The sequence below is a fragment of the Halictus rubicundus genome, chromosome 10, assembly GCF_050948215.1.
Source record: "Halictus rubicundus isolate RS-2024b chromosome 10, iyHalRubi1_principal, whole genome shotgun sequence".
Classification (NCBI taxonomy): Eukaryota; Metazoa; Arthropoda; class Insecta; order Hymenoptera; family Halictidae; genus Halictus; species Halictus rubicundus.
Window position 1 is genome coordinate 3,118,977 of NC_135158.1, and position 143,622 is coordinate 3,262,598.

A 143,622-nucleotide genomic window follows, 5' to 3' on the forward strand; every position below is an offset into this window, starting at 1 on the left:
GTCTCTAGGGGAAATCGCGGTCTACTACAGAGATGATCGAGGGGGATGAGGGATGACTCTGTCACTTCCTAACGTGTTCAAACGAAGTTTACACTGAGAGACTCTTTTTATAACGATGCTTGATGTTTTTGATATTCGGATGGTGTAGTGTGGCTTTTCATCGCGTTGGGTATGAGTTTTGAATTGATTTCGTGGCCAAAGACCTATCTATCTAATGAGTTGGTTAGATTTAGAGAAAAATTTCTGGTCGATATAATGCGACTTCCCTTAAATTCTGCAACCGGTATAGCAGTTTTAAACAATCGTGTTCATAAACCAGGCCTAACCCAGACACGTAACTTTCGTTTAAGATAAACTGCGTGAAGGAGATGACGACACTGAGCAATGTTAACGAGGAAAGCTTCCTCCACTATCACGAATCGAAGATCCGCGAGTTCATCGAGGATCCAAGCATCGAGGTGCTCTCGTTGTACGCGATGCACGAGAGGCTGAGAGTGTCTCTGGGATTTCCAGTGATCCCAACACGGGAGATGAACTATTTTATCCGAGAACCCAATGAGATCCTGCAGCCGAACACCTTCCGTGAACGCATCCTATTTGGTTCCGTGAACGGCGCGGTCGAGAGCCATGTTCTTTCGGTGGTGCATAACGTGCTGGCGCCGATCTTCCTGCCCATCGAGACTTGGCCAGACAGTATCCTCCTCTTCCGGCTAAACTCGTGTTTAATTAGTCCGTCGTGGGCCAGTGTGGGTGAAAGTTTAGCGACGACGAGCCGACGAAACCGTTCCGTAACGATACTTGAACGAGCTGCGAAACTTTTCCGCCCCCGTTTCACAGAGTTTTTTTTCTCCCTCGCTCCTTCTGCCCCGGTTAAACAATGCCCTCGGATAACTTTAATTAGCGTGTCCCCGTTGAAATTCGCGCTCGATTTTTAAGAGCAAGTTCGCCGAGTCGATCGAACCGCTGACAGCGATGAATGGACGAGGGCTTCATTTTGGTAGCGGTTTAGTGTGATTTTGGAAGGATTTATTGGGTGTGGTTGTGCTGCAAGTAGTGTGGGTCAATGGAAAAGCTACCGGGAGGAATTTTCGAATGTAGCATAGACATTGTGGAACCATTTTTCTTAAGGATTTTATCTTCCCTCTTCCTGGTTTTAAGTAGTAGAAGTCAATGAAAAATCAGACGAGCCAGAAAAACCACTAAAGCACCGAAGCTCGTCGATGTCTTTTGATACCTTCACTAACTATATTGTATTCAGACAAAAGTATTGCTACTTTACCAGTCTTTTCCAGCAATCCAGTAGTCCGAGTCAATGAAAAGGAAGTCGAGCTTCAACCCTTTCAAAAAGTCTTTCCGTCTAATTTATTTAATCGGTCCGACCCCTCGCTAAAGTAATCATTCACTCCGAAGGAAGTGATTCCATCGAGTTCCAGATGGTCTCGTTCGCTTCTTAACTCGCCGATTTAATCCAGAATCAAGATCTGCAATTCTCGGCGGCGGTCAAAGCCGGGCAATGGAGAATTTACGGCGGGTTCAATTATTCAAGTAGTCATGGCCGCGTTTGCATCGAGCGCGTTCAACAAGGCATTAAATTTGAAACAACGAAGATAAATGCTTGTAACTGTAACAGAAGAATCGAGAGGACTCGAGAGAATTCTTGATGAAAACCGTGCCATAAATACTGGAATCGCATAACTCAGGCTGAAAGTCGGGCTTGTATCGAAGATCCATTGTTCGGTGATCGAAATCTTCCGTCGCGATTAACGTCAGTTTACACCTGTAGTCTCTTCAGCTTAAGGTTACAACGGTCTGAAGTGATGACTTCGCCAAGTGAATTTGTAACTTCGCCCGGCTGCAATCCGGTTACGGCAACGCTCTGCACGAACTTCCGGTTCTCCGTCGATTTGGTGTGGAGGAACAGGAGGAGGAGGAGGAGGAGGAGGAGGAACAAGCGAAACAGGAAGGGCCGGACGAAGTTATTATTACCATAATTTTCGGCTAAATGCGCCGCCCGGCGAATTCGACGGCGATGTTTGCTCGTGTACGAGAACACGATTACTCGGTCGGCTAGGACAGAAACGGTTCCGTTCGGCTTGCACCGGAAGTCGCTTCATTATTTCTAATGGATCCATGGAATTCTAACCGAATCGCAGCAGCGATCTAATTGCGGACCAATGGTCGCTGCTTCGAAACAATAGGCAACACCGCATTCTAAATGCCGCTTCGAATTTTCATAAAACATCGTCTTTCCATCGTCACTTTCACGATGTTATTATAGAGAGCAGAAGCTAGTGTTCTACGTTGTTTGGCACTGTGGGAGGAGTTTGTGCTAACCACGCCCACTTCACCGTTTCATTGGCTGGGGACTCGTTCCCTCTCGGACAATGTGGGAGGAGTCATCACTAGCCACGCCCGTCCTGGGCGGCCTTTTCACTATTAACGAAACTATGCAGTGAATAGAATATTATTGAAAGACTTCTTGAATTTTGGAAGACAAATTTTTACCTTGGGCAATTTAACGGTTTTCATTTTTTGGTGTCTGCTCGTGATTTTGAGATCTCATTCCTTAACTTCGTGACCCACATGCGTCAAGGCCGACTTCTACAGGTGCCTGGATACCTTTCTCTGCAAGTTGACGGACATAACATACAAGATGCTCGGATTGACCGTCATTTACGTGCCTCGGGAGGGCAGCAGTCTCATAACCAGCGAATCTACAGATGCGACCACTGCAGATAAGGAGCTGGTGAAGAGGCTGGAAGGCGTGGTGGTACATTGGACCACCCAGATCAGAATTGCTCTCTTGGATCAAGAACAAGCCACGCCCACCGAGTTACTGTGTCTCCAGGACGAGTACCAGTTCTGGACTTATCGATGTTGGTAGCCTACTGTAAACACTCGAGTGCATTCTTTCCCATCTTATTCGTGGATTGACACAGTTTGAACATTATTAAAATATTTCAGAAAAATATAGATAGGCACAATAGGTGTAACACAGTACATTTTAATGACAGAAATTGTTTTTTGTCGAATTTTCAATGGATTGCGACTTACAGAATATTTTAAAGTCCCTGCCAATTTTCAAATGGGCCCACTTTGTTACAGTCGATAATCTCTGCGGCCTGAACCATCAGCTGCAGAGTCCACTCGTGAAGAAGATAACAGAATACCTCTCAGTCAGTCTCTCGACCTATGTCCGGCAGTTTCTCGCCTTGAAGGACGAGATCGAGGACGGTGTCAACGAAGCCAAGTCGAACATCGAGTACCTGCGCGTTCTGATGACCGAAGCAGCCGAGTTCAACAAATGCACAGAGCCATCGGAGACAGGACAGCACCTGATGAAGCTTATGCATCTGTTCAGAGCGATCTGGCTTAATTCCCCGTACTACAATAGCCAGGAGAGGATAGAGAACCTGTTCAAAGCACTGAGCAACCAGATTATCATACTGTGTCGCGACTATGTCAATCTGAACGAGGTTTTCGAGGGGAAAACGAGGAAATCGATGAAGAAATTTGTCGAATGCGTGGACGCTTGTGAAAATTACAAATCCCTTTACGTCGAGGTGAGCATCATCCATTTTTCTTCGTAATCATTTCACTTCTAGCATTCAATTGTAAATTCATTAATTCTCAATCGATGAACTAGAGTGCTATAAGCAGAGTTGTCAGGGAATATTCAGGCCAAATTACAATTGGCTAGAGTAATTATTTTCAACGCTACATAATTTTATATGAATCGGTAGTCGCTACTTTGCAATTAAACTTATTTAAATTGTTCTTGAATGATCTGAGACAATTTCGCGGGTGCAAAGGGTTAAAGAATGACGCTAAAGGGGTGAAAATCTAGTGGAAGTTAATTTCTCCGGCTTGATGAGTAACGGTGAATTAGTCGCAATTTTTGTTCGGAGCGTTTCTGGTCGATATTACGAACAAATTCACTCCGGACGCGGGCCGGTGCATTAAAGGACTATTAAACGACGTGAGCGGAGTTACTTTAGATACTTGGGAAAGAGCCGTTAGGCAAAGTGAGGAGTTCCCCCGTTAAGCGGAAGTCACGGTAATTGTACCCTCCCTTTGGCCGGTTCACAATGATCCCCGCCCTCCTACCGTTAAAATAATATTCAACCCCCTCTTGGCGGACGGGGGCGGGGCGGCCGCTTAGCGCGCGAACAGCAATTAATCTTATCTTCCCGTAATCGCGTATTGTTGCAAAACAATTCCGGAGATTGGTGGCACCCCTCGTGCCCCCCCCTCGGAGAGCGTCGGAAGTGATTCCTCCCCGAATGAATAGCATATTATACGAACAGAAGTGCTTTCCTTTTCACTTCCGTAATTATTTGCCTCGAAACCTTATGGGGCATGAATTAACACACCAGAGTACACGCGAACGCTCGAAATTAATAAAACGTGTTAGTAGACATTACAGTATTTGTAGAATAATATTAGGTTGAGGCAAAACTAATTTTCGTCTTCGTTTTCCTAATTTATATGATTACAGAGTATTTAATAATTAATAAACGATGTCTAGATCTCACTAGATCCACTAAAAAGAAAATTATCTAAAATTCAGCTTCAGAAACCACCCCATTTAATTCTCACCTGCTGCATTTTTAGTTCTTCTTCGCGAGCTAGTTTAGTAAATTACCTGTCGCGAATTAAAAATCGTCAAACGTTCCGTGGGGGCTGCGCAGGAGGGATAATGGCTTCGAAAATAATTTGTCAACCGAGGGATTAGCGTATTATGCTTGGGAAGAGGGTGCGTTGTTCCTTGCTCTGGGGGATGGGGTTGGTTGGTTATGGAACGAGGTCAAGTTTTCGCGTTAAACGGAAGTCTGAACGACCCCCATGGACTTTAGCGTTTCACGTGCAGGCAGATAAGCGTGAACAGAGAGGGTGAATCAGGGTGGGGTGGGGGAGAGGGTGAGAAGCTCGTCGGCGGTTTTGGTCGTCGTTGGACACAGGGAATTAAGGTCCTGCTGCGATTTTTCTGCGGGGAAATCCCAACAATCGTATTACCGACCGTTGATCGAGGGTCAAACGAAGTCCCATGGGGAAACGTCGAGGGTTTGCTTGTTTCGCTGTAACGAGTATTTATTAACCCTATGCCCGGCGAATTGGCCGACCCGAATGGCTTCCATTTATACCCTTGCCCTCTTCTGGCCTGGTGAACTGCAGTAATTAATTGCCGGGCCCTTACTCCCGGCCGGAAAGCAGATTAATTAATTCTTTGGCTGGACGTTGCTAGCAGGTCCACCGTGTTCTTTCGTATTCATTTTTCTTTATTCCACTATTTAAAAAATATTTCCAGCGCCGCCAAAACAGTATGGAAAATATACGAGTCTTGTCCTTAAAAATTGATCTACGATTTTTTTCGCCATTCTATCGCGATTTGCAAATAGAAAACCAGGAACGAGGTGGAAAACTTGGTGTTAATAGTGTCCACGACCTTGAGCGTTGGAAAATTACGCGTCGACGAGCAGATGAATTTTTAAGTTGCCCGGTTTGCACCGTTTGATCGCTTTCAAAGGGATTGCAGCGTTGGTTCGCGTGAAAAATGAAACGCGGCGGAACGGGCGCTAAATACCGGCGCGATTGACTGTTACAAAAATGAAACGAGACGATCGCGGAGCTCTCGGTCGACGGTTCGAAAATTCCGCTGGAAAATAGCTTGTAGTGGCTACAGAGTTAATAACGCGAGCCTTTTCGATATCGCGAGTCGCGTTACCGACGAACATGCTCGTTAAAAAAAAACGAAACAGAAAGAGAGAGAGAGAGACCTTCAATTTTTGTTTGTTTATTCGAAAGCGAGAGAAAGATGCACGGAAGAGAGATAGGCGGCTCCGGTTCTTGCAGCTTGGACCAATAAAATTGAATTCGGGAGTATTTCAATTATTGACGAAACACTTCGCCACCCGGAAACGAACTCGCCCTCTTTCGAAAATGAATCGCGACCCGGCCGCGTAGCATACATTCGGTCTGATCGGCTATCGATAACCGGAGGGGCAGGGTGCCACAAAAAATATAGGGACACAGGGGGTGCGGAAGGAAAAAACAGAAAAATTGTTCAGATGCTTGTCAAGATACCGGGATGACGTTTTCCGATGCTTCGATTTTTCGTAGAACGCTCCACTCTGTTTTTCCGAGCGAATGGAACGCGCGCCGAAAATTGATTGGCAGATTGACTCTCGAACCATTCTCCGGAGGTGGTTTTTCTACTCGAGCGAGATAATGCTTACTATCATCCGTGTTTCGCACGGAAAGTGTATAAATGCTACAGTAGAGAATGTAAAGGGTCACTTCTGATGGTCATTCAACTCTCACAGATTTTTTTATCAAATCACAAAACGGTTGGAACAGACAACGAATATTTATTGTGAACACATTTTAAGAGTTCAAAGATTGTATGTGCCGGCTGAAGAATTAAAATGCACTGAAGGAATAGTTGAGTAATTTTTACAGAACTAAAAACGTGTGGAGTAAAATCCATTAGGGGTGGTAAATTCGTTTGCAAATAAAGCTTCAGGGTTCAAGACAGGGGTAAAAGAATAGCTTTTAAAAACTTTTAACACGGGTCAGGAACATGTACGTATTTTCTAATTGTAGAGTAAACTCCATTAAAGGTGGTGCAATTTTTAAAAATATACGATTCGCATTGAAAATTAAATGTGAGGCTTCGGAAACCTTGTACAATGTTTGAACAATTAAAATTCATAAATGGAGAATACACCAAATGTTTCACCACAGCTAGGAACATGTAATATTTTATAACATGAAAATACCTAGCAAAATAGCATGCAAATTCAAAAATTAAAACTGATAACAGAACAGCACGAAGTAATTCTTTTAAAGATGTACACACTACACAATCGTGACAAGAATTCCATTAGGGGGTGGATTATACTACAAACTAGATGGAAATTGATCCGCGCCCCAATTTCAATGGCTCGGGTTTTATAGAGCATCTATTTTCGATTTCCTCTTAAAGTATGTATTTAAATGAGCGAATTTAGATCTGTACTTTCTCGATACTTCTGTAATAGCGAGCCCGCTTCAGCCACCGTCCAATGATAAACAATCGTCTGGACGACAATAACCGACACGAATAGGGGTTGTAATCGGCCTTATTTATCCAGGTTTAAGTAGACGGGTGCTCTCCTCTCCGATCGATTTCATCACACCGCGCCGGATATTAAACCACCGGCTCGTCCTCGCGTAATATAAATTTCACCGAGGACTCTTTCATACCACCCCTCACACACACCCCCCGCTTTTCGTTTCGTTTTCAGGTAGCGTCCGCGCACAACGCCATGACGCCTGTACCGTGGGATTTAAACATGGACAATATATTCCGTCATATTGATATTTTCATCGGCAGGTGCCACGACATGATTGAGATCTGTCAGGCGATGATCGATTTTGCAAGGTAATCATCACCCCGGACCACTGTCCCCTGAACTGGGCCGTGTCGAGAGCTCGAAAACACGAAAAGTCGCTTCTCGAGCTGTTTTTTTTTTCGATTCGACACTTCTTTGCCCACACCATTCGTAAAGGGGAAAATTTTCGGAACTAACCCCTGGAGTCAATTTCACTTTCTTCACTAATTTTCTGCATCGTTTTGTGAATCATATTAAAATCGTTCGTATAGCTTTTACGATTACAACAGAAAAATTCTTGAAGCCAAAAAATTGCCTTTTCCTTGAAAAATAAATTCCTCGAGAGCTGAAAGTAACAGAGAAGAATAACTTACGGTTATCAGGGCACAGAATCGGCGTTTAATAGCCGAATCAATTGTCGGCTCGAGTTCGGAGAGTAGCAGGTAATTATTGCCACAGAATGGACGAAACCGTGGAGATCATTCGACCAGTGTTCAGCGGTACCAAGGGCGAGGATCACGAGCGGGGCTGCCAGAAGATCGAGAGGCTGTTCCACGAGGCGTTGCAGGAAATCAAGCAGAACTCCCACAAGATCTTTGACGTTCTCCACGGGACGTGGCAGGAAGACATGTTCGCGTTCCGCTCGGAGCTAAAGGATCTAGAAGTCATCATCGAGAACCTGGTCACGTCAGCTTTTGTAGGGATGAACAACGTGCAGGAGGGAGTCGAGGATCTCCAAGGATTCTACAATTATATGAACCGCGAGAAGCTGAAGCCGTTGTTCGAAGCAAAGACGAACAAGGTAAGAGAAACCCTTTGTGTATTCCTCTAATTAACCGTCCTCCTAATTTCTATATACACGATGTACCGGGAAGCCCGACCAATTAGCTGACACGCCGGTTTAATCCGAGATTTTTCCCCTCAAATTTACGCTCCTGACAATTATAATTCCTTAATGAAAGGAAAACAAAAAAACCAACATTTATTACGATCATCCTTAGACATGCGGATTTTACGTATTCGTGAGAAAAATGAATCGGTGAAACTCAGAATAGTGAAAACATTAGATGAACTGATACATCCAGGTACCCTGGTACCTTCCAATTTTCCATTAAAATTCGCTGAACGTTCTCGTTGATTTCTATAAATTATTTTAGGAAGGAAGAACTGTTTAGTTGGCTCTCATTGTTCGCAATTGACGCAGAAAATTTTGGCGCAAAGATTCGCAGTCCAATTACGAGACGTAGGCAAATTTGAAGTTGAGGAGAAGGAAAGAAAGTGTGGTTCCCTTGCAGATATGGAAGCTGTACAGCGACGAGATCCACCAGGCGAAACAGGAGGTCCTGGACGAGAGGGAGGAGTATTCTTCGATAACTCCGTATTTCGCGGGCAGGGCGTTGAACCTGCGTCTGAAAGGTGCCCGGCTGCAGTCGACGAGGGAGATGCTCGAGGACGCGGCTTGGATGCCGTACTGCAGCATGAGCCTCGAGATCTACCATCAGCACGACATACTGATGAAATCGATCGAGGACCTGGTCGAGAATCTGCACCTGAGCTGGGTGCTCGCGGTCGGCGACAATCCGCGCGCGAAGCTCGACCGTTTCCTGATGCGGCGCAGCGACGACAGAACGGGGAATCTCGAGTGCACCATCGACCCGGACATCCTGAACCTGTGCCGCGAGGCCGACTACTGGGTCAACCTCAGGTTCCCCATACCTGTTCAAATCACGCTCGTCTACGACAAGTGGGACACCCTGTGCTTCGTCTACGAGAGCGTCCTGGCCGTCGTCATCAGCTACAACAAAGTCATCGGCGGTTAGATAAATCCCCTAGATCTCCCCTCTCGACAATATACTTGCACAAAATGAAAGTCGAAGTTTCACGCTTTAAAATGAGCCTAGTTAGATTATCGTACGATTTTCTTTCACTAAGTTACAGCCGTTTGAATACCGACAAAAGAACTGCAGGCTAAACCAGTGTCGCCAGATGAGGGGAGGGAGCACGAATTGAGGGGAAAAAGTTACCCTCTCTCTGCCAGTACCGGAGTATCCAGACATGAAACGCGTCACGTGACCGGGCGACGGCGGGGGATAGCGCGGTAGAAGGGGGAATTAGAGTGGGGGATCAAGTCTTGATCTGGCGACGCTAGGCTAAACACGCGCACTTTCTGAAACAAGATAGTTTCCAATATTTCGGACTTGTGTAGATCGTCGAGAAACAGTGAAACAGTGCTCACAAATATCTTTTTAGAAAAATACAATTTTGCTTCATCCGGGGCTCAAATGAAAATTCTGCTTCTCGCAGAAGTGTTCGCGTTAGTTTGAAACACGGCAAATTGTTGCAAATTCGTAATAATCGATCAAGCTTTCGCGGAGCCCTTGCCGCATCAATTAACAGTCGGATGACAGGTGTGTTGATTTTATTTTCCAGCGCTGTCGGTATCCGAGCGCGAACTGTTTCGCGAGCTGATTCGCCAGCTAGACAGGAAGATCAATCCTGGCTTAGGCAGACTGACATGGAACTCGGAATACGTGGAGGCATACATCGAGGATTGCTTTAACGAAATGGCAAATGTACGCCCCACCCTCTCTCTCTCTCTCTCTCCCTGCCTCTCTCTCTAACCATACTATCCGCCACATTCTCTCTGTCTCTTCGTTTCTCCCGTTGACTGTATCCCCACTCTGGCGAATTACCGAGTCCGGGTAACGCCTATATGTATACACCGGGGCAGAAATTTATGCAGCGGGTCCGGTTCTGTCCCGGCGAAATTAAATTTTGACCCAGCCAAGTGGGATCCGTCCGTAGCCTTTGTTTGTTTAATTAAGCAAGAAGTGCGCGTGCCGCCGAAACGGAATAGCAATAGCGGATATCCGGAGGCCGCGTTTGCGGCCATTCGTTACCTTGTTCAAATCGACGGTATTCGGACCGAGACCCGTTGCCGGACACGTTGCATGCTTAAGGGACACGACGGGGCTGCGATTCGACGGATAAGATCGTTCACGGATCCTCTAACCTCTGCTAGCTCCCTTCATTTACCCTTTCCCGACGATATCCCGATTTTTAAACCACAGTCAAAGTCCCCAAAGCGAAATCCCCTTGACTCTCTAAGCAACAATCAGCCTGCGAATCCTTGGGTAAATTTCCATTTTTATAGACCATTTTACTAAAACCTATTGGATTCTAGAAGCATGTTAATTCAATTCTCAATAACTGTGCTGTATGGGGAAGTCATTCAAAATCTTTCTTTTTAAGTAACACTCCCAAGAGAAGTGGTTATTTGACAATCCTGTCCATGAAAATCATAAAAATCCACAGAAGGAGGGTAAAAATAACTACAGAGAACAGTCTACAGTATCTTCTCCGTACCCCCATTTGCTGGGCCACGCCCACCGGCTCAGGCCCCTCCCACCCAGCTGTTTTCGTGGCCCCCACTCCGCAATCGATGCGTCCAACGTGACGCGATCTTATGAAAAAACTCTGCCAAGTTTCCCCGTAATCTGAATCCGGTAGTAAAGAGAAGTGAAACTGTTCGACGCAACGATTAACCCCGAGATTTCCCCCATGAATAATCGGCTGCGACCTCGGATTGAACTTTCGATTTGCTCTCGCCGCAGCTGCAGGAGTTCATCGACGTCTATAAAGAGTCGAACTTCGAGATCTTGAAAATCTGCGAGAACATCTGCGACACGCCGATGATCAAGATCAGGCCGAACTACACGTACCAGTTGCTGGAGCTGGAGGACGAGATACGGAGGAACAGGTACGTCCGGGGATTTGAATAATTCCGTAAGGTAATCGGTGAAACGAAGTCACTGTGCGATCCTCCAGGGACCAGACTTTCCAGTCGACGCTCGCGAAACATAAAATCGTGATGCAGTACATGCTGGTCATTTTTGATGGCTTCAAGGGCGTCATCGAAGACGTGAGTCCTTTTTGTTGCTACACTATTTTCTATTTTCTATTTTCTATTTTCTATGTCCTATAGCTTCAGTATTTGGACTCGATACTTTTTAGGATTTTAATCTTTTTATTTTATTTTTTTGAATTTAATCTATTTTATATTCTTTTTATTTTCAAATGTCTTACGACTTGCTGTAAGTTCAGTATTCTTTTAATTTTTATATTCGGGGGTCAACCTCAATATTCTTCTGTGCGAGAACGATTGAAAACTGTGTTTTATAATAATCAGAGTCAGACAAGATTTTCTTCTCACTAACTAGAGAGTGCTTTATGCCAAAAACCAAAGGAACATTCTATCATTGTCCGTTGATATCGTCTAACATCAGACCAGAATGCTGCTTGGCAATATTCCGAAACTTCGAACAGTGAGCAACGTCTGACGACCATTTTTCCAATTTCTGAAAATCGGTTAGGCTGGTCCCGAAGCTTTGACGAAGATCATAAAGGGAATCGATTAGGGTGCACGTGCGTTAATTAATTTTCTCGCGGATATTTCTCTTGACGAGCTTACAGGAAGGCTGGTTCTGTCAACGAAATATCGCCGAAGCGAAAGTTCCTGAAATACCGGAAAGCTCTGTCAAACGTAAGGAATATTCACCAACAATTTCCAGGCCCCTGTCCCCGTCGCCGCTGCCGGGGGGTTTGGAACCCTTGTCTCGTTCGTTGCTAGCTCCCCATCGACAACAAACGGTGGAAAATGCAGGCATTCTCGACGCAGAATTCCCGCGGAATGTGGCCGCGTTATCCCCGCAGGCACCGCCGAGCAATTTTCGTACGACTGAGCACCGGAAACGTAGTCCAGACCGATCCGCGTTACGATATGTCGCTCCGTGACGTGACTGCCTCTAGGAGCACGTGTCCCCGCACCCTTAATACGGAAGCTATCGGGGAATCGCAGCTAACCAGCTCCAAACGAGCTTCTCCCGAGACCCACACCATCGGCTAAATACGGACCAACCAATTTATAATCGATCGGGCTCCCCTTTATTAACCGCCGAATGCTCACGATTCCTCTGAAAGTAATAAACTGCTTCTAAACGACACTCGTGGCTCATGGAACGATAGAAAATCACTTTAAAAATATCCATTGCTTCTTAAAATGTTCCAGGATGATCTTTGAGACTGTAGGGAATGTTATTCCAATATCAGGAACACTATCTATTTTCTTCTATATAATTGTACAATGATTAGCCAATAAAAATTCCGACAGAGCATGCAACAATGGAAGGACTACCTCACCAAGATAGACACAGTGATCCAAGAAGCCTACAGACTATGTCTAAGAGGGTCTCTGGAGGCCATGTACGACGCTCTACATGGCGACGAAACATCTCCCCCATCGCCATTTATTTTGATCCACGCTGATCTCATCGATAACAAGGTAAATATCGATTTAAAGCTATCATTTCGATCAATAGAACGATGACTGATGTATTTTTTTAGATCTGTTTTATGCCCAACCTGATGGAGATCACTTCATTGATGTCCGGACTGTTCGATAGTCTCCTAGAACCGTTGAAGAGTGTCCCTCGATTCGTGGCCACTTTTAAAATTGATGTGCTAACGCCGCCATTTTGGAGGATCTATGAGAAGGATCCGGAGCTGTTGGATCTACAACAGAAGCTCAATGACGGTACCTAGAGCCTGATTGTGTTCAACAGATGGGAATATGAAGTTTCAATATGGAAATATGGAATATGATCTGTTTCTGCTAACATGAATAATTTTCTGGTTCAAGAGGTGAATCACTGCTTCGCACAAGTGCAAGTTTACCTAAAAACCTGGGAGCCCTTCCAGGGTGTCTGGGAAGTGAACAGAGACCTGTATCTTCAAAGGTTCTGAACAATTGTTACCGTTACGATCGGTTTCATATCATCGGAAAAAATGCATGGAGAGCTTCTTCTTTCAGGTATAAAAAATTGAAACCACCAGCAGAATCGTACGACACTGACATCACCAGGTACAGCTTGATCGCTAACAACGTCTACATGCAGGACACCGTGATGACGGTGCACTTCCTCGACGTGAACGCTGACAGTTTGAAGGGCACCATCATCGAGGAGTGTTCGATCTGGCAGCAGCAGTTCATTGAGCTCCTGCAGAAGCAGACGGAGGACATGATTAACCACGTGTACTATTACATCGCTGAGAATTCGAAGAAGTGGGTACCGTTCCTCGAACCTCCATCAGATCTAACAACTGCCTACAACAAAATACAAGCTAAAACACTATTTCTCTTTTAATGGGAAAATTTAATTCTAATTTTTCATTTTAATTCTCTTTCGAGCAATATCATTCCAAAATAATTCATTTCAAAAACGGTAATTTAGGTCGCAGGCTATTTTAATCTAGTGCAACAAGATTATCAACTAGATAAATTGATAAAAAATGTTCAGAGCACTGTCGTCCATAGATCCGTTAAAATGGTCCAATTATTGCGAATTGAAGCGTCGAACTCGCGATCAGAAGTGACGCTGGAGCAGCGTTCAGCTCGCTGAAAACCTTGAGACCGTATTGGAGCACATAATCACGGTTTCCTTGGGTTTAAAACGCTCTTCAGCCGGCAATCAAGCCTCTTCGAGGAGCAATCGGTCCCCCCGCGGCCATTTATCAGGGAACCACTCGACCAAACAGTGCTTACCCTCTGCCCGTGGCGAGACGACGCGCAAATTGGATTGAGTTTAAGTTACAAATTAATTACCGATCGGATAGCTACACCCTCGTTCCCCTGGACCCTATTTCACCTGGGCCCGCAAAACACTCCCTAATAAACATTCTCTGGGAAGATGAAGCCAAAGATCCCGAGCAAAATGGTTCCGAGAATAAGATGACTGGCTCTCGTATACGTTACGAACGGATCTCAGTTTTCAAAATTTTATAGCAGTGTACTGAACATTGCTTAAAATTCTTGGTAAATATTTACTTCAGGAGAGGCTCCTTCGATGACCTCGACTTTGACCTTGACGTATACTGTCAAGGGCACTCTTCTAAGCAACCTCAAAAGCATAATTACCGACGTTCTTAAATTCACTTAATCTTCCGACTGTTTTAAATCGCATCAATTCGTTTCTACCATAAACGCGTTCTGGTCCGAATTGGACCGATCTCTTTTATATGTCTGTCCTGTAGATCTCGACGAAATTCACAGAGCACCGACGTTTTTACAAAACCTGCGCCATCACTCGGCTATTATTCAAGGAGAACCATCTCTTTCTCGAAGAATCTCCCGACCATTCCATCGATCTATCCTCCGTGTAAATTTTCCCGGAGTAGATCCTCCGTCCAGTCGCTTCATAAATTCCACCTTCTCTCTCTTTCTCTCCCTCTTTGTTTCTCTCAGCCTCGTTCCACCCCTTAGCAGAATCTTTCCGAATTTCACGCAAATTCATCCGTTCGTAGAATAACGAAGGAACCGACGGACCTGATCAGTATGCAATACTCGCTGCAGTTGTTCGAGAGGCTCACCAGCGAGATTCCGAAGGAGGAGGAGGAATTCCCGAAGATCCAGGAGCAATACCAGACTTTGGGTAAACCTTTAAACGCCTTTCACCGACCGTGGTGCTACCCAAGACTATAGAAGAGCCGATAGTCGATAAAATCGAACGGGAATTGGAAAAAGAGAGGCGTCAGTGAATTGTTGTTCTTTGCAGAGAAGTACGACGTGACGCTGTCGTTCGACTTCAGACGGAGATTGGGCCAGATCGAGCCATCGTGGGCTGCGTACCTCGAACTGCTTGCGCAAAGCGAGATCATGCTCGCGGCGAAGAAGGTAGGATACGTTTTCATTGCCTTGCTACTGCCATATTTTACCTGTAACTGAGCCCGTCGAAGTGTCGGTAGTGCAACTAAGTAATTTCAGGAGGAGTTCAAGCAGCTGTTGCTGCAAGATGCACTGATGCTGAGAGACGAGGTGACCACACTGGTAGCGAAGTTCGCAGTGAGCGGTCCCTTCACCTCCGACTGGCAGACACCAGGTAAAAGAAAACAACGCGGCCAACAGTCAACGAGTTCTATCATTTTCCAATCGATCCATCGTCAACTTGGATCCTCGCAGATGCATTTTCCTGGATCGACTACCTCCATCGGGAGATCGACACCTTAAAGGGCAGGGAGAGCCAACTGAGGTCGCAGCTGTCGATTTTCGGCATCAGCCACCCGGACAACCTCGAGCTGATTCAGCTGGAGAAGGTAAATCAGCATCGTTACTTTCCATGCGGGACACTCGAGCGTTCGTTTGCAGGACCTAGCCGCCATCGAACTGGTATGGCAGCTAACCAGCGAATGGCAGGAGGCTTGGGAGAGGTACAGGACCGAGAACTTCTGGAGGATCGAGATGGATGAGATGGACAACACCGCGAACGTGCTCTTCAGGAAGCTGAATCGCCTCAGCAGAGAGCTCAGGGACAAGAACTGGGAGATCATCGAGCACACTAGGTGATCTTGAACAACTTCCTTCTACAGCTCATTTTCCCAGGTTACAGGATGATCAAAACACACTGACAAATTTGGACCTCTTGGTTTTCATAAGCAGGAGACGATTGTTATAGATTTTTTTACTTACCGGATATTAGAATGCCCATTTTTAACACACTAGGTTTACGGGACACTAAAAGTTATTACATTACTTTCTAAAAAGAAGGAGAATGTGTCTGTCCACATTTCTAGCCATTTTAATTATAATATATACCGAAAGAAATAAATTTGTTAAATAATTCTTCATAGATGGGATTCGAGGGACTAAGGGAGGAGTTATGGTTGCAGGTCTCTGGTGGATAAGTTCAGACGCACTCTACCTCTGATCACGGACCTGAAGAACCCAGCGATGAGGCCCCGTCACTGGGGAAAGGTGAAAGAGGCCGTCGGCCGTGACTTCGACGAGACTTCGGAGTCGTTCACCCTGGATCTGATCGCGGAGATGCAACTGCAGAATTTCGCGGAGCAAATTGCCGATATCTCGAACTCCGCTACCATGGAACTGGCCATCGAAGTTGTGAGCAAACTTGTTCTCGTGTTAATGATCGCTGGATTGCGGATGTCGACGTTGTATAAATTCGTGGCGGGTTGATTCGGGGATATTCGAGTTCAAATAGAAACCCCTATGCGGTCTATGCGGAGCTGCATACTATTACGAAAACGACGAAATTATCGAGAAGTTCGTCAGTTTCGATTTTTATTCGTGTTTAGGGTCTTCGTAACATCAGCCTGGTGTGGGATATGATGCCCATAGAAATGGCACCGTATAAAGAAAGGGGAATATATAAGCTGCTGACTACGGATGAGGTGATGCTGACTTTGGACGAACAGCAGGTTCAGCTGTCTGCTATGAAAGGCACAAGGTTCTACATTCCATATTTTACATTCTACATTTTGTCTTCCCCGTCTCTAACCCTCAACTTTCTATTCTCTTTTTCTCTATCTACCATTGTCCATCCTACACTGTAAACTCTATACTCTAGATTCTAGATTGCATACTGTTTATTCTATTTTTCCTACGAAGTTGATTGAGAAGTTGCTCTTCATCTTTAAAAAATATAGGATGTTCTTTCTCAGTCCTTTTGGCCCACTACTCTTTCTAACAAATATTTTTCACCGCAGTAGCTAAAAAGTGTTTTCGCACCATAGAAAGTTTGTCTCTTCAAACGCCATGTAAATAAATACCAATAAATAAATACGATCCAAGTGTTGGTAGTCTCGGACTGAAAGAATTAAATATAACATAGGTTCGTCGAGCCCTTCGCCGACCAGGTTGATTACTGGGAACGCACCCTTTCCACGATCGGGGAGGTCCTCGAGTTGACTTTAGTGATACAACGAGGTTACATGTACATGGATAACATATTCACCACCGATGACATCAAGAAACAGCTGCCCAAGGAGACCGACGAATACGAGAAGCTAACGAAACAGTGGAGGAAGATTACGTCGCGCATGGCGAGGAAAGGTTTGGCGCTTCCGGCTACCCACGATCCACGTAAGCTCCAAAATCCTGTTCAAATTCCATAGTAATCCAAAAATATTCGCGAAGCTGGCTAATTTCGTGCAGCCACCCGGAGTGTCTCTGAAAAGGGAGATTTCAACAGAGTATCCCGCAAATACGACGTAGAGAACCTATATATGGGACCAGATAAATTCTAAAGAAATTTTGGAGAGTGTAATAGTGTGTTATCGGTAGCATAAAGTTCTAAAAAAATTCTACTCTATTACAGTTTGCTAAGAAACGCACTATAAAAGGGAAGATAGCGGCCATATTGATACTGTCGCGTAAATATGGCTTCGAGAGCCTATACTTAACCAGATCAATTTAAAATAAATCGTAGAACGTATTATCCGTGAAATATCGATAACATAAAATTCTTATCCGTTACGTTTCCCTAGTAAACGCCTTACAAAGGGAATGTGATATATTGAATATTGTCAAGATGAATTTAAAAATAAAATTGTAGAAGGTAGAATCCGATGTCGTCAAGATAAAATTCCAAAAACAAATTCTTTGTTACATTCTGCTGGCGAACGCATCACAAAAGGTGATATAGGTATAGGCAGCGTCCACACCGAAGATTGCGAAGAGCGTCCCCGATTTCTTTAAGCTTGAACCTTTGCCCCGGCTTTGCGGCGCTCGACTTTTTTCCGCGTCTTTTTCAGGGACACTCTGTGTATAATCTGAGAGTAACGTCTCTGTAAACACAAAAGACTGGGGAAAATCGCGGGACCGTAAGGCGCGCGTAATACATTGTAATTCGAGGGCGGATTCGCGCTGTAATATCCGTGCAATTCCGGGGGGTTGGGCGTGGGCGGATAGTGGGAGAGAAAGGGAGATAGAGAGAAAAAAAAGAGGAAGAGCAGCAAGAAAATGTACAGCGCGTCGTCGTCGGCTCCGAGGGGTTGGAAAAAGGAGAAGAAGGAACCGAGCGTGCCGACGCGTCGCTACGGCACCCCGCTGTATAAAACAATGTAAATCCGGTCTACCAGAAGCATTTGCATTTTTTCTTCGACCGCCCCTCTAAGCCTCCGCCCAACTCTCCTCCCTTCCATTTCTCCCGTTTGCCATCGCAGCCGGCCTCCTCGAAGTTCTGAATAAAATCAGCGACAACCTCGAGAAGATGCAGCGCGCCCTCGAACAGTACCTCGAGACCAAGCGACACGTGTTCCCGAGATTCTACTTCATCTCGAACGACGACATGCTGGAGATACTCGCGAATTCCCGGAAACCCGAAATGATACAGCAGCACATCAAGAAACTGTTCGAGAACATCAAGTCCCTCGACTTCGACAGGGTACGATTTTAATGCATTCGTCAGCCGTCCGGTTTCAGGCTTTCTTAAATTCACAGACTATTGGACACACGATTTCTTAAGGTCTTAAGTTTTTAGATCACCAATTTTTCCAGATCTCCATATTTCCTGACATTAATTTTTTATATTCCCAATTTTCGATGGTCCAATTATTTAAATTCTCAATGTCTTAGGCTCTGAGTTTTAAGATTGCTCGAGTCACTCAATTTCTCTAATATCATTTTAGGTTTACTACGTTTTACTTGACAATTGTTCGATTCAAAATTTTTTTCAATTTCGAATTCATTTAGAACAATCACCACAAATCTTCCAAATTCTCTACAATATTTAATCGTTTCATTGTGTTCTAGACACCAGCAGGAAAGCATATAGCTAGAGGAATGTATTCTATCGAGGGTGAATTCGTGTTGTTCTGCAATTCAGTCTTGCTCGAGGGACAGGTGGAAAGATGGCTGTGCGATATTGGTGAGATCAGTTACATCTGAAACATCCAACGATATTCCCAAAAATGCAAAAGAGTTACCAAAACCCATAGGGAAATTCACATTCTCCCTGATGACGACTTCCCAACCCCTATTGTACGTTCTCGAATCGGTAAACGCGACTATCTCCCAGCAATAGCATCAAAAATCCGCTTGAATCCCTCGCGAATAAAAAAGAACGCCTATATGGACCGGGCATGGAGATTAACCCCGCGTTTCATTCCATCGGCCTTTCATCCCCCGGTGTAAAGGTGCCATTCCGGTGCGACTATTTTTGACACGGACACAATTCCCTCTCGGTGGGCCGGGGGTGCAAAAATAAAAGGAGTTGGGCTGCATCGAGCACAGATGAACCGAGAAAACGGTTGCGGAAGCCGGACGGGGTAGAGAGTAGAAAAGGGAGGCGTAGCAAAACGGGAGTGGAAAAAAAAGGAAGGCAGAGAGAAAAAGAACGGGGGAAAAAAGCTGGGCTTGCAATTGCAGAAACCGCGATGAGGACGAGCCTGCGCGACGTACTGAGGCAGTGTCGAGCCGCGCTGCGAAAAATGACCGGGAAACGCGACAGGTGGGTGAAAGAGTGGCCGAGCCAGCCGGGAATTACGTCCACTCAGATCCAGTGGACGGCCGACTGCACCCGCACCCTTCTGCACTGCAAGTGAGTGCCGCCCCCGCAAAATTTAGCGACGTTGGTTACAGAGGACGGGTCTCTTCTCTTCCACTTTCTCTCTCTCTCTCTCTCTCTCTCTCTCTCTCTCTCTCGTTCTATTCTCTCTTGCGCCTCTTTCTCTGCGGATAAGGGGGCACGGGGATAGGGAAAACTGAATCTAGTCTAGGACACCACCACCCCCGAAGGCTGCCGGAGACGGGCACAGGGGAAGAACACAAGACGCGAGGGGATGAGAGGGAACGATCCTCGGCCACCCCCGAGGGAGAAAGTGAGAGACACAGGGGTGACGGGGCACCGGGATCGCGGATAGAGGGACACGGTAACTCTAATAAGGGGAATTTTGCATATTCTAGCTCTCGTGCTGCGATCCAGACCGGGCCGCGCACCCTTCCTCCCTCGTTTGCATATACTAGCCGTACTGCGAATAATTTAACCCGCGCCACCACCGTCTACGGGGTGTCCTTCTGCTTCGGGAGCCTTTTACAAATGGAGAAGCATATGTTCGAAAAGAGTGGGAAATGTTGTTGCAAATGTGGGCCCTGCGTGGCCTTCTTTACGAGTCTGTCTGATTCTGTTCTTGTTGGTAGTCTGATTGTGGGAGAGTACATGGGGAAGGTCGTACGATCGGTTTCGGGGGGGTTGAAGCCACGCCCAGGTGGCAAGAAATAATTTATTGTTACTTGTTGTCAATTTTCATCCCCAAATTTAACCCTCCCACTTCGTACTGGGTTTGAGTTAAGTGTGCGTTGGATTCTCGAGTTGTTCACATGCAGATATAAGAACGTCAACGTTTCACCGTGAAATAGCTCTCTTAGGGTTCTTCGAAGTAAATTCGAAAAGTGGATCAGCTAGGGCCCACGTTTATATGAACATTTCTTTACTGTCCTCATCCGTAGATTATCAAAGACTTTTCCCAACACTACGGGACACCCTGTGCATCCGTAGCTAGCCGGAGAAAATCCCTCCGTCCCGGGACCCCGTTCTAACGTCCGTGTAACCATAATGTGGGCGTCTGGGGGGTGGTTAACTGTGCACCCCGAGCGTCTCTCTTCCTCTTACTGCCTCAAACGAGGATGTAGAGAGATCCCGAGGCCGAAAGAAATAAAAGGATGTATAGAAGTGTCGGGCAAAAAGGCTGATTATGCTGTTGAAGGAGAATTGCCGGGTAAAAATTCCCGTGTTACGCCCCGGACGTGGAACGAGCTAAATGCTCGCGCCCCGGGCCGCGGGAGCTTCTTCTTTTCGGATTAGGAAGCTGGAAAGTTCTCGGTGCTGTCGGGTTAGATATTTAGTAAAGCGATGAATTCTTCTACATTTGTTACTAATTGAGATTTGCTTGCGGAAGATTGGCTGACTCCAAGAAACCGCTGAAGAAGCTACGGAAAAAGCAAAATCAGGCTCTGAGCAAATATTCGGAGGCTATCAGGAGCGATCTTAGTAAATTGGATCGACTGAAGTTCAAGGCCATCGTGGTGATCGAGATTCATGCCAGGGATGTCATCGAGAAGATGTACAAGGCCAGTAAGTGGTCAATTATTTTTAATCTGTAAAAATATTACTTGCTGTGGGCGTGGTTTGAAAGGTATATGTGGGAGGAGCCTGAGCGGGCGTGGTTAAGTTGCTCTTACTGCTGATAAAGTCAGGTTTATCATATTATCTATGTGGGCGTGGTCTCGATGTTTCCTCCATGTTCCAGCAGTCAGGACAGTGCCCCCAATGGCAACTTCTGCCTGATCAACGAGCTCCCATCGAGTCAGTTGTTCACAGACCCTTCGCGCTTTATCATCGTTACGTGTCGTGCCCTTTTTCCCGCGAAAACAGCTGCCGACAACAAATTACAGGTTTTACGGGATTTGGCCAGACGTTCCCCACGGTATGACGTCCCGACGACGTGGAACGCGTGTTCCAGAGAGGGCTGGAGGTCGGTCGGAACATCCCCCAGGATCCCTCGTAAATTCATCTCTCGGTATTGGGTCGAAAATAGATAAACGACCGGATAGACGGGGCGGGAGGTTCCGGAACCAAGCCAGTATTATCCTTGCAACCGTGGAAACAATTTGCCGCGGACGTCGGCAAACATTGCTAAGTGAACAGGCACAATATTTACCGATCCGAGCGAGTTGTAATATATTTGGCAAACGGGCGTGTCAACCGGCCGTCGATTTATCCGGAACGGAAACGTGTCGCGGATTAATAGGATCGCGAGGATTAAACTAATGCAGGCCACTCGTTACCCGAATGTTTGAATAGAGGCTCGTTCTTTCATTCCTTCGATCCAGTCCTCTTTAGACTCCATGAGAAGCAAAACATCGTTCCTCGTGGGTCAAAATATTTATTTCAAACGAAATCTTTTGCAATCTGAACACTAGGCTGGTACACGGGGAGCTACGAGGCTACGGCCACTCAGGCCACACCCACTTAGGCCACTCGTACAGAAAGCAAAAACCAAAACCTGCTCAGCTTATCTTTTAACGAGCATAAAGCATAATTTAATGTCTTCAAATAGACCTAAGAATTCCATCTTTTCGTGCCAGATAGGAATTCCATTTAAAATTTGTGGATATTGCTATGGTAGTGAATATGTCAATAAGAAAATATTTCCAAAACATTGGCAAACATTGAAAACTCATTCCGAATTTCAGATTGCAAAGACGTATCCACCTTCGAATGGCTGTCGCAGCTGCGTTTCTACTGGGACAAGGACATCGACGACTGCATCGTCTGGCAGACGAACACGCACTTCATCTACGGCTACGAGTACCTCGGGAATAGCGGTCGTCTAGTGATAACTCCGTTGACGGACCGGTAACTAAAAACGAAGTTGTTCCCCCGTTTTTCCCCATGGAAATTTTTCCATCTTCTCTCCGCGTCGATCCAGTCGAAACCGTCGTCGAGTCTGTTGATTAAGCGTTAATTGAGTCTCCGGGTGTTTCTCGCAAAATTTTCCAGAACGCGAATCAATGAAGAACGAACTTGCATCGCGAAGTTTCGACGATCTCATTCCCGTAGCCGTCACTTCGAACACCGTTGATTAACGTTGATTGCGCCTTTCCCTAGCTCTTCGCGTCCCAAACTCGTCACTTAGGCCGTCTTTGAGTCTAGCGCGCTGATTTTTCAAGATGTCGTCTAGCACCCGGCGTTGATTAGCCGGGTTGAGTTAATTAGATAATCGTGGGTTCTTCCATCGAGCTTTTCCAGTAGCTGTGAATCAAGCAGAAGGCGGAAATTTTCCTTCGAAGCACCGGGAGCTACGATACTATGCCCAGTTAGGCCACTCCCACAAACAGAGACAGTTAATCGTGGCTGTTTTTTACCAGAAATATAGATGCAAACTGATATAATGATGATCAAAAAATAATAGAGATCTGCTGACTTTGTCGAATGCTGGAGCAACGAGTCCACGCCCACTCGGTGTAGCCACGCCTATTCTATACAGAGAGAAAACAAATAAGTCAGTCTGTAGTTGTTACTTCGATAAGTTTCAGTGAAGTTAGGCTTCTTTGTAATCGTCATGGACCAGGCATGGACAAATATTGCCCTCTAGAGCGCAGGCCACGCCCACTCATTACGGAAAAAGCAAGATAAATAACCTTCTATTGCCAGTTTGGTAATTCTGTCTTCATTAGCAATTAACTATTTGCTCCTGGGGCCAGTTTAGGTGCTGTCAGGCCCGACAGGTCCACGCCTTCCGTGGATCGTTAGGACGCTCAATAGAGCCCAAGACGGCGTTCCCGATAAGGGAGACCGTGTCGAAACTTGCCAGCTAATTTGTACGGCGAATCGCAACCGGGTCTCGCGTCTGCCTTATTCTATTAGCTACAACGAAGTTAATATTTCGACGACAGGGGTGTGGGGGTGTCGGTCTCGCGTACTGCCTTGTAATTGTAATCTCATGCGGCATCGGCAATCGTCGCGACCCCCGACCTAATTACCTCGTATTGCGCTATCGACCTGCGTGTAACTCGCTCTCGACCGGTACGCGTTTGTAATGGGAATCGCTTTCACGCGTGACCCCGTTTCACGTTGGCAGCCGGCGCCGCTCAGAATCCTCGAATTTGCCGGCTGATTTCGCGCTGATTCGGGGACGAGCCTCGCAACTAATCACGTAATTATTAACCGCGCCATTATTGTCGGCCCGATTCGCCTCGAGTCCGTAATCCACGCATTTTAACCCCGTTCGAAAAATAAATTTGTTCAAGCTGCGTGTGAACAATTACATACTGAAGCTAGTCTCTGGAAAAATTTGTGGAAAATTAGCTAGACTATGACAAATTTCAGTGAGAGTATCATACGTTTCTGTAAGGGATGAAGCCATGCCCAGAGGGCTGAAAATACTAGTGAATTTTCACGCCCAATTTTGATCCTTTGCACTGTGGGGTGTCACTAAAAATTAAAAAACCATAATTCCCAACAATTTTCACCAAATTAATTTTCATTTAATAAATTGCTAAAAATTCGAGACTTGCACGAGTGACTATTTAATTTCACAGGCTTGATTCTGGTCTCGGGGGTTGAAATAGAACAAAGGGTTTAAAATTGCGCGAATGAATGCAGAATTCTTAGGGACCAGGACTACGGCAGTTGCATTGCGCAAAGTTCTCGGTTAGGCAAACGAAATTTGGCTCGTCGAGTGCGTACATGGCAACATGAGCCACGTAATTCAGCCCTGCCAGAACACACAGAGGTACTAACCCCGTGGTCGGTTTTGAGAGCGTAGTTCACGTGGCGCGACATCAAAGAAAACGGATAGTGGTGCCCGCCATCCACGATACTTAACGAGGTATCGATTTAATCGCGATAAAAGGGTACCGGCCGCGTCTAATTTATGGACAGGCCCGAACCATCTCGATACATTTGTTCCCCGGGAGAATTTGTCTTGGGGACAAGACGAACGCGACGACGCCCCCTTCCTCAATCCCCCATAGTGCGTCCCACCCCGAAACGGATTAAACGACGAAACGCGCCGTGGCCCTGTCCAGCTGAAGATTTGGAACCCTTTTATCGGTGACCGATCGGAACTTTGTCAAGCTACTCACTTTTTAACGTTTCATCAGTTATTTATCATTGTCTTCGGAATTATCTGTGGTTTTTATTAAGAAAACACGTGTTTTCAATATTTTATTGGTTTCAAGACGAGTGAAGTTTAAACCTCCAATTTTTATTAGCCTTGAAATTGGAAAAATTGTATGTAATTCGTTTTGTGGTGTCTTGTTCAGTAGTACTAAAATTGCTGATATTTAAACTATTGTAACTTGGGGAAGAAAGTCTTGGGGGAGAAAATGACTAATGTATTATAGTAGTAGAAGCTTCAGCCTTTAAAATGAGCCAGGGTTTATGCGATTTTTTTTACAAAATTATGACAGGAATTTCGATGAGGGTTTAGTGACAATATTGAACTCGCAACTGCTTGAATATTAGACTAATAACTATGTAGATCAGTGGCTTATTAGTACAGATTCGATGTTGGTAACAGATGTTACATCACCCTAACCACGGCCCTGCACTTGTACCGTGGAGGCAGCCCGAAGGGACCAGCAGGCACCGGGAAAACAGAGACTGTGAAGGATCTAGGAAAAGCCCTGGGATTCAACGTGATCGTGGTGAACTGTTCCGAAGGGCTCGATTACAAAAGCATGGGGCGGTTGTTCTCCGGACTGGCGCAGACTGGTGCATGGGGTTGCTTCGACGAATTCAATCGGTGAGATCGAAACACAAAAATTCCCTAGAAAAATCCCGAAAAAGACGTCCCAGATTCTTCACAATTTTTCCCAACCTTCATTCGTCAAGAATACAAAATCAATACGATAGAAGGACGGTATAACTAAATTTGTAAATTCCCATTTCGAAAATGAAGAACTACGAAACTAAATTAAAAGAAGACTCTCCTTATATTTTTAGAATCATTAAAAACTAAGTGTCAAACTATAAAGTAAGGAACAGCCGAGGCTTAAAAATGTAGAAAACAGCTGCAACAATTCTGAACGTGTCTAATACATCGTAACGCGATTTAATGCGCTCCCGAACGACGCTGCGCAGTTTTTCCGTTTGCCATTTAACGCGGTCGTTAAGACGCAGCTTTAACAAGTCGACAAATCGGTGATAGCCGACCCGGTTAATGCCTGGACGCTCAACGAGGGGCTATTTTCACGAGAGTTCCTTCTACCTGTTAACGATACAGCATAAACATCGAAGTGTTGTCGGTGGTGGCGCAACAAATCCTCTCGATACTGACGGCCCTCTCGCAGAAGCTGACCAAGTTCGTGTTCGAGGGCATAGAAATAACTTTGGTGCACACCTGCGGCGTCTTCATCACGATGAACCCCGGATACGCGGGCCGCACCGAGCTGCCCGATAATCTCAAATCCATGTTCCGACCAATCTCGATGATGGTGCCGGACAGCAACATGATCGCAGAGATCAATTTGTTCGGCGAGGGATTCGAGAACACCCGGGTCCTCGCCAGAAAGGTTACCCAGCCAGCTACCTACATCCACAGATCAAGACATTTATCTTCCTCGAACCACGCTCGGGGAGAAATAAGACCGATTCCACTCTCGGCTGTCGTTGCAGGTTTTCACTTTGTACACGCTGGCGCAGCAGCAACTCAGCAAACAGTATCACTATGATTTCGGGCTGAGAGGAATTGTTACGTTGACCAGGTACGCTGGGAAGAAGAAGAGGCAGTATCCTAATTTGCCTGATGACGAGGTAGGAATTTTGCGAAGCAATTGTGCGAAGCAGAAATTAAATAAAAATTGATTTCACCTCTCCATCATTTCGATACAAGCAACTTCACAGTATTCTTAGATTTTCCTAATCTTTTGCTGTTTTACATTTCACCCATCCAATGTTTTCATAAATTCATATATCTATAAATGTGAGCTTTGGGATTTAGTCTCGATTTAGAAGTTGCTAAATTCTCTACAAATTATATTTATAATCAATTTTTAAAGAATCAAGAAGCAAAGCTATACCAATCCACCCCTAAAAATTGTGTACTTAAAATCCAAGCATTCCAAAAATGGAGCATAGTGTACAGTGAATTTCACAGTTCTTCAGCTAAATAACCCTTTCCTCCAAGGACACTGACCACTTCACACCATTCCTTCTCCATCACTGTCGCCCTCTGTCAACCATACTATGTCTACTCCGGTCCGTTATCGTTACGAGTCGTTGTAAAATCGGTTTAACAGGAAACTGATGAGCGTCTCTCGTGGTACACAGGTGATCATCCTAGCGATGAAGGACATGAACGTCGCTAAACTCACCTCGGACGACCTGCCCCTGTTCCTGAGCATCACCGGCGACCTCTTCCCGGACGTCGAGGTGCCGACGGTGGATTACGAGGAAATTATCGCTTATATAACCAAGGAGGCTGTCAAGCAGAAGCTTCTGGTAATCGTCCCTCGGGCTGAGAACATTCTCCTTGGCCAGAAGACGTTCCTTCTTACTCCTCCCCAGATAAAGGCGATTTTTACAGAGTCCCCCGGGTACGATCGATCGAGAAATTACAAGCCTGTAAATTCCGGAGCACGTACATTGAATATCGATAATCCGAGACCCCGGCGAGATTCAATCGAGTATATTATCGCGACACCGAGAATTGTTAATAATCGTCCGGTGGAATTTCGCCGGGCTGCGTGGGCGGGTCCGATTGACCCGTTTGCACCCAGAATCTGGGTGTGAAATGGTTATCGGCGTCCCTATATCGGACTCTCCATATCTCGCCACCTCCTTCCGGATCTGAAAAATTAGTTTGGAAAAGTTTCAAGTTCAATCGGCTAAGAGGTTAGAATATTCGCTCAAAAAACCAAGCCCTAGTTAGCGTTGCAAAAATATCGCTCACTTTAAAAAAATCTGCAAATGATTCTACCTCGAAATCATCCCCGAAGCTGTTACGATTGGAGCAGGAAAAATTCTGAAAACTGAGAAAGTGTCGTTTCTTAGGAATCTCTCGAGTACCGAGGGTGACCAGTGAAAATCGATTATCCACTGCTTACTAAATGCAAAATTTTGATCGGATAATGTCTGGGGAAGGACTGGAACGTGGCTGAGCAATATTTCACGTTTGCCAGAGATCTAGAAAATGATTTCGTGGGAAACGAATCGTGTCTGGGGCCGAGCAACGCTCGAATCCCAATTTCAGCCCTCCCAGACGCCATTAACATCCCCATTCGAGCCGCCCCCGGTTGAACTTCCGGCCGGAGTTTGCTCGACTAACATTGTTTACAGCCTATTCCCTCGATGCTGACGAAAGTTATCGAGGTGTACGAGACGATGAATTCGAGGCACTCGACGATGCTGGTCGGCGAGTCGAACACGGGTAAAACGGTTACCTGGCGGGTGCTGCAGTCCACGCTGACTGCCATGAAGAACGACAAGAAGCCCGGGTACAACGCCGTCCACGTGTACCCGATTAATCCGAAGGCGTTGAGCTTGGGCGAGCTGTACGGCGAGTACAATCTTTCCACCGGGGAGTGGCACGACGGCGTCATATCCTCGATCATGCGGAAAACCTGTTCCGGTATATATCGGCGATTCAGTTTTCCGAGCGCGTTTTTTGCGAAGCACCGGCTTCCCCGGGAGTGTATCGTGACACGGTCCGCCTAGCGTAAACGAGACAACGTGCACACAGAATCTCGTTACTTTTGACAGAGGATACGCCTGACGAGAAATGGATCCTCTTTGACGGGCCCGTGGACGCCGACTGGATCGAGAACATGAACAGCGTCATGGACGACAACAAGGTGAGACTGCACGGTTCCCAAAACGCATCCAGTTTGCCGGTGACAGTAAAATCATGGAACCTCGCGGGAACTCGGAATTTAGAGCTCAGATTTAGGAAATCGTTATACCTATTTTAGACTAGATCCAGAATAGGTCTAATTTTAATCTGGGTTCAGATTACTACAATTTTAGTCCAAGATTAACTTTAATACAGCTCCAATCGAAAGCCCAGGCAGTCAGAAGTAACATACGAAAATGTTGAGGAGGTGTAATGAAATTGTTATGAAAGAATTTCGAGATTATTATTGATGTCGAACCTCGAAACGTGTCGCAGGTTTTGACCCTGATAAACAACGACCGCATCACAATGCCGGACCAAGTGTCCCTGCTGTTCGAGGTGCAGGACCTGGCAGTGGCCTCTCCAGCGACGGTCTCCCGAGCGGGGATGGTGTACAACGATTACAAGGACCTCGGCTGGAAACCGTACATGAACTGCTGGCTGCAGAGGTACCAAGGAAAACCGAAATTCGTGGCCGAGGTAACTGAACTTTCGACGTAGTTCCCTGGTTGTGTTGGTCCCGGTGATTCAAGCGATATTTGCTTCTGGGAATAGATGAAGACACTTTTCGAGGAATACGTGAACAGCACCCTCGAGTTCAAGAGGCTAAAATGCGAGGAATTGGTCCCCACGCCCGAGCTGAACGCCGTGCAGTCGCTGTGCAAGCTTCTACAGGTGCTGGCCACTCCCGAGAACGGCGTGGAATTCACCGGGGACGCGGACGCGGACGCGTTCGCCAATGTCGTGAAAATGTGGTTCTTCTTCTGGTGAGAGTCTAGGTTACCGAAAGTAGTCAGATTTTTCGATTCTTTAAATGTTCCCACAGTTTTGTATATTTCGTCTAGTTATTTTTGTCGTAAATGCATCGAATCAATCCACTTATTGGTAACCCTGAACAATTCCAGCCTAATATGGTCCATCTGCGGATCAGTGAACGAAGAGGGTCGCTTCAAGGTGGACAACTACATCCGCGAAATTGAAGGCTCGTTTCCACTTCGCGATACCGTCTACGAGTACTTCGTAGACTCCCGTCTGCGTGCGTTCGTCTCATGGGAAGAGAGGCTGCCTCAGCTGTGGAAGGTCCAGCCGAAGTGCGTTCGAGAATTTGCATCCACCCTGTCCCCTTTTTCCTTGAGTCCTCGAATTTTCGCATTGCAGGACGCCGTTCTACAAAATCGTGGTCCCGACAGTCGACACTGTTCGATACGAGTTCGTTATTGGTTCCCTTCTGAGGAACGGGTTCCCTGTCCTGCTTATGGGACCTGTGGGCACTGGCAAGACTTCTATGTTCCAATCGGTGTTGGAGTCCTTGAATCGGGAGAAGTATAGGGTCATGACGCTGAACATGTCTGCGCAGACCACCTCCAAGAACGTCCAGGTGATTTAATTCGGTTGTAGAACGTTTCGAGTTGAATTTATTCATGTTTTCGGGGGTTGGTTCCGTGTAGGACGCTGTCGAGAGTAGACTGGAGAAACGCACGAAGGGGATTTATATTCCTGTTGGCGGGAAAACCTTGATCGCCTTCATGGATGATTTCAATATGCCCATGAAAGAGACTTATGGCTCCCAGCCGCCTCTGGAACTGATTAGGCAGCTGATTGGATACGGATTCTGGTAACAATTCGAATCTTAATGTCCTCCTACAAAAAGCGTCAGAATGGTAACAAAAAATCGCACGTCGAATTTTTGTATGTCATTGTGAAGGGAATACTTCAACCTTCAAATCCACAACAATTTTTGCGGCGAAAAAGATTTTTCCTGAACCGTAGGAATTTTTTACCTGCGACCGCTCTATTTTCATATTAAGCGCGATAAAATGTCAACGAAAAATCGTACGTCGAATTTTTTGACGTCGTCGTAAAGGGAAAACTTGAATCGTGAAATTCGCAGTAGATTTAGTGGGGAAAAAATTTGTCAAGGCCCGTAGGAATGTTGAATCACGATAGGCGATTAAAAGGTTTCGAATTAATTACACTGTCCAACAAAATTAAACTTTTTTCGAGTTTTGCAATACCTGTTGGGTGATTCTTATACACTTTGTCATCCTAAAACCGAATCTGAAAGTAGAATTGCTCCATCACGCAACGTTTTCGAAAAATTTTGGTTTTTGTAAAAATGCCCGATTTTGATACGAAACGACGTGTTACGCAAAAACTAAATACGCGAGAAAGTTCAAATTTGAGTCAAGAGATAGAGGGGTCTCTCCTCTACATATTCATATAGTCAATTATATTTTTATGTACTTCCTAATAGTTGTAAATGGTTGTTAAAGTTTGAAAATGTGCCGACGCGGGTACTTTGTACGCTCTATTTTTGTATTTATGTGAAAAATCCTTTATCTAGCAGGAATTTACTATACAGGAATGCATTCTACAGACATTTCTGGTAAAGAAACCATTCACGAAAAGTATTTGGTTCCCTTAATGTACGAGAAGGATCAGAAAATGTTAATTGACAGCGTGTGCGCGACGCGTTCGCGCCAGACGGCCATTGCAGCCTTTTCGCGACTCGCCAGGGCCGTCGCTATGCGTAGTCGACGTTGGTACCACTCAAGTATGTCTTTGCTTACTATGCTTAATTAAATACATTTTTTTTGTCTTTTTGGGTGCCAATCATTACAAAAGATTATAAAAATACGAGTTATATTCACATTTCATTGTGGAAATGCTTAATAAAGAAAATTGAATACAAAAACTTACCTATTTCTGATGTAAACAAATTAAAAATGTTGCCGCCTTGCTTGACGTTTGTTCCTGGTATCCCGATTTTCAATAATAAGTGTCCAGCAGTAATCAGCAAGCATCCGCACATAAGTCTTTTCCTTTGTAACGTTTTTCCATTGTTGAAATATCTTGATGAAAGATTAATGCTGGAATTGTATTCCTTGTTTTGATTTTAAAATAATTTCGTCATGAATATAACAAAATCAGTCCGGCTGATTTATACACTTCCGCGAGATTTTATCGATTTAATATAGAGCGATCTATGTCTTAATTATGTACTTCGATCAATAAAATCGATAAAAATAGTCCCATTTACATAGAGTTTGAACTTATTTTAATCGGAAGAATCTTGAATGTCCATTGGTATTACAATTACAAAAATAAGACAACAATTACTGAAAATAAAATTTTCCAGTCACCGCATTGCTGCGGTCAATTTTCTTTATTAAGCATTTCCACAATGAAATGTGAATATAACTCGTATTTTTATAATCTTTTGTAATGATTGGCACCCAAAAGGACAAAAAAAAATGTATTTAATTAAGCATAGTAAGCAAAGACATACTTGAGTGGTACCAACGTCGACTACGCATAGCGACGGCCCTGGCGAGTCGCGAAAAGGCTGCAATGGCCGTCTGGCGCGAACGCGTCGCGCACACGCTGTCAATTAACATTTTCTGATCCTTCTCGTACATTAAGGGAACCAAATACTTTTCGTGAATGGTTTCTTTACCAGAAATGTCTGTAGAATGCATTCCTGTATAGTAAATTCCTGCTAGATAAAGGATTTTTCACATAAATACAAAAATAGAGCGTACAAAGTACCCGCGTCGGCACATTTTCAAACTTTAACAACCATTTACAACTATTAGGAAGTACATAAAAATATAATTGACTATATGAATATGTAGAGGAGAGACCCCTCTATCTCTTGACTCAAATTTGAACTTTCTCGCGTATTTAGTTTTTGCGTAACACGTCGTTTCGTATCAAAATCGGGCATTTTTACAAAAACCAAAATTTTTCGAAAACGTTGCGTGATGGAGCAATTCTACTTTCAGATTCGGTTTTAGGATGACAAAGTGTATAAGAATCACCCAACAGGTATTGCAAAATTTTTTTGGTGTTGGACAGTGTTATCGAGGAAAGCGAAGCACGCATGATTGAAGCATTGCCCAATAAATTTGCAAAGGTACGATCGCCAGAAGCAGACAAAGAAATACGTGCAGGGTGTGCAGCTAATGGCCGCCATGGGTCCCCCTGGAGGAGGCCGGAACGTTATCACAAACAGACTTCTGACAAAGTTCAACGTTATCAACATGACGTTCCCTGTTGAGAAGCAAATCATCAGGATATATGGAACGATGTTGAATCAGCATTTGGCTGACTTTCATGCGGAAGTCAAGGGAATAAGTCAGTGGAGTGTAGAAGAATAGAACAAGTCTGAGCGGAAGGATTTTTGTAAAATATTTAAGCAGAAACTTTGTTGGAACAGATAACGACGTCACTTTGGCTACCATCGAGCTGTACAACCACGTGATCCAAACGATGCTGCCTACTCCGGCGAAAATGCACTATCTGTTCAATCTGAGAGACATATCGAAGGTAAATCTGTCTTTAGAAGGTGTTAATTATTTTTTAATTTATTGTTCCTGCGTATTGCAACAGGTTTTCCAAGGTTTGTTGAGGAGCCACATTGACTATCAGTATTCTAAGCATACGTTCCTTCGATTATGGGTCCACGAGGCGTTCAGGGTATTTTCTGATAGGCTCATTGATGAAAAGTAAGCTCTATTGTATAAATGCTCGATATAAAATAAATACACGATGAAAATGGTGGTCGTTCTTCCAGAGACAGGGAGTGGTTCCTTCAGGAGCTCGGTCAACAGCTAGGGAAGTACTTCGAGATGACTTTCAGCAACATTTGTCCCGAGAAAACGTCTCCTGTATTTGGTAAAAAATTGCAATCTACCCAACCCAGACAAACTACGAAAATATTCAACTCTGAACGTAAACTATAATTTTTTACAGGCAGTTTCATGAACGCGTGGGACATATACGAGGACCTGACAGACATTGGGGCAGTGAGGACCCACATCGAGGCCCAGATGGACGAGTATAACGCCTCAACAGGCGTGGTCCACCTCGATTTAATCTTCTTTCGCGATGCAATCGAGCACATATGCAGAATCGTTCGCGTGATTTCGCAAGTTCGTGAACTCGACGCTCGCACAATTTCCAACCCTAAAAGAAATTCCTCCCTCTCTAGAAACAGTAGAAATGAATGCATACGAGTGCAGAAAAATTGCTAACGATCAAATTCCCACAGCCACGTGGCAACATGCTTCTCGTCGGGGTCGGCGGAAGCGGCAGGCAATCACTGTCAAGAATCTCCAGCTACATGTGCGAGCTAAACACCTTCCAAATCGCTGTCACGAAGCACTACAGAGTGCAGGAGTTCCGCGAGGACCTGAAGACCCTGTACACGAAGGCCGGCGTGGAAAAGAAACCCACGACGTTCCTCTTCAACGACACGCAGGTGGTCGAGGAGGAGTTCCTCGAAATTGTGAACAGTATACTGAGCACGGGCGAGGTGGCCAACTTGTTCAAGAGCGACGAGATGGAGGAGGTGAGCTACTCGTGCCTTTGTTTCGCCTGATGTTTCATGTTCAGCCTCTCTTTCCCGGTCTTCGCGAACACGGGATCAAGCAATCTTTGTTTCAACAAGTCGTTAGCTGATGGAGGAGCATTAAATATACTACTGATCACGTAAAGCCTCAAATTTTCCACTTCCATTTGACGCACCAGGAAACTAAAGTTTGATCAGAAGCTTAAATCAATCTTATACATCGAACGGACGAATAAAGTGTCGAAACAATCGGCTAACACTTCCGAAACCTAGCTCAGCTAATTTGTCCGAGCAGTACCGTTCGAAATCCAAAAATCCCGTAATCACATTGGGTCTCGATAAACACGAACGACCCCGCAGATCGGTTTCCTCGTGCTTCAAGCTCTCTCCTTAACCATTCCACGTTCCCGTATCTAATCCGCCCAGTATATACTTCGAATCTATCTCTAAAGTGTTTCCCAATGCATCCCTTACTCGCGGAACTGCATCGGTACGTCTCCGTTTATCGTTTCGTTGTTCTTGGCCGGTTCGGAGCAGATTAAAAAGCAGCTGACGAAGGAGGCGACGCGTGCTGGACTTCTCCCAACCACGGAGGTGATCTACGCGATGCTGATCGAGAGGGTGCGCGGCAATCTGCATCTGGTGGTGTGCATGAGCCCGATCGGGGACGCGTTCCGGAACAGATTACGCCAGTACCCGGGTCTGATCAACTGCACGACCATCGATTGGTTCCTGGAATGGCCGCGGGAAGCCCTCCTCGAAGTTGGCAACAAGTTCCTCATGAATCTCAATCTGACGCTCACTATCACCGGCGAAAATAAAGTGGTTGGTCTTCGGCTCGCCTTCTATCCGCCTCTCCTCTCCCCTCTCCCCTCGTCCTCGTTCTGCGCGACCGATTCCATTCGATTCGATTCCGAACCCAGAGAGAAGGCGGAGAGCAAGAGAGAGAGAGAGAGAGAGAGAGAAAGGGTGAGAGGAGGGGAAGAGGGAGGGCTTGCTCCTCTCTATTTCGTGGAATCCGATTATTTTCCTCTCCACGAATCGCCGTACCCACCGCCACCATCGCTCCTGCGCGAGGATCATACGACCCTCTAGCGCATTCACTTCCGGAACGCAATCGTCCGAGCGTTTCCCCGCCGACCGCTTAATATTTTCGAATTTGTCCCAAGCGCCAGACTACACGGCTCCGTGCACGCGGAACCTCCTGCTTTTCCTTGTAGAAAATCAATCTAGCCCGAGAACCGCCTCTTTGCTGGAATGGATGTACCCCCTGTACGCCACGAACATGATCGCGTAGATTTCCAAATTTTTCGGTAGCTCAAGTCGATCGGAAAAAACCCGGAGATGAAATCACAGACAGGGGGATGTGTTTTCTATAGCGAATTTGCTGGTGTGAAGGGCGATTTTTTCTCGGTAATGAATCAACTGCGGATTTTACGCATTTATAAGAAAATCGAGTAGCCACAGTTTTAGACTGTGCAAAGGTCAAAAGAATTGAGGAGACACATCATTTTTGGCCTTTTGAAATCATTAAAGAAAGAAGGCAATTGCAAAATGACACCTGTTGCTTGCAACAGAGGCAGCCCATTTTTATCCTGCATAAAAATCCGCAGTCTGGTAACGAGTGTTGCAATTTTTAGTGTTCTGTGATTTCGAATTCGCGGACGTAATTTTCTATGAACATAAATCAATCAGGTCGTAAACGACGAACTCTCGGCTGTCGTTTGAGCTCTCAAACGATTTTGTATTCCATCGAATTCCATTTTCAACCTAAATATTTTACTCCGGGACAATCTGTTCGATTTGTCAATTTTTCAACATGATTTCGACTCGAAGTAAATAATTTCCATCGCTGTCGAGCGTCCCGCAGTGTGGCCAAAGGAAAGATTACACAGTGAAGAGTTTTTTAAATCGAGATTGCTTGCAGGGACCACGACAGTCCGCGACAGCGTTACCGCTGGCACCCCTTCAGGAACGTATGCGAGACGGTATCGCGAGTACCTTCTCCCTGATTCATGAAACCGTGTCGCAGTTCTCACGCAGAATGGCCGCAGAGATGAAACGCTACAATTACGTGACGCCCGTGAATTTCCTCGAACTGGTTGCCGGCTATAAAACGTGAGTACATGTTACAGCCATTGAAATTCCTCGCGCTCCCACGATTCGAAATTCTTCGGGGAACTCGCTCCGGAGACCTTTATTCATCCTAGAACGTCGCTTCTTTTAGAAGACGCCTCTTACAACCCTTTAAACCTTCTTAAGCGATTAATATCTGACTCCGAAAGTTTATAGAAATTTTACAACCTGAGTTACCTCATTTGCTAAAATTCTCGTGCGAATCAAGTATGCTTAGGCTTCCCCTCATTAATTCGAGGGCAGTCTAAGTCCTAGGAGCTAGGGAGCTTAGGTCCTCCTATTAATTTTTTAATTCAGAAACCAAAAATTCAAACGGCAGTGCGAAACCGCGCAAGATAAATCAAAAGCTAAGCCGGTTCCAAAGACATTCGCACTGTCAAAAGATAAAGGATCGGCCGACCAGTTACCGCAAAAATTTAATAAATAAAACGCTTCGGACCGACTTTCCGATTCGGGTCAAGCGCAGTTTCGCCGCGATTTGTCACCCCTTCGCGCCGAAAACCCGGGGCGGATTTCTGCCGGGGGAGGGGAAACTGTGAAAGTATCAAAATTATGTCCACTATTTACCGATTCCAATTTCTCTCGGGTCCGTTTCGCCTTATGTATCGGGTGTCCCGGCGTGAGGCTTTATCGCCCGAAATATTTCCTACAGTTGTGGAACTCGGGGGCGAACCGTTTTCCCGTGCAGGGAAGTTCGGTGCTTAAGCTCGCGGCCGATTGAGCTCGCCTCGGCGGAAAGATCGTTTAAAGGGTCGAAAACAACCTGGATGCCTTCCGTGTCTTAAAAGAAAAATATTTCCCTCGTAAAGATCCCCCCGACAAAGTTCTTAACGTTGGTTCCCCCGGGTTCCGAGCGCTTAGAACGTTCGAGTCTAACGAAACACCCCGTATAATCAGACAGACGCTCATCGCGAGAGAAACCGGCTGGACGACACTGTACTTTTATAGTTTTCGTCGTGAAATTGAACCTAGGGAAGAGATAACACTCTCCTGAACTCCCTGCTACTTTTTTTTTATATGTACAGTAAATACTTTGTACCACTTGTAGAAATACAGGAATTAGAAGCAGAATTCTATTTCAGCGGATCTGCTCTGCTTGGCAGCCATCTATGCAGCTTTCATTTCATTTTAATAATTATTCCAGCAAACAATACCATCAATAGACTGTAAGGGAAGATGAAATTCTTAGATAACTCGATAGGAAGTAGTAAGTTCGCGGAACTCGTCGATCATCGTTCTTCTTTCGAATTTTGGGGTTTGCGGATTCGGCGAACTGTTTGAAACACACCGGTTCGAGTATGAGCATAGTCCTCGGTTGCAGGATGCTAGCGGAGAAGAGGCAGGAATTGGAGGTCCAGGCAAGCAAACTTCGCAATGGCCTCTCCAAGATCGACGACACCCGGGTGAAAGTCAACGAAATGGCGGCGGAGCTCGAAGTCACGCAGGAGCAGGTTCATAAATCTACCAGGGAATGCGAAGAGTTCCTGGTAACGATAGGTGCACGTCACTCCTGACGCTGATGTATTATCATTAGTTGCAATTGGATCGATCCGAAAGTTTCGTTCGCGGACCCCCGGGAGAACGTTCCCGTTTCATAATCATTCCACGTTTCACTCGCCCCCTCCCTCCCACCCCCGTAACCGTTCCGAAAATTCTGCCTCCACCGACCGGAATTGCAATGGGGGCGACCCACTGCCCGCGAACCATTCCCCCACGGAACAGGAATTAACGGATCCCGAAGCAATTAATACCGTGGAAAAGTTCCCTAAGAACCACGAGGATCCCCCAGGCTTCATTAGCGAAGAAAAAATATTTATTCTTCCTTAGTACAGTATTAAAGTCTTTCGCGAACTGCTGACGACAATTTAAATCGTGTACGTCCGCTTCGAGTTCTTTGGATTTTGAATTTAGTATTCGGTGATTTTTAAACTTATTAACCATGATAAATTCCTTATCCTTAACACAGGACGATATTGATTTCGGGCAGCCTAAACTATATCGTTTACCATTCACATAAGTCACCACCATTTTGTTCGAACCTACAAACATAAATTGATTTTTCGTCACGGTGGTGTTTCTCTGACATAAATGATATGCACGGAGATGCATATAGATTTTGTGTATCTTAATGATGACTTGAATATGACAAAATACTAGAATATTAGAACGCAAAATGTGGAGGTTGAAATTTTGGAAAAATTTCTGTAGTTGTGGGTCGAGTGCGACTCGGCAGCGTGACGAGAGATTAATAATCGTTTTTTTCAAAGTGAACCAGAGACGCGACGCCGACGAGACGCAGAAAACGGTAACGGCACGGTCGGTGAAGATCGCCGAGGAACAAAAGGAGTGTAAGAAGCTCGAGGAGCTGGCTCGCGCCGACCTCGAAACTGTCGAACCAGCTCTAAACGAGGCCATGAAGGTACCTTCCTCCACATTAATTCTTATCGTTGCCGCCGGCAATACTGTTCCAGCTCGTTTGGTCTTAATGATCGAGCACCACTTCGCCGGATTCGCGACTACCGGCCGTATCTCCCACGGAATCGATAGGTAAAATAGGGGATTCGATTGTGACTCGTATAAAACTTATTTAACTGGTTTGCTTTTCCTCTCTCTCTCTCTCTCTCTCTCTCTCTCTCTCTCTCTCTCTCTCTCTCTCTCTCTCTCTCTCTCTCTCTCCACTCTCTCTCTCTCTCTCTCTTTCTCTCTCTTTTCTCTATTCTCTCACTACGGTTTTTCGGTGGAAAATTTTATGCAGCACCGGAGGAAAGTTGCCTCGGCGGAACTCTGACAGCGCGCACGCGCGGAAATAAGACGGGCATGTTGTATAAATTTGCCTTTCGTTACTTTGTTAAAAAGTTGCGCCCCGTACGCCTCGCCTGGCCAGAGGGAAATTTAAAACGTACACCTGATCGCGAATTTATCGCCGGGGAATCGTGTATTTCTGCGAGCCGCTCGTTCCGCAACTTCTTTCGGCTTCGCGTAGTTTCTGAAATCTTAAAGTATAACGACCGGCGAATCGCGCGCTGCCACTATGCGCCGGATTTATAGAATTCGCCTCTCAAAAATACCTGCCAATGCCAGGCGGACTGAATCCACTCTGCTCCGCTGCCTTTTCTTCCTTAATTCTTTCACAGAGATTCACTTTACACCAACTTCCCACCAGAATTTTTCATAGCAGGGCGGACTTGCCACCAGAATTTGCAAACTTTAATTAAAAATAATCTGACAGGGACACTGGCAAACCGATTAGCAAGTTAACAGGCTAATCTTCAGCTTTTCAACCCTTCGGAATGAACGATGGTCATTATTAAAATACGTATTTAATATTTTCATGTGTACCACGTTCTCCAAAAGGTTTCGTCAAGATCCAAGGATGTTATTTTGATACCCTGCTTTATTTGAGTATTCTTCGTTTGATCCTTCACTGATGCATTCTCACGACGTTCTCCAATGGTCACAGGCTCTGGACGCGCTGAGCAAGAAGGACATCTCTGAAATAAGATCCTTCACGCGTCCTCCGCCGAAAGTCGAGATGGTAATGGAGGCGGTGATGATCCTGAAGACCTCGGAGCCGTCCTGGGCGGAGTCGAAGCGTCAGCTTGCTGACGTGAACTTTCTCAACACGGTACGAAATACGTCCGGCTCTCGGAATCTCGCTCGCAGTATCCACACGACTATTTCTCTCTTTTTCTCTTTCTCCGTTCTTCCCTCTGCGACCGTGCGACGTTCGGTTTCCAGCTCCGAGACTTTGACAAAGACCACATATCCGATAGAACGTTGAGAGCCATCGCCAAGTACACGTCCAATCCCGAATTTGATCCCGAAAAAGTCGGCCTGGTATCGATCGCCGCCAAGTCGCTCTGCATATGGGTCATAGCCATGGAGAAATACGGGAAGCTTTTCAGGTGAGATAAACAAGCTAAACGATAATCCACACGTTCTTGAGAAATGTTCGTTCTTCTTTCACTTTGTGAATTCTCGTCTCTTTTTTTTTTCCAATGCCTTCAAGGGATGATAGTGGTAATTTATTTCGCACACTTTCCAAGTTGTTACACTCAACTTCATTTAGCAACAGTTATCCAATTTCTGAAATGAGATATGGAGCCTGCAAGAATTGTGCAGTGCGCTGCTAGGGAAGGCAGAAGATTGAATTTGTTTAAAACGTACACCGTGTCATCCCATTCCGCAACTTTCTATCGGACGATAAAAAGAACGAGAATGTAAATTTCTCTGGCGCGACCATTGGAAAACTGCGGGGATTCTCTCGTTGCGGGACGTCCCGGAACGTATAACGAGGGTAGCTAGCGATTCCGCTCTAGGAATGCTGAGGAGTCCCTCGAGGATGGAGTGGAATCGTCCAACTATTCAGAAAGCAATCCTACGAAATAATTAATTCCGTAATCGCCTGCTCTATCTGGACGCTCGCTCCGTTACATATGGAATTCGCGTTGGAAAGCGGCTCCAGAAAAAATTCATTTTCTTCGCTGAGAAACGTATATTCCTACCACACACATTTTCAAAATCAGTGGTAAAACCAACTAATAAAAAGAAGTGAAAAATATTAAACGAACGGTCTGTCCACTTTGTACAAATAGTTCTGCAATATTCGCTGATAGGAGGTGATCGAGGCATGATCGGCGGATCTCTGTGTGATTTCAGGATCGTTGCCCCAAAGAGGGAGAAACTATACGCGGCTCTGGCGTCGCTGAAGCAGAAGGAGGACGCGCTCGCAGAGGCGATGCAGCAATTCCAAAAATTGCAAGAGAAACTCGAGAAGCTACAGGAGATGTACGACGGGAAGATGCACGAGAAGGAGGAGTTAATTAAACTGGCGAGTGTGCAATCTTCTTCGCGAGCCGGAAACGGTCGCGCGGAGGTGTCGCTCGCGGGAAACGCGGGGAAGGGGTGGGGGTTGAGCGGAAAACGCAGGGGCGCGGCGAGAGAGAAGCGTGTACAGTTTCTATTTACATAAACTCACGGTTCGGCTGCCGCGGAAAGTTTCGTTTGCGCGCTGTTTATAGGCGGGATATCGCCGCAGTGATACCAAGGGGGCGGACGTTGTATTTACACGAGCTGTATTCGCCACGAATTTTCGGCCTTTTTTGCCGCTCGGGCGGACAATCGCTTTATTTGCGTTTGCCGGCGCGTGTTTGCCGTGCGCCCCCGACTTCTACGCGTTACGGACAATTTTGTTTGATTCGCTCTGTCTGCCCCGGACAGAGACTTGCACTTTTGCGCGGGGAACGGCGACGATACCCAGACGCAATTTCACTGCAACTTCTGTCGCGGATTGTTTGAACTGGAAGAACGCGTGGGAAAAGTCCGAAACCGATGCAACCGTGCGAATTTTTCGGGAACGCGGTCCTCTTTGGAACGCTGAAGTCCGAGAACCCCTGCGGAATTCCCGAGGAAAATGTTGATGCTATAGTTGCTCACGGTTTGGATAACAGTTCGAAGAAAGTTGCGACATTAACAAGTTGGCGTCCACCGGCTCGCAGTTTAATTGAAAATAGTCGAATTACTTTTATACGCTTTTGTTTAAAATTATACTATTTCACGAAGTCGCAAATTCACAAATTCAAATTACCAGAAGTCGATGACCCGCACCGGCGTATTGTCTCTTTGACCAGAAAATGCTTGACCGGGGCCGTTCGAAGGTTCGAAAATCGACTTTCTTTGGCTCGGGCATGGTGCATAGGGTATCGTATTCGCAGATCCGATTCTTCGCAGGCGAGTCGAGCCGGAAGTTGATGAAACGGAATCGATTAACGGTGGCCGGGGGGTTGCCGAACGCCAGCTTATTTCGGAAACACGCTCCCGGCGCTCGAATTCCCACAGTGCTGACTCGATTCCACCTTACACTTTCGCGTGTTTTCAGGCGGAACTATTGAAGCTGAAACTGGAACGGGCCGGGATGCTGGTCGACGGGCTTTCCGGCGAACGGATTCGATGGGAGAACACGGTCGGATCGCTGGCCACGTACTTCGACTGGCTGCCAGGTGATTGCCTAATATCCACCGCCTTTGTGTCCTATTTGGGTCCCTTCGTATCCAATTACAGAGAGGAGCTGATAAGCATCTGGATGAAGGAGGTGAGGAGCCGATCGCTATCCCACGTGTAATAATCGTAATTCGCGGGGATCTAGTTCTTCACCGCGAGGCGGAATCATTCGTTAACTCGACGATAGTTCTTCGTACTCCCCAGGGTAAGAAAGCATCGGGTGATTTATTTCTGAGAGGTTGATATTCGTAGGTTGCGGAGAAGGAAATTCCAGTGTCGCCCGATCTCCAGTTGAAGGAATTCCTGGTCGATCCAGCGATCATCAGGGAGTGGCAGATCCAAGGCTTGCCCACGGATGACTTCAGCACAGAGAATGGCATCATTGTCACCAGAGGGACCAGGTGGCCGCTCGTGATCGATCCACAGTGCCAGGCCGTCAGGTGGATCAAGAACATGGAGGCCAAGAACGTACGAAAATTTGAGAATATTTCATTAAATCTGATCTACGAATTCTACTAAAACCACAATTTTTCCTTAATGAAAGTGCCATCGCATACGACTCCATTAAAATCTGCAATCTCCGGAACTTTCCACCGGTCTCTTATGACTCTCGAGTCCTTAAATTCTTAAGTAACCATTGTCCAATAATTATACTTGATTCCTACTAGACTGCGGATTTTATACAAACGAAAATGTGTATTGATTTTAAGAAACAGGAGCCAAGTAAAAAGTTCTTCTTCTCTTTGATAATTTCATTAAGTGGAGGATATTACACGAGTGTTTAATCTGTTTCATATTTCAAATGATACCTACCCACCTTTTGCCTGACCGACCAAAGCCGCTGAAGTCATTTTCAAGAAAGTCGAAAAATTCTTCTTGCAGTCGCTGAAGGTCATCGACTTCGGCCAACCGGACTTCACGAGGGTCCTGGAGTTAGCCTTGCAGATTGGCACACCTGTTTTACTAGAGAACATCGGCGAGACGATCGAGCCGGTTCTGAATCCGATCCTGGAAAGAGCCTTCGTCACGATAGGTACAAGCGTCTGCCCACCCGAAAGCAACATCGATCGAATAACGCAACCACTTTCGTGTCCAATCAGGCGAGCAGGTGATGATCAAGTTCAACGAGAAGATGATCAGCTACAACAATAAATTCCATTTGTTCATCACGACGAAGCTCGCGAACCCCCATTACGCGCCGGAAATATCCACTAAAACGACACTGTGCAACTTTGCCATTAAGGAGCAGGGTAACTAATTGTTTTATCGTACGGTTAGAAAACGGTGGAAAGCGACGCAGAGGGAAGAATGACTGTGAGCAAGGGAAGGGATGGAGAAGTATATAAGGATGAAAGAAGGGTAGCGATGAAAGTAGATGGTAGGAGAGACTGCAACCTTATTATCCTGTGCGCAGGACTGGAAGACCAGCTCTTGGGAACCGTGGTCAGAAAAGAGAAGCCGCAGCTCGAGGAACAGAAGGACAATCTGGTGCTCACGATCTCCACCAATAAACGAACTCTCAAAGAGCTAGAGGACAGAATCCTCTAGTAAGACACTCGACTTAGAATTCCGGATTTTCAGTTGTATAAGGAAACATGCTCGGGCAGAGAGAGAGAGAGAGAGAGAACTGCCCAGGGAACGATTTTATTATCTACCTGACAAACTGGCTTACCCGGAACATCGTTCAAAGGCTATTCTTAATATTCTACCATGCAATCTTAAAATTATAATCGTCGTGATATTTCATTCAGATTTGACCACCCCTTAATCGTTTTAAACGCTGTAGGAAGTCCTTTTGCTCATCCATACTCAGTCCATGTCGAAATCGTTCCAGATTTCAAATTCTATAAATTTCTTTAGACCAAAGTAGTCCATCACTGCAAAAGCTACACCGAACTTAGGGTACATCGAACGACCTGCGTGTTGCAGCTTGCTGAACGTGGCAGGCGACAGCCTCCTAGACGACCTGGACCTGCTGAGCACACTGCAATCGTCAAAGGCAACAGCCACCTCCATCACAGAGTCCCTGATAGTGTCGGAGCAAACAGAGAAAGAGATAGACCTCGCGAGAAACGAGTACAGGCCGTGCGCCCAACGCGCCGCCATTCTATTCTTCGTTTTGAACGACACGAGCCTGATCGATCCGATGTACCAGTTCTCCCTGGACGCATACATTACCTTGTTTGTACTGTCGATCGAGAAAAGCCCGAAAAGTTTGAAGCTTTTCGAGAGGATCGAGAGCCTGAACGAGTATCACACTTACGCCGTCTACAAGTACCTCTCCGATTTTTCTACGGTGAAACCGCGCGTCGAACGGTTTCGTCACCTGGAATTTTTACGTTCACATAGGAACACCTGTCGAGGGCTGTTCGAGATACACAAGCTTCTGTTCGCGTTCAACATGTGCATTAAGATATTAGACGCCCAGGGGAAAGTCTCCCACGTCGAGTACAGCTTCCTGCTTCGGGGAGGGATCGTCCTCGACAGAGAAAGCCAACCAGACAAACCCGTCGCCTGGCTTCCCGACGAGACCTGGGACAATATCACGGAGCTGGACAACATTCCCGGATTCCACGGACTCGTTTCCTCCTTCGAGGAGTTCCCCAGGGACTGGAGTTTGTGGTGCGCGACCGACCGTTCTCGTTACCGACCGAATTTCCATCGATACCGATCGACGATTGATCGATTTTTAGAATTGTTCTAAACAAATCGTTGAATCATTTCTCGCTTTTTTTTTTAGAGACTTAATTTTAAAGAAATCCCACATCTTGAAGTTTAAGAATTTTTTCTGACTAAACCGTGAGAGTTACAGGAATGAGACTTGTCTAGAACGATTCTGTAGACTCTCCCGAATGTGATCACATTTCTTTTGTGTAATGTTTTATGCAGCTAAATAGTTTTAAACCATTTTTAACCCTTACCGATCACGCGCATCCGGTAAGACTGTGTTACTTGCAAGTGACAAATATCGGAGAAAAATATCATTAGGGAGGAATCGTTGCGATAAAAATGACATTTTTCTTAGAATTCTAAAGTCCTTGTGCCATAGTGTTGGCGTAGGGGTAAAGACAATATGTGCAGAATTTAAATTGGCAGTTCGATGGACAGGTACATCAGCACAGAACCGGAAAATCTGCCGTTGGTGGCCGAGTGGGAAACGAACTGCAACATATTCCAAAAGATGCTGGTGATACGCAGCTGCCGTCCGGACAGAATCTCCTTTTGCATCGCGCACTTCATCGTGCTGAATCTCGGTCAAAGATTCGTGGAGCCTCCGGTACTCGACCTGAAAGCCGTCCTCGACGATTCCGTTGCCCAGACCCCACTCATATTTGTTCTCTCGCCTGGCGTGGATCCTACGAGCACTTTGATGCAATTAGTCGACAGCCAGGAAATGACTAATCATTTTATGACTCTGTCCCTGGGCCAAGGACAGGCCCCAATCGCCACCAGGTTATCGTCCACACGATTCTAATCTCCTAATGCACCGAGATCGTCGAATATCCTTTGAGAGCTTCAGCCAGATCAATTCATAGCAATATTCTCCCATTTTTCCTTACAACAGAATGAAACTAAAATTTTCGAATGTGGCCTATATTGTGCAAGTCTTAAGTTATATTTGTGCATTTTTATTGTTATTGTCAGAAAAATTTAAAAGATTGCTTTGGCTCGAGAAAATAAGAATCGACCTACAAACGAGGGAAAACCATCATACATACTTGGAGTATTGTTCTAAACTGTTACTGAAGTTTTCATAAAATATTTTTACAGCTAGTTTGTAGTACACGTCTTAAAGTAGCTTTCCACAAAAGTTCCTTTAAAAACATTAATGTTTGTAAGCACGGTAGCTGACGAAGTAAAGGTCCTTTTCACTTCTGCAGACCTTCACTTCATTGGCTACCTTGTTCACAAAAATTAATACTTTTTAATGAAACTTTCGGGAAACATACTTCAAGATAAGCACTGTAAGATAGCTATGAGAATATTTTTAAAAAAAATTCGATAACATTTATGGAAAAATCCTCAAAAGTCGATGGTCCTTTTTTCAGCCGTTAGGGTGGCTTTTCCGCTAATTGTTGAAACAAATGTTGCAGAATGATCGAGGTGGGCGCGATCGAGGGTGCGTGGGTGTTCCTAGCGAACTGCCATTTGTCCCTGAGCTGGATGCCGAAGCTGGATAAAATCGTGGAGACTCTGGGATCGAGTAAAACGCTACACCCGCAGTTCAGGTGCGGCCGGCATATAGTACACGCTGCATACGGATATCGGAACGTAAATGGCTCCCCACTCCGGTAATGAAAGGGTCCGGCTAATTACAGATTGTGGCTGAGCTCGAGCCCGACCCCTCGATTCCCCATATCGATCCTCCAGGCGGGAATAAAGATGACCACCGAACCGCCGAAAGGACTAAAGGCAAACATGAAGCGTCTTTACGGCTTAATAACCGAGATGCAATTCGAGCTGTGCCAAGCGAAGCACAAGTATAAGAAGCTTCTGTTTGCCCTCGTATTCTTCCACGCCGTTCTCCTCGAACGTAAAAAGTTCCAGCAATTGGGCTGGAACGTCATCTACAGCTTCAACGACTCCGACTTCGTGGTAATTTCTCCGGCAGCCATGCCGATTGCGGGATAGAACCGACAAATTCGATATCGACGACGGCCATTTTATACCGAGCATCGATTCGTAAAATACGTTCGCAGTATCGATACTGTCGAACGTATTCGCATTGTCTCGACCTCCAAAAATTTTACCCGGGATCTTCCGCGTCTCGGTCACAAATTCTTCATGACATTTCAGACTTTTTTTAAATATATGTTTCGTAAATGATACCGTAAAAATAATATCGTGGTAATATTTTGTCCATCACAGTGAACAAAACCTGGAGAAACGAAGGTAGGAACGTAGTGGTCAAAGTAATGGGATCATAGTGTCGGTTCTAGCCCCCCTAATCAATATTTTCGACGACTGTTTGGTTGATGGGACTCTTCGATGATCGACGACAGGTGTCGGAGAACCTGCTGCAAGTCTATCTGGACGAATACCCGATCACGCCTTGGGATTCTCTGAAATATTTGATAGCAGGTGTTTGCTATGGCGGCCACGTGACGGACGACTGGGACCGCCGGTTGCTGATGACCTACGTCCAACAATATTTCAACGAAGACGCGCTGACCGTGCCCAATTATCGTTTGTCATCACTGCCAACCTATTACATACCGAGGGACGCTTCCTTGGAGTCCTACCGCGATTTCATCTCAGTATTACCGACCATCGACAAACCGGAAGCTTTTGGTCAGCATCCGAATGCTGACATCACGTGTTTGATTATGGAGACCAGGAACATGTTCGAGACTTTGATGGGGTTGCAAGTTCAGGCGGTCACCAAGGAGGAGACCAGTAAAGAGGACAAGGTACCCAAACTAAGGAAACATCTCCAATTAGATAGTTCAAAAAATTATGGAAATTTATTTTCTGCCAAAATTCACTGTACATAATTAAAATTAATTTATTGTATCAATACTATATGTGCTCTATGTATCCTGAAATATTCATGATTTTCCAAATTTCTGAACTGAATATATTAATTATCCACTGTAGCTCAAGAAACTCGAATTGACCATCTCGCTTCTCGATCAATTAGGTTACACAGTTGACTGCGGATATTTTGTCAAGGATTCCAGCCAATATCGATTATGAGACAGCACAGAAGCTGATAGGACCAAAGAAGTCACCATTAGACGTGGTGTTGCTTCAGGAGATACAACGCTACAACATCCTCCTAAAAAAGACTCGAAACAGTTTAAGGAATCTGCAACAAGCCATCAAGGGCCTGGTGCTAATGTCCCCAGACTTGGAAGAGATTTTCAACTGTGTCTACGAGGGAAGAGTCCCGTCGATCTGGCTGATAGCATACCCATCTTTGAAGCTGTTAGGCGCCTGGACCAGAGATTTGGTCAGCCGAATCGAACTCTTCGAGGAATGGGCTCAAACTACTCATCCGCCATTGCTTTTCTGGTTGGCGGCGTTTACGTTCCCGACTGGGTTCCTCACGGCGGTTCTACAGACGTCTGCTAGGCTATGGAATGTGTCAATCGACTCCCTGTCATGGGAGTTCTCCGTTTTCACCATTGACGACGGCGCCATCATCGAACCGCCCCAGGTCAGTTGTTAGTTCTGTCAAAATTTTGAGTTTGAGATATTTTAGATCACATGATAGAGTTAGGAGGTAGCTAGAAGGCTAGGTCAACTAGCAGATCTTGACCTATGTGCAATGGTGCTCCGAAGACTTCTATAAGCCTAGAAAAAATGTCTGTGTACCAATTTTTGCTACTACCTTTCAGGATATTAGCAAATATGGAATTTTTTAGTCTTCTTTTAGACAATGGAATTTCTCGATCGTTTCAAATGGGTCGGTAAGGTTACATATCGGAATTCGATTGAACTATGTTGCTGCAACTTTTGAAATAAGAGTGGGGGACCACTTTGTACCGCAAAGGGTCAAATCAGAACTTATATTGACGGAACCAATCTGTATGATAGAGTGTTCGAAGTGGTTAGGCGTGCAATGTACAAAGCGCAGGCTACCACGGTCCAGAAACACACAGAGCCATCCCGCGCGCCTAATTTTCCCGTCGAAAACTCGCATTACGCCGCACCCGAAATATAGCACTTCTAAACTTAGATTACAGTAGACTTCATGACGGCCAATATGTACCAAGTTACGCGACACCCTAAACTTCTCTGGTCTACTCTAACCGTACCTGCAATAGAGAGGGTGCAGAGACAACAGTCGTTCGATTTTAATCGCTCACTATAGTTTGTCAGACTTTCCAACTTCGTTCGTATCTTAAATAAATTACGGTGGATAAATTTGAGAAATTACTGTGATTTTCTGTTTCGTTATGCAGGATGGCGTGTATGTGCGATCTATCTTCTTGGAAGGCGCTGGCTGGGACAAGAAGAACAATATTCTAGTCGAACCTGCACCCATGCAACTTGTTTGCAACATGCCTGTGATTCATTTCCGACCCACGGAGCAACTGAGAAAGAGAACCAGAGGTTTGAACTGTGCAAAATTTATATACAATTTTACGGGACAGCTTAACAGTTGCTGAAGAACTTAAAATTGTACTTGTTACAATCCTAAAAGACTCGAGGCGAAATTAAGCTGCACAGAATTTTATAACAATTTTTATTTCATTAATTCTTTGAAGATCTTATACGCTACAAATTCGTCGATTTCTGCAACGTGGGAATTACTAGACTGTGGACTGTATGTGTTTGTAGAATCAGCACACTTGGAGATGCAATGTAAAATCAACTTTTTAGGAATAGCTAATTAAGTCTTAGCTCCTGAAGCAGAGTCTCGGAGACTGTGCAAACATACTTGAAACAATAATAATCGTAACATACACAATGGCACCGAAAAGTATTTGAATTTCAGATTCCCGAAAATTTTCGACATTCCAATTATTATAATTCCGTAACAAATAAACGCGCAGCAAAAGACTTGAAACTCGGTTTAAACTTGGAGCCTCTACTTCCGTCTCTCATAATTCAGTTTCCTCTAGAATTTTTCTGGATGATGTAGCAGATAGAAAAATAAAGTCACATTTTACCTCTTCTTTCAGGAAATAACAACAGCTTAAATATCGACAATTTTCCAAAAATCATGAATTCAGTGTCCAATTTCTTTTTGGAGTCACTGTACCTCTCAAAGAAAATTTTAATAAATCGTGATAGCTACGTTTACGGTAAAGGATTGAAACCATCCGTTCGAAAATTGAATGATTGCAGTATAATGTCGAGAAAGGGTTCACAGTCTAGTAACAGCTCGCGAGACAATCGAGAAAGATGGCTCCGCGACAGGTAGAACAGCGCTGTTCAATTTCAGGTCTGTACAACAGCCCCTGCTACTATTATCCTCAAAGGAGCGGGGACCAAGGACGCGCGTCGTTCGTCGTCGCCGTGGACCTGAACATCGGTCCCGAGGGATCCGATTTCTGGATAAAACGGGGCACCGCTCTCCTGCTGAGTCTCGCGACTTAGACTCGTTAAGCGTAATATCTCCAACAGAGGAACAGATTCGTTTGTGTTCTGCCGCGTGTACAGGCTGTTCCAAAACAATTACAAGACCAAACACCCTTTCAGTTATAAAAATGAGTTAACATTAAACTAGTTTAAGCTTTGCGTTCCGTTACTGCGATTGGTAGACTGCGGGTTTTATGCGTTCCTAACAACAAACGAAACCACAGTAAAAGTACTGAAAAAATTTAAGAAGTCTCTCAGAGCATCTCCAATTTTCTTTTCTTTTTTTAAATATATTTACACCTCCCTGTACGATTTTCTTCGTTACTACAATAATTAGAACTTCTTTAAATGCTACTTTAATGCTTAAACATTGATTATAAGCGAATAGAATTTTATTTCACTTTTAAAGAAAGGAATATCATTTCTTTTGAAGTCTGACTCACACAGGGAGGGGATAAGATAATCTGCATCCCGCATAAAGATCCGCAGTCTAATGATTAGTATGTTCACTTATTAGTTATTCCTAGGACGGCGGTGCCAGGGTGCATCTTTTCGGTTTCGGACATTCACATCTCGATTTCCAATTTAATTTGACAACTGCCGAAAAATACGTTTAAAAAAGTTCACGACTAACAAGTGATCCTGAGTATGATCAACCATACAGTCATCTAGGTCCGCCCTCCGAGGGTCACACGAACACCCTGTACACGATTAGCGTGTAAAAGTTAATGTATAAATAATATATATATATACAAGTTGTATTGTAAAAAAAAAGAAGTGTATGTCTCTGTATCTCAACAGACTAACATCTCGACTTTCGACAGGAAGATGCTCGCTAGGCAGGGGACCATCAGCCACTGGGGAATGGGTCTCGGTTTATCAGTGGACGATGCATCTGGGACCTCAGCCTTCAGCATCAGCGCCGAGATTTTCTTGTCGCTGATCACCTTCAGCGTGTCCGAAAGAGTCTTATTCATATTGGACGAGAACTTTTCCCATTCCTTAGGCGGGACGCCAGCTGGTGGCTCCAAAATTGATAGTTTATCCTTGGTCTGGAACAGGGCTCTCAGCATGTTCGCAGCAGAAACCTTGCTCTCGTTCTTGATGCTTTCAACAAGCTCCTGGACTGTCAGATTGAACCGTTTCTGAAAACTGCTCCAATCGGTCGTAGCATTTAATCCACCCTGAGCAATCATACTCTTCAGGGACTCGATCTCGTTCCGCAGGTCCGCGAAGGATTTATTGAACATCTCGTGAACCTCGTCAAGGTTCATTTTGTCGGTAGAATTCGCTTGGTTCAGCAGGTTCGTCAAGGTGTCGTTGATCTGCTTTTTGAAAGCGATCCATTCATCAGGAGGAACAAGAGGCTTGATGAACTTGGTATAATCGAATTTGGTCGGGTCTCCATTCTTCGGGGCAGCTTGGAGATTAGGTTTATTGCTGGTCTTTAATTGATCGATCTCCGCAGCCCATTCTGCCTTCATATTAGCGATTTCGTCCTTGAGCTTCGCGAAATCGTTGGCAGTGGAGTCTTTGAATGCTGCCCAGCCAACAGGATCAGGAGTAACAGGTTTCTTGCTCTGGATATCCTGGATGATTTTAGTCAGGGAGTCATTGATCTGAGCCCTGAAGTCCAGCCAATCGTTGGTTAAATTAGCCAGCTGATTATTGTCGAATTTAGCTGCTCCAAGATTGGAACTTTCAGATTTATTCACGGAAGACAGTGTAGCTAGCTCCATTGGCGACTGTGTGGTCCTGAAAGCTGAGAAACTCTTCATGACTTCGTCCCTGTACGTAGCCCAAGCAGGATCACCTGGAGGAGGCATCCTGTCCTTTATCTTCTTCAAGGCATCGTTAACAGTCTTGATGGTATCGGCTTTGTAGCTCAGCCAATCTTCGTCGGCGTCTTTTGGTCCAATTGCTGACTCCTTCGGAGGCTTTTGGGTGTCTATTTTGTCTCTAAAAGCGGAGAATCGATCGTTGATGTCAGCTCCATAGTTTGCCCAAGCTGGATCACCTGGAGGAGGCATGTTCTTTCCAATGTCCATGATGGCGTCGTCTATGGAAGACGTTATGTCATCTTTGAAATTCTTCCAGTCGAAGATCGCTGGGATCATCGAGTCCTGAAGACTGTTATTTCGAGGCAGTGATGCGGTTCCTCCTACTGACAGCTTCAGCAAGGTCTTCGGAGCAAGATCAGTCTTCATAGAAGCTACTTGAGCCTTCAGATCAGCGAACTGATTGACAATGTCCTTTTTAAACGCGATCCACTTGGCAGCAGAGGCTGGACCACTGCCCATAGAGGATATAGAGTCATTCAATGACTTCACCAAGTCGGTCCTGAAAGTGAGCCAGTCTTGGTAGACGTTCATTGGAGCTGCTGCTCGCAGGATGAAGCTGTCTGGGTACATCGAAGACTTCTCCTTTGGTACTGGAGAATCTGTTTCAGGTTTAGGAGGATGAAGAGTGGACACTTGGTTTCTTAGATCAGAGAATGTGTTGTTGATGTAGTTCTTGAAGGCTGCCCAGTCTGTGTCCAAGGTTGCCGATGCTCTGGTGTCGTTTATGTACGTCACTACGTCTTTGATCGTGTTGTTGATGCTGTCTTTGAACGCTGTCCAGTTGACTGGCGTGAACGTTGCTCCTAGGAATGGCGTTTTCGTCTTGTCTTCTCGCCAGGCGTCGAATGTGGGGGTTGGAATGTCCTCGCAGGAGAGCATGGGATTCTCGGGACTTATGGCTCTCATCACTTCAGCCTGAGTCTGGGACACTCCGTCGGAACAGTCGCAGATCAGCCTGGCCAGTGATGACTTTCGCAGCTCTTGTAGCTGGTCTGTAACCATACAGGACAATTTAAAGTCAGCTGATTACACTTACCAGTGGACGATGAAATTATTAGAACATGAAGGCTAGCTGAACAAATCGAGAACGAATCGCGCCTCACCTTCGGTGAACGAATGAATCTGCCCAGGTGTCTCGTACCAAAACCGATCCCCCTTCTGCAGCCTAACGAACTGATCAGCGATCAGACAATTAAAAGTAGGTCCAACAATTCCGTCAGCCTTAGGCAGCTCAGCCAGAGCCCCGGTATAAAGATCCACATCATGAACGGACTCGTATAACCCTGAAATATCCTGCAGGGTCTGTGGATCCACGTGTCCCTCAAGATCAGAGAAACTCTTCACCTTGCCTAGACCACAATACTCTCTCCACTTAGTATACCCAGGCAGCCCATGGTCCCTGCCTCTTTGAATATTTAAGGACACCAGATCCAACCCACAGGGCACAGTCACGTTGCTCATGGGGTCCTCAAATAGATGATTGGTCAGCTGAGAAGTGACATGAGTGGACGTCATTTGGATAACGTTGTCAGTAGCTGAGGTGACTGAACTCTTCACTCCACCCTCGGCATACAGACTATAGGGATTAAACAGCATTCTGTGGAGCTCTATGTAGGATGAAGTGCCTCGTTGCTCGTCAGTCACTCTCATCAACCCAGGTAGCAAAGTGTGAGCGAACCTGAAGGCTGCCGAAGCGAAACTGTTGGCTATACTAGGGTCTACATCAGGGTCCTGAGGGTTCGAGGCTCTGTACCCTGATTTGAGAGGTCTCAGGTCTCTCAAGGTCACTTCTGTGTCTCCCAGCACGATTGGTAGGAACTCCTGGTAGGTGATGTGCTGCATCTGTGCACCGACTATGCGTCGAGTCTCTTGATATAGTCTTTCATCGTCCCAGGTAGGGTTGATCTGAGCTAATTGATCTGCGATTTTGTTGTGCTGCCTCGCCCAGAGAAGGTGCATCGTTGTTAAATGAAGATTCTCGTTAGCTCTGGCATCGCCTGCTGCGAAACAGTAACGTCCTCTCAGTCTCTCCGTCTCACGATTGCACCCGTCGTTGGGATTTTTGCTGGGAGGTAGCAATGTGCGATTGTCAGGAGTCGTTTGCATCATCAGACGACCGCCTGAGAATGAACGCAGGCTGCGAGCTACGCCAATGTCGGATCCATAGATCGTCGATCCGTCGATGAACGCTGTGACCTGTGAGAATGAGTGATTTATTAGTTTAGGTATCGTTTAATTGCTTAACAATCTCTTGATGATAGTGTTTCAATCTTTTAGTCTCAGATGGTGATTTATATCGTTAAAAATATTGTCCAGAATTTTTTTTTAATTCTTGATATCATGTTCGGGTTGGTTGAGGCAAAAATTATTAGTATGTCAATTATATTAAATCATCTGGTTTGGAAGTTAATGGAAAGCCTCCTAATAGGCTTCCCACCAGTCAAAGTGTTAAAAGAATGGCAAAATTGATTCGAAGTTGCACGTTCGCTCGATTCACCGAATGGTATCGCTGTCTATCGAATAACAATGGCTGCGTCGATATTATCGCGACCCTAATGAGCTTAATTAATCGACTGCTCGTCGCTCTAATGATCAAACTGCGGGCCTTTGTGCGGGCGTTCATTGAAATTCGAAGAAGTCGGTGATATTCCCAAATTAATGAGAGTCTGTACAGGAAATGTATTTTTAACATTTTGACTAACAGATGTTTGTCAAAACAGAGACAATTTTAATATAATTTATTGAAGTCCGGACAAAGATTTATCAAATCTGTCACTAGGTGGACAGAAAAGGAGTTTAAATTCACACAAACAACTTTTCCCTAATTAATACCTGGTTTAGCTGCTGCCTGGGACCAAGTTTGCACTGCGGTGCAGGAGCAGATCTAACAAACTCCATGCAGGTCCTCCCAGTGACATCGAAAACAGGGTCCCCGGAAGCTACAGGAACCGGAAAACACTCGGGATGTCCCACAGAGGGTGGACAGCAGGAGATAGAACTGCCATTAATGCCCTGACTGATGGCAGTGGCGGTGATATCATGATCCAAGAACTGTCCATAAACGGCCATCATCACGGTGAAATGAGGATTGGTGCTGGGCGAAGGTTTATGGACCTTCAGACTGACTTCCCTGGCAGAAGGTAGTTCCTCGCCAGCCGAAGACTTCCTAGGAGCCTCTAGGCCGTCGGAGTAACTCGGAGGAAGCACACGCCTGAACGGTGTCATGGTTGCACCTTGCTGCATCTGCCTGTTGCAACTTCCGTCGAACGTTCTGTATTTATTCAACGGACAATCTGGCTCTGTCAAATGTTTGCAGACACCTTCCGGCACCCATCCACCGTCGAAGAAGCTGCCAACAGCTGACGATTCTCCCAGGATCGATCTTGTATTCTCGATCTTCTTGGTGGCTGCCATTTCACCGATGGCAGCTAAAGCTAGCGTTCTGACGCTGCTGCACGTGCTGACAGCGTATCGATGCCTCGAAGCTGGTGACGGTGATGGCAACGGAGATGTCAACGCAGTTGCATCGGCGAAAAGTCGTTCATTTATCGCCTGGCGACCAGCTTCCAAGCCTTCTTTAAACTCATCGTTGGTTAGGACAGGTGGAGCCAAGTTCTTGTCGCTCACATGGATCGAATTAGCGTTCGGCAGGAACGCTGGATTGTTATAAAGGGTGTAGGGTCCTGAATCTGGTGCAAAACCTAGTCTTAGAGACCCTGTCAGGTTTGGCAATGTTGATGTTGTTAGGTTCAGAGAGTTCAAATTGTCCATCGCGTCCTGGTTCACCGAGTAGCTCACTGCTACTATCAACGCCATTGTGAAGATCGCTCTGCAAGAAGAGAATGCTGGGAATTAGCGTTTTTGTACTCTTTATTGTGGGGTGGCAGGTGGGGTTGAAAATCAGCGCAATGATAGGTTCCTTTTCCTTCATTCTTACCTTCCCTAGATCCCTTTCCTTCCCTACTTTCCCTGAGTCCCTTCCCTAGATTCCTAGTAGTGTCCCTTCCCTATATGTGCACGTTTAGTTTCCTTGCATTAAAATTATTGTAAGCAACAAATAATTAAAATCTATTTAAGAATTGTTAACTATAGACTCTCTCAACAGTATAAACAAAAACGTGTTGCATGGAAACACTCCTATCACTTCAAAAAAATAAAATAATTTTCTGTCCCTTCAAAAAATTCATCCCTGAACAGATTAAAGAATAACACACATTTTTGTTGTGAGTGTGTTATTCTTTAATCTGTTCAAGATGCAATTTGAAAAAATAGGAAGATCAAAAATCCCTCACACATTTAGTAAGAACATCGGCAATGATTTCGCAAACAGTGGTACATTTAAAAATAAGAAGTATATTTTCTCATAGTCCTGCTTCTCGACCGAGTGCACGTTTGGCATTTCCAGCAATGCACCACTATGTTTTCTCGACGCATCCCGCCCTGACAGGAACAAGTCCCGGCGGCGAGGACTTTGCCAATCGAGCGCGGATTCCGATTAAATGGCAATATTTCTTAGGTACTGTCGCAACGTTGGGCAACCATGCGGCCGCTATACAATTACGCGTGTAATCAAGGCCGGCGTCACGTAATCAGCCTACGCGCGAGACGACGCAGTCTCGACGCCGCTCGCCTAAGCGACCTGTAAGCGAATTACGACGACACGCTCCGGACCCGCAAATACAATAAGAACGAACTGTTGTTCCTAATACTTGTCATCCGATGACCCGGGAAACCCTCGAACGACGACGAAAACGCGTGGACAGCAACGACATTTTCAACGCGATTTCTCCTGATCCCCGTCGATCTAGAGATCGTTGCGATCCGCGCGCACGCTATGTTCCTTGATATTTCATCACGAGCAACGCCCGGACGTAACCGCAACCCAGAAACCGCAATGTCTCCACGTTCCCCCCTAGACACTTCAGTTCTGGTTTCTAAAAGAACCTGTTTCGTGTTGTTTATACTGGCCGAAACTGGACTGGTGCACCTCGGGAAACGAGATGGAAATTCTGCATCCCTCCATCAAGAACTAGTTGTCAATAACAAAAGACTTCGGCGGAGGAATAATCTTAACCGCTGGCATATATTATTTTTCTTTAATTTTATTGAAAGTATGAATTGCTGGATTAATGCGTTATTAAGTAACAAACACGAGTACTAATTACAGACAAAAGAAATTCATCGAAAACCTGTTCCTTCGGCAGAACGCACTTCATCATCGTTTTCAATAAACAATTATCCAACACCATTGTTCGGAATTTTTCTTACTAAATCGGTGCAATGTTAACGTCCAAAGAATGTCAGTTGCAATCAATTAAAACAATTAAAAGAGTTAGAAAATTAATGATTCTTGTGGACCATAGCCACTTTTATCCATCTCTGGAATAAATGGATCGTTTAAAAATTCACATCTAAAACTGTAAAATTTATACATAACGAAGAACTGCAGTCTAATCGATGTTCACGTGCGAGAGACAGCTAAATTAATTAATGTAATTCGCGAATCACACCTGTATTCAATTTATGCATCATTTTAAACAACCCTGGTCCACATCCAACTGAACAAATTTCTAAAACAATTTCGCCACAAAATCATCTCCAAAATCTCGACAATCCCAAATCAAAAACCCCAAAAATTATCCTCATTTTTACAGGCCCGTTCTTTCGACAAAAATCTATAACCTGAAGCATTTAGCACCGTTCCAGACAATCACACGTCACAGTGGATCACAATTTCCTTTCGCAACGATCACCGATCGCGACATGTTACGCGAGAAAGCCGGACGATCGGGGAGATCGGTACGGACGGGACGGAAAACTCACGTCGCGACGGTGTACGCGACGCATCTTAGCTGCAATTTCTGCCTCCTCCGATGGGAATAGAACGGATAAGAGTCGCGGACGTAATACACCCTGGCTGGCTTGTCGCCGGTCAACGAGGTCGTCTCCGTCGACGGCATTCTCTCTTCTTGTTCGTCTCTTCTTCCCTGCCCGCGATCTAGCCGCGAACGGACTGACGCGATCATCGGGGCTGACGCTCGACACCGGCCGATAAATTTACGTAAGTATAAGCTTACGGTGGGGAATGGATATACAGGCATTTTTTTCCAGCCAGTTAACATGGCGATCTTCAACGTGTATTTATAAACCGAGATCGCGTTCCTTCGAGCATCTCCGCCGCGATCGACACTATCCTGATCCTTGAACTTCGAGATCCGATTAAAGAGAATCGTTTGGCCCGGGGAAATCCTACTTCGAACTTTGCTAAATTTTGATAATGTTCCACAGATGTTTTCGAAATGCAAGCTTGAATTGTTACGAGCCCCCATAGTGATTTGTACTGCGAGAAAATGGGTCCTGATGGTTGCTTTTATGCAGAAATAAAGAAAATTCATTTTATCAAATTTCATTTTATCAAATTTAGAAATGTTCTGAAAATGTTTCATAGATGACATTTTCATAGTGATTTGTAGGATGAACATCAAGAAATTATAAATGAATGGCATTTATAGTGCAACAGATAAATGTATATGATATATATGATTGTGCCGGGAATTGAATACTATTTTTTGCTGTTAGGATTTTGTAGATGATGAATTTTGAAATGCATGATATCGATATGAGAGGGAGATTAGAGGAGAGAGATATTGCAGATATTGTTTGCCCGGTCCGTTAACGATGACTTGATTAATGCGTCGTTTCACGCAGCCAGATTTATTAATGTCTGTTTCTCTCGCAGCTAGCGAGTGCTACGCAACAAGCCTTCCAGTTGGAATTATATAAACATGCTTTGTCCCAGACGCATATTTTTAATGCGCCCGTACAACAACACCGTTTGTCAACGCTTCTGCGCAAATCGGATTAGTGCAGGTAATGCGTTCGTATCGAGTGTTCCTTAATTGCCAATCTCGTTGCGCTATTGTTGCAAACATTTAAACGTTCCAGCTACCGTGTCTTTCCACGTCGGGAACACATATTGAATTTGCGATCGCTAGACAACAATGTTTTATCTTCCTCTCAAGCCAACATACGATCCACCATAAATACAATAACTAGCCGAAAGACTAAGCTAAATAACATTTAAAATCGCACCAAGATACGTACTGAATATTAAGTAAAATTAATTCGAAACTGCTAAATGAAAAGTAATAAAAGCTGCTCTACGAGAACAGCTGCACGCAAAATGGCCGCGAGACAAATACTCAACGATACAACAGAACTTCTGGCAACACTCAAAATCACTGAACTATTGCTAAAACAAAAACCACAAATCATAGATATACTGTGCATTTTATGCATTTATGGCAGAAACTAGTCGGGACATTTTAAGACAGTAAAAAGATTAACAAAATTTCAGAATATGGTCGAAATATCGTCTTCGACTTGTTAAAATTGTTCAAGAAGAAAAAAAAAGAACTTATACGGTTACTATTTTGAAAACAATTTTTAATCATTAACTACTCTACAACTCCAGAAACACAACTTCTCCTAAAATTGATCCAATATTGCTACCAAAAGGAAATAAAAGCTATCTACAATGGTAGAAATACGTTCCCCAAAGTGTCTTCGAGCGTCTACAAAATGTCATCACCGTCAGACAACATTTATTCCGTTGCAAATCGTTTTTACTTTAATAGCAGCTTTAATCCACCAGAAAAGGGTGTATTAGTCTCTCTAAGATCAAGTGCAAGGGACTCACATCAAAGTGGCGCAAACGCAGCATTGGAACTGCCTGATCCTCGACTTCCTGGTCCTCAGGAGGCTCGCAAACTCCACGTAATCGGGTGAGTCCAAGGGCCTCGTAAGCGAGGTCCTTTCTGTGACCCGTCTTATTCCTTGCATTGTGCGCGCATCGACCGTCGAAGCAAAACTGTCAGGCGGATAATCTGTGAGCCGTATCGGAGATCGTGGATCGTCGATCGTCGACTGGCGTCGATCTTCCCCGTCTGCTCGACTCTGACTCGGCTTACCTGCAGGTATATTACCGGAAACCGAGTCGGATCGCGAATGACTTCCGGTCCCGCGGTCGTTGGACTCCTCTGTGTCACCGGAAGTTTGCGCAAAGATGGCGTCCAAATCACCAAAACCACGTAGACACTATTGTTGACAGCTGGACAGTTTATTTAACTGTTGCTACTACCTCTGACAGAAAATATCCAATCAGCTTCGCGATTTTAGTGGAACGGATTTTATGCATTTATGACTACAATGGATGGATGTAATTTCTGTTTGCTTAAAATTTGTAAAAATCACCAAAGTGGGAAATAAATTCCTAGTTGATCTGCAGTCTATTAGCGAGCTATGTAATTTGCAATTAACTTTGTAGTTTGATTTTTACAGTGGGTTGGAAAAATTGTTGAATATTGTATTCAGCACACTTCAATTTCTTTGTATCGTTCCGGAGAGACAATAAATAAATATAGTTTGATTAATATCAGTCAATTAGAATATCTATAAATCTATCGAATGAATCTTTAAAATTCTTGAAATCTTTGCAACCTGCTTTGTTGGAACAGCTCCAGGCTCTCAGGTGTCTGTACCCAGACCAAAAAAGAAAGATGGACTCTCCTGCACTACACTGTTGCCAATTATGATCGTCCGTGGCAGAACGAAGAGGAAAAGTGTCACAACCGGTCAGTCGAGATAACAGCAAGGCCCACAGTCGAAGATGCCGACAATTAATACGGGATTACACCTAAATCAACGGTCCCATGGGGAACACGAGGACACCGAGTCATCTCGAACACCTTGACAAGCCGTTATCGAGACTGAATCGCACCTCCACACTCTCGATCACCGACTGGTTCGAGTTATATAAGAAGAATCGAGGATCGACGGCCGGATAGGTAATGAAACACGAGCCGTCGCCTCGCGTTTTTATCCTGCGGTGCCGGAGCGACGCTGAGAAGCTTTCGACTATTACAGAGGATCATCGACACTTTCGAGACGGCTGCAGGATTGATAGAGATCCCGAGGGAACCTGGGGAGCACCTCCCAGGTGACAGTACCAGATTGAGGCTTTGCGCGGACAATAAATAACAAATTGCGAATCTTGTTCGGAAACAGTAAATAATAATGTTGTTACAGTGCCACATAAGCTACATATATAGAGTCCTTTGACACAGTTACTTGAATACAGAAGGTCGACTGTATAAAAATATTTGAAGATGCACATGAATTACCATTAAGCCTGGAAAAGAGCCCGGTTCAAAACTCGAGGCATAATCGCAGACATGGTTCACGTTGCCGGCAATGAACAGAATTTAATACACCGTCGGCTGGTGGAAAGCTAATACCGGAAAACCCGATATGAAAAGTCCGCGATACAGAGGTGATATCGCCACGTGCGTTACGCAGTCGTCACGTGATAATCAACGTGTACAAGGTGGACCAACCCGACGATAGGCCGATCACCCTGGCCCGGTAATTGCGAAAGTGAACTGCACTCGTTACACATTTTCAGCCGCACGTGCGTGCCCTTAATGAATAATCGATAGCGACGGATCCTCCCGTAGCGAAGACACGCCGGCAACACGTCGGTCGCGACAGTTCCATGGTGATTTGTGGAGACGCGACTGATCCCGCCGTTAAAACCTCACTGGCCGTTGCAGGGGTCGACGTTCAGGTGTTACAGCGTGCCTCTTTTTACCTTATAACGTATGGACGTGTAACGTAATACCTGGCGCAAGATCGGGAAGGGGCTTCCGACCCTGCCGGGCTTCGCTCGCGCATAAATCGCTGCGAATTCGCACTGTAAAGACCTCTCTGTCGCTGTAATTTACGTACCGATGCGATCTGTGCTTATTATGCAAGCTGGTCAACAGTCCAGCATTGTTTTTACTTTTATGCCGAGGCATAGTTCAAAGTACAGAGAGATTGATTTTCTATAAGCAATTGGGTGAAGGGGTTGCAACCCCCACAAAATAAATAGAACTAATCACTGTGTTCCCGCCACAGGAGAAATTGGAGAAGAGGGGACAAATCGTTTCTTTCGGTAATAAACGTTTATTTGTAGATCGAAAGATCTCCTCAATCGGTGCAGCAGAACGTGTATCTTTTGGGGGCGCGTAGCTCGAGCCATTGTTCCTGGTTCGGCACGTACATTTCCGCAGGCATGCGTTCCAATCCAGGTGATTCCGGGGATCCGCGCTCGTTCGTTCTGGTAACTGAAAAGTCGAGTGAAAAGGAGCAAGCGTAAATAATATTTCATGGTTATAGTTCGGAGAAGCTGCAGGCTTGTCGTGATTTCGACGCCAGAATATGCCAACGATATTTTTCCCCATTTCCAAAGCTTTAAAAAATGATTGACGCTAGGTCGCCTGATCCTAGCCGTATCATACCGAGTCGTTTTTTCATCGAGATCGTCTCTCCAGGATGTCTCAAGAGAAGCCGGCCAACTCCCTCGCAACGTCGCAGGACCTCGTTCTTCAGGAGATGGTTTCTCACCTCCTGCGAAATTATCGAGCAACTCGTGACCCATTTCGACACGTACGCGAAGTCCGTGAGTAACTGCGACGCCCCGTACTCGCTGGAACATATTTCCGTGACTTATGGCACCCGATAAATCGCGCCACACCGAAGAGTATGCTTCGGGGATGACGATGTAGCAAAGTATTGTCTGCCGCGAGCAGGCCAATTTCTGAGATCAGTCGATAAAGCAAAACGGATATGTTTCTCTCTTCAACGGGACCGGCCTGTCTTCTTCAGCGTCTCGCGAGCTGGTCTCGCGCTATCATCATTTTTCCGCTCATGGAGATCTTGCTACATCGTCGTCTTTGAGGAGCCCGATCCGTTTCGTTCCGATTCGAACAGAATCATCGGGATTTACCTGAATTTAATTCGATGCAGGTATATGTAGTCGAGCCACGCCTCGCACATAATTCTGAGGATCATGCTCGACGTCTCGTGGTCCTCGATAACCTCCAGCACCGGGAGCAGAACCTTTTCTGTGGAACGCACGCCCTTTTAGCGAAGAGAAAAGCTTCGGGGGATAGTTTTAAAGGGCTTTCCTACCGAAGTACGTTTCTACGTAGAGGCTAGCTGCTGCTGGTGCCACGCTGCTTCCACGTCGCCAGTAGCTAGGCCTTGGGAAACACATGTGCAGGTTTGCTAGGCTGACCACGCGACAGATCTTGGCGAGGGTGGCTATGCACTCGGTGGAACACTTCTGAAAATGCAAAACACAAAAGTGAACAGAATCAGAAACCTGTAGGGACAAAATTAGAAACAAATTTGGAGGATGGTCGGGAATGACCATGCTTGACTCACTATAGAAATGAAAATTGTTCGTATCAACAGTTAGGGGACGAAAGGTGTAAGATTCAGTAGTAAAATGCATAGAACTTTCCAAGCAACGTCACGTTTTACCTGTAGCAATGCCACGTTGACGTTGACTTCAGACACGATTTTCGCCCTCATCTTCCCGCAGACGTACACCTGAACGCTGACAGAGTCTGTAGACAATTCGTTCGTGTGATCAGCGTGCTAAAACGAGAGACCATCGGCTGTGGTGATTGAAGGAAAAATTCGTGAATGATTCGCGTGCACGGATGGGAATACTTTTAAGTAAGAAAGCTCCTCGAGGCAGTTTGGTATATCACCCTTGACGAGTAAAAAGAACACGCTCAGCTCCCATGTGTGGGCGATAATCTTCGCTTCCTGCACGATCCACAATCTAACAGTGTGCACGGAATGATCTAGTCGATGGAGGACCACGATCTGCTCCGATAAAGGCAGCTCCATCAACGGGGCGCCGATCACCCATTCGCCACCTGCCTCGCATTCGTTGCTCAGCCTGACCAGCAGCTGGAACAACTCTGCGAACTTTTGGCCCGTGTCTGTACCCTGCAAAGAGTCTCCTAAGTTTCAAAACTGTAGCTATATTTCATTTTATTCCAGTTTTGCGACCGACCTCTGCAGGTGAGGCTCTGGACTGACACTGAAAAGCGGATGTGTAGGCGAGTCTGAACAGTTGGTCCCAAGCAGTGATGGTGGCGTGGTAGCCTAGAGCGTCGCAGAGATTCTGCAGCGCTGGTCTTACAGTCTGTGGCACTGAAAATTCAAGAAGTATCTTCCTAAGTATCGAATTCCTACCCCAACCATTTTTCTGAAGTCTCTACCGCGATTTCTCTGGACAAATAGATGCAACCAGTCCTTCAGATGCTGTGCCCCGTGACTGTGATGGGTAGCAAGCGCTTCTGGGGACCACCACAAGATCACATGATCCAGGATCCCAGACAAAGCGCCCCACGCCACTTCCTGATAATAGTTTTTCACCTTCTTCATCGCGCTGCCCCTCAGTCTCTTCTCACCTGCATATTTACCTGAATATTTATTCATTCATCTCGATAGATTATGGAATCGTATCATTACGAAAGTCTGCTAATTCCTTGCTCTACGATATTGAGTAAGTCTCATGGATAGACTGCGGATTTTTGTGCAAAATGAAAATTGTCTGCATTAAGTTCATTTGTTTTACTAATGATTGTAATAAGCTGGAAATAATACAACAATATCTTAATATTCTTCAAATGTTTTGCGTTACCCGTTTTTGCCAAAAATTGCATAAAACCCGCAGTCTACTTATTATTCTTTGCAGGTAATAATTGTTCATCCCGTGGATAACAAATGTGGTCTTCATATTGTGAATCTAACAATTTGATCACCCTGCTATTAAAGTTCTACTTCTAATTCTACAATCAATATAAGTGTTCCCCCGCTTCCAGGAGATTATAAACGATAAAGAGGGTCTAGTCACTGCAGATGCAAGAAGCTAATGGGGTTTTCATTGATTGCACTGCAACGTGGAGAAGGGGAACGATTTCTGAAATCTGTGCGGAACCTTTGACAGTCTTGAGGGCGTCGTTTCCCAACAAACGCGGCGAAACATCTTGCGCAACGTTCAACAGCCTGAGGACCTGCTCGTTCTGAGTATTGACCAGAGTCTGGATGCTCTCGACGTTCGACATCTCCATCTCGGTTCTCGATGAAGTGCTCTCGATCGGTGGCGTCAAGTGTCTCGTGAGAGCCCTGTAAATCAATTCTTCGTGAACGCCGGGACTCGATGCCGAAGGAACAATAAAGAAGATTGCTTTCACAGGGTCCTCCGAACCGGTAGATCTCGATACTCGAATTCTCGGAGACGTCGCCGTCCCCGGTTTCCGTGGTTGCCGCGTCCAGGTTCTCGCGGGGCTCGTAATTCGCCAACAGACAGTCGATCAGCTCGTGACAGGAATCCTCTGCCCTATTTTTCGCTAGGATCTGAAACCATTTCGGTCACGTCAATTACTATCTCCAATTAGCGCTCCTCTAGAGACTATTGCTACACAGGGAATTCATACGTTTCCTCATTAAAAAGCTCGTTAATACAGTTTGAAACCAAAGCGCTCATCAAGATAGGAGCCTGATCTGATCTGCTGAAGATTAAGGAATTTTTACGAATTTGTTCTGAGCAATGCATTGAACCGATCTATTTGAAATTGTAGGGACCATTTACCACACTATTGAAGTAAATAAAAAAGTATTTCTGGTTCAAAAAAGGTGCAAATAATCTCGCTATAGTGACTTCAGGCTCCCCTTTGAACAATGAAAACAATTCTGCAAAGGTGTCTGCCTGCAAAATCCGTGTGACAGACATCTTCTTCAGCGGTTCAAGCATCTGAGGGCTGTCGTTGTGAAAGACGTTCGTCGACGGGTCCGACACGTCGATGTCCATGTCCAGGATGTCGTTGTAAACGTTCACCAATCTAGAATGATGAGAAACTTTCAAGAGAAGTAACAGTTTTCTTTCATAATCGTGACAGAGCTTCAGAGCGACGATGAAAACCGATGTTCCCACCTGAAGACGATCCTGAGCAGCTCCTCGCTCCTGCAATCGACCATCTCGTTGATCAAATTCCGGCTGAACCGAGCGAGCACGTTCAGCTTCCGCTTCATCGACGTCAGAAAATAGCGCATCTTGTACTTGTATATCGGATGCAGGCTCAGGGTCTCCGAACAGATCGATTTGTATCCGTTCGTCACCTCCTCCACGTCGTTTGCGACACCATTGTAGACCTGCACGCAGATCAGACTATTCAGACCAGATGTCACACTTTTATTTAAAGTGCCATAAAATCGTAAGAAAAAGGCGCAGGTCAATTCTTTAGATGTCATTGTAAAGAGGAAACTCCACTTTACAAGATCACATTGAAATAAATATGACAACAGAACTATTTGAATTATAAACAAATTTTTTGCCCCGCTCGAGGTTCGTTTCAATTTCTAAAATTGTCGAAAGGGAACATGATCATTCATTCTCCTTCATTTACCAGTTAAAATGCATCTCGGAAAGAGCATCAGGATATAAAAGTACAGATTTCGATCTTTGGAAAGAGCACAGGCAGAATGTGGTAAGATTTTTTTGCCCGAAGTTACAGGGGTTCAAAGAGCGACGATTTTTCGTTTAGATTATTCTGCGGACTGGATCGTGGAAACAAGGACAGGGGAATGAAGCGTTCAATTCTCCAGCAAGACAGCGTAATCGAAGAGACGAGCATATTCACGGATCGAGGGGGCGGATTGAGAGACGGACCGGATAATTTTAACAATCGAGCGGCCCGCGCAGATCCGGTTTGATAATGAGAAACTAAACTGTGCGCCGGGAACTTGCCGCGGCGGAAGTTAGTTTCGCACCTCCAGATCACAAGCCTGAACGTCTGTAATGTCCCGGATGATTAAGGCTATGCATTCCGCGAGGTTGCCCATTCTGTCGTCGAGCAAGGACGACTCGGCGAACCATTTCTCCAGGACACCGCCCGGAAGTGGCAGCCACTTGCTGATGTTTGCTCTGTAATTGTTATCCATGCGGCCCCCAACGTATTCCCGCAGCTTCCGGTGCACGATCGAGTTCACCGGACCATCCTCTCGGCATTGGTCCCTTCAAACTTCTGCTGGCAAATCTTCCGTTTAACCATCCATATTGTTAATAATATCATTATTACTAAAACTACCGAGCACTGAGACGACTGATGTATATTGCTTTACAATAATGACAAGATTTCATTCATTCAGACCTCTTACAATTGATATCATACGTTCCTTAATTAATCCGTCCTTCCTTAATTAATTCCGTAATTTATCCTGGGATTAGTGTATGTTCTTCAAAATGAAGATTCACCCATTTTCTGTTTTCACCTAATGCCTAGTTGCAATTTGATTCTAGAATCTGTTTAATGTTCTTGTTAATAAGCAACAAGATATTTATAAATTTATTTACATTTGAGGCATAAAAGTATAGAGGAATGTGAGGCAAGGTGGGAACGCTAAGAATTTTGTAGCCTACAAAAAATATTACATACATATCTAACATCCGTTTATCGAAATGTACTAAAATAATTTTGCAAAACTTAACGCAAAAAGTACAAAAGAAATCATTTTAAACTTAATGTCAGTGTATTCAGATTAATCGAATATCTTTGTATGTTTGCGATTAAATTTCGTAAGCGCATGAATAAATTTATTGAAAGATTTCCTAGCTGATAATATAAAAAATATAATACAACTGAGAATGATCACCTACCTCCTGATGCTGAAAAGATGGCAGAAAATAAAATCGCAATCGTTTCAAATAGAAGAATGGCCGCAAAACGCGTAGGGGATGTAATGAACAAATTCTAGTTATTAGTGTCGTGCACAATTTAACTGAATTTATTTTTCCGTATATGCCCACTGATACAGAAGCACAACAATGTGAAATAATAAATCTTTCCCTAATCTTGCCCCATCTTCCCCTAAGTTAAAACTACGAAGTCCAGTGTAACTAAACGTCGTAGAAAATTTTATTGGATTTACATGAGAATGTTTATATGAATCAAAAGCGGACGAAATATAATCTCTAATTGTAAGTGCACCTCTCCTATCCGAACACCTCAGTCCATTGTCAATAAATCGACCACTATCCTCGACGACATAGTACACTAATAAAAACGAATATGAACCGATTAAGAGACCTAATTTGGCGAAGGAACACGGTGCTGGCAAGTCAACAATCATACTAATCTCCACGGAGACGCCTGACGCATGGCAACGTTCTACTCTGCGACGCAAGCTGGTCTATCACTATGTTGGTATACAGGGATGGCATGAGCTGCTATTCACCGTGATTTTACACAGTAGTTCGTGATTTTCCTGATCGCTTCTGATTGGCGGAAAGCATAACTGTTCTTTTCGCAAATCACAGAGACATAATCTGTATGTTCTATATTAACGACATCAAACCACAATTGCGAGTTACATCAGTTACATCGCACAAAGTAAAGGAATAACGAGGAATAATGATATATATATATATAGAAATTATATGCATTCTGTGACGATGACCAATCAAATATCATTACAGATTTTTCAATTTCGCGTGCACGGAACAGTAAAAAATTGTTCATTTTTTAAAATATATCAATGGAGCTTCGAATGTTTATAATTGCCTGGTTTCATTATCTAATAAGTATTCTTCGGTATCAATCGACAATAATGAAATTATCTGTGCAAAAAAAATTCACTTCGCTTCCTATTGAAATGTTCAATGTATTGAGCACCGAAGATTGTGTATGTTCTACTATATGATAATATGTCAATGACGCATCACCATTATCAGCTATCAGCTGACGAATTCAAAAACAATACCTCAGCCTGAGTGCTGCACCTCAACGTGAAACTATCGCTGGCGCAGTTAAACTGGACAAGCAGTCAAAAATATTTGGCCGTGTGAAATGTATAGAACCTCCATCGCTGTGTATTAAATATTGTGTGGTGTGTATAGATAACCTGCCGTTAATTGTGGCTGACAAGTTTTACAGTGACGGATGGAAACATGGGTAAACGTTTTTCTTTGACTTTAGAGGCGCCGCGCTTCTCGTTCGTTCGTGCATAAACATCTTCATACTTGTAGGTAATTCCGACAGTAAACAAGAAGAAAAACATAGTAAATCGAAGGCTCAAGCGACAATAGTTCCAACAGTTCGAACGGTTCGAACAGTTCCAACAGCTTCGACAGTTCCAACAGTTTCGACAGTTCGAACAGTTTCGACAGTTCCAACAGTTCCAACAGTTTCGACAGTTCCAACAGTTCCAACAGTTTCGACAGTTCCAACAGTTCCAACAGTTCCAACAGGCCGGTCAAATCCAACTGTTCCAATAGTTCCATTTGTTGCTCTGCCTCAGCCATTTTTAACGCTGGACGACTTTTTCGAAAATTGGCACTTGTGGAAACAGAATTTCTTACAGTACAAAGCATCCAAAGAAGGATCCACTCAAACAGACTGGGAGAACACCCTTTTGAACCTAATGGGTCCGATTGGACAGGAGATTTTTACCTTGATCAAGGCTGCATACCAAAGAGGGAATCTAGAATCGTTACTCCGACTCTTTGACGAATATTCTGTATTCGCTGCGAAGAGGAGGCTGCCTCGTGAAAGCATTTATGAATACATGGATGATCTACAGGTACAGAGAACCCGAACTTTTTAAAACTGTTCTACGAGCATCTAGCAGTTTTATAGTCGTTTTTTTTCAGACAATCGTCAGAAACAAGGGACTGCAGCATGGAGAAGATGTAATCAGACATAGAATTTTGGCAGAGATCAACAAGTCTGAATTTACCAGTGCTGCGAAGAAGCTTATACCAACATTTGTATTTTCATCTGCATATAACACCTTGACAATGAAGCAGATTGCATTCCTCTGGGATTTTTACATCTCGAAAAAGAATTGCAGAAAATGTGGGAATGAGCATGGTCCAAACAACTGTCCAGCAATTGGCAAACAATGTCAGAAGTGCAGTAAATTCGATCATTACAACAGAAGATGCCCACATGCCTTCACCTTCGATTGCAAATACTGTGGAGGCATGCACAAATTCAAACATTGTCCTGCTTACAATGAAACTTGTACCAAGTGTAACAGACTGCACCATTTCTATTGGAAGTGTCAGGCCGTGGAAGTATTGCAATGCCGCTTCTGTGGTTTGACCCACACTGCTGATAGATCAACGTGTCCAGCAAAGAACACGTTCTGCATATATTGCAACTTGAAAGGACATTTCAGCTCTAGGTGCCATAAAAGACCACAACCTGGAAGAATTTAGTCTACCAGAAGAAATCGTGTAACAAAATAGCAAATGACACTTTATTGAGTGGTATACATATAGAACAACCATATATGTTACTCTGTTTTTATATATATCTATATGTACAATACAATTTATATTTTAAATACTAACAGAAAGTGTTACGGAGCTTTCTCCTGCACGAAACGTTTCTTTTCCCTTTTCATTTTTTCCCATTGAGACTGTAACATATTGTTTTGTCCCTCGGTACGGTAATACCTAAAGCACAGAAAGATGTTTATAGATAAATGTTTTTAAAATTAGGCAGAGGTTCTAGTAATTCTTATGCCACTTACTGACGGTATTCTGAACGTGCTGTTGCAATTAATAAGGTCATTATGTTCCATGTACCAACAATATCATGTATAGGTACCAAGTGAGTAGTCTCAAGCACGTGTTCAGATCCCATAAGAGTTAAGATACCATATACTTTAAAGACAGTGTATTTTTCCTAACAAAGAGATGGTATAGTTCTGTGGTACATTTTAAATGGAATATATGTTTGTCCATAAATATGGTACAGTCGAACCACGATAACCCAAACCTCAAGGAAGGGAAAAAATCTTTGAGTTATAGGGATTCCACTGTATTTTATAAATTGATAGCTTGTTCCGACACAACTTTTATCAGCCCTTGTGCAATATGAAATTTGCAGTGTTAAGGATAATTCTTACCCATACAGCGTAATGGACATTATTCGAGTTCTTAATGTATATGTCCCTGAGACTTAGGTTGTTAAAATAAATTGATATCTTCGAATTATTTCCAGGTGTCAGAGACAAGAGAGTAGCAGATTTCTCCGTTTTCGGAACAAGTTCTCCCAAAGTTTGGACTCTTTTAATACCATTCTCTTGGTGATCATCGAAAGAACAGTGTATGGAGATGCCCTCGACCAACATGGGAATGTACGGAATGTCATTGTACAACAGGTTGTTACGCATTCCCAAAGAAATCCGCCAATTTTCACAACATTCCGCACTCATTTTCCGGCTTTTCTCTGCTTATATTGAAGACTCGTTGCTTGTATCAGATAGGAACTGCTTGTACGTGCTTGTACGACAGAAATGTTTATGTTTTTATGTCCTCCTTTTTCGCAGTGCCTTCTACGGACAAGTTCCAAACTTGTTCGTAAAACGCGTTAGGTACCGCCACAGTCGGCAACATATTGTCAATATGTTCTTGGAGCACCGACGAGATATATATCACGTCGGTGCTTGGAGTATAATCAATTTTAAATATATCTCTGTAGGAATTTTTGAACTTTTGAGGTCTCAAATGAAAGCTGGGAACCCGCACTTTACAATAAATTAAATTAGGTTTACAAGAAAATTGGAAAACATGTCGAAAAATCGATAAACTGGACCAGAACCTGCATCATCTTTTTAGCCTGGACCAGAACCTGCATCATCTTACCTACATCATTAGCAACGGAATCTAAATAATGCCAGACTGGATGCTACTTCTATGTTAAAAGAGAGTCTCCTATGTGGGCTCTGATCTAGACTAAAAGATGATGCAGGTTCTAATACAGGCTAAAAAGATGATGCAGGTCACCGACGAGATATTTAGAAAGACTTTCAGCCCCCGTGTTAAACTGCGAGTCTCAAAGTGGGTCCCAGGTGGGTACTGGGAGCGGTCGGTAACGGCCCTAATCACCGACGAGAATATATATCTCGTCGGTGCCCCAATCACCGACGAGATTCTCGTCGGTGACCTCGTCTCTGCTTATATACAGTTTAGTTTAGAAAAGGTTATCTTCTGTCGATAATTTTGACTAACAGTTTCAGCGTTTTGCCGCTACGTGTAATGGCGCTAAATTTATATTTTACGGAGCAGATGATTCGTGCCGCTTTATACATTATGCTTTACGGCAAAAGCGGCACGTATTTATGAAAAGTTTAAATAAAAATATTAATTCCTGACAAATTACATGTTTATTCGAAACTAGTGTTGCAACAATCCGCCCCTATGTCTGCGTTGCTGTAATGTACGGTGCTCGGTGCCAAGATTTTCGCAATTGTATATTCATAGGCGGAGAACAGGCCTAATGGAATTTACTATTACGCAAATTTCGATGGCTTGGTCTGGCCACTCGATTTTCTCAAGTACATTATTTCACCGACCATGACGACCGAGCACGATAATCGTTTTTCCTGGACGAACAGCCTTACGTGTTCCGGCGCTATTATTACAATATCATCAACTTTTTCAGTCGTTGCCCTATTATTTAACCACTTCCTTGATCGCTCGATTTCATAGGAAAAACTCGAATCAACTCTCCGATTGTCGAACACGAATCGGATTCATCAAAATCCTTTGTTTCGCCTTCTTTGCAAAGCCTCCGCAGAACGAAAAATCTGATCCTGCAAACTCGTGGAAAAAAACTTGAAAACCAGAACAACCTATTCAATGGAGCAGAAAGCATAATAGCAGAAAGCTATACAATGTTTCTTATATTTAATACTTCACCAGGTTTCTTTTTTATTTCGGCGCGTACAATACATCATACAACGCAACGCAACACAAATATGCCTCAGACAAAAGCGGTATAATTTATTCAATACAGTAGAAAGCTTCCAACAAAGTTTCATTCACTTCACACTTCACCTACCTGCAGTTCTCCTTTTTACTCAAGAATTCGAGATCTCATATAAGGTCTATCTCAGGTGTACAATTGTCTACACTGTTATCATTAAACTGCGAACTTCTACGCAAAATAAAAATTGTCTACCATCAACGTCGAATGTAAATTAAAAATTTACTTCTACTTTTGATCAGTTTCTGATTCTAATAACAATCGTTTCAATAGTGTTCCAATAGCTGACGCGTTAGAATACAATAAAGATTAATGGTTAATCGTCAACCAGGTAACTGTTCAAAGACAAGCGAACTCAATGTCTGTACGAAAGATTAAAAGAAGAGATTAAAGAATCTAATCAGTTTCCGATAAAACGAGGATGCCGCCTGCAAAATCCATGAAAAATCGAACATCAGGGGCGCTCGGAATGCAGATTCGAACGAGAGCGACACGTCGGCTAAACTCGTCTTCGTCGGGCGTAGTTCAATAAATCGCAATCAAAGGAGCTCGACGAGCTGCGTGGCTCCCTCCTCGAAACGGGCTTTGATTTAACGTTCCCCACAGATTGGCAGTCGCCATTTTTCGCCGCCTCTTTACGACCTGGCCCGCAATTTGCGTGTCATAAACCGAGCCGCCTCGAGCGAAAACTCCTGAAACGATTTTCCAGCGGCTCTGGCGGCTTTCTACGGGCAAATCGCGGTCGTAATTTTTCGGGGAACGAATCCACGGATTTTCTAAGAGGCCCCGGAGTCTCGAGGCCGAGGATCGTTTTCATGGTGGTCTGAGATCGCGATAAGCTTGACGGAATACGCGTCTCCGTTGATTACTGCGCATTATTAATCACACACAGACAGATTCTAGAGTTCTTCTGTTTTGTATTCTTCTTCTTTTATTTATTTTTGGACTTGATTTAACAAAATGCCGAATTGTAAGATAGTGGTCTCCGGTGGTCCAACGAGCCCGGTGTAAATCGCGGAAATAGCCTAATGAGATTCTCGTTGCGGCTGGCTTGATCGAAAGTGGTTTCCGCGAGGCACGTGGTTCGCGCTCGGCCTGAAAACACGGTCGCATAACACGCGGGAATCAGGTTAATTCGCTTGCTGCTCGGCCTACCCGTGGGCCCGAGACTGCGTTGTTACGTCAGGTTCGCGATCGGTCTGTGTACCGTTTGAAAACACTCGATTAATCCATCTTGGAATGCTGTTGATCCTCTAACTTCGCTCTGAACGACTATTCCTTGAGATCGTTGGATCATAAGCACAGCTAATGCAACATTTCATCACTTGCTTGGTGGCTTGGACCTTATAGCATACTAATTTCTGTCTTTGGGTAAGACAGTTTCAATGTACTCTTCGAAACGGAGCAATTAAGTCGACAAACAAATGACAGCGATAGATCATATTAGTGGTTTTAAACGGTTTTCGGTGTTTGAGAGATAACGTGTTACATGATGAAGGATGGATTCAATTATTACAATTTAAACAAACGCGTAAGAGTCATTATTAATCTCACTTTATTAGACAGACGGGGACGAAACACTCTTGACGTCAGGAAACCATATGAACTTGTGGATAGAGAAACTTTGTTATTGACTATTAGATTTGCATATAGGGATTCCGGGCGAAAATGTTAAGGGTAACAAAATTCGCCCCTCGTAATTGACTGTCGTGGCAGGACCTCTGCCACCTTTTTCTCAGCATCGTCGTTCCGTCCGACTAACGAATAGGAAATTAGGTTGTTACAGCGGAACGACGTCCTTGTGCCAGGATCTCGCGTCCCTCGCGTATAAACTGTTCGTAATAAAATTCCATCAGGTGTGACACCCTCGAGGATGACCCAAAAATAGCTTCGAAATCTAATATTCAATCCCATCGTCCTCCGGCGCAGTCCAGCCTTCAAAGTTGAGCTGAAAAGATGCTATTCGTATCATTAAAACTTTTCTACCTTGTATACATTGTTCACTACGATAAAATCGCATCAGGTGTGGCTAGTTTAACCCTCGAAGATGACGCAAAAATAATTTCTAAATCTAATACCAACCCTAATGGTCCTTCGGCGCAGTCGAACCTCCAAGTTGATCGCTATCCGACTCATTAAAAATTTTCTGAAGCCTGCAGGAACGGTAGTTTGCGTGCGTCCCAGGAGACGAAGACGAAATCGCGGCAGAGTAAGTTTCTTTTCAAGGTGAGAAAGATCGAAAGCTTTCCTAGAAGATCGAGGGCGCGGTAAAGCGACGGAAAACACGACTAACGAGCCCGCCGTGTTACGAAGGTAATGCCGCGACCTCATAAAAGGTGCATTCGTATTGCTAATTGCGTCTTCGGTGGGTTGCACCGCCTTCCGAGTAACAAACTAGCAATTTACTCGCTGCGTCACGCGCATCGAGCGTCCATGAGCTGAATTCGTCTGCAACGGAAGCCAGAGACGTCCACTTCCGGCGGTGACGCGAGACCGGGGCGCGAATTTTACCGATCGAACCACTTTGCTTCCCCGATTCGCGGAAATGCACCGTTCGGTCGCCAATTTCAGCAATCTGGAATTAAATCACGAGGAAAAGTAGTCATCAAGGATTTTTGCGAGTACATAGTCTGCAAGGATCTCCGATACATGAGGCGACTTCAATAGAAGTCGTTTCGTTTTGACAGTTTTATGTTGTCGATCTCCCGAAGCAGTTCCAGATCGAAGATAACTATGAACGATGACGATTTCAGGAGCGGAAATTCCCGGTTTATCGATCCCGATACGTGCGCTCGGAAATTTGCTTGCCCGGGATAGAAAGTTGTTAGTGACTCATTCTAGGATTCGCAACCGGAACAGAAGCCTGCCGAGCGATTCGGCTACGCACTGCAGAATGTTACCTGCTCCAACTCCCGGACGCGGGTGAACGTTTCTATGAAACGCTTTTGTAGATCGCTCCGACGGATCAAGGATCACGGGACTGCCCATGTGGTTCAAGGGCGGTCGCAGTTTAAATGTCTTGCGTCCGACCGATGACTGGACCATTGATCATAACCAAAGTCGTCTCGCGACCTTTACTCTCTTTAAGACTGCCCATTCATTATAACTGGACTGCGGATTCACATGCAAAATAAAAATTGTCTGCATCCGTTACAAAATACAGGAGCTGCACATAAATTTACTTATTTTGCTAACTATTTTAATAAATCCAAGTTAAAAAAAAACAATATATTTTATACTTTGTAATTCTAACTTTTTGAGTCTACTAAGATTCAGCGGGTATTTCAAAGTGTCAAAAGATGTTTTGCAAGAGATTAATGAACTCTGAAAGAAAAGTGCCATTTTTGCAGGCTCAAAAAATTCTTCCACTTATCCTTGACGGGATAAAGTACTAAAACAGCCAAGACCAAGCCCAAATAAAAGTAGAATCGATAAAATAAAAGAAGAAGATGCGTTCACATTAAAAAAATGGCACTGGGTGACAAAAGTGCCGTTGATGAAGGCTTATCTCCCGGCCTATCTGCAACGGATCGGCGTCCGTCATTGAGGAAGGTGCTCGAAAACCGCAAATTTGCATGGAGATCCATAGTCGAGTGATCGCAATGACCGTGGACGTTGTCGCAGCGGGTTAATGGAGCGCGACGTGACACGGAGGACGTCCAATTCGCGGATAATTAGAAGGTTTGCAGTCCGAAGATGCAATTAGAACGACAACTGGAACGCGCACGGTACGAAATCAGGGCGCAAGGTGTTCCTGGTTACCATTTGCGGCATTGCTCTTAGAAAAACGTCAATTAGAATTCTTCCGCGTGAACGCGAATGACTTCTGGAGGCCTCAGCCTAATCGATAACCGATAACCATTTACATGCCTCGTAATGACTTAATCACTTAGAACAGAAACAAAAAAAAAACGGGAAAAATGTTCAATGATAACGTGCTCGAATTGAATCAGAACACCGGCGATGTCGCGACGAGGACGACACTATTAAAAAATGAAAACTCGCTATGAAAATGATTTTCTTTGCTTTGCACGGAGGACACTTTCGTCTGTAGCGAGCGCAGTGTCAGTCGTGGCGAGAAGAAATTGCGTAAGATCGAGTATAAATAGTGATCGATGGTGTAAAAAGAGTTCACGGTACTTAAATAGTTGTTATTTAATCGTTGCCCCATTCACCGATCGTTGAAGCGTCGATTAGATAATCCGACCGATGAAATCGATTTTCTGAGGCACGTTCGACGTTACCATAATTCCAATGATTTTTATGCGAGCCTTGAGACAACGAGATCTCCGCGGAGACGTCTCCTTCGATCGGTGGGATCGTCGTTAGACTTTCATAAGGATCCTTACCGATCATCCGCACAATTAGTCGCAGAATTTTACAATACGTCCCTCGGTAATTGCACGGTACACCGTCGGCCTTCGTCTTTTTTTTTCATACCGAGTCTCTCCTCGTCTTTCTTTCTCTTCCTTCTGCTCGATCGAGCATCATTCGAGCCGATTTAATAAGCGCAGGTGAAACGAAGCGAGGATCGAAAATGCGACGAAGGACGTCTCCTTAGGACGATCAAGGTCCGCGCGAATACTTTCGATATTTTAGCCGTTCACAGACCCAAACGATTGACCACCTTTCCACATTCCACTGTCAAAATACCTGACTGATAACTTTTTCCATTTAAAATAAATTTCACTAATAGCTAGGCTTGACATTACTGAACGAGAAAAATGCAGAATGAACGTATACTACTTCATACATCTTTAATTTATTTGTTTCGTTTAATTTTGAGAGTGCTCAACAGTGTGTTACATAAGGTAAACGCACTTGCTGTAAAATTGAAATTAATTTTTCCACTTGCTTCTTCTGGAAAAATGTATATTTTTATTGCTTCAAAGTGGCTTAATAATCATTCACAGAATTTAATTAATTTCATTAATCCGGGTACCGAATTTTTACTTTAAGCGGCAAAAGCGAATTTCTTTTCTTAATGACGAGTGCACCTGGCATTCAATATAAAGGACATATTCGATACAAAGATTGAAGGGGTTAAGGAGTTTCTTTTAGCAAAAATGAGAAGACAATGGCTCCGGTCTTGGAAGATAAGATCTCGCTGTCTGGTTAGTTGATTTAAAAGCGTTGGATCCCACGGAACTGTTTCGCGCGCATTCAACTTTCAATTTAGCGGCTTATTACCCGCGATAAACCGTAATTGAAATTACTCGATCGATCGGCCAATGTTTCGATCGAGATTGGCTGCGAACGATCCTGTGGAGCAGCGGTTCCCATATCATTTCGATCAGTGATCTTTTTCTGGAACAAAAATTCTCTTCTCCTTTCACGGATCGATCATAATCCTTGGAAATCTATTACGTACATTCGTTCATAAATCTTTTTCGATTATTCCACGTAACTCGGAAGCTATTTTCATTACGAAAATTGCTCGTAGAAGTTAGAAACTGCTATTTTAGATCGTTTAGGCCAAATGTATCATAATGAAAAGGTTCGCCTGAGAATATTACAGGGCGTCCCATAAGCCGTGAGCTAATTTAAAACGGTTTGAATAAGAATCGAGAATTATTAAACAATAGAAGGTTGATCACAATTGTCTGAGAAGTAACAAACTCCCTACTGAACAGAACAGAACTGTATGCTATTAATAAATAGATGAGATTATCTTCGCTTAATTTTCCAAATACAATTTTCAAACTCCGGACAGAAATCAAGAAATCAAAATGTTTAAATAATTCTAGACAATTCTGCGACTTATTTTCGAAATAGATCGAAGGAGTTAAGTGTATAGAATTGCCACAGAAACTGGATCTCTATTTCGTCGCAACAGAAAGAAGAAAAGATCAATTCGATAGCCACGTTGATATTTTCTTGAGATACCAAGCCGCCCCGAGCAGTCTATTTGGTCGTTTACATAATACGCACGATTATATTCGTATAATGCGTTACCAATTTCATGCGAACACATTCTGCGAACGGTAGTCCGTCGGTGTGTAATGACCGGACGCTCGTAAACCGTTTGATTTACATGGATACGGCGATGATATTGCGCAACCGTTTTATAAGTAATCGGTAGACCGAAATGGAAGTTCGATCATTTCGATCAATCGATCGTTCAGAGCCGTTTCGATCGGGGCCGACGACTACCGAAAGTGCGCTGCTTGATAGCCGAACGGTATGCAAATGATCCTAGGGAACTGGTTTCAGGGATAATTACTCACGTGAGCCGCCGATTGATCCAGATTCTTGGCCGAGCGTAACTCAGTGTTTACAAGTCTCTAGTCCACATTCTGCGAGACGCGTGCTTCGCATTTTCTGCGAAATTCTTGCTTCGAATCCACACCTCGACACCTGTAAACAGTTCTGAAAATAGTTTTTTAAAATCGTTATCTATTCAGCATTTTTCATTCATTATTTTTCATCGTTTATTAGAGGCTCAGATGAAAGAGTTTTAAAGAGCACTATTTATTATTTCCTTCGATATTCCTAGCAGTGGGAATTTAAAAAAAAATTCTTTCGCTCGTGACGTGGTAAACTAATCTTTTTAATTATTCTTGAAGAAACTCAAATCGTTCGGCCCGTTTCTGGAAAACTGCCCCTTCAGTAGAAATTCAATTCTTTCGGGGAAGCGAATAATTTTGTACTGTAAAGGGATAGATAGAATGGAGAATGGATCGATTAGTATATGTTTAGAAATTGGAGAGGGTAGAGAAAAAGCGAGAAACCGGCAGCGACACGGTCGATGATCAGGGATCCATGGATATCGCGAGATCAACCGAAATTAGGAGATCCAGGCTGGCCGATCGTTCAAGGACTAACCTTCCACGGGTATGCCCATGGTATTGGAAAGCATCGGACGTATCCTTGCACCGTGTCGCGGCTGAAAGCCGGCTAATTATCGGGTTAAGGCCGACGATTCCATTTCCGACGAAGGTTGAGAGTGGTATGTGACCAGAAGCACGTCGGCCGTTTCCCTGCCCTTTCATCGAACTCGCATTTCCGGCTGAAAAATATCCCTTCTACACTCCGTGACTTCCCCATGATAATTAGTATTATGTTTCGCTTGTAGACCACTTGTCCATGAGCATTTGTTTTTCTAAGAAATATTAAATATGTAGTTCAACAAGCATAGAGTAAAATGATCCTGTTTGGTTGCACAAGATTGTGCAAGGGATCATGTACAGTCATAAGCTTTCAGTCGAGTGATCATAGAAAAATCTAATTGCTAGGCCATTATTCATTTATGAGCTATAAAAATCTGTAAAAGCTTGTAAAACACAAAGTTCTATGACACGTTTCGTTCTGTTACATTTTTCTTTCATTTTCCTCGATCGATCGTCGGCATTAGGCGACCGAGGCACGAGCCCTAGGTTCCCTCAAGGCCCGCAAAGGGACAGACATCGGAGAAACAATCGCCGCGGGTGATAGACGTCCTCGTCGCTCCAAAATCGCGATTCCCTTGACTAACCGATCGCGTTTCCGATTCGAAACGCACATGCAGATGAAACGACGCGTCCTTGCCACGCCGATCTCGGGCCTCTGCGAAACCGCCGAGAGGAAAACCGTTGCTCGACGGTTTTTTCTGCTGGTTTCCGTCCGACGAGATCCTCAGCCGCCGGTTTCGCGATAACCGTCGTCGGATGACACCGATCCGACGATCCCACAGGCCGACGCGAACAATCTGCGTCGCGTCGGCGGAAACCGCGACAAGTCCCGATCAACGATCACCGATCGCCTTGAAGACAACGACGATCGTGGCACGCGGCTCTCAAATCTGCAAAAAAGTAGCTCGAAGTGTGATTGCTACTATGTTGCAATTGCTCGAGCTCCTTCGACACGCGGCTATAATTAAAAATCGGCAGCTCTCGCAGCAGCGTTAATCAATCGAAATGAAATTCTCCGAGCTCGTCGAAGATTATCCAACGTTAAAAATTCTTTCTAAACATTCTACAATGGTTCCTCTTAATCGTACGTTAACTATCTTAATTATTATCATCCGCGATTGCTGCCAAGCCATCCAAGAAATTTGTATAACGACGTTTGTACGCTGAATATAGGAGGTGTTCATTTAACTACACAAATGTATACATAATGAGAAAATACTGTGAATATATCAATAAAATTCAGAGCGTACTGTACCGTCTTCCAAAATAATAATTTATTTAAAATCGTACATTTGGCCATTATCTTGGCGGAGAAAGTCAAATGGCGTCGAAAGAGGAGGCACTGCCGTAGGATCGCTTAGGCCGACAAAATGGCGTCTAGACAGCGTGAAGAATCCTCCGCAAGATCCTAATCGTAAGTTCATTTTTGGCACAATTTCGATATCATTTCAGAAGGAGACGAAACAAAATTTGATCAGAGTTTCTTGTTGCCGGAATGACATCATCGATGATCACTCACGGATCCGGATTCCGTTCGAGATCACGATGACTATAATCGCTCGAAAGCGTCACCATCGTGAACGATCCTTTTAATAGGGATCGCGTGGGTAATTCGCGTTAATTTGATTTTGCAATGACAATCGTTATCCAGGAATTCGCGTTCCTGTACGACAGGAGATACTTTTTTATTGGTTTTTGCTGATCGGTTTGATCTCACACGTGGATACGATTAGGCAAATTGTAGGTACGTGTTTACCGTTGACTCACGGTAATGGATTGAATCTATTTAGTTGCAACATTTTTCCTTACGGTAGGCTGCGTTTTATTGTCTCCGGGAGACTGGCGCTGTCGTGGACGGAGGTTTTTCCGGGTTCGTTAATGCAGTCGTCTGAATAATTAAATAGTTTTTAGCGATAGCATGTTACGTTCTTCACCGTGCTCAGAAATCACCTGTCTTCTGATTATCCGTGTAACATGAAATTTAGACCTGCACAAAAATAAAGAGCAACGCTTGGTAACAAATGAAGGGTTGTTTTATGCTGTTTGTGACGAGAATAAGTAAGTGCTATTACAAGCAGGGAAAAGATTACAAGCACTGAAGAGTACCGACACATTTTTTCCAATTTATTAAAATTATTAGAGAAACAAAAGAAATTTCAAAGTGGCTCCAGTTCCTTGCAGCTCGCGCAGGAGATTTCTATTTTCGATAGAGAACCGCAGTTTACAAATTACAAAGACACCTACTACGGTGTCCCAAAATTAACGGGAGGAACAGTCTACCTCTACCATTATTTCGTAACAGGAATCGAAAGGTACAGTGGCCAGGAAACGCGGATTCAGATGCTCCAAGAAAGCAACCTTGTCGCCGAGTATTTCCCCGGAGCGACGCAAATGGCGATTGGTCGCATGGTGTGTCCCCTCGAGGCAGTTAGTGCACGTCTCACCTTGACCATCGTCAAGGGCCCTGCAGGATCCAGGAGGGTCTGGGAGGGAGTTGGAGAAAAAAGTGCCGCGTCGCGTGGCCTCCAGCGGCGACATATAAGTCCCAGGAACAGCCCCCACCCATCGTCAAACGGCCCCTGTACGGCAAGCGTGGCTGATACACCTACGATCCACCTTTATCGGCGACATTACCTGCTCTCCACCGAAGATCCAAGCACCTGTCGTAGTAGGAGGTTCGCAAACCACCATTCATCCCCCTCTCCGTCAAGTTTAAACCACCATCGTCCATCTTGAACCTCGTGGGACAACGACAGTTGACTGTCAACGCGATCGCTGGTGTCCGGCAAAGTGTCCATTGGGAGCACCAGACAGTTTCGACGGATTGGAACGCCATGAGGATCGTAAGTATAGTGTGACAAAATTCGAAGAGGTGCAAGAGAGGTGTAAGGACAGTTGAGAAAGGGTTCTCTTCGGGCCCCCGATCGCGCGATTTAATTGGAGGGGGCGGTCGAAGCGAGCAATCGGTGGGTGGGGGGGGGGGGAGACTTTCGCGGGACTAGATAGAGCTCACAGGTGAGCACCGGCTGGCTCTTGGTTCTCTTCGATCGCTCGGAGAGCCTAACACTTGGTTTGGTTTCCGCGACGCATATGATTGCCGATCGGTGCACGCGGGATCGGAGATTCTCGAGGAGAGATCATTCTCGCCGGTCGTTCCGGAAATGAGGTGTCCTGGCCGGCACCCTTGAAGTGGCTGCCTACGAAATACCTAGACGGACAGGATGAGACTGTTACAAGTGAGGATACTATGACGTATTGTATGGATGTTGTGTGCTCTGGACTTTTACGTAAGCTGTATCCATCAGAATTATTAGTGTACACTCTTGGCATCTTCTTCTTGGCTTTTCTCAGTCGCACTGCGTTGCCAAAAGTGTCTTCTGTAGGGAGCTTCACTCATTTTGCTATTAGACTGCCTGTCTTAGGGGGTTTTGTCCAAGTAGAGAATTAGTCTGATTAATTTCTAAATGGTCAGTTTGAGAGGGTGGTTTCTTCCGGGGAATTGAAAATAGGATTCTTCTGCTTCGACCAATATTAAGAAAAATTGAACTGGAGCTTTTTTATCGAGTAATTTCTAAATACCATGTGATTTCCTGTGAATATAAAAATGGAATTATAAAAAATTCAGTTTGAGAGTGTGGTCCACCCTGTGCAATTGGAAGTATATTATTGCCTCGATTAATTTCAATAAAAATTGAACTGGAGAGATTGACCAATTTCAGAAAAGGAATTTCTGTAGAAATAGAATTCGGTTGATAGAAAGGGACTAATTTGCTAGACTTTATCGTAGGCAGGATGCTGCAAAACCTTTCACGTCGGGTAGAGGCTTTCTCGATAGTCAGCAGGCCCTAAATTATCAGCGGCTTAATTGCTGCCTGTCTGTGGAGCATCGGGTTTGATCCGACGAGAGTAATCGCTCTAAAGATAGAATCGCTCGTTAGAAAATCGAGAGCAGTATCGCACTCGGTCTTCTCCTCCGCGAATGTGTAAAAGCGTGCTAAACGCAGGGCCTGTGTGCAGTTCCGACGCGACTTTCTACATTCTCGTTTCTGGAGCCTCGTCTCGGTTCGCGAAAACTACGCCCGCGCGATCAACGTTGCTCTATCTGACCGCTCATCTATATTCAGCATTGTAATTAATGGTCTCGCAGAAACTGTGACGACTTTTTACCCGTCAAGGATGTGATTAAAAGAGACGAGTGAAAATTCTACGAGAGAGGTTCTTTTAAAGCGAATATATTCGGTGTAACAAACCTGCTATTTTACTTTTATTAGTCTAGATAGAAAAATGAATTTTTGCAAATTTAGATCTGTAACTTTGCTTTTCACTTGCGGTTTCAGTAAATAAATTTGGTTTTGTGCAATTTTAGAGAAAGTGCCAACAATTGTTCTTACATTTTTATCGAATTTTAAAAATCTCATGATATCTGCCCGCCACTTGTTTTGTATGTTAACGAGGGATCTCTTCAGCCTCCGGCGATTTCGTGAGAGCCGCCCGGGTCTCAGAATAGAATCACGGCAGCATAATTTGAAATTTAAATAATGTGGGCTGTTAGCGTGGCCACAGAACGTATATCTACCTATGTAGGTCATAAATATCCACACTCCCGAAGACGACTCTATTAAGCTAAACGGCGTAATCGCCGCGACCGATGAAAAAGTTAATCAATTCTAATAGAAAGCTCATTATCCCGCTGGTTAGTAAAATTATCGATCGTCCAAGGCCTTTGCGAATGCTTCTCTAGACTTTCTCCGGGTATACTCGGCTTCTGTGGAATAAAACGATCACTGATTACTCGCGACGAAGCAATTAGTAGATAATCACGGTGAAGAAACGGATTAATGAGGAGAGGCTGTTTGGAGGGGGTGATTGGACGAAGTTGAACGGACGAGCGAGGAAATCCGCAAACCCGTCGGGTTCATTCACGGGATCGTAGCCAGAGGCGAGACTGGTCCACGTCCTTGCCCCGGGCTGTTGCAACGTTTGCTGTTGCGCAATAAATAACGAGTAGCAAACCGTCTGTCAGGAAGACGATTCACAGCTGACGGCTCGACCGTTTAGAGAACGTTCCCTCGTGAATCATCCGCCTCTCTATCCCCAGCTAATCGCAAATTCGCTCATAAATTCAGCCCAAACTTCGAACTATACGCTGAATGATTCGGGACAGGTGGAAATTTCATTTTTGCTGCAATATGAACGACACAAATTCATTTATTCAGCTATTAAATCCTGTGACATTGAATATTTTCATCCGTGCATTATATTCAGTAACATTTACTTTTCCATGCTATACATATTTTATCGAAGCCTCCTCTAGGTGAAGAAATCGAAAAACTCACCTCTAAGGCTGGAAGGACAGAAATGAAAATTTTCTTGTAAGCTGAAAGATTACATTTATTTACTAATTTACCAATAAAGCCCACAAAAATTTGCATTCCATGCAAATGGAAAGCTTCCAATTCGCAAGCACCGGGAGCAAGATAAAAGTTTCTTTCCTTAGAGGTTCCAAAATTGTCCAAGAGGCTACTGCAATCACCTGTAATGAACGTTCATTGTCATACGCGCGCAGAATTCGCAGAATTCCCGTTAGAAAGCGAGGCATATCGACGTCCGCGCAGGATCGACGCAGGAAAAGTGGTTAACGCGCACGGTGGCTCTCTAATAAATTCAATCTATTCATTCCAAATTGCCTCTCCGGCTGCCATGTCACAGCTATATTGCAAAACGTGCGCTAATACGGTTTTGCATAACCAGTCCTCGTCGTTCCGCGTTGATCCGAGGCGGGACGAATCTCGGAAAACCTCCGGACACAATGACATCGTTAACACTGGGTTCGCTTAGCACTAAAAGTGACTAATTTACATGATATAAAATTAATAAAATAATGGGAATGTGTGCACCCAAATATTTCGCCATTTTTTCGCCACACTCGAAGAACGAATCTAAAAATAATAGAACGTTTCATTATGCCGCGACCCGTAAACCCGGCGTCAACGTTTCGCACCGAGAGTTCGTGCCCTAACAGGTACCCTAACTAGCTCCCGGGGATTAATATCCGCGTGATCGCGAATTTCGCAACGCGATATCGAGTCCCGTGATCGCGTGACCAGAACCGGAGGCTGGCCACTTGGTCCGGGACGTCGGCCGATGGCGTTTTTCGTGCGTGACTCCGCAAACAACGGCAAAACGGCCAGAACGAACCGAACGAGATCGTTTGCAGCATCGTTGCGCAACACTTCAGTTTTTACCTTAGGGATTCCCTGGACGAGCCACTCTAATCGTCCGCGGCCAGTCGGCGAATCGAAAAAGACAAGCCGAGTGGTAAGAAATATTTTCTGGAATCTTCGATTTATCTGTACCTGCAAGAACGCTGCGGTGAGAATTATTTCTGATTCGCTATTTTGTCTTGATTATCGGCTCTTGTTTTCTCCGCTGTTGAGCAAGATTTGTGACCGGAGGGTGGGACGTGGAAACGTATGATTGCGGCGCGCTATGATTCATCGTTCCACTGCAGGTATTGTGCATTTGTCACAGGAATGAGTGGGTGGAATTCAAAAGAATAGACTTTCAAGTTTTCAAGTTTTATTTCACTATGTAAATTGCCTTAATTTTATGAAATTTTCTTGGTTACTGGACCTGGTAGCGTTAAACTATACCTTATCTTACAAAGAGATTGCGTGTTACTTTGATGGAATTGTCCGGAAAGAATGTTCGATCACTTCTCAGTTTGTGGTTGTAGAAGTGTCGCCAATTACCGAATAGCTGGGTAGCAAAAAATGCATTCCCCCGCGTTGCATATGACCAAACCTGGTCCGGGCTGTACGTAGAACGATCACTATTATTTCAGGCGGCGATATGCGAAATCCGCGAGCATTTCCGATCGATTTCGGGGGATCTGGTGCGTGAAGAACACGCGAAGTGTCTCCGATCGTTTTTGCACGCCAATTGCGGACGTGGTTTTGCCTGTGTTTTTCTGTTTCTCTCCTTTCAGGCGTGCGATAACTGTCTCCACTGCAACGTGAAAAAAAAAGCGGCGTTGCATTCTAAAAGTGAAATTAATCGATAACCGGCGAAAGATCAAAAGAACCGTCGTTTCCAGAGGTGTTTGTTCGTAGGTACTTTTACAGTCGAATAGTCGAACGATCGCGAGCGGAAACACGTTCGCGCGGTTTTGATTCCGCCGGGTTCGTGAGAAGCGGAATGGGGTTTGTTGTGCGTGAAGCGAACGATTCATCGGTCGACATAAATCGTGCTTAGCGCGCCGATCCCGATTACTCATACGGCCGGAAGGCCGATTTCATCGGCGTTTTATCATACTTTTGTTTCTCCTCATCGGGAAAACGGTAACTGCGATCCTCCAGCCGTAAATCACGAGGTTGCGTCACCGGGGGGAGTTTCCCGACGGGGTGCGAGCATTGTTTTCCACGTTTGTGACTACTTTCCTTGCTGTAGCCAAGAAATCGCTTTATTTTCACTTTATACCACGCCATTGCAAACGCAATCTCTCTCTCTCTCTCTCTTGAGGATTTAATCTATTATATTAACAACACCTTTTATAGGCAATTTCTCTTTTCACTTCTAGGGGTAGTTTTGTTACAAGTTTCGAAAAACGTTATCATTTTTGATAATTAATTTCATGATTCGTTTCACTATTCCCCAATTTCAATTAATTTCTGAGAGCATTCTACTACAAGATTTAAAGAAAATTATTCTTCAAAGTTAACATGACATAGTAAATTCACAATATTTCCAGATTATTTATCACATCCCTATTTATTCGAATGAACAGAGTTACACATACTAATTTAGTATTTCCTTATTGTATCCATTTCACTTTAGAATACTATTTATTTTAGGCAAACAGTGTAGATCCTTATATATCTACAGCAATTAATACTGTTCGGAATTCAACAAGATAAAATCTCTAATAAAGTTAAACGCAGATTGAATCTTTTCTTTGCCCGTTTAACACAGATTTTATCTTTGTCTGTCTATAATAAAACGTTTATTGAGACATTTCTAATACTGCTATCTAATGTAAGATCCTATTCAAACCCATGCAAAGAATTATTTAATGCACGTTCGTGTAGCTATTTAAAGATTAAGATAAACATTTACTATCTCGCTTCTATTGTTTCTTGTCCCATAAAGCAAGATATACATCCATTTCCCAGGTCGTTAAGAATTAACATTAAATACATCAATCGTCTTGTTGCACCTTTAACCCTTCGTATACTATGCCGGAGTCATTCGTGACCCGCAGCGTTGGGGATTTTTATTTCAAAATAAGAAAATCGCTATCCGAAATACGACGAAAGCCGGTCCCGAGCCGTGGCCTTATATCGAAAGAAAACTGTAGTGAAATACCGACGTGGGTCAGAAATGACTCGGGCATAGTCTTCTATTCTCTGGAACGATTTCAATCTCTCCTCCACTCTTCAATCAGAGTTTCCACGTAGCAGTCAAACTTTCCGATCCGCGTTTTAGTAAAATCTCCCAGATCCAATTACAGTCTCCGATACCCTTCTCCCACCGTAAAAAAAATCCCCGGAATTTTTGCCCTTCGGCGAATAAAGCGGAATAGAAGGGACAAGTCAGTGTCCAGGTTCTCGAAACCGTTCTATCGTCGGCAAAAATCCTTCGGTGAACGGTGGCGAGTTCTGGACCATTCTCTTTCTTTCTTTTTCTTTTTTGGCTGGCTCTCGGAGAAATGGTACTTTTCCCCAACGGTCTGCGAACCGTGACGACACGTGCGATCGGAAGTATCCTTCGCCCCACTCTCTCGATTCCTTCGATCCTCGGGATCAGCTTTACCCCTTTCACACGGACGATGACGTAACGAACGCTGAAACCGGTGCACGGAGTCTGAGATAATCACCCGCGGACCAGATTGATCTGCCAATTAGCCTGTCCCGTAGCCGGAAATTCCTTTTGATAGCCGAGCGAATTTAAATGAAACATCTAGTAACTCGAGACGATCGAATCTAACACGCTTCTTCGAGTGGCTTCACTATACTTAGCATTAATTACGAAGAGAAAAGGAAAGGAGCTGCATAGCACTACATTTTACACATTTATGCAATTTTTCATTCCCATAGACAAACACGTGTCTCATATTTGCTGGAAATTTATTTCCTCGAGGAGCAGTCTCGAAGCAATGGGCGAATTTTGTGAAACTTTATTGTGTTAAGTGTTTTGCTGTGATTTGCTACAATTGAAAACACTGTAATATCTCTTTCTGAATCTCTTTTTATTAGTATGAACATCAATTATAGAAGGAAAGAGAAATTCACTTCTTCGATGACCTATTTCGATAAAATTTGAAGTAACTTGAAGTAACAGCAGGATCCTCGAGATTTTCTTATTGTACACACCTTGTCATGCTACGAAACGTTCCGATGATTTTTTATTCTCATCTACAAATCCACATAAACCATAAATTTGCTTCTGTAACGATCAGTTTCAGTAAATTCGATGTAACGAGCAAGTTCTAGAAAATGTTACCATTTCCCGTGGCCTGAGACGTCTAAAATATCATTACACGCCGCGATGGCTCGCAGGCTTGTAATTTAGATGCCACGGGGTACAAAAGGTGCCGATCAAAGCCATAAGTTGCTTCAGATGTTGATTTACGGTACGGGGATTGGGGGGCAAACGCGTTTGGAATCCGAAGCACCGTTTGTTACACAGAAATTGAATGGTAACGCGGAGAGGCCAGGTGTTCCACTTTCTAATTACGAAGACGTTCGTTTTCTAGCACCTTTGGCCCTCTTTTCCCGCAATAGTTGGCCCGACGCCAAGGACGAGATCCCGCCGATTGCAAGAGTGTAGCGACACATGCGTTGCATCAAGTTGCATCGGGGATGCGTTACTTTCACTAGTTCTGTTAGAACTCTTCCCTTCAGAATGAGAATGGTCGGCTTCCGTAATATCTACAGTGAGCAGAATTTGGTAATCGATCGTTCAGGCACCACTGCTTTGCACTTTCTTTCTTTGCGTCAACCTTGTTCGCGTTTTGCCAAAGAGAGTTCACAGTGGACTTCAATTTTGAATAATTTAAAGGAGCCATTGGTACCATTTTAATTTGATTTACAACAAATCCATCGAGTTTGCTTTTCACTCTAAAAATTCCACAGCATTTCAGACACCTTCCGTCGATCATCGGAAATGCAAAAGTTTGCAAATCCTTTCGGCAATTGGCACTAATTGTGAGATCGTCGTTTCCTCGGCTCGTTGACTCACTCCGTGGGCAAAGTGAAGGTAGAAATGGTCAACGGGCAATTTCTCGGGTGTAATAAACGAAATCCCCTGTATAAGATCGTGATGCAAGATTTGTAACGAGCGATTGACGTGTCGGCCGTTCAGAAAATTCGAGGGAACGCGTTTAAAAGAGCGAAACGACGGCGAAGGAACGAGGAGAAACCGGGATCGACGTTACGGAACTGGTAGCTCGGGGAAACGAGAGAGCCTGCATAAATTCGTTATGTTCCCCGGGGAAAATTGTATAATGCCCGCGTAACAATTTCCGAGGATATTAAGAGAGTACACAGAGACAAAGACCCATTGTAGCGAGGTTCGAGGTTCGAACCGGCTATTGTTCGACGCTGGGGGTACTTGAACGAAATTCTCCGGCTGATCCGGTGAAATAGAGAACATTTGTTTCCCTGTCCTAACACAATCTTACCGAATAAAATTAGTCCTTGTATGTCCATGTTGTATGCAAATTCGCAAGACGCAAGAAAACGATACTCCCTTAAAATAAAATTCCAGTCGCATCATCTGTTTCGATGCACTCCATAAATTACCTCACGCGTGCAAAAATCTGCAAACAATGTCAGAAAAAGAAAAGAAATTAGAACACAGTTCCCTAGTCATCGTGTGGAAGCCGGACGAATTTTGATCAGACGCCTTGTGCAAGTGCAAGTGCATCGCTGCAACGCACCACGCGCCCGGTATCTTCACTGTAGAAATTTCACGCGCCGGTGTCGTAAATCGAGCTTGCAAAATCTGCGTCGCTTTGTAGAAAAATTGTGAAAATCGGCTCGACCGTTTCTTAATTGTTTCGACTGTCGTCATTAGCCGTAAAAGAAAAAATAGAAAATCGTTTTGCGTCGGTTTATGACCGCCCCCATGGCGATCGATGGAAATGTAAGAGCTCTAAGGAGATAATACATTTTGCCGGAACAATGTGGGCGTGTTGACAATGGTGCGCCAAGTGCACATAACGTATGTGCATTCCGGCTTGCGCAAAGATACGGGCGCGAATGAGCCGTTCGACGAGCTATTGTCAGCCGGGCAAAAATGAGTCCGGTCTTCTGGAACGAATTCCTGACGATCAGAAAAATCGAAGACACGCGAGTCCGCCGAAAGGGACGAACAACTGCAAATCCTTCTCGCTTTCGAAATCCTCGTAAAATTCGCGTTCGGGCCATAAAAAGAGAAACTTCGCGCGTCAAACTAATACAACGGCGATTTAATGAGCCGCGCGGAAATTTCGCGAGCTGTCGATAAAGAGAGGCTTCTTTATTTATTTAAATCACGCGATCGGTGAGAGGCTTGAATTTTTACCGGTGGAATTCTTTTTCGAAAGTGCTGCTGAAAATTGATAGAAAATTTGGTACCGTTACACGCGAAATCGGTTGTGCAACGGTGCAACCCAGTTGCATCGGCGGATATTAATGATGCATAATGCAGGTCGAGGATTCTTTAGTTATGTAAATCATGCAAACCGCAAGTAGCTCAATTGTTTACTGGCGAAATTCTACTTTGAAAGCGCTGCAGAGAATGAATAGAAAATTTAATCGATAATCATGGAATTGATTATGCAATCGGGCTGCGGTTTTCCGGTGCAACCCGGTTGCATCGGCAGCTATTAATGGCACCGAACGTAATTCGAAGCTTATTTATTTATATAAATTATGCAAACCGCAAGTGGTTCGAACGTTTGCTGGTGAAATTCTTTTTCTGAAAGTGTTGTCGAGGAGTCAATATAAAATCATTTTTCAGACTGGCCCTCGATTATGCAACGGTACGTGCGGTTTTCCGAAGCAGTCTGTTTGCATGTACTAGTAGACCCAGTTGCATCGAGCACTATTAATGATGCAGAATGTGCGCGGAGGTAGCCAGTTTCTCTTGGTGTTAGACGCGGAAGTTGTGTCTGTCGAAGTGCAGCTGCATGTGCCGATCTAACTATGTACTCGAGATGTGCATCGCGTATGCACGGAGAAACTCGAGAAAACGAATACGGTTGTGTCCGTGATAATAGAGATCATTGTTTTGACGAGGAGCCGGCCTTTCTCCCGTGCCGTCAGGCTCGGTGATCTCGATCGATGACTCCAATGTCATTATCTCACTTAGGAGTTCAAGTTTCCGATATTAAACACGAGAGAAAATTTAATCGATGATCTAAATTGGTTGTTCTGTTTTTCACGCGGATTTATAATCGTGTAATTGCTTCGTCGAGTGACTTGTCGACTTGTTATCGAGCGAACGCATCGTTCGTCAGTAGCTTTAAGCGAATGATTGATCGACAGAGATTTCGTTTGGCCGCGGAGGTGGTGTTCGATTGAAATTTGTAGTACACGGTTTCTGTATGATCCTCTGATAGCCACACTCACGTGACCAGAAGCATAAATCGCAGCGGAGATCGGTATCGGGGAAAGTAATCGTTACGTCGGCCTCTGGATCCGCTCAGTTAGTTCCGAGGCGATATCCACCGCGATTAGAGCGATACAGAAAGAAAGGGTGTTATGCACTTTCGATGTCGAACGGTATTGGCGCACCAGGCAAACATACCACGCCCAAACTTTATTGTAAGTAAAAGTAAAATTCAGCAGCGAGTGGATCGCTACAGGCATTCGGCTATTGAGGAAATTCCCTCCGACGATCATTAAAATTGGTTCCAGATAAACTATTCGCGATAGGAAGTAGTGAGCATGGTATACCCTGAAGTAAGAAAATCTTAATGTGGGTCCTTTTGGTGCTGCATGCAAGTCGTGAGGTTATTCGATCGGAAAGGTTAAGCTACTTCGGTCGTGTGGTCCCTGCTGGGATGGGTGACCGCTTGAGAAAAAATGCAATTTCCTTTGGTGTATTACGGTTTTTCTTCTGAGTCATTGTTGATTAGAATCTATGGTGGGCTAGGTATATCCAGATTCTTTCAGGTAGAACCATCATCCAAAAAATTAAGATCCTTCGCTACAGATGTGTATAGCTACCCAATGAAATTCGTCACATGATCCACAGAATATGTTTGAAAACCCCTAGAATTCAAGTTAGAGGGTGAAGGGTGGGGTTGAGGTTATCCAAAAAATTCATACATCCAATAAATAAAACACCAGCAAAATTCTTCACTGTTTCAACGAAACTACTAACTATCTACGACAAGCCACCCCAGAAATATTCAGGTAGCATTCAGGGAATCTAAGCAATTAAAGAGAACAAGCTCCCAACATATTTCTTCCAAGCATCTGCTCCACTAACCATCAAACTATAAACACACCTACCGCATACTTCATACACCACCGTGCAGCCATTCACCGAAAACTTTCGCTGGGAACCTGTGTGCCCTCGTCGAATCGATCCGTGTGCGAAGCCCCATTAATCCGCCAGCGGAAAACACGCGTTCTCCGGTTACAAACCTTCTCTTTTTCGACCAGTTCCTGTCGGTTTGTTCAAATTAAAGACCGACCGATACATTTCCCGAGACTGTCGACAATTACTACCTAAATTTTCATTACGAAATTCCCGCCAATGGCAAGTTTCTCAAGATCTATCTGCTCGTTGTGAAATAAACAAATGTTTCGGACACGACTAGAGGAAATTGAACTCGCTTGGGCCACTTTCGGAGAGGCTACCCTAATTTGGAGCGTGCTCGGAGGTGTTTTTTTTTTTTGGATCGACTGTATGTGTGTAAGAGTGTTTACAATTATTTCGCAACGCTGCGAGGCATAAATTACATAGTTCGCCGGCACAAACATAGTCTCAGCATAGTCTCAACGGTTTTCCTCGCGATCATCGGCGCGCGTTGGCTCAGATATCACGGCAGCATGATCTGCCGTCACGGTGCACGCACATGTGTGCCGCGGTTTGTGGGCGACCTCGTGCCTTTGGTATACCCACAATCAAACGAGCGCGTGACTCTCCTTGCAGCTCTCCATAGTTTCCTCCGCGTTTTAGGCGGCGCTTCATTGAAATCCCACCTCTGGGAATTGTTCGCGTGATTCGCCTAATTGACCAGTCACAGTCTCACCGTCCGCGCCCGGTGCGGTGCGGCGCGGCGCGGCGCGAAAACTCCATTGAATATCTTGAATATATTCCCGATCGACGCGTGAGAAGCCTTGTTCCATGGAATACACGGCGCGCGGAATACATGAATGAAAAATTACACTCGATCGTCGCTGATGGACCGATCTATGTCTGTTTTCCCGCGCTACGATCCCAGATCGAGTCCTCGCCTTCACCCCGTTGCCTCGACCTTGCTTTCCTGTCTACAAACTATTTTCTTGCGTAACGATTCCGATAGGTGGCTCATGGTTTTTACGGTTCTAGGAAATTCCTACGAAAAATCGACCTACTTGATAGAACGCAGACGTGAAGCTATAATGCAGTCCAGTCGAGGAATTTAGTGTAGTGGTGTTGGTTTCTCGATCTTTCCAAAGTGCACGTTTCAAGGAAACCGATGGAATGTTGCACGCTCTTTTGCCGTTCTGTGTTTATGGTATACAGTGACGGAAATTATACAACTGTGAAATTTATTTGCCCAGATCGGTAATTAAACCCGGTGCCAATCAACGACAGAGCACGAGACGAAGCCCCGTAGACGTATCATTACGCTGTCTTTCTCCTTGGCTTAATCAACATCATCCGCGGTTGCTGCAAGTAAATTCATTGAGCGCTATTCTCGCAATAGGCGACCCATTTTAATTTTATATCGGACACGTAACATGCGCGTAAATTCTGTTAATTGGCGAGATGGTTCGCAATGTTTCCTTCCGTCACGTGTTTATAAAAATTTAAATCTGTAAAAATCCTTTTGCCTTCTCTGGACGTTGCCCAGTAGCAGCACCAGGTGCATCTAAAGATCGATTTAGCTACAGTATAAGAACAGGTCTCTCGAAGGGTTTGCAGCATCGTTCGCGATCGTTTTATCATTCCCGACGGTGGCGGGGCGGCAATTAATCGCCTTGACATTGTGACAAGAGAAAGAAATCGCGTGGCGATGACGTGGCACAGCTCACCTTGCTTTCGATCGGTGGATCGAAGTATGAACGCGCGCGTGCAAATCTCGATAATCGTCGTGATCTGAGCGCGCAATTATTCCCGGGGCTCGTTCCCAAGCGGTAACGTCAATGGAATCCGCGACGAGCCGGACCGTAAAGTGGCATAACGGTTTCATCAGGTTTTACGTAACGAGAGACACCCGGGGAAAAGAAGAAATAAGACGATCGTCTCGCGCCGCGCCGGGGATTCAAATCCGCCCTAACTCCGAGCGTAAATACGGGGGAAATTTACGGCTCGAAATCGGATTGACGAATCGATTCGGTCTTTCGGGGTGTTTGCGTCATTTTTACGACGCGGACCCGGTCCTCCTTAAGTCCTCTTTCTATTTTACGAGCACCCGAAAGTAAAATGTTCATCTCGCTGTTCCCGGAGAGTGTCGAAACGGCGGACTTGTCCGCAAGATAATTAAAATTTCGAGTCTTTAACAGTGTAAGAAATCACGCTTGGTGAAATCTCTCGAGGCTTCCCTTCGATCGTCGAGAATTGCCTCACTATCTTGGAAACGATAGTCGATTGCACCACGAAATACTTTCACCGATAAATAGTCGCCTGGTTATCAGCGTCCTGTGTCGACACCATCAATCACCGTTTACGACAACCTCTCGCTAGACGGAATATAATCAATTAACAATTCCTAGACCGGCGGATTTAGTTTAAACAAGCCCGGTTGCGCCGTAATGGACGGCGTTTTGCCAAGAATGTTTCGCCGTAATTCATCCCAGCGAAGTTAATTTATTAAGTAACGCGCTTTTACGAGGAGCTCTCTCGGAGCTCGCAGGGAGACACTCGGCTGCTTTCGATACGATAGAAATGTTCGAGACTAACGGCCGCCAAATGAGCACTTACACCGCTGATTTTATTCCACGGCTATTGGCCCATAAATTTTCATGCATTGTTAACCGAGCAACGAACCGATCGTAAAAATTGTCGCGCATGCTGCGCCCGGTAGCCTAACGGGTGTCCAACCAGTACGGAATAAATCTGTCCATTCTCTCGAGTGAGAAACCGTGCAGTGTGTCGAACACGTTAATCTCCGAATAGAATTGTTGTCCATTGAATTATTAGATAATTAAAAGAGCGTGCGCGTTGTTTTCCAAGCTGATGAAATTACTTCCTCGTTGAGGCTGACAGCTTCGTCTTTCTCGGGTGAAAAGATTGCATCGTAAAATTATTTTCAGTTCAAATGAGAAATTATAGAAGCATATATTATTTTACAATTTAATTTTCCAAGCCAAAGAAATGATTTCCTGAATTTTGTGTAACAGAAACTCATTATTTCTCGAACTGCTACAGTTCTTTTCTTGTTAGAAAATTGAAAAATTCTCACACAAATTTGCACATAGAATTCAACAAAAATTATTTTCTGGTTTCATACTATTTTTTCCAAGTTCTTACACCCTGTACGCAAGATAGCTGCGATCGAAAGGTAGCCATTTGATCGAATGGTAGTGCACGCAACGTAGCGATTTCATCGAAAGGTAGCCATTTTATCGAAAGATACCAGTTCCACGGTTTTACTATCGTTCTCAACTGTGGCTAACGAAGCAACCAAGTTGATCAATTTTTCTTGTTACCAGAATTCGCGGCATTAATTACAGAAACTTCCTTCGCACAGATATCCGAGCCACCGCGAAGTTAAATCGTCCCCAAGAGGGTGGTTTAATTAAAACCAGCCGAAACGAGCGATCCCCATTCGAACAGAATGGAAGAAGACTCTTCTGTTCGCGATTTCGAACGGAGAATCGCTTTTTGTTCACCGGATTGAGAAAGAACAGATCCAAGTGAAAGGTGCCCATCAAGGATGCGTAATTGGTGACTTTTGAATAATACGTCTGCGGTCCTCGATGCGTTCAGAAGCAGAAGAAACCTGCGGCACGTGGTACGGTGCTAATTAATGCCAACGGTGCGAGAAATGGTGGTCCATTCCGAGCTTCTGACAAATTTATTAAACGTATTATGCAACCGAGCTCGACGGCTTTGGATCCATTGACAGCAGTTCCTTATTCTTGGTTTTTTATTCTTGGCTGTGGCCCTGCTGTTCCGAAAATAAAAACGAAAGGATTTCGTCCGATCATGGCTGTGGTTTAGAAATGCAAAAATTTTGCGACGACAACTCGTAGCGACAGGCTCTTTTTTCCCTGTTATTATTAAATATTCTATTCTTTAAGTGGTTCAATTTTGTTTTAATATTTTAATAATAAAAATGTTCAAAAACGTTGGAAGCTATTGAAGACATTCTACTATGGATAGCATTTAATACAGTCCATTTTTGCACGTCCGTTTCAGACAATTTTGCTGGTCTTCGTCTTCGCCGTGCTGGCGGCGTGCTCGGCGCAGGACTATAGTCAACTATTCGCAGGATTCGGCCCATATCTCAGACAAACTGCAGGGATGAGAGATCCTCGATCGAACAGGGGTGCGTAAAATGACGAGTTAAAATAGAAAACATACATTTTCAAAAATATTATAAGCATCATCTCACCCCTTTAAACCTTCAAATAGTGTGTCGTTAAGAGGAAAGGCAAGACGTGCTTGACAGAATTTGATAGTAGTGAGTTCTATGAAAAAATAGGAGAAGGATTAACAAATTTTAATCCTTCTGATATGTCCTCACAGGATAATAAAAGGAATAGTCACATCCACATTGTTTGGATTTTTAAAAAAATGAAAGGACACGATGTGCTCAATAAAAATTCAATAATGGAGACCTGCATGAAGGGACGTCGCCTCTAAAAAACATTAAAAGGATTTTTTGATCCTTCCATTACCCTAGCCTCCGCAGTGTACAGATTTCTATCAGCCACGCCGGTAAGAGATTCGCTTCTTTCCGCGATCGCCTAAGGTCATTCCGATCGATCTGGCATTTACTGCAGCACGTGTCGATGCAGACTGCACCGTGCACACGTAACCAGGATACGCCATCCTTGCGATCGAGTGGAACGCGGGAGAGCGCGTGTGTACGTGCCGGAATGGGTGCCAAGTTCAAACTCACCTACAATAAATATAGCCGGGAAAGTGGCGCTGACAAAACGCTGAACCGTACTCTGAAACTGGTCGATCCTGTGTGCTGTAACACGTGCACCTACCGTGCGAACTTTTTCGCGGATCTCGATACCGAATCTCGCCTGCGCAGCATCTGAATTCATTTTCACACGCGTGAGAAACACCGAAAAAAAAAAAAAGAAAAACAAATGTAGTCCGATTTTATTTCTCTCTTATGTTTTACGCTTCGTCCGTTGGCGGAAGTTGTGCGTTACAGTACGCAATAATTAGGCTACGGTGTTCTGTGCTGTAATTACAACAAGCTTACCGAAAGAATCAGCCGGAAACTTTCACTGAATTTCGCTCCTATTTGCGTTGCTTTTAATCGACCGCGGATGTCGATACAGGAAATTTTGTTCCATGAAAGTTCTCGGTGGAAACATGTTATACCTATAGAGTAAATAGAGTGTTTCAACGTAAGTTTTCAGGTAGTGCCGTATTTCTTCATACCGTTCAGTTTGTTCTTTTGCACAGACTTACCTCGGCTTTGCGATCTCAAGTCAGAAAAATTTAATTTCCAGATTAATATCAGCTGTTTCGTAGTAACAATCACGAAACGAAAAAGAACTGTAACGTGACGTCTCTGTAAAAAAAAGCCTCGAGCATCAGGATTTTTACGTAGGTTTGAAATTCGCGCAATCGCCGAAAGGTCACCGGCTCCCCTTAATCGATCCGATCGATCGATCCAGCCGAGATTTCGCAACGAATCGGTAAACATCGATGGTGGTCTGGCACACAAACACGGCTTCCTACGAGCTGCTTACACCATTAGCATCGATTATCCGTAATTTCGATGACTATACTCGAGCCGATTGATAATCACGATTCGCTTCCCGGCTGGGAAGGATTTCCACCGGCTTTCCTTGAACACTTTCCCCTTCGACGCATCGGTAAATAACTTCCCAGATCGTGCAACAAACTCGTACATCTGCTGGAGACTTTCAGAAATCCTAGGTCGCGTAACTTTAGAGCCATCAGCAGCAATAAATTTTGTCAATTTCTCCTGTTTCTTGTCTCTGAATGGTGAAACAGCTGTTCGAGAATTTAGTAATTCCAAATCAAGATTTAGCAATTTTAACGCAAGTCTATATAAATTAGAATCAATTTATTATTTTAGAAAATTAAAGGAAGTATCTAAAAAAAAAAAAGAGTTGATACAGGCAACTGTTTAAAAAAACTCGACAGTAACGCCATTAGGAATGTGTAAATTTTTGTGAATAACAAATAATCATGAAAAGTCACTCGCCCTTAAATCGACGTCGTGCAATTCGCTTCCAATGAAATTATTGAACATCTGAAACACCGTTGCCGATCGTCGGCGCTCCTCGATCGTGATCGAGCAAGCATATAATATTCGCGAAAGACATCGGATCGTCGCGGGGGTCCGATGATCGGCGATCGATCGCGATCGAGCTCGGGCGACGACCGTGAAGGCCACCGGGATCGTTGCGCAAAACGATTTCGCGAACTATTCGTCGCGTGCGGAAACTCGGCGTGACTCTTCAGTCTGTTTCGGAACAGTGGCTCCGGATTGCAAGCAATTATCCTTTGACAGCTCGTTATCTGGTTTATGAATTTTTATGAAACGCCGCGCCGCGTCGCGGTCTTTTTTTCCGTCGGAAGAACGAAAATTTCTGTTTCTAATTAAGATTCCAGCGGAGATTGGGATCCGGTCGAAATGAAAACTGCAGGATTACGCGGGGTGGCTTAATGGAGTGGCTGATGGACGACGTTTAATGTACCGCGATGACTGATGTGTCTTGAACCATTGCATCGAGCGTTTCATTAATCTTTCCGCCGCCGGAGATGTCGGGAAATTGAGAAATATTTAATAAACCGTTGCTTGAAAATATTTGCCCGTTAGATGGATCGATCAAAGTCTTTCGTAAAGCCACTGAATTACATGAGAGGCACGAAAGAGTTCCGAAGGCAGCGTCGTATTACATTAGTCGAACAGGTTTTACCATAGATTCGTTGAATGTTCTTTTTAACACTTCGAGGAGGACGTTTGTATACTGTAATAACTCTGACGAACGTGGATTTCGTACATCTATTTCTATTACTCAACTTGTTAAAATGATTAAAGAGAGAACGGCACGACAGGTCGGATAAATAAGTTTGATTACATCGTGTACCCGTTTAGGAGGTCAGAGATGAAAGTATGCTAGTTCGCGGGGGTTTTAAAATACTGCAGAAAATTTCAGAAGTTACGAAACTTGTAACAGAGCTTGCTGATGCCCCCAGGTCCAGTGCTGTTCCCACCTGGACCCCCGCCGAACAGCGCCGACACGAGCGGAGTGGTCGCGGGCGCGAGCGGATTCGGATTCGTGCCACCCAACCAAGGTAAATAGGCGATCGGATACGATTGGATAGGATCGGAGAAAGAGAGAGTGAGAGAGAGAGAGAGAGAGAGGGCCAGTGGGAAGCGAAAACACGTTTGTGTTACCATAACCGTGTGGGCGAAGTGGGCGAACAGGAAACAGCAAGGGCACAACACAGTGTCTGCTCCTGACACGATCCACCAAAAGCTCACCCAGCCGAGGAGTAACTTTGGGGCGGGAGATTAGGGGGTGGAAACTAACCCCTTACTCAATAGCACTATCACGGAAACGTGCGAACATCCTCTCGCCACCCCTGTGCACCTAACTTGTGAATAAAACGCTATTTATTTGTTGTCACTCGCGTCAGATCACCTGTCCTTCTTGTTCCGTCGTTGCACTTCATGCAGTCGTTGCACTATTCAAGGTTTCATTCGTTTGACGTTATGGTGGGAATTAGCCCCATTTAACATAGAATTGAGGTTATAGTTGCTTGGTCTCTTCCGAGTATTATTTATTTAATTCTTGATTTAATATAATTTTCTGTAGATAGCTGAGCATTCTGTAAAGTCATAGTACCTTTCGGGTGCTAACAAAATAATATTTATTCAGTTTTCGCTTAAATATAATTATCGGTAGATCAGTAGATAGAGAATTATAGTGTAATCGAATTTTCTTTCTTAATATGGTTCTTAATGGATCATAAAATGAAATAAAACCGTATTAAGTTTAATTTGCCTCGTCGGACGCAGTTCAGCCAATTTAATTTGCCTCGTCAAATATTTAAACCGTATTAAATTTAATTTACCTTGCCACATACAAATTAAATCATTCAATCTTAATTGGCCTCGTCAGATACAGTCTCGGGAGCAAGATAATTATTAAAGAGGTTATTGGCAATTATTCAATAGCTAAAACATTAAAACAGATAGAATTGAAGGCTACAAATTCATATGAATTATAATGATTGGTTAAAGATCCTCTATTGCACAGCTTGGCCAAGCGAAAATCGTATCTTGCAGTACATAATTGAAGCATCAATGTAATTTGCGGGTATTGGTCTTGATTGGACCCTTACAGCAGACGAATGAGATCTTCCGTATTTTTAAGAACCGTCGATCCTCTCCAACGATCGAGCACGACGTCCGGGATCTGAACGGAGGCCGTGCTCGAACCTTGGATCGTTTCCACGAACAGCTCGCCGTCCGGCTCGCGATCGTGAACCCGTCGAGGTCGAGAGACCTCTTCCTCTTTCGCCAGCAACAAATGCCACCACCACCTCCTCCTTTGCAACGCGGAAGATCGTGGCGTATGCAAATCAAGATTCATCCTTCGTTCTTAACGTCCTCCTTCCGCAAGAGTTCCCAGACCCGCGAGCCGTGAACGGATCAGCACTTTCACGCTAACTTGTCACTGAACTGCGGATTTTGTGCGATTTTCTGCAATTTTCCCCGCCGAGAATTTCATCTACTTGATCCTGGAAAGACGAAACACCCCTCGAGTGTTCCCACATTGCCCAGAATATTTTGAGAAGATCGTTTAGTGTCAAAATTGTATTCATTTAGCCGAGATACTGTTTCTTTTTTGAAAGCAGTTGTTTAGCTTTGAGATTTAACCTCTCACGCTGTGTACATTGTTCAGAATATTTTCCGAAAATCGTCCAGTGTTGTTTTCATCTCCAAAAATTGTTATTCAAGTTTCGGAAATCAGATGTTGATTCAGCGAGGATATTACTTTGCTCCGAGGCTCAGTCTTTCTGGGGTCAACAAAGTTGAACAAATTATGCACTGTAACGGAGCCTTGAGGGGAATGAAAAAATTCATTGTTGATTCCTGTTGTTGTAAATCAGTCCCGGAGACCTCGTATCTGCATTAACATCCGCAGTCTACTTGTCAACCAGTCACGCACTAATTCTTGTACACATCTGTGCTAATTCATGGTAGTACGTTAAGAGCAAGCTGCTGTACAAAGCGTCGCTAAGTTATCCTGTAAATAAAACGTTGTAAATATAACCGAGAAGAGGTAAGTTGTTCTCTGTAATAACATTTGACTAAGAAAAAAAAAAAAAAAAAGAAACCATAATAAAGATCCCTGATTCACATCATCCCTCAAACACACAACACCGAAAATAATTCTTTAACTCTTAATGTACAGATAATCGTTGGATTAACATTCTGAAAAATTAAGTTGTATGAATTCTGACGTATGATCGAGAGAAAGGGAGATTGCTAGTGGATAGTATGACTACATGGTACAGCATTAATTCATACGCTTGCACGACGAAAGTATGAGGAAGAATGGCAGTGCAGGTTGCTCAGGTGTTAAATGGGGACTCGAGGACTTCCGGTTCCACGACCGCAAGGTGTCGTTTTACCGCGGTTTCACAGAGCTGCCATAATCATACAGTTACTGCAATCGCTGTATCGTTATGCACTTAAAGAAGTCTCGAAGCAGAAATGCAAAATTTTATTACTCCCAACACAATATTACGTAATTGTCAATTTCCAGAAACTGTTACTACGAAAAATTAAATTTCTCTCAATTTCACTTGCCCAAAATATGATTGAGGGGATTTAGAACGTACTTGGACGCCTCTAGACTAGTTGCTCAGAAAATGATCTGGAAGAGTTAGAAAATGCTTAAATATCGGTAGATTAGTTATACAAATTTTTCTGAGCGCTTTTTTCCAAGGCCTCTGAACCAGAAAATGATCTAGGGGACTCAGAATTTGCTTAGAAGTCCCAGACTAGTCGCAGATATTTACTGAGCGTTTCTTCTCGAATCCTCTTGCTCAGAAAATGATCTGGGAGACTTAGGATCCGCTTAAACATCGGTGGATTAGTTATAGAAATTTTCTGAGCGCTTTTTTCCACTTCCTTCGCCCCAGAAAATGATCTAGGGGACTCAAAATTTGCTTAGAAGTCCCAGACTAGTCGCAGATATTTTCTGAGCGTTTCTCCTCGAATCCTCTTGCTCAGAAAATGATCTGGGAGACTTAGGATCCGCTTAAACATCGGTGGATTAGTTATAGAAATTTTCTGAGCGCTTTTTTCCACTTCCTTCGCCCCAGAAAATGATCTAGGGGAGTTAGAATGTGCTTGGACGTCCCAGACTAGTAACAGAAATTTGCCCAGCGTTTAAATAGGGACGATAGGAAGGAGGAAGAGGGTATAGCGGAAGAGAAGGATGCGAGTACCGGTTTCCCCGAGGAAGAGGCAGCCTTGGGATCCACTTGGTCCGGAGAAACCGCTTTGTGCCGGGTCAGTGAAAGTGTTTTCGTCGGCCTCGTAACTTAAACTCGTTTGCGCGTAACCTTACGCGAGCCTTAGCGCGTGGCGTAACAGGTGTTACGAGGTTAGCCGGGTCGTTGACAAGGTCTCTGGTTCCCGAAAATGGCCAGTGGAGAAAGATCAACGGCCTCGAAATGTCACGGTCAAGTTCGACTTTCTGCGGTCTCGAGCTTCGGGTTTCTGAACGACCTTGAAGACGCTTCTCTTCATTCGGCGTTGCCTGTCGACCGCTAACCGGAAACCCGAAACTGTCTTCGACAAACCTCGACTAACTTCATTCGATGTATGTACGTGGATTTTTATTAAACTACGGAATCCATGTTCATTTTCAAGTGAATTGCAATTCTGTATTGTTTCGAAGACACTCTTGTTCCTCAATTAGGGCCGCAATTTTGAGAGGAGGATCAGGACGATATTCTACATGTGAATACGTTGTTAGTTTGTTCAAGCACATGGTAAATTGTTCAGTTACAATGTTGATTTGCTCCAAAGAAAATTGTAATCCTGCGTGCTGCTTCGATAACAATCGCCAGTGTTCTTCAATTAGGGTTGCCACTTTGGGGATAGAATAGGGTCGGGACGATGTCTTCTCTGCAAATAGTCTGTCAATTTATGAAAGTGCATTGCTTGTTTACTAGCATAATATGATACATCTATTAAATCAGATATACAGGTTGTAGAAAGAACATGACGGTTTCGTATGAAAAATTATGATTTTCTGACTCAGTCTCTCTCGCAATATCATTTTGACCTGTCATTTGTCACCGGCAAGTGACAAATGGTTTAAATGAGACCACCCATGAACGATTCGTCTCTGTCCCCACTTGTACACAGGTACTACTAACGGGACGCGTCCGAAGCATAATTATCCGACGAAGAAAAATGCATAGTCGAAGGTAAAAAACAGTGACAGACGACCGTTTCCGTCCATGTTGTACGGAACCGCGGCGACGCTGTCCGTTTATGCGTAATAGTTCATAAAAGCGAATTGGATTTGCATTCTTTCTCCATCGAGCGTGGCTCCCGCGGCCATAAACTCGGCTTTACGAGTGGCCTAACGAGTCGGTCCGAGAGTCCCCGGTAATTTGAGGATTTATAATCGCAGCGGCGTGCATGATTGCGCGTCATTAGACCAGCGGTCGCTCCCTTTATCGCGAGCCACGGTGCCGTTAACGAATTACCGGCCGCGTGAAAGGACCACGACCGGCCCGTGCCTAATTTAAAATAATCGTAACGGACGGTTATTTAATCCGCCATGAATTTTTAAGAGCCGCTGCCCGCATAATTCTGAAAAACCCCTGCGCACATCCATCCCCCTCTCTTGGTTTCGCTCGACGGATAATCCGAAGGGTTCCGATAGTCCCGGAACGAGGCGCTCGGCGGAATCATTAGCGTGCACCGTGATTACGTGTAATAACAGCGAATCGAATTACGGAATCGGCTACTTCCAGCTAATCGCTCGTCCAGGTTCATCAATCCACTCGAACTGCTGTGCTCCGAAACCAAAACTTACTATGGTTGCTCGTTTTAACGCGTTCGCTATCGTTTTGCTCGGTAACTGTCTTCTTAATTATAACGTTCTGGTAAATGATACGCGTCCCTTTACGAAGTTTAAAACAGTACATTATCTCTGGAATTCCACGGATTCCTTGAATATTATGTCGTGTCGCAATTTTTATTCTTTATTCTCTTATATGTATAAAATTAATAACGGAATAATGATTGCCTCACATGGAGACAAAACGAAGTGCGATTATCTTGCAGTTACGTCACGAAGATGCCCATTCATTCCTTCACGCTTAATTCCTCGAGCACATAATCAAGCGATATCATACGTCCGGGCAGTCGACATTTCCCTTTTCTATTAGGCTCGTTTTAATACGCGGTGTACAGTTTCGATCAGTCGAGCAACGCAGCAGGTCGTTGCATGTGGAACAATCGAACTAATTGAATTTTAAGTGCATGTTGCGTTGGAGCGTTACGTGTTAAATTGACGTTTCCACATGCTCTGTACGCTTTCTTTGGTTGTTAAGTGTCGAATGACAGAACTGTTAAGTTCCCGAGAGACTGTTTTTAGTGGTGCGTTGCGTGTTATTGCTAGCGGATCATTAAATTTATTACGGGAATAACATTATATGAACGAGTATTACGAGCCAGTCTATTACCAACAGCTCTGCTCGGTAAACGGTTTATGAAATTGAATGGGATCCAACCTCATTTCAACCTGATCTATTCGATTCAACGTTTAATAAGATTCGCAGCGTAGTAGTTTATTTTCATGGATATTTCAAGTATTTAGTAAACACGACATGCAATAATAGACACTTTATATACACGATATACAAATAGACAATTTGTTTGGAGAAGTCTAAGTAGATTCGTCCGGAATCGATCAGACAGTGAAAAGTGAGTTCGATCCGTCACCGTTCAAGACACGCGAGCCTCCGGAGTCAGCGTCGTCTATTAAAAGGAGCCACCCAGTTCTCATGAATCCCCAGCTCCGCGAACAATGAGGTCGTACAAAAAGCATGGTCTTCGAAAAAAACCCGTGTTCCCGGCCGTCTGATTTCGCACGAGTTGTCGCGAACAATGCCTCCCGTTGACGGGACTGATCGGTGCGGAAATAAATCTCGGGCGTCGGGTTATGAGAGCGACCGGCATACATCTTTCACTCGTAAACATTCGCAAACGTGGTTTCGAAATGTGTACTGATCATGCAAACCACAACAGGTCCAAAATTCTATTCGAGCCCGTGCGAATGATTATTCAAGCGACAGAACTGCGGGGATGCAGCGAAACAAAATTCTGTAAAATCGAATAAAAATTACGGAACGGCACGGGAGGTGTTACAACAATTTAGGCTAAAGGTCAGAACGTATAGGCAGCCCTCTGACCAGAAACGGAGCCTGCTGTGTTCCCAGTTTCGGTTTCTGGTTAACTTCATTGTCGGCATCGCGTTGTAGTCCAGCGGCCAGAAAACCGAGCAGTTACCAATCAAAGGGAGAAGACGGCGTGTCGGTCGTCGAGGAGAGGTGACGAGGGTCCTCTAATTAACAGCTTTGAAGTGGCACGGGCCTGAGTTCTCATTACCGGGCGGTCAGGTGTCCCGGCGATTACCAGCAGAAACGGGACTTTGCCAGTTAGCCGAGCAATCGTAGATGAAAATCACACGGGATTTGCCGGCGGACGGCTCTCTCTCTCTCTTCTCGCAGGGTTGCAAACCCTCGTGGGAGGGTTGGATCGAAAGCCTGTCAGGGTGAAGGAGCCTCCGAGAGCAAAGGGGCCTCGGGAAATGAGAGAACTTTTGTTTGGGGATGCGTTCGGTTTGTTTGGGAGCTCGGGCTTTTCGTTTTGGCGAGCATGAATGCTGCGGGAATAGGGGATCGTGGTTCTGGGACTGGGAAAAAGTATCGTGCCTCATTTTGCGCTTAATACCTGCATTTTTTCGCTCCGCGATTGTTTTATCGCGCGCGGTTTATTGGGAGCAGTACTGCACGCTTCGTTCACTTGGAACTAGACTTCATTCGAAGATATTTTTATTCTGCTTCGCTTCGAGCGTACCTCCATTTTATTTGGCTCTTTGTGTACCCCTGTTTCTGCTTATCTTGAATGCATTTCCATTTTATTGCATTGCGAATGAAACTGATTGAAAAATGGGAGTTGCTGCGAATAGAATTTGATTAACAACTGCTTAAAGATTAATGTGAGCTTAAGATACACAGTGATATTTTTGTATTTGACGAATCTCCTTCTGTCTTTCAGCATTTTACAGGTTCTTCTACTATTAACCGGGCAGCTGAGGGAATGGACTGGGGAAGGGTCCGAAACCTCGAATGTCGCATCCACTGCGACACTAATAAGGAAAGGGTTCGATTCCAAAGATTCCTTGAAGAATCTTCATTAAGAATCACCGCGCCGGAGTTTGCGAGCGGGGCGGATTTAGGAAGAATTATTGTATACGTTGTTTTGTTTAGTGCGACACGAGTGCCAATTGCGCTAGGACACTCTTGGCCAAGATAATAGATTTCTAATATATTAATACAACTAGCGGTGGACAGTGAGCGTGGTTACCTCGATCAATAGATCTGGCAAGAATAATCGATCGACGAACGAAAGAATTAAATTTATCTTGGCAATACACCAAGGCTGATTTAATTCTTGCAATCAATTTGGACAAATTAATCGAAGTTGAAATGGATTCATATTTATCTCCTGCGGCCTGCAATTATATTACAAAATTTTAATCGTACACAAGCACCCGCAGATCTCTCATTATGATCAGTATCAAATAAAAACTTGATCCAATTGTGAGTTGTGGATTAAATTCGACTTGAGATCGAAGATTAGATGCGATTCGCTATCTTAAACGCAGCGGGTCGATCGTCGATCATATTCGTAACGCCGCCAGTGATACATAATCCATCACCGATTCTCGAGATCTGCTTAAAATCGGCTGTACATACGCGCAGACGGTCCGTCGATCCTGATCGCGACGAAAGTAACGATATCTTCGAAGGCTCGTTGCGTTTCCGTAACGCGATAGCGATTTCCCAAGCGTGAGCAATGCTTCACGCATGCCTGCGCACCGCTGTCATATCGGATCGCGATCGATCGCGATCATGCGTCGTCGCTTCTACCACCGGCGCACTTGAAGACCATCGAACTGACGGATCGGGGATAGTGGAAGAGATTTTCGCGAGAATTACCGCGTTCGCCACGATCCGGATCGATCGCGGACCGATCTCTATTAATTAGTGCGTAGTATGTGTTCCGTAATTGTACATAACATTGGTGCAATAAACACACTGTTGTTGAAAAGCGTTCCTGAATTTCTCAATTCTTCCATTTTGAAACTCATTTAGAAACACATTTGAGTTCCGTCACAACCAATAGAAACACGTTTGAGTTCCATCGTGTCTGTCCATTGCATACCACTTCCACTTATGATCAAACTACAGAAAAACCACCATCTATCCGTCAAAGTCCAGTAAAAACGAACGTCACTTCGTATAGTCGTCCGACTAAGCCACGTACAAACTCTCTTTTTCATCACTATACCCGCTGCACAAATAAATTCTGCAATCAGCGTTACCTAATCCATGGAGAATCGAATTTCACAGCGCGTTAGAGACCGATGAAAGCAGTGGCGTGTAATGTTCGCCGTCTAACAAGAAAAGGAGATCGCGGGTGCACTGAAAACGCGATTACTATAACATTCGAACGTCGGGCAGACTATAAAAATTCGTGGGGGATCAACGCCGAGAGATCACCGTTGCTTTTCAGCGCTTGCGAAAGTTCGATTTGCACCAGTGGTAAAACTATGCAAGCAACCAGCGTCCATCTTGCGCGATTAGGTAATTTCCACCGGCGATCGAATCCGACGGTCTCGTTAGCGTAATTGCGCGGATTATCTCGCCGCGCGGATCCATTGCAAGGAAATTGATTTCAAAATCACGATCCAGGCGTTCTGATCGCTCGAAAACCGATTCTGCTCGCTTACCGGAAACGGGTCGATCGACGAACCGCGGGAAAATCGCTATCAATCGTTGGGATCGTTCGTGATTCGTTGCTAAACGATCCGTGATCGTGTTCGATGCCGATTCCCTGGTTAGATCGCGCGATGATACGCGGTTCGACTAATGGGCAACGATTTATTGGCAATAATCGCATTTTTATGCTAATCGAGATTCGTTTTTGTAATTCGATTTGATTGTAATACTTTATTGCGTGGGTGCTCGAGTGTAATTCGATTCGGCTCCCTGCGAAATCTTGATGGTTTCTATTGTTTGTAATCGTTTGTTTTCGGGAAACGGACCGTAAATGTTCATCGTGTTGATCCGGGAAACATTTCTGGAGATTACACATACACGGGAATGTGAAAACAACACGTGACGTTCACAATCTCGCAATTGAAAACATTTATTAATTTCAATCGATTTCTCGCGAAAAAAGGTGAGTTGTGTTTAACCAAACATTTTGGCAGCGAAGATAGATAGCGAAAAAAATAGTGGTAGCGAACGTGTTAATTGATAGAGGAGGTATGATTGAGCGGTTCGAGTTTCTGTGATACTCTCGCTTGTTTTGGCTTTGACAGAGTGGGATTCGCTAGATTCGACGTTTGAAGACTCAAATAGACATCTGATAGTGGAGCCGGAAGGATAATACGACGTTCGGCCCCATGGGAAATGGCATTGACAGCGTTCAGCGACTCGGAGCACTCCTACGGATGAGTCAGCGTCGCTAATCTCTACGGTAAATGATTAACGAGACGTCCATTAGATCATTAAGATCTTCGGGACCCAGTTTGTCCGGCTCGAAACACCACCGCTTTAATTATGAATGCCTTTTCTTTCGAGGGAGCGCGAGCCTTTGTCTGGCCACAGTCGTCTGTATCTACTTGCGATCTCGAATCGCTTCTGACAGCGCTCTCCAATGTACCGTCGTCCCTTTCGATGGAAAATTAAAGAAATCTAAACCGGCACTGTCCAGACCCTCCCATTCGATTTTTATCAACAATTTTTCACCTTCATTTATCGCTGCAGGTAAATAAATCTTTGCTGTTGTAATTATTTTTACCTTTTACCTGTTACATGAGTTTTATCGTCAAAATTAAACAAATTCTAGGTTTCTCGTGGTGATCTTACCCTAACGTTTCCTCAAAATGAAAGAAATGTTTTCTTTCGCCTAACTTCGTACTTCACCACTAACGGTTTCTCTCAGATCTCAGCTAGCTATTCGCGACCAGTCTTCGTCTCTATCTCGGAGAGGATCTCGCGAGAGGGTCCAGAGCACAATAGACCGGAAGCAGAGTCGATACAATTACCGCGAATCGGCGTAATTGCGGGCCAGGGACGGCAAAGCGGTTAATAACGGGAAGATGCCGAGGGAAAGCAACAATCGGCAATCACAGACGTCGGTTCGTGTCCCGACTATAAAAACCCGCATGATTCGCCGGGAGACTCGAGCCCTCGCACAGACACCCGAAGATCGCGAGGTATTCGCGCAAATCGGTATCGCGAACTTCCAGTCTGCCGAACAAACGGCCAATCGATCATCCAGCCCGTGCATTTCGCTGGTTTCCACCGAAACGAGTTTATCGGAAGCCCGGCGAATAAGTAAACACCCCGGTTCGGTATGGGGAAACTTTGGTGATCGGATTATGCGACGGTCGAGGACGTTCCGTGGCGCTTGAGCGACGTCCATTTTGCTGCCTCCGATTACGCATTCGTGCTTTTCATCAGGTTCTTCCGGAAGTTATGTCGTTCGACTTTAGAATCAATTTTATCTCATTATTTGTGAATTTCCGCGAACCGTCAAAGTGAATATCGACGTATTTCTCCGTGCGAGGATGTGTACTGCAGTTGAGCGCATCATAGGAAATGCATTATGTCTTCAGAAAATTGCTGTGAAAGTAACTGAAGCCTTGTGTAGGCGAGAATTTATCCTTGACAATTTTTTCTTCAATGGACAGTGTCAAGTTTCCTGTAAAAATCTGAAATTTTTCGATTATTAATTAAGTATTCCAGGAGGAATTGGATTACTATACTAATGGGAGAAATTAGATTAGAGATATGTGATTTAATTGCAACTGCGGATACTTAATGGAAGATTGATTGGAACCCGTTTCCAGCAAAGATTGAATCCCCTGGTTTAAAAAAATTGGACCAGGGAATTCTGCAGGGAGCAGAAGTGGGAAGGTAATTATTTTAATGAGACACAGTTTATTTCGATAATTAGTGCGCCGGTAGTGTAATCGAGATTAGATATTCCAGCGGGAATGAGCCAATCTGACCGGTCACCGTAATAATAGCCACGGTACGTAGCCAAGCAGATCGCTAATTAAACTCTCGCGTTTTCGCAGACTCGATTCCCACCTGTACTGCGAATTTGTGCTCCCACGAAATTGCTAGTTGCACCGCTAACAGCACTAATTTATTTTTTACCTTTTTAATTTAATAGCGACGCGAAACGAACATTCTCTGCCTAGCGCAATATCAGTAAAATATTTATGGGAAAATGAGGAAAAATTACAGTAATTACCTCGCGGTTGTAAACAAGCGTGAACATGAAATATGTGGGTATTTAGGTGCTCGAAGCGAGCGTGTTTCGCAAGCTTAATGAACTAATTCCGAAATTCCGAATCGCGATCGATATTTGCGAATCCCACGCGGTTTAATACGCCGCTTATCACGCGGATCTTGTTATTTTCTCGCTGTCCGGGTATCATTTTCGCGTTACGTAATGGAATTAATCGCACGTGGACCGGCGTGAACCGCGAGCCTACTTCGCCACTGGACCATGAGAGCCGGTCTGATGAAAATATCGATAGGACCTTTCTCGGCGACAGCTCGACAAGCTACATATTCTTTTTTTTTTTTTCACGCGAAAATTAACGAAGCATTTTATACCTCGATACCTAAATATTTTGTATGCCATGCTGACATACGTCAACAAGCTAATTATTCCACGTTTGCCATATTTTCTTGTGAATTTTTCAATCATTGGGTCGAACAGAAAGTTCGTTTCGCTTTGCGATCATTCGAACGTAAGAAAACAAACAAATAATTTTTACATGGTTTTTTACGCGCTGGACGATGCAGTTTACGTTGTGAAACGATGCAGTGATTAACCTTAAATTAAATTAAATGCAATTATAATTGTTTACAAACAGAAGCGGTAAACAAAAACGGAACGAATTTATACGAAGGCAATTGAGAGACTATTAACTGAACTTTTTGTTCTCGATTTCACCGGTGCATAAGATACAGTCAGTCGTTTTCTGTGGACCGTGGCAATGGCAATGCGCTATTATATTCAATCCTCCATCTTAGACATTTTTCATTTGGAACCTGTAATTAGTGTTGATATTAGAGAGTAGATTGAAGATCATTATAAGGCAGAAAGAAATAATTTCAGAGAAGTATCGTTGAATTCTGAGTCATAGAAATTTTTTATTAATTGTAGGAGCTGTGTCTATTGAATATTCTTGATAATAGTGAATAGATTAAAGATCCTTTCGAGATGGAACAGGACAGAGAGCGCATTAAAGGATCAATAATCCTCACAATCTCATTTTCAAGAAACCAGAATTCCGTTTCAGAAGAATAATTTTCTATCAAATCCCTCACTTCAAAAAGTGATTATCAAAGCTCATTATCAGCTCAATTCGAAAAGACCTTATAACTTCCCATCCACTTTAAGCCACCAGCAGACAGAGTACCACAGTCTCGAAGCAGTCAAGACCAGAACCCCAGTGCCTTTCCATTACCATCGTTGGTAACATCGATCCGCAGCTGCCTTTCACGGTTTCAGCATTCACTAACAGGTCTCACCACCTGTATAAATCACATTTAAAGTACCTGATCTACCAGACAAATCCTCCACGATAAGAAATTATGAAATCCCCATTATTCCAATTCCCGACACCCAAACCACCCCCATTCATCCCCGTTTGAAAAATCGCGTGACATCGTACAGTTTCGTTTTTCTCAGGCAGGCCCGTTGATTAGCCTAAATTCTAGGAAGGCTGGCCAACGCTGAAGACCGTCAGCGACCGTCAGGTCGACGACATGAAATCACGTTAACCGGACAACGAAGCCCATCAGTCTTATCTGGGGTTGGAAATGTGGTTCTAGGCTCGGCGGTGTAAGCCCGTGACGCGATTATGTCCATTTTAGGTGTACGTTGGCGTCAGGACACCTGACAACAATTTTATCTTCTATCGGATCGCCTGCCAGAAACCTGAATATATTTACTCATTAATTATTTGTGGAAATAATCTGTTCAACCCTCTCTGGCTCTAAGTTCATCCGGACTCGATTGTGACACATATTTTCTAAAACATAAATTCTAGGTCTTGTAAGTTAGCATAATGTTCAACAGTCTTGTCGCATCTTCTCAGATTGATGTTCTCTTCGCATTCAAGTTGCTGTGACTGGGTTTAGAAACGCGAAGGGTTGAAAGTATTTGATTTATCAGTGAATTGTACCTGTATTCGCAAGGATAATCAATCTTCCCGGCTTCCCGATTTCAAAGAGAAAAGGAAACGGGGGATGAAACGTTCCCGGGAAAATCCGGGCTCGAATTCATTATTAAAAAGCCCGAGCGAAAGCGACGGCCAGCCCCCTTTCATCTTCTCTTCGGAAGCCGGTGCATCAATATTCAAGCGGCGATGCGCCTCTTCGTATCGCGACAATGTCAGCTAGTTTACTTTATATTTCACAACACCCTGCCATCCATCCTAGCCTCCCCCTACGGTTATAAGATCCTTATCGCGTCTATTCAAAGGCTGCGAGCCTGCGAAAATAGAGATTCGGCTCTTTTTCCATGAAACATGATATTCGGTAGAACGTGCATCCCGTATCCCGTAGCCGAGTCTGTGGAATTAATTGCGAACCGGAAACTTCCCTTTGATACTCGGAAACTTTCCTTTGTTTGTCGGAAACTTCCTTTTGTTACTGGCTTGTAACTGAACTTTCGAATTCGTTGCTCTCTGTCCATTATTTTGATCTTATTTGCGCTTTTGTAATATATACTCTTATAAAATGCACCGACTCTTTTGTCTGATCTGATACGCATGCGGTCTCGAAAATATCGACCAATTTATCCACCATTTTGTGCACGGTTTACGGCAAAAAGAACGGGGGTCTACCTCGAATCACCAATTAATTCTCACCACAGAGGCTAATTATGAAACTTAGCTAACTCACCCGTCATTTTCTGTTCATTTTACGGCAAGAAGGGCAAGGCTAGTCTTCGAATTACGGTTTTATGCGCGCGACGGCGGCGAATTAACGCACTTAATAAATTTCATCGTTCACAATGCGCTGTAATCTGGAAAATTGTCAAGCAACTCGCCCATCGTTTTCTATACATTTTACAGCAGAGGCTGGTCTTCGAATTACGGTTTTATTCGCGCCTCGGTGGCTAATTAACTCACTTAATAAATTTCATCGTTTACGACGCTCCTCCCCGCGACAAAGGGGTGGAAGTTAAAAACCGCAGGTGCCGGAGGAGTCGATCGGGGAAACTTTTTCTCCAGGAAAACCGCTTGGATCGGTAAGAAAAGGAGGGATTTACGAGGGCAATTAGCGGGCCGCGCGTCCCGCGAGCGTTTTGCTTCAAGTTTAGTGGCCATTATCGTGCGTGCCCCGTCTGCCCCCTTCGACATGGCGAATTTTTATCGCGCAGCTTGTCCTCCTGCCTCGGGTTCTTTCCCTTGGAGCCTTCGAGGTTTTTACGAGAGTTTCGTGCCCGCCGAGACCACCGCCGAAACGAAGAGGAACCGACGAAGCAATTAGCCGTGAACGATCTCTCTCGCCCAAGGCCCCGAGTCGGTTAAATATATCGTAAACCACGGGAGAGCCACGCGAACGCTCGAAACATAGATCTAATAATGGTCCCTCTACTGCCTACCCCTCCTTCTTTCGTTTCTCCTTCCACAGAGCTTTAATACGAACGCTAAGGGAAAGTTTATTGTAAGCCACGCGAGCTAGACACTCGGCAGCGCCCTGCGGAAACACCGATCGCTGCGAAACTAAAGTGATTATAACCCTTCCGCGCCGATCACCCAATTAACGGGCCTCGAAACACGCTAGCTCCGCACGAAACGCTTCGCAACCACTCTCTTTGCGAATTTCAGCCGATTCGCAGGCCTTCTCATTCTAAAATTGTCCTACGAGATCATTTCGGATCGCAGGAGATCGTGAGAATTAAAAATTAGCTTTCTTCTGTGAACTGAAAGTGTGTATCGTGAAAGACAAAGAACCTAGTTAAACGATTATCGGAGAATTTTCCAACCCTTTTCATTTCGGTATCCATCCCCGCAAAACAGCGGTTGTACCGGCACTGTTTCGAACAATAAACTCGTTTATTATTGGCTTACCGTCGTATCTCTCCGGCGTGGTGCAGGACGCGATATTACGACATTATTATGGCGGTACGATTGACTAAATCGTCGGGCCGGGTCCTCGTAACTCGGGATTAGGGCGTGCGGGGCCGGGCTTAAATCGGTTATTACGTCGAGCAAACCTAGCCGTAAATCGTGTCGACGTTATTCCACGGCCCACGAAAACTAGCAGAAATATTCCGTGGCGCCGCGGAACTTCTGTCCGGACCCTGTGACTCTCGTTCGTGTAAACAGTCCATCAGCGAGCCACGGAAACCATCGATCCCGATTTATGTTGCCGATGACTGCCTCTGCTGGAACCGCAAATTGAAAGGCCAGCCCTTCATTCTCATAATCCTCTGAATACACAAACCAATTGCTCGAAGAACAATCCCAACCCGTTTCGATTATCGATAAATAATTTAACGAAAACAGTTTTTACAGTAGCTGGTTTTTAGAATCTTGGTAGATTGTCATTGAGTGCCTACAAATTTTTCTAGGAATTTTCTAGAAACTTTACCTCTGGAAACCAGAAATTTTTAACCTTTTATTATGTAATCCTGTAGATATTGGCGAGAAAATACCGAAAATAAAAGCTTCAATTCTAGGAGATCACTAGTTCAAAAATTACGTGTGTAAAGATGAGCGATTTTCAGTTTTTCTGACAGGTACAAATCGTTAAAATCGTCCTATGAATTTTCTAAAAATCTAATCAACGAAAAAGGGAATGGTACAAAAGTTTAATGTTTCAAAAGTTGTTCGAAAATGATCGCCAGAAGCGTTAAAAAAAATTAAGTCAACGTAGAAGAACGATTCGAGGATGGAATTTGCGGAGGAATTGCGTCGGACAGAATTTTCGCGGCGACTTAATACATTCGCAAACCTCGGGGGTGGTTGCGGGGGTGGCGTCCCTCGTTTCTTTCGTCACGGGTTCCTCTCGATGGAGATCCCGTTTCCGTGCAGCCCCCAATCCCGTAGTAAGCAAACAATAATAACATCGTCGCCGAGCCCCGGGGAGAAAACGAAAGAAAATACACCCCTCGGGGGACAATTTATTAATATCACTGGAAGTGATTAGAGGCGAGCACACACAAGGAACGGCCGCCGCCTCCGATAAGGGAGCGGTCTCTCTGTCTCTCACTCTCTCTCGCATCCTTCGTCCTGGATGTAGTTATTGAAGTCCTGGAGCGGACGTTTTTATTGCCGGCCCCCGCGGGAGACGCGACCGTCTCGGCGATAGTTAACGTCGATGCCGAATGAGACCGTGTTTCGATCGTTTCTTCGCCTAAACGGCTCCGAGAAATCATTCTTTACCTCCTTGCTGTGCAGTCCGATTTTTAAAGTCTGCATCTACTTTATATTGCAAGAACTTGTACGTACTTTATCCATCAGAGTGCACTCTCTGCCTCAGACGAATTTAAATACTTTTTAGAATGTCTGAAATTTAAGACTATAATTTCAGTCTTCATGAACGTTGTATATTGAATTAATGGACATCAGAAATCAAACAACAAAATACAATCAACTTTACTCAGACTTCAGCCAACACATAAAAATTCATGAAAATCATGAATATTCCACAGGAAAAAGTTCCAGAGTCAGATCAGTTCTTGACGTCGAAATGGCGACGCCTGTCTGGAGTAGGTTAATTCCAGGTCGTTTTGGTATTTGTAAACGCAGTAACACATCGATTATAGCAATCAGAGACGTGTATGCTGTCGCAGAAGACGCTGGCGACTACTTGGCCAATTTTTCTCTGCCCCCTCCCGAGGCTGCTGCGTTTGTTTTTTTATTATCCAGCCCGGGAGGTAGAACGCTCGACGAAACAAAGAAGTATCGTAAAACCGGCCGTAAAGGTACTGCAGATAAAACGTTGCTGCAGCAGCTGTATACCAGGGGGGGCCCGGCAGGAAAATAAAGAAGTTCGTTGCGCGATAGAATGTACACCGGTATGTTTGAAAACGGAAATAAAGAAAAACGAAGAAGCGAGATTATGCGTGCGAGAGAGAAAAAGAGGAAAGGATAGGACGAGAGGAAGGGGGAGAACGGCCAGGGAAAATTTCAAGTCGGCGAAACCGCCCCCGGTTTCATCCGAGGTCCGCGGTTTTCATCTCCCACTTGTCATGAATATTTTAATAATATTTACTTGTCCCCGCGCGCAATAACAATCTCCTCCCGAGGATTCATATTCGCGATGTTTGCGCGGACAAAGTTTTCCTAATATATTTGCCGGAGATTCGCCCCGGTCTGACCGCCGACGTCTGCATCTACTTGGCGGACGCTGAAAACCGCGCACTGAATTCAATTTGACTCGAATTGAATCAAAGTTTGTAAACAACCGCCGCCGCTGTTTTTTCTGGAGGCTGCTTTCGGCACAATTACCTAAGTATTTTTACTGGAATTTCAACCCTTCGTTTGTATAAGGCCTTATATCTTTGCAGAGTATGTAGCTCGTGGATGTTATTGCATATTTTAAATCAGACGAGCTCGGAGGAGGGAGAGTTAAATGGAATTGAATGTTGTGTGGCCGAAACAGAGGGGGTGGCCGCGAAATTTTGTATCAGTGAAGGAGGGAACAGGGGGTGGAGGAACTGTCTACGTCGTCTCGTTTCAGGCCGAGAGATTAACGATTCGGAAAGATAATTCGTTCGATTAGCTCCACGGAAAAAAGCGGTTCGAGCAGCCTCGAAAAAAAGCGGCCGATATCAATTCGTCTCTGTTCACCGTCTGCCACCCCCCTCAGTCGACTCGCTCCCCCTCTCACCCCTTCGGCTCCTGTCAAAGAAGGCGCGACGGGGTTGAGGCAGACGGCGTCGTTGAATATGGGAAAAGAAGAGAGTAAACTTAATTCACGAGACAAATGGCGTCCTGTGGATTCACCGGCGAAATTGTACCCTGGTCCCAGGGGAGGGCGGGAAAGAACGGGACGAGAGAGCCTTCCTTCCATCGAGGCCCGTTTTCGTCTTTTCTTTTTCGATAGACGTTAAATCTGTGATTGTGCGGAGGAACTGCCTGTTTTCGCTTTCGAGACAGCTCTGGTTAAAGTCCTGGGTTGTACTTGTTAATTTACGATCGAACTGGGAACCGTGGTATCCAAAAATACCCACTTTCATTGATTATGTTACCTTTATTTTATTTATGGACTTTTTGAAGTCAAGAATGGGGAAGAAAATTCTTTTGCTTGTTGGAAGGCCTGATCCAATAAAATAAATACTTACAAAGATGTACAGTTTATTTATGATCGAATTTCACTGGATAATGTGTTGTATGCATGTATGAATTTCCGGATTATTTTGATGACATTTTTTAAAATGTTATTCTCAGTGTAATTTCGCCAAAAAAGGTAAAGGGTTTGCGAAGGTGAATTTAATATTGAAGAAGCTACCGTAGATCGTGGAGGAAGTATCGGAGAAGGTCGAAAGGGGCGGGGCGGTGAGGGGTGGGGGATCGACTGCTTTGACGCCTAACGAAGTCAGTGATTAAGATCTAATGAAGATCGAGACGCGCGTGGTTCACGAGACGCTCGTTCCGCCCTGTTCCGTAGCAGCCGGCGTTCTCTCGGTTATTTATGCAAATTGGGAGCCCGGGAAATTTTGCAAAAACGGGCACCTCCTTGCCAGAGCTGTTTGCTCGGCGTGGAACGAATGAGCAGCACTTTGGAGGGCGCGAGAGAAGACTGTATCGGGCTCTTTGCGAATTTATTAGCGGCCTGGCGAAGAAAATACCGAGGCGAAGGCGTTAATCTTGCATGGCGTAGTTGTTTTGTCATTTTTGCGGCCGGCTACGCCCACTTTCTCGCCGCAAACAATACTTATGTTCCTGGTCTCGTTTCCTTCTTTCTGGAAAATATTTACGATATTACCAGCAGCCTCAATCTCCGGGATCTTAATATTTAAAAAATTTCGTACAATCCAAATTTCTTAGGGTAAGGAAAATTTCTTCTGTTAACTCAATTTGACTTAATGAAATAAAAATGGTACTAGTATCGTTATTAACCTTTGACAGTGAAAATACAATCGTTATTATTAACCCTCAAGTACAGACATGGATTTAACAGCTAATCTTGCAGAGGATTGTATCAAGTCGACCCTTGTTAACGGAACAAGTAAGTGATGGGAGCAGTTGGTGAATCTCTATCATCCGAACGGCCTTGTACCCTGACGCGTGTTCGGATAAACGAGGTAATACCGTAATATTTTCAATCAATCAATCGAATCAGTTCCATTTACGCGAAGGGTTGATGGAGATATGGTGTTGTTATGTCTCCGAACATCTGCTGCTACGAGGCACGGTTACAGGGACGCAGGAAATAATCAATTCCATAGAACCTGATGCTCTATATGGAGGGCGAAGTGGAGCAGCGTGAGAGAGTCTATTTTGCGTGGAGAACTTCTCGTCCGAAACGAGTCCGTCGAAATCGCAACAATATGTGTCCCGCGATTCCCGGGGAGAAGAAACCAAGGCAATTCTGTCCGTCGTAATGGTATGTATTATTCACATCGATAGACAGAGTCGAACTTCCTGCAGGTCCAGAACCGTGGCCATATTCATCCCCTACCTCCGATCCATCCCCTGGTAAAGAAGTTCGAGTGCTCTATGGCGAAACTTTGATCGTATCGTTATCAAAATTCCACGGAATCGCGAGCATACTTCGGCGAAAATATCCCAGACGCTGACTGGCTGACTTACCCCTTTTCCACCCCCATCTGGAATTTATGGTAACCGATTCATTGAATATTGGTAGCAAACGGAATTACGATTATCTGCATCTCGGAACGCCTTACAAAAATGGAACGAGGTTTTCAGCCATTGAAAATAGAGTTTGTGAGAACAAGGAATTGCAAAGATTCGCAGTCTAAAGATCGTTTTCCCGGTGCTTTTTGAGGAAAATGCAAAAAAGTTCGGGAGCTTTCAAAGGAAAGTGAGGCAGTCGCGTGTCGTGCGAAATAGATCGCGACAGGGGGTTGGGTTTCGTGGGTGGCAAGAGAAAGTTCCAGGGGTTTCGGGGGATGAGGTGTGGGTGTATATATCGGCGAGACTTTGTTCAGGACGGTGACAAACGCCCGGCAAACACGGGGGTGAGCGCGGGGGTGGATCGCGAGGTCGCCGGCACTCGGTTTCGCAGGGTTAAACAGCGAGATGCTGCGCCATCTCGTGGGGGTTGAAAGGAACAGGGAGGGGTGGGGGGGTGAAAGGGAAACCGAGCGAAGGTGAGCGCCGGGGGTGGCTAAGGAACGAGAGCGAAAGGAAGGTCGAGACGAGAGAGAAATTGCTCTCGGCAGAGAGAAAGCCAGTCGCAGAAAGACGAAGAGCGTCCGAGAGCGGGAGAAAGCGATCGGTTCGAGGGAGAAGGAAGGGTTGAAACGGGTTAGGGGCCGAGACGAGGGTGTACTCGAGAGATGCCGGGTAGAAAAATGAAGGCCCGGACAGAGGAATGATCCCGAAGTATATTATAGACAAACAGAGAGAGAGTGAGAGAGCCTCGTGCAATCTAAAAGTGCCGAACACCCTCCCCCTGGTCCTTCTACGGGGTAGGTTGGGGGTGGATCGTAATACAAACACAGACGCATTAATGACAACGAGGTAGACGTCGAAATAACAGAGAATTCCCTGTTATTCCGCGGGCTTCCGGAACATCTGTTCTACTCTGCCTTAAGAGTGACACGTTTTCAGACGCTCGGCGTGCCGATGAAATGTGCTTCATCTGAGGAAGGAACTTGAAATACTGTCTTAGAGTGGTCGATTTGTAGTATGTTGTGCTTTACGGGTTTATGGTGTAGGTGACGGCTTGGGGTGGCCGTTGATGAAAGAGTTTTTGAAAAGAAGATGTGTGATAACATAGATCTCACCCACCCCTAAAAACTTGTTTTCTTGGCTCTAGATATCACATAGAATCTATTTAACGCTAATCTGTGATAGCCATAGCCCAGGTCATGAAACAAAAAATTTGTCTGCATACGGACCGAATCTAGATTAAATCTAGAACGTGGAAAAAATTGTTCGTGCATTGTGACCTAACCCGGACTGAATGTAACGAGTTACAATCTCACCTAACGCCACGCGAAAAATTAATTTCATTAGCTTGACATAAAATACAAAATCTCGATAGTCACGAAGGGGTGACGCGTGTAGAGAACGTGTTAATTGGCGTAGTCGACGTCTCGGGACTAGATTAAATGGATTCGTCGCTGCTTTATGCGTCATTTTGAATAACTATCGGCGGACGACAGCCTGGAACAAACATCCGCTGGTAGCGTGGGGAGGGGGATCGAAGGAATACGCAGGAGAGTACGTACGCATGAATTTTTCCCGGCTGCGGGAAAACAAAAACCGGCGGAACCGCGCCCGAAAGGTAGACAGAAAAGAGCGCGCGGGTGATGGCGGGCTGACTGAGACGGAAAGGTGGTCGGGAGTTGCGAGGGGGTTGGTTGCGCGGGGTTGGGGGTGCGGCATGAGGCAGGGTCGTCGGGCGTGGGGTGGTTGGGCGCCGTCCGACGGCCACGGCCACGACCGCGGGGGCTACGGCCGGCCCGGGCGAGACATTGAACTCGTTGCAAGGGAGGACGGGCAACGAGCATCGATTCGTCTGCTCCAGAAACGAACGCTCTCTGCCACCCCCACACCCCCCGGCACGCTGCCACCCCCGGCATACTGCCACCCCCGGCATACTGCCACCCCCGAGAGAGAGAACCGCGCCGAGCCGCGTGGCGCCCCCACAGACTATACCTATGCCGCTTTCACCGTTACCGGGCAAGTTCACAGGGAACAGGAGGGACAACAGGGACAGAGTGAGAGGAGCCGAGAGCTTTAGTGTTTGCTATCGTTTGAATAGAAATTTGTTGTCTGAAACGCTTGCATGCAATGTTTTACTGTCTTCAATTTGGGCTTTGGGAAGGTTAACCCCCGCATCCTGGGTGATATTAATTATTTTTTAATATGATGTTCTTAGAATATACCTTTTTGTCGTTCGAATGTCATGGTTTCTTAGGAAGTGTATAAATATGAGTGTATAGAACATAGCTCTTGTTACTAGAACTTTATTTCTTTTGAATCCTGGTTGGCTAGGAATTTTGTTGAGAGCCTGATTTAGGTGTATATTAAGACAGCATTGAGATTTTAGATTTTTGGTTAAGAATTTTGCTTCGGGGTTGATTCAATAGTGTGTCGAGAAGGGATTACGACCCTTGGGATTCATTTGTTATGTTGAATAACTATTGCTCAATACCAGAGAGGGTGAATCTCGTCAGGGTTGGAGACTCGTGACACGACCGGGCAACGTGACACGCTCGTTTATTCGATCAACCCCTCTCGCGTGCACACGCTCGCACCGATAATTCGCGAGCCTGCCGTGATAACGATCGATATCGCGGGCTGCGCCTTTCACGGCCTTCCTTTGTACCTGCTGCATCGTCAATTTCGGCGAGGGCAACCCTTCTGGCTGATAAAACAGCAATTCGTAATCGCTGAACCACGGATCTTCGTGGAAAACAAAAATTTCATGCTCCAACTTCTATTAACGGTGAGAAAGAATAAGTTGATATTTTTTTTAAATTTCTGTAGGAGCTACTTGATTACCCGATCAGTACATCCAGAGTATTACTTAATTTTAAAAAATTGGAAACCGGTACCTGATAAAGAGACTGCGGCTATTTATGAAAAATAAAAATTGCTTGCTTTAATTACAAGTAAGAGGAGCCAAATAAGAATTCTTTTCTTATTTTAATAACGTTAACGAACTTAACAAGATCACCCTTCGGAATCTGTATCCATTGCACCCCGTAGTTATAAAGTTGGACGATTGAAGCAATTAACTACCGAATATTATTACCGGTAGCATCAACTTCGTGGAAATCGAAGGCTGAAGAGGCTGTATGTTTGACCACCCACCCCTAATTCTTCACCCTCGTCATGGAAGCGAGGAATTCGATCGTCCAATGAAATACTAGTAAAAGGATTAATCTCCGACGCTATCTAGTGTTTCATCGATCAGCTGGCACGGACTTTCCCGCAGCCCTGATTCCAACCGAGCGAAAGGGTGGCGCGGGAATCCGGCTGAAGCGGCTCTCGCTATGGGGGAAACACCGAAGATAATCTGGATCGAATTTCCCGTGGAGAGTCTCTTCTCGGAGATACAGGCCGGGTAATAGATATTCGACGTTTCGACTCGGGATAAACGAGTCTCGGGGTGCGTTGTCAGGGGTTGGGGGGCGTAACAAGTGGGCCACCTTTATCCAGTCTTATCGAGCGGTCGATTTAGTTACGGTTATGCTAAGGGATGTATCTGCATGAGCGGCACGTGGCCCCAGCCACGGACAATAAATAATCCCACCCCCTAAATCCATGCTGCACAAGCCCATATCAACTTGGCAGGGTTGGACGTCGTTCAAGTAAACTATTGGAAAAATAGTTGGTGAGACAACGTATTATTTCATTTGACTGCACGGTACTTGCAATAATCATTTTAAGCATTTATCGCAAAGAACATTACAATATTCTTTCCAATTTATTACAATGTTCTTAAGTTTAAATGTATTCTAGTGTTTAGATGCGTGCAGTGTAGGGTAGAGTTATTTGTACAATTACCTGGTGAATCGCATGAAACTGTTGTTCTGTTTATCATTTTCGAGTGAACATCGAGCCACTGCTAGGATCAGTTAAAGGGGTGATTCATAAAAGCATCCTTACCGACGCAGATAAAAAACAATTTCACCCAATTGTTCGCCACTATCGTTGAAATAAAATTTTACTGGATCAATGCCTAACATAATAACATTTTGGGGGATGATCTGCATGGGGCTGGCCCCTCGACCAATAAATAATGTTTCCCAGCCCCCAGATCGACTGTGCAAGATCGTGTCAACGTTTCTGGGTAGACGCTGTCCGTTTTCTCGTTACGTTACCGCCGTATCTTTGTTGTCCCTCTCCTCGGAAAGCTACAACACAGCGGCTACATGAACGTTATGGTCTTAAGGGGCTGGCGACCCCTCTTTGCACGACGACGCAGAATTCCCGAAACGTGCCGTCTTTCACGCGATAAGGCTCGCCGCGCGATAAGATTCTTTTTATGGCCACGCTTTTGTCGAGAACCGGCCGTATATCCACGGCTAGGAACAAATCAGACCCGACGTAACCCCCGCGGTTAATTACGTTACGAGCGCTCCTTCGCGCTTGATAATAGCCAGAATGATAGAGAGCGGACTGGTCCAGACCGTTCCGGAATTAACGGGTAATAACGGTCGCGAAAATTCCCGCGACAACCCACCCCGGTGTCGTTTAGATTGTCTTTTGAAATGTCATTAACGTTCTCGCTCTCCTCTGCCCCGTCTGCTTATTGTCTCCTGTCTGCTCGAACCTAACCCACACTCGATTTAACGGGCGAGCAAAGGTGTTGGTTAAACGGATGTTGGCAATTTAATTTTTCATAGAATACTTTCTTCGTGGGAACCATAAAACACGTGGCTGGAACTTCAAGCAAGTGAAAAACGACTTCCGACCCCCGACCCCTTCACTCTAGTACTCCATTTCTGTTCCCTCAAAAATCACTTGGACCGTCGATAACAATTTCCACGGTGCAAAGAAGTCTCCCCCTAAACACACCACCTTGAACATCCTCCAGGGTTCGTGGTGCGATCATCAAACCTTAAGAGCGATAACGAGCGTCCATATCCACGGGGGTTGAAGCAGGGAGATTCAATTTCCCCCTGAAGAGTCGATCACCAACGGGACCCGGTTTCCTCGACAGTTTACCATGAAAGGTCACCTAGCTGAAAACTGTGGATCTCGCGGCAACTTCCATCAAATATAAATTCCTCGGTTCCGGCAGAGTGGCAGCCCGGGTTCCATGGGGATGAAGATATTGCGGTCTTGTCCCTACGCCTGCGTCACGTGGCACCAGGGGGTCCCATATAAAGAGAGACGCCTCGGGGATCACCGGTTTACCGGTCCACGTGGGGGTGGAAATTGTACCCCTCTCTCTCTCTCCCTCTCTCTCTCTCTCTTTCTCTCTTAGACCCTCGGATCACCGGGTTACGTCTTGGTTTACCCATGGGAGATCCTAGGGAACGTCCACGCACCATCGAACGGCTACGGCAACGTGTCCAGCCACGCGGGAGTTATGGTTGGTCGGGTCATTTGTACGACAGAAGAGAATGGGCAGGGGAAGGTGGGGGTACGCATCGAATCGTGGCTTCTACGACTTGATCGTTTGCGAATAATTTATTGCTTTCTTTTGTGGAGCCTCGGACCGACCGCTGCGCGAAAAGGTCCCTCTTTATGGCCGATATTGGTCCCGCGAAGAGGTGGGGGAGGCTCATTGAGGAATTGATCGACGAGTGTAGTCGGTTATTAACCAGAGGAAATGATGCGACGTGACGAAGAAGTGGCTGCGGTGAAACGTCCAAAGGTGTGCTTACGCCGAAGATAGGAGTAAGTTATTTTAATGAAAGCAGGGTGGTTTAGAATGTCCAGAAAATTCTGTCTCAACGCTAGCACCGGCAAGGTATTTTTTAAAACGCGATGTTTACTTTCTGTGTGAACTCTTCACACAGAGAATGCTGAAACACAGCGAACCAATTGTTCGCGAATTTTTGGACGCACACAAAGGACTGCTGAAATCTTCGAAGAGCCTCCGGGATTCGTCTGGGTCTTCGTTTCCAATGGCGTCCATTAATCAGGGAATTAAGGAAATCTAACAGAATATTACACAACGATGGGGTACCGAGGGGCGGGGAGAGGGGGTGGTTTGGCTGAAAGGAGGGTTGCCCCGATTGTAAAGCCGAGGAGGGAGGTATTGATCGTTACAACGGCGCCGCGACGCGTAGCTGCAGAAGCCGTACACTTTACGACTTTACACGGCATAGGGAGAGAGAGCAATAGAGTGAAGGGGGTACAAGGGGCACGGGAGGAGGTAACAAGAGTTTGCATTAATAAAGCACCCTCCCCGGTCGTTCGGGGCGGCTGTTTATGATCGTCCTCTATACCCCTCTGTACCCCTTCGATACCGGGAACGTTGTAAATCCGTGAACGCCGGATCCAGACATTTAAGACGATTATTAACGTAAGTCTTCGCGCGAACGCGTGTCCGCGCGCTGGTTTATTGGGCCATATAATGGCAACGCGCGTGTGCCCCTTTATCCACCGATTCCCATTTACGGGTTTTAATCTCGGGGGCGAGGCGATGGATCATTCTGAACCGCGCGATACATCGGTTCGGAAAGGGCGAGTAGGGGTTTTGGTAGGGCACTGTAAAACTTTCGACAGTGAAGAGCCATTCGTCGGAATGTTCAAGGCCATTTTATTTTTTGTATGAGCATAGACTTGTTCCAAAGCATCACCACAGGTTTGGCTCGTGTCGCAAAGCAAGGGGTCAAAAATGAGCTCGTAAGTTAGCTCGACTGTTCGATTACAATGAATAGGAGAAAGAAAGTAGAAATTTCATTGTTGCTTTAACAATTTTAATAAGGTGGGAAGTGTACATTGGTGCTGTTAAATTCTTTTAATCTGTCTCAAGCTTTACACTGCACCTACCCATTTTCGTAATAACTACATAAAATCCGCAGTCAATTTATCAACACTGAAATTGTGAAATCCGAAGCCCTCGTTCCCCGTTTCGTTGCATTAAAAAGGCGAAGTTCATCGAGGAACACGGCGCCCTCGAACGCACGTGTATTCTCGAACGACCACAAGGGTCTGCCGAGTGGTTGGACTTTTCCGAATCGCCGAGCCCCCTTCTTCGGGCATTTCAAAACAAAGAATGGGGAGTACATCGCAGAGGCCCCAATGGGTTAAACAGACTTCGCAAAAGAATGCTTAAGGAACCAAGCTGGGAGGTTGTACGCGCCGATAAGGAACCGTTTTAATGGGCGTCGAAACGAGGCTTCTCCGAGTTTTCCACGAGACCCCACACCATCCACGAAGAAACTCCTGGACCCTAAATCCTGCGGAAACCCCGTCGCGATTCCCGGCGACGACGTTTCGTCCTCCGAGGTTCCATCCGGCGAAGCCAGCGAACGGAAACGCCGGATGTTTCGACGAACGGTTATCGATCATCGGGGGACTCGCAAGTAGGCAGCACGACTTGCCCCGTAAATTTTCGCGCAGCCAGAACCTCCGCGTTTCCTTTGATTTCATCTCGGAACACGCCCTAACACGGATCACGCATCTGCGCAAACGACGCCGCTAATTTACGACGAAAGTACTGATTCATTTTTAAGTTCTTAAGAAACGTGAACTATAAATTTTATTTGATTTAACGCGTTTCTTGCCAGCATTTGGCGGCGATGGGCGGAGCGAGACACGAACAGTACATTCCCCGCGACCAAAATGCAACTGATCGAGCGAGAATGATTTTGCAATGAGAGAACGAAAAGCATTGGGCGAGAATCTATTGTAGTTGAGAAATTATGGCAGTTCGCAACAGCCTCTGTCCCCGATTCTTCGGTTTTGACGAACACAGGGGTCACGGCGTTTCAAGGTTGATTTTATTCTCGATACAGCCGCAGTGCGGGCTTTTTAGGCGGGCGGAAATTGAATTATCCAATTTAACGACGGTCTCGTGAGTTTTAAGCGTCCTCGAGTCGGCCCAGGGCTGTTGCCGTTCCATCGAAGACGATTTCAAAGCAAGAGAGAGAGAGAGAGAGAGAGAGTGGATGGGCGAGTCCCTTAGCAGCAGCAGCTGGTCCACCTCGAAGCTGACGATAGCGTCGGATTTACTTTTTACTGCCTCATTAATGTTACACATTTTATCGCCGCGAACGGCTCGCGGAATCCTCCGATACGGCGCGGAGGATACTTCGCTTTCTCCGGGTTTACGATCGGAACGAGATGAGAAAAACGGGCGAGAGCGTACACGCCTTTCCTTCTTCCTCTCCTTGTCCTTCTCACTCTCTCTCTTTCTCTCTCTCTCTCTCTCTCTCTCTCTCTTCCTCCCTCTTTCGTTCGTTCTTTCTTTTTTCGCTTCACGTCGTCTCTCGTAGCCTTAACGTTCCACGCCCGGCAATTTCCAATGGAGTTTTATACAGTTCCCGTAACGCGATCGTCTTCTGCCCTCGCAACGTAAAAACGTTCCCTAAAATGTGGAAAATCGCTGGCCCTGGCGAAACGCCAGCCATTCGATCGTCTCTTGCCAGCCTGTTTTCATTTCTCTCGACGACCCTGCGATTCCCTTAAACGACCCATCGCGGAACCGGGCAAAAATTACGTGGGACGACGCTAAATCAGCTTCCTCGAACCCTTGTCTCTTCGATAAAAATGCTGTTCATTGTAGAGTTTAGCTGGGTTCATAAGGAAGCGTGGTTTTAACCTTAACTGTTCTTTGTGACTTTTCAGCATTTTTTTTTTTTTATATAGTTACAGTGATTGCTTTTGCTTGAAATTTTTTTGATGGGCTGCTTGAACATTGATTTGTATGCAGACAAAGTTTCAATAACAGTCTTTCATTGGGCACGATTTTAGAAATACTTCCAGGCCGTTCACTTTTGGAAGAAATGCGATTCGTGAGCATTTTATGCTCGTGTTCGTAATTTTCGAACATGCTTCGTAATTTTTTTGTCGAACAGTTTGGGTATTCAGTTGTATGCAGAAAATGTTTAGATAATATTCTTCCAGGAATAGTGTTCTTAAACATTGTTCCACTGGTAGACTTTTCGGACGAGACGTAATTCGTGAAGTCTTCGACTGGAAGAATAACGAAGAGAAAACAGACTTTTATGGGTTACACTGCCAATTTTAAGTTGGACATACGAACAACGTGTAAGGGTTAAGCTGAGGAGCACCATAAAAAATTAAGTGGCAATCATTCGTTTATTTCTTTCCTCAATTTTTGTGCGACGTGTACTACACGCACAGTTCAGCATTCTCTTTATGCACACGCAGCCCGTGCGCATAACACATTTCATTGCTCGTAAAGTTTGTGCGCGATCGTAGCCTTTCGCAGTTTGCTACATTAAAACACGCGGAACAAATCTCCCTAGATTTCCCCTAGCTTTCTAAGACAGTATCGCTGTCGTTCACGACGAGAATTAAAAAACCATACTCAACAATGACGCATGAATTCGAGGGAGTTGCTTCTCGGTGCCTGTTAACCCTCAGACTCCTGCAAGTTCTAGGCCTGTGCCGGAGTCATTTCTGACCCACGCCGATATTTACAGTTTACTCGGGACCGGCTTTCGTCGTATTTCGGATGAAGCAAAAGAAGAAGAGGGGATATATTTCTAAAGGGAGAAATCTTCAAGGGTGTCTAAAGAGATTATCATAAGAGGAAACTTCCACAAATAGATCTCTGAAAATCGCTGACACTAGTGTAATGGACCAACACGCTAACAAGAATTTGTTCGTCCTGCAGAACATCCACACAGAACATCAGAAGAGCGCTCAACGCGAGAAAGCCTGGGGAAATGAACTTTCCCAAGGAAAATAACGTGGATAGTTCGAGATTAGCTGGAAATGATCGTGGCGAGGGGTAATAAAGTCGCGTATCCGCGGCGGAGCTGCTGCGGGTCCCGAGAGCTAATTAGTCGCGAAAAAATTCGAGCGCGGCCACTTAAGTGGAGGAATTCCAAAGCGGAGCGGAGCGGCGCGGCGCGGCGGTCGGAATGATAATTCAAACGAGGTGCCGTGGAAAAAGGGCGCCACGGGTCTCCGGGGCTGGTCCCACAAAGGAAATAAGGGGCGAAGGATGCAGAACGCGGCGAGCGTAAACGCCATCTTTAAACAAAAGACCGTTCTTCGGGCGTGGGTGGTGCCGGGCAAGGTCACGGGATTGTATTAGCCTCGTCTTTGTTACAGAAGAACCGGCGTCGGACCGGCGAAATCTTAATTAAGCATCGCGGGATTTTCGCGGGAGACCGGACCGACTAACGAGGAAATTTATTCGGGCGAATTATGTCGCAACCAAAGTGAGACAGTTCAAAAAATTGTCTTGCCGGTCATTATCAAGTTGCCGTTGTGAAAATGTTGCTCAGATAATCTTTCACCTATTATTCTCCTGAAGAGCATGTTCTTTTGAATTGCATCATCGTTCAAGCATTGTGGAAAATGAGGAAGTTGATTTTTCGAGAAATAATCTAGTGTCTAGAATGGTTGATTAGTACGTAGAATTGTTAGGTCACTTTTCATATTAATAGTGCGAGGTGAATGTTTGACCATGATTGATTTATTGGAAGTCGCATGCGCCCAGGGTTTCAACGAGTCGATCGTTTTGAAATTAGCACGGGAATAGTGGGATAACCCGGTAGTCCGTCGATCCATTAATTCGCCATCCAATCAGCGCATTCGGCACTCTGATAACCCGGCGATCGAATAACCCCGTAACCTAATAGTTCGTCGATCGAGGAACCCTTCGGGCTCACTGGATCAACCGGGTTAATGCTAATTAACTTGCTCCTTATCCCCTAGAGTTGTCGATTATTCTGTAGTTCTGATGCTAAACTAACCGGAAGGCCAGATTCAACTTCTAGAAGCCTGTTAATGTTAATAGATTCCAATAGGCGTGCTTAAAGACGCTCAAATGTTTCTCCAAGGACCATGTCATAAGACTTATTAAATTACCGTTGCTGTTTTATTGTAATTTTTAAGGGATTGCCCGGCGACTATTGATTGCTCAATCTGATCCTTTATAATTAAACAATTTTTAATCAAGCTCCTCATAAAATTCATAAAGTAAATTGACTTTCGCTATTCATTCTTTATGGAACTATTCAATGCACTTCGAAATTGATCAACGTTTTTAGGGTTCATTTCGGCAGCGATTTAGGGGAAGGACGATCGTGGAAATCCGTGTGCAGGATCGCTTCTTTACGGCGAACGATCGCTGACGAGACGATCGCGTGATCCAGAAATTACGGTCCCTCGGTCGACTCACCTGCGTGCGAAACACCGATGAATATTCCATCGTCGACTGCCTTCTACGTTTGCCACATGTTGATGATACGGCTGCTACTCTGTATGCATGCTTAATGCGTCCGGTGCGTTCGAACCGTTATACTCGCCAATTAACCGGGGATGACGAGTTAATTCGTCGTTCGTATTCGGGCGCATCCTCCGGTAATTTCTCCTCCTTCGCTCATTTATCCGACGATTTCGGCGTTTAATCGCGCCCTGATCATTGGAGCAACATAAATTACAACGTAATTAATGCGCGAGCTTCCACAGATTGCCGTTAATAACATTTAATTGTGCTCACGTTCATTTTCATGTGTCCGGTATCATTTTTCTTAACAGCGAAAAAACGCTGCCTCGATGCAACGATTTTTTCCTTCTGGCAATTCGTGTCGAGAGGGAAGCGCGGAGATTTGTTTGCAAATAAAATTTGGCAAAATAAAAATGTTCTGCATCGATTACAAGGTACCGGAGCCAGATAAAAATTGGTTTCATTTTGCAATAGGTTCTACTACTTCCGGCTATCTCTCCACTTGTTTATGTTTCAGAATCGCACTGCGATTATTCTATTTAATTTTTCTGAGCGTTCGATGTCAACAAATTCATGTTGCGTACCGGGTGAAAAATTTCTGGAGAGACTCCGGCCGTACATCAGATTTACTCCGCGCTTAATTTTTAATTTACAAAGAGGCAGCAGAGGAAGACAGACCGCTCGAGGGTGAGTTCGCGTTTCCTCGTGAGAAGCACAGAACTCCCACGCTTGCGTTCGTCCCGCGAATCCTTTCTCCCGGGCAAAGATTGAAGCTGCGAGCGCGTAAAGCGCTAAATCCAATCTGCGGCACGCGGCGCGAATCCCGGACCCGGCTGATGGAAAGTTATTTCGTTTTCCGCGGGCGGTCCGCGAAAGGGAGACCGGTTCTTCGAGCGGTAGTATTCCAATGATCGCGAAGGATATTCTCGGGATGAAATTGCACGAGACACGACGGCTCGGGAACTCGACTGAGAAAGCTTAAGGAAATCGTCAAAGGATGCGCCGGAGACCGGGATAAATGGATCGTGTAACAATTTTCTTAACTCGCGCCGTTTATTTCTTCCTTTCTAACTCTCGCAACACTCCGGACGATTTCACGGTAAGCATGGTTCGATTCATTCAAATGTTTAAGCAACGATTAATTTTTTTTTTTTCATATATCCTTGACACTATTCCTTTGAGATTATTTAGAGTGGACCGAATTCTTATTAGCCAGTCAGTATTTTTCAAAATTTTATTGAAACACTGTTACTATGAAAATGAGAAATCAACGACACCTTTGTGGTTAGAGAAATATTCCTTGGAAAAATGGTACCTCATTGAAGAAGATACACTTAGTCCATAAAATTTGTCAATTATAATTCCAATCACTGAGTCCATCTGTCTCTAAGAAATAAGGAAACACAACTACTCCATAAATTATGAATTAACGACACCTTTATGGTTGAGAAAATATTGGTTAGTACAATGGCACCCCATTCAAGAGGATTGCCTCCTTGTTCGTAAAATTCTCGCTTCCGCTGCCTGGTATGCAGTCAATCTTTCTCTGAAAAGATACTAAAAACACTCCATAAATTAAAAATTGACAAGACTATAATGGCTGGAAAAATGTTGCTTAGAAAAATGGCACCTCCAAGAAGAAGATACACATGCAGCCCATAATATATTTACGACTTTACACGCCCATCAGTCAGCAAATCGTTGTCGAAAAATGTCTGGAACACATTCGTCGTGATGATTGTGAATTGGCCGAACTTTTGATACAGTCCGGAGGTTAGCAACGTTGATTAGAATTAGTAGGTTGCCATGAATGGGCTCGGGTGGCTCATTGAAGAGGATCGAAGCGGAGAGATACAGAGTATAGACTCGGTCCCCCCGGCATTTCCATTAAATTCTCGTTCCTTCGCAGAAGGGTCAAGGTATGCTCGGCTAATCACGGATTCCGTTGTTTCGGCGACGTGAGGTAATTAGCAGGCGCAATTAATTCCGGAGCGGTTAGGGATTGGCCGTGGAGCAATCCGAGGGAGCGAGAATGCGGTTTCGCTCTGACTACTATGCCGTTGCAGCCAGTATCCGTTTAGTTGGCTGACGGTCTAATGTCCGCTTAGCTGAAGCCGACCCCTCTTGAATCTTCCTCTCCCTCTCTCTCTCTCTCTCTCTCTCTCTCTCTCTCTCTCTCTCTCCTGTTTCTTACCTGTCCGCCTGCTCCTACTGCCACTTAATTACCTGGCCAAAGATGAATCGCTCCACGTCAGGGTCGCGATAACGTTCCTACCGTAAGTTTTCCGTCGAGGAAATGATACTCTTCTCTCAATTCATTTAACATTCCCGAGAGTGATTTATACTATGATATTTCCTATGGTATTGTGGCGGTGATATATTACCCGGGTGCACCGTGCAATTTTTATCGTGTTAATGAAACGCTCAAGACGCTGAACGTGGGCTGAAAAGCTGCACGATTATTATTTAACGAGACCAGACTCGTGATTAATGACGGAAAATAATATTACTTCGAGTACTGGAGTATCACTGTAAAATATCATTCTGCGATGTTGACACTTGTTTCGAAACGGAGAAAATATCTACATGATTTCAATGACAGTGTCTTCTTCATGCAGCAATTAAAATATCTTTCTTTGCTTCCTTCATTGATGTATTAGCTCATAAAAATTTATCTGTAGCCTGTCCGACGATAAATGCACTGAAATTAATCACTGTGGGCGGAAAAGCTGGCAGATTATTATTTAACGAGACTGAGAATCGTGATTAATCGCAGAAAATAATTTTCCTGGTCGTTATACGGTATTACTGTGTAGAAAAATATTTTATTAGCAGAATAAACAAACTAGTCATTAACAAAGTAGCTCACAGTGATTCATATCAGCATCAATATAAGTTTCGAATTTCTGGGTGTTTTGCTAAATTAAATAAATTTCCAAATAATTAAATATTCCAAATTTTCTAAAAAAGAGAAAATATAAAAGAGGTCATACAAATTTCGTTTTTTATCTGTTCTTGCGAAGAACAACAAACAATACGACGCGAACGTGCTAATGAATGAACCTGCAGGATTATGTGCCCTATCTAAGTGAGATTAAGCGACCCGTGAACGTGAGAAGGCACAGCAGAAGATATCTCCAAGGTATCTTCCCGTGTTATGAGGGTTCCCAGACTGGTTCCCAAGGGAAAGGGAAAAATCAAGACGTCCCGAAAACAGGTGCATTGTTCTCGCTAATAATTCGGCCCGGTCCTACCTCAGAGCTCGTCTCTCGTCTGGGCAAATATGGCTCTGAATTATCGTCGAGCAAACACCGACAAAAGAGCCGGCAGGTTAAACCCGCCTTACGATCCGGTTCGCCCGGACGACGTTTCTTCGAGCAAACACCGGGCCCGGCGAAAAAAGAGCGAAAATCCGACAGACTGTTAGCCCGGCCGCGAACTCTCGTATAATAAGGCGAAATCCCGGAATCGATGAACTCTTCGGGAACACCGTCGAGGAAATCGGGTGACGCTGCCTCTGCTACCCTCCCGGTACGCTAACTTCCTTCAAATCTAGTCGGACCAAGGTAAACCGAAACTTTCCAAGTCGCAGTAAAGGTAAACGAAATAAACATTTCAGCGGTAGCGGAGAGCTTTGCGAGATCGACGGAATTTTCTGGCTGGTCATTAGCAGTTTATTTCACTTACCTCGGTAATTTTCGTTGAGCTTCATTTCACATTGGTAACTTCACATTTGTGTCGTAACACTATACCGAAAACATACTTAGAACAGTTCATTAAGATTTTTAGATTTTAGTAAGCGAAACAAATTTTTGTGGCAAGTAGGATAGTCGAGCATTAGTCAGACGTGGTTGTTCTTGTACGAATTCGAGTTTACGTATGCTGTAAGTGCATTGGTGATTTTTGCATGCTTTTATCCTATCCTTGGCTGACATATAATCGACAAATATTCTTCTACCAACTCAGAATATATTTATAAATATTTCCCAAGACGTCCTTTCAGATTGTATAACAAATTGGTGAGCCCCTCCAAGTTCCTCTGGTTTTCAACAAGCTTATCAACAGTAGTACATTTCTACTCGATCTATGGACTGCACGGACTCGACATAAACCAAGGTCCCTCAGCAACAAACATTTATTTTCTGGAGTTGGCCGTCGCGACGTCGGGAATATTCCTGGGTGATTCATCGTGGGCTCGTGCGCGCGGGTCTCCATTATATTCACAATTACGTCTCCTCGAGCATTCGCCGGTGTCGGACACGTTCGTCGGCGATCGTCGGCGACGGTTTTCGAAGCATCGAGTCGGGCCGACGCGACGAGCCGTTTTTCCCGGGGCTCCGTAACGAGCCCACGGGCCGTAGGAAAATGAACAGAGCCCATTGTCCGCGGCAGCAGTCGGAAGAAGACGAAAAAAAAAACAAAAACCGGGGGTGGGAAGAGCCACGGTGCAATTTGAAATTCACAAGCCCCCTCCCCTCTCCCTTCGTCCCTCCTAGGTTGGCTGTGTCTGCTCGTCCCCTCCTGTCCAGGAGTTTACCGCGACGTCGACGACCACGACGGAGCCCCCGAAACCACTGAAACACGATGAAATTCCATTATTTCACGGCCAAGGCCCGGCCCGGCACGGCCCGCTCCCGTTTGTTTACTGTGGCTCTTTTCGTGCTCCACCCTTTCCGATTTCCTTTCTTCCTTTTTTCCTCCCCGAACTCTCCCCCGCCCGTTCGTCCCCTCCTTTTTCGTTCGCTTTTTTTTCGCGAACGTTTTGTTGTTCGAACAACACCGGTACCAATGAAAAACGACGAATCATTTTTGCCCAGACCCGGCGGGGAGGCTTTCATCGACTCTCTCGCGGTGGTTTTATTTTTAATCCGGCGACGGTGATCGATGGCACGACGGTTAAACAGTTTTTGCCAGCTCGACGCCCACTCGTTGTCTTCCTACCACAACACCGTGTCCTTCACCCATGATCCGACGAGTATCATCCATGTTTTCCGAGAAAACAGCTGGAATTGCTTTCGACGGTGTCGCATGTTATTCTGTGTGTACCGAGTGAGTTAATGTTTACGAGAGAAGGTGGAACGGTGGGCGATTCTGCGCGAAGAAATGCGTCTGAAGGGTGTGGGACAGAATTTTTCTGAAACGACGCCTCGTTGTCGAGAAATTCGAGTTTGAAAGCGCGTGGAACGCTCGAGCCTTCGCCATAAGTAGAAACGATGAATTGTGGTCAGACGGTGGACACAAAGTGGGAACTGTCATTTGTGGTCGGACATTATAAACAAAGTACAAAGTTCCACTTATGGTTAGACATTGCAGACTAAGTAGAAGCTTCCCCTTGTGGCCAGACCGTTTACACAACGCTGAAGCTGCCAGTTGTGGTCTGGCTTTATGTGCAAAGTAGAAACTGCCACTTGAGACCAAACACATGAGCAAATACCCTATTCGGTGACATGCGAAATTTGATTAACATTGAAGCACCACGTACAATAAGTAGAAATAATAAACCATGGACAGACCAGGCAGTCAATTTCTACTAATCAGCACGCGCGCTCGATCAATATTCGAGTTCAATTTTCTCAGAAACAGAGGCCGGTAGAAAAAAATTGTACTGCAAATTTCCGGTTCAATTTTTCACGGAGAATCATCCGTCTATATTATCGCAGCTATAACTACCGGTATAAGCTGTGCAGAAATCATTTTTCATATTGCTCGGTGCGCCGGTTTGAACAATTGCCACTGATGCGAGTCCGATGCATTTTCACGAGTAATTTTCTTTATTTCCGTGGCGACGCGGTCCGCTTTCGCAAAAATTCAATTACTCCCGGGGCTCGGCCGACGTCGTTCATTGATATTGCTCGCCGAATCGTCGCTTTATTTCCCGGAAAATTGTTATCGATCACAACAGGTACGCGGGCAGGGTGCAGCTCCTCGAGAGCGGGCGGACGCAATTTTTCTCGGTTCGCGTCCGCCTCCGAGAGCGCAATCAATTACCGCGGCGTATAGGATGCGTGAAATCAATTGTCATATTTGTGAAATATTTTTCGAACGGCGGCCTGTCCGCCAGCAACGCGCGCGCCGGTTTTATTCCGTTCGAACGGACGCCCGTAAATCGTCGCTTCTTCTCTGCATCGATGAACGATGCTTGATTTGTTAGTCTGATTTACGCGACCCATCGACTTTTTGTTTATTTACTAACAACTGTCCGGTGGACGGAATACGGGAAAAAAGAGTCTAGAGAAAATCAAATTTTTACTGCGATTTACAGATTTAATATTCACTGTGAAGCTCAACAATAATTCCATTTTCAAAATTCAAGATAAAATTCTGTTAATTTGCTCTCAATGTAATATAGACAGTACACTAAATGCAGACATCTAGTAAAATTTTTTTAATAGGTGACAAACACATTCGGTGCCTCTGTGTTGTGATGATTAATTGAATTGTGGGTCTTGAGGCGCGATAAACATTTTCTGCATTGCCACACGAAATGACAAAAATAAAAATGTATGAAGTGTGGCTACAAGAGCTAGCAAGTTGAACAGTTTGTTTCCAAAAAAAAATTGGTCTCGGGATCAGGATACAAATGAGGAAAAGCTGCAGTTCGATCGAGGAACGTTGGAAATGGTAAAATGGGGATATCCAGGGGATGTTTCACCTAAGCCGAGCGTTTCGAGCGTTTCGAGCGTGTGCTAATGACAATGTCTGCGTGTAGTCACGAAGAGGCCTCCGATTTCCAAGGGGGCACGGTGGATTCCACGTCCCACCGGTGACTCCGCCCTCTGTTTTCATTTCGATAACAACCACCGATCACGCATCCGTCAGAAAGTAAAATTTCTACCGTCGGTCGTCGGTCCGAAAAAGGGAAAACGGGGAAAATGAGAACGTTGTCGGATCAACGGGCACGTCGAGAGCGATGATACTTCGGCGCGGATGCACCCTAACATCGGTGCATCTAGGGTCAGATTGCATCCCAACCCCTGCTCGAGAACCGGTTCGGTTGTTTCTTTGTTGTCGGACTCGAATGTCGGGCACTCGTTCTTTCGAATGCGTCGCGTGTACGGCCCTGGTCCCTGGTCTTCTCTTCTGTATCGATCAGCCGGCGGTCCCATGTTAACTATACAAAATGCGTCTAGACTATTTTTTACGCTTATCCCAGTTTATAGGAAATAAGGGGAAATAAAGGGTGGCCAGGAACGCCGGCGCACCCCCAACCACCGGAACCTCGGTTTTCGGATAAAAAAGACCGGTCCCGCTCCCTTTCTCGACACGGTGCGTACACTGCTCTCTGTTTGGCCTCTAGATAATCTTTTCGAGTGGTTGGATCCGTCTACGAACACCGAGATCGATGAGACTCAATCTTTAACGCGTAATCCGTCGAACGTTAAACGGCGCAGAAAAAATCGAAAGACTTCAAAATGAGCCAAGAATTATTGTTATATGATTTTTCGTTACGGAGATATAATAGTTTGATTTCGGCAAAATCGAACGTTCTTTGAAGCTTGCGAGTAAATAATACAACGATTCCACGATAGAAATTTGTCAAATTCGGGGTTGCTAAATGCCATAAATTGCAGAGACAGCGCCGATATTCACGGTGGAAATAATTAATAGTGCTCGCAATCGATGCTCTCATTAGTCAGCGTGTTATCTCTAGCGGCGAGCAAATGAGCATCTAGCGACCCCCCGGAATCCGTTGGAAAAATGATTTCGAAGGGCGAGTCGCGTTAAACGTGAATTAGGTCTCTGCCCGAAGGGCCACGGGGCCGACAGATTGACGAATGAACGTAATACGGGGCTAGTGTATACGTAACCCGGGCCAGTCGGGGGGCCAGATAACAACCCCCTGTTCGTTTCACCCCCCCCCTGGATTCGAGGCCCGAATGAGTTCGAGCGTATTCAGAGCGAGCGAGAGAGACAGGGGGTTGGAAAGGGCTGATCGATATGTAAAATTCACTCGCGCGACCCGGCCGCCGATAAATCCCGTCCGCAGGGGGTGAAATGCGGGTCGCGGTCAAGATTTATGCAGCGACTCGACTCCTTGGGGCTGATTTACACGAGATTTCGCGACGCGATCGGTGACCGCGACGCTCGAGGGTCGCAACGACTATCCTCCGCTGCCCGCCATTATTTCTGCCAGACGGAAACCCACCCCCCTCAACGACAACCATCCGCAACCCCTATATTTCTTGGGACGAGAACGCGATACGAGACGTCGCGAGTCGCTTTCGGAAGATTGTTTCTCGACGAGGATTTATTTACAGGGTCCTGCGACACCCCTCGTGCATCTCGCGAGCCTACCACCCCCCATCTTAGGGGATGTCGACCGACTATACACACGGTTACGCGCGCTAATTCTTTGTTGGAGAGAAACTACATCTGTGGCGATCGTCGACTACACTCTCACAGAGGCTGTACAAAATTTAAGGGCCGAAGAAATCAGAAAAACACATGTTCTAAAAACACTATAAGAATGCAGAAGTAGACTCGAGTTTATACCAGACCTAACTTTGAGGGACCTCCATCACTATTCTAGCCATGGTACGCAAGAACCTTCCAACTTGCTAACAGTTGTTTCTGGTACCAACTTGAAAAAATATTTATCAGTGGGTCAGCAGTGAATGCAATTAAACGGGGGATTCGAGGAAGGGGTGCAGTGGAACTAAAATTTTTTTAGAACTGTATGAAGCATGTTCAGTGTAGAAGGAGAAGTGGTAATGGTTTTACAGTGGGCCGAGACACAAGGGGTGGCGACTCAAGTGTTTTTACATTCAACCCCCTGAAAGGTTGCTCCTAAAAGGGCTACAATTGCCAAAGACCACTCTCTACCGAGTTCACCAATGCCCCACTGAGGAAAGTTATGGCGAGATTTCCCTCCCACCCTTGCACGTTCTTTCTTTTCTTCGGACAGGAACACACCCCCTAGCGTCGATACCCTCTTCGGCACCAGCAGCCAGTTTGCCCTCTTTACCAAGGGCTCGTAAAAGGGCTCTATCTCTCTTTCTCTCTTAGTAGCAGTTTGCCTGAACCTTTGTCCGCCTTCTCGACCTTGTGCCACCGGCAACCGAGCAAGAACCACCCCCGAGACGTCCTCTAATTATTTACCCCGGACGATCCTGAATCACGCCGACTGTCCGGCGCACGCAACTGATAAATCCTCCTGTCGCGATACACTTTCCGAAAAAATGAAGGCTGCTTCTCTAGAACCTCCTCAGTCTCTCTAGATCACCCTCGGGTTCGTCCCTTCATCCCCTGCGAGGCTCCTGGAATTTCAACCCCTTCGGAACCCTGGATAAATGTCCTGGACAATGGATAAATATATTTCCACAAGAATGATGGTGCAAAAACATGAATCTTGTGGTATTGGATGATCCTTGTATATCCTGGATTATGTAATTTCAATTGTTTAAACTAATCCACTGCCGTATTATTTTATGTATAATATTGAGATACAATGTCGAATCGTAATGGAGATTTCAAACAAGATCTATTTTTGCTAAGTAAAGCAAATTGAATCCAACCATTATAGTTGAAACGACCTTGAATAACCTTCACAATATTGTTTATCATGTTTATCTTGAAACGCCCTATCAACATACAAATAATTCATGTCTCCTCTAATGCTACACCTATACAAAATTAATGGCACCAAGCTATTGGCTCATTGAAACCAAGCAGTCTGTTTCAACAAAAGGCGAAACATTTAGGTGACCAGTTTTAAATGATCCACCCAGTACATGGCTCAGTTAATTGCTCGGAGTCGAAAAATTCCGCTTCCACGAAGTTCCCCAAACCAATTCTCATAGTTGTTGTCGAGTTTGACCGATGCAACCGTTGTTTCTCTTTTTAATAATTTCGCTTTAATTGCTGTTCGGAGAGGGCGGAGGGGGTGTGGCGCGAACAACGAGCCCGGAGATCTCCGGGCGGAGCTCATTCAATTAAACTTGGAGGATCCTCCCGCGCTCGCCGTCCGTAATTATAATTAAAGGGAAGAAAATATCTCATTGACCTCGTGTCACCGGCATCCCTGGAAGAACGAACCACCCTCGTGGGGGTGGTCGGCCGAACGGGGGGAGTTCCTTAATTACTTACCCTGTCACCGACGAAGCCGACTGTCGTCCGCACGCGAACTAATAAATTCCGTTTCCGCGAAACGTTTAGCCTTCTAATTCCCGTCGATTCAGCGATAACGTCCGGCCACTCGACGAAATCGTTTTTCACCTTTACGCTCTCGCACTTATCGTCACGGTTACCCTCCGTTTCCCTCGAACGCGAGAGGGAAAGAGAGAAATAGAGAAACAGAGAGACGGAGAAACTCCCCACACCCTCGGTAATAAATCGTGAACGGAATTATGGACGACAAAGTCTCGTAAAAAAGTCGAAAGCGAGTCCCGATTGAATTAAGAAGCTTTCCACGGAGAACTGAGCAACCCTAAGTGCCGGCCGAGGTCTCGATACCTCGGTGAGTTAATCCGTTACGCAATTATTGCCCTACAATTATTCTTTGTAGTCCCTCTACTACGACTCTTCGGCTCTCCTCGCGAAGAATCGATTATATTTAGTCGACCACGTCAAGGATTACGTTCAACGTGAAGTATGGTGTAATATGTACATAATTAAGGGGGGGTTCTGTCATCACCTGGCCAGACTCGAATTTTTTCTTTATCTTCAATGAATTCAATTTTATTACCTTCGATCTGAGGACAGGTGTTGCTTTAATCATTTTTATCTCGAAAACAATTTGTCCGATCGAGATGATTCTTTTTTTGGTTTAATCAAGACGGTTTACAGTATTAGGTGAATATTTTTGAAGTTGCAAAATTAATTTTTTTAATATTGAAAATTATAAATAAATTTTTATTTTGTAAATTTCACCCCGAAGGAGTTGAACATGAAAATTTAAGATCATAAGATTACATTGCCTGTTACTTTACCTATAAAACAAGCTTTATTTCCTGTCGATACCTTTAAAATTGTCATAGTAATGAACCTTAGAATATCGACTGTCCTCCACTTTAATTGTCCAACTATATGTGAAAGCTAGAAACCTGCGATTCTTCATCGTTCTAATTTCGCCAGCCTCTCGTGCGCCCAAAAAATAATTTCGAAGCATTCTCCGACGAGGCAACATTGCAGTTATGGCCGATAAACGGGGCACTCGAACACCCCCGGGCCCCGCAATCGCAAAGAAATTCCCGGCCATATCTCTCCGTCACCGTGGATCCCCGGGATCCATAACACTAAGGAATAACTGATCAAGAGATTCCGGCGGGAAGACCGCAGCCAATAATCCCTCGGAATCCGAAAGAGGACAGGGTGGATATCTCCTTCCCTCGGAATCCCCGCGAGTGTCTATAAACGAAATAGAAACGGTCCGCGTCCTCCTGGAATCTCATTTTTCCGCGCGGCTGCCGGCTAGAATCGTCCGCGCGCAATCTCCTCGATAATCAATCCGCTAACCGATTCCGACGTTATTAATACCGGTTACGGGACGAGCGAGGAGCGCCGATAAATAACAAACGGGGGATGGGGCCCGGGTTGCTCCCCAATAAAATCACGGTTAGAAATATAGTGCTGCGGAAATATAATAATCGATCGTTCAGGATATAGGGTCCGGAAGGTATTTGGACGCTACATTTCCGATACTTAAACTGTTATCATATTGTTAAAAATGTATTTTTACAGCTCATCGTCCAATTTTCTGTGCATGATGAAGAGGGTTGCTAATGCAAATTGAAATGACTGTAAAAAGTTTGGAAAATTGTTTTCGAGAACGAATCTACCGCGGACTTATAGATCGAATCGATCGTATCTTCAATTTCTAAGGACAGTTTAATTTTAATTTGAAAAAAAATTTTCAGGACTATTCGAAAAATCTTGGTGTAAACATGAAGCAAGCACCTGTACCTGTTTCCTTTTCAACAGGCAATTTATTATCATAGTGAATTTTTGTGGGGGTTGAAAAGCAGTGAGCTATATGAAACGGGAGTGTTTTAGAAGCAGCGATTATAACAGCGTCTAAATCCTCCCCGTGTGACACCGAAGGGGAATCGGGTCGATAAAACATTAATCAGGGGAAATACTAACAGTCCTCCCGGACCAACAATTATTCCAAGCTCCCTGGCGAAGGCTCGACAAGACGAATCACACACGTCGTCGCGCAAGGAGCCAGATTAATTAATCCAAGGAGTCCTGCCGTGGACCCGACGAGGAACCCAAAGGTGGGGGTGGGCGAGACAGTCACGCCCCCGCATGATTTGTCTTGCACTTTCCACAATTTTGCCGAATTAATGGCCACACCTGTAGATGTGACTCCTTGGCTCGCACTTCTCGTCGAGGACCGGCTCGAGAGGGGTCGGAACAACCCCGTGGTTCTTCCAAATAAATCACCGCGTCCCTCCCCTTCATACCCTCTCC

The 143,622-nt window shown here is 44.8% G+C and overlaps 6 protein-coding genes across 9 annotated transcripts; 3 read left to right on the forward strand and 3 right to left on the reverse strand.

Moving 5' to 3' along the window:
• Positions 1-2,617: 2,617 nt before the first annotated feature.
• On the forward strand, positions 2,618-50,229 carry Kl-2 (dynein heavy chain 2, axonemal kl-2). Its single transcript, XM_076795475.1, has 63 exons — positions 2,618-2,876; positions 3,106-3,563; positions 7,287-7,423; positions 7,833-8,175; positions 8,669-9,188; positions 9,804-9,946; positions 10,988-11,133; positions 11,202-11,295; positions 12,544-12,714; positions 12,777-12,966; positions 13,072-13,168; positions 13,243-13,494; positions 14,733-14,860; positions 14,984-15,102; positions 15,193-15,307; positions 15,388-15,521; positions 15,574-15,767; positions 16,095-16,323; positions 16,518-16,669; positions 17,054-17,304; positions 18,387-18,607; positions 18,976-19,090; positions 19,591-19,762; positions 21,120-21,295; positions 22,417-22,579; positions 25,248-25,472; positions 25,953-26,241; positions 26,345-26,482; positions 26,999-27,169; positions 28,007-28,298; positions 28,430-28,521; positions 28,836-29,039; positions 29,115-29,326; positions 29,465-29,650; positions 29,718-29,937; positions 30,008-30,174; positions 32,476-32,696; positions 32,779-32,888; positions 32,952-33,067; positions 33,136-33,236; positions 33,315-33,493; positions 33,613-33,912; positions 34,450-34,734; positions 35,840-36,030; positions 37,370-37,545; positions 38,316-38,467; positions 39,509-39,673; positions 39,787-39,953; positions 40,708-40,879; positions 41,927-42,139; positions 42,301-42,516; positions 42,931-43,081; positions 43,149-43,298; positions 43,463-43,595; positions 43,978-44,322; positions 44,398-44,670; positions 45,157-45,501; positions 46,143-46,277; positions 46,368-46,644; positions 47,052-47,459; positions 47,690-48,208; positions 48,957-49,107; positions 49,943-50,229. Exons 1-63 carry the CDS (start codon positions 2,654-2,656, stop codon positions 50,095-50,097), a joined length of 12,945 nt encoding a protein of 4,314 aa, XP_076651590.1. The 5' UTR covers positions 2,618-2,653; the 3' UTR covers positions 50,098-50,229.
• A 139-nt stretch (positions 50,230-50,368) lies between these two features.
• On the reverse strand, positions 50,369-60,650 carry LOC143358378 (uncharacterized). 3 transcript variants are annotated; one of them, XM_076795477.1, is made up of 5 exons: positions 60,420-60,650; positions 59,620-60,062; positions 54,753-55,749; positions 53,024-54,116; positions 50,369-52,912 (listed from the first exon to the last, which is right to left on the reverse strand). In XM_076795477.1, the coding sequence occupies exons 2-5, from the start codon at positions 59,760-59,762 to the stop codon at positions 50,874-50,876; spliced, it is 4,272 nt and encodes a 1,423-aa protein (XP_076651592.1). In that variant the 5' UTR covers positions 59,763-60,062; positions 60,420-60,650; the 3' UTR covers positions 50,369-50,873. The 3 variants fall into 3 exon arrangements, with proteins under 3 accessions (XP_076651592.1, XP_076651591.1, XP_076651593.1); XM_076795476.1 differs by lacking the exons at positions 59,620-60,062; positions 60,420-60,650 and adding an exon at positions 57,744-57,944; XM_076795478.1 differs by lacking the exons at positions 59,620-60,062; positions 60,420-60,650 and adding an exon at positions 55,858-55,943.
• Positions 60,651-61,948: 1,298 nt separating this feature from the next.
• Positions 61,949-67,568, reverse strand: LOC143358465 (coiled-coil domain-containing protein 142). Its single transcript, XM_076795639.1, has 14 exons — positions 67,480-67,568; positions 66,594-66,847; positions 65,758-65,975; positions 65,533-65,665; positions 65,032-65,180; positions 64,762-64,949; positions 64,040-64,231; positions 63,832-63,971; positions 63,480-63,764; positions 63,288-63,404; positions 62,934-63,087; positions 62,749-62,866; positions 62,261-62,448; positions 61,949-62,086 (listed from the first exon to the last, which is right to left on the reverse strand). Exons 2-14 carry the CDS (start codon positions 66,762-66,764, stop codon positions 61,950-61,952), a joined length of 2,190 nt encoding a protein of 729 aa, XP_076651754.1. The 5' UTR covers positions 66,765-66,847; positions 67,480-67,568; the 3' UTR covers position 61,949.
• A 971-nt stretch (positions 67,569-68,539) lies between these two features.
• LOC143357868 (uncharacterized) lies at positions 68,540-70,212 on the forward strand. The gene is made up of 3 exons (XM_076794513.1): positions 68,540-68,773; positions 68,848-69,401; positions 69,472-70,212. Exons 1-3 carry the CDS (start codon positions 68,770-68,772, stop codon positions 70,039-70,041), a joined length of 1,128 nt encoding a protein of 375 aa, XP_076650628.1. The 5' UTR covers positions 68,540-68,769; the 3' UTR covers positions 70,042-70,212.
• Positions 70,146-71,160, reverse strand: LOC143357871 (uncharacterized). The gene is made up of 3 exons (XM_076794514.1): positions 70,737-71,160; positions 70,359-70,513; positions 70,146-70,281 (listed from the first exon to the last, which is right to left on the reverse strand). The coding sequence occupies exons 1-3, from the start codon at positions 71,043-71,045 to the stop codon at positions 70,185-70,187; spliced, it is 561 nt and encodes a 186-aa protein (XP_076650629.1). The 5' UTR covers positions 71,046-71,160; the 3' UTR covers positions 70,146-70,184.
• A 10,905-nt stretch (positions 71,161-82,065) lies between these two features.
• Positions 82,066-108,223, forward strand: Wat (worker-enriched antennal transcript). 2 transcript variants are annotated; one of them, XM_076795571.1, is made up of 4 exons: positions 82,066-82,331; positions 97,054-97,183; positions 100,054-100,152; positions 107,180-108,223. In XM_076795571.1, exons 1-4 carry the CDS (start codon positions 82,323-82,325, stop codon positions 107,203-107,205), a joined length of 264 nt encoding a protein of 87 aa, XP_076651686.1. In that variant the 5' UTR covers positions 82,066-82,322; the 3' UTR covers positions 107,206-108,223. The 2 variants fall into 2 exon arrangements, with proteins under 2 accessions (XP_076651686.1, XP_076651685.1); XM_076795570.1 differs by lacking the exon at positions 82,066-82,331 and adding an exon at positions 82,464-82,724.
• The last annotated feature ends 35,399 nt before the right edge of the window (positions 108,224-143,622 follow it).

Coding starts and splice junctions, on each gene's coding strand:
- Kl-2 (XM_076795475.1), top strand. CDS start 2,654: ATGCTCGGATTGACCGTCATTTACGTGCCTCGGGAGGGCAGCAGTCTC. Junction 13,495..14,732: donor ATCGCTGAGAATTCGAAGAA/GTGGGTACCGTT, acceptor ATCCGTTCGTAG/AATAACGAAGGAACCGACGG. Junction 19,091..19,590: donor AAGATGGCTGTGCGATATTG/GTGAGATCAGTT, acceptor TTGCAATTGCAG/AAACCGCGATGAGGACGAGC.
- LOC143358378 (XM_076795477.1), bottom strand. CDS start 59,762: ATGCAAGGAATAAGACGGGTCACAGAAAGGACCTCGCTTACGAGGCCC. Junction 55,750..59,619: donor TGCGTTTGCGCCACTTTGAT/GTGAGTCCCTTG, acceptor CTCTTCTTGCAG/AGCGATCTTCACAATGGCGT. Junction 52,913..53,023: donor GATTCATTCGTTCACCGAAG/GTGAGGCGCGAT, acceptor GTATGGTTACAG/ACCAGCTACAAGAGCTGCGA.
- LOC143358465 (XM_076795639.1), bottom strand. CDS start 66,764: ATGGATAACAATTACAGAGCAAACATCAGCAAGTGGCTGCCACTTCCG. Junction 65,976..66,593: donor TTCAGGCTTGTGATCTGGAG/GTGCGAAACTAA, acceptor ATCTGCGTGCAG/GTCTACAATGGTGTCGCAAA. Junction 63,972..64,039: donor ATTTGTCCAGAGAAATCGCG/GTAGAGACTTCA, acceptor TTGAATTTTCAG/TGCCACAGACTGTAAGACCA.
- LOC143357868 (XM_076794513.1), top strand. Junction 69,402..69,471: donor AATACATGGATGATCTACAG/GTACAGAGAACC, acceptor GTTTTTTTTCAG/ACAATCGTCAGAAACAAGGG.
- LOC143357871 (XM_076794514.1), bottom strand. CDS start 71,045: ATGAGTGCGGAATGTTGTGAAAATTGGCGGATTTCTTTGGGAATGCGT. Junction 70,514..70,736: donor ATGTCCATTACGCTGTATGG/GTAAGAATTATC, acceptor TCTCTTTGTTAG/GAAAAATACACTGTCTTTAA. Junction 70,282..70,358: donor GCACGTTCAGAATACCGTCA/GTAAGTGGCATA, acceptor TCTGTGCTTTAG/GTATTACCGTACCGAGGGAC.
- Wat (XM_076795570.1), top strand. Junction 97,184..100,053: donor AGATCCTCGATCGAACAGGG/GTGCGTAAAATG, acceptor TGATGCCCCCAG/GTCCAGTGCTGTTCCCACCT. Junction 100,153..107,179: donor ATTCGTGCCACCCAACCAAG/GTAAATAGGCGA, acceptor TCTGTCTTTCAG/CATTTTACAGGTTCTTCTAC.